This window comes from Mobula birostris, chromosome 9, assembly GCF_030028105.1.
Source record: "Mobula birostris isolate sMobBir1 chromosome 9, sMobBir1.hap1, whole genome shotgun sequence".
NCBI lineage: Eukaryota > Metazoa > Chordata > Chondrichthyes > Myliobatiformes > Myliobatidae > Mobula > Mobula birostris.
The window spans coordinates 27,191,102-27,326,103 of record NC_092378.1 but is presented as its reverse complement, the minus strand read 5'-3'; the positions used below and the strand labels follow the sequence as shown (position 1 = coordinate 27,326,103).

General features: G+C 41.4%; 3 protein-coding genes across 5 annotated transcripts; 1 reads left to right on the top strand and 2 right to left on the bottom strand.

Moving 5' to 3' along the window:
- Positions 1-14,952: 14,952 nt before the first annotated feature.
- On the bottom strand, positions 14,953-36,669 carry LOC140202614 (V-type proton ATPase subunit E 1-like). The gene is made up of 9 exons (XM_072267671.1): positions 36,452-36,669; positions 32,976-33,041; positions 26,869-26,978; positions 26,588-26,654; positions 19,564-19,653; positions 17,772-17,840; positions 17,083-17,177; positions 15,824-15,911; positions 14,953-15,445 (listed from the first exon to the last, which is right to left on the bottom strand). The coding sequence occupies exons 1-9, from the start codon at positions 36,482-36,484 to the stop codon at positions 15,383-15,385; spliced, it is 681 nt and encodes a 226-aa protein (XP_072123772.1). The 5' UTR covers positions 36,485-36,669; the 3' UTR covers positions 14,953-15,382.
- A 484-nt stretch (positions 36,670-37,153) lies between these two features.
- bcl2l13 (BCL2 like 13) lies at positions 37,154-91,938 on the top strand. Of its 3 annotated transcripts, none has more exons than XM_072267661.1 (7): positions 37,154-37,252; positions 38,000-38,145; positions 38,789-38,893; positions 40,447-40,603; positions 41,911-41,980; positions 54,896-55,030; positions 89,378-91,937. In XM_072267661.1, the coding sequence occupies exons 2-7, from the start codon at positions 38,046-38,048 to the stop codon at positions 90,218-90,220; spliced, it is 1,410 nt and encodes a 469-aa protein (XP_072123762.1). In that variant the 5' UTR covers positions 37,154-37,252; positions 38,000-38,045; the 3' UTR covers positions 90,221-91,937. The 3 variants fall into 3 exon arrangements, with proteins under 3 accessions (XP_072123762.1, XP_072123763.1, XP_072123764.1); XM_072267662.1 differs by having other exon boundaries at positions 37,169-37,245; XM_072267663.1 differs by lacking the exon at positions 37,154-37,252 and adding an exon at positions 37,834-37,898 and having other exon boundaries at positions 89,378-91,938.
- Positions 91,939-94,485: 2,547 nt separating this feature from the next.
- Positions 94,486-112,419, bottom strand: LOC140202611 (BH3-interacting domain death agonist-like). Its single transcript, XM_072267668.1, has 5 exons — positions 112,259-112,419; positions 111,397-111,630; positions 104,536-104,672; positions 97,717-97,938; positions 94,486-95,192 (listed from the first exon to the last, which is right to left on the bottom strand). The coding sequence occupies exons 2-5, from the start codon at positions 111,608-111,610 to the stop codon at positions 95,178-95,180; spliced, it is 588 nt and encodes a 195-aa protein (XP_072123769.1). The 5' UTR covers positions 111,611-111,630; positions 112,259-112,419; the 3' UTR covers positions 94,486-95,177.
- Positions 112,420-135,002: the final 22,583 nt, after the last annotated feature.

Genomic DNA, 135,002 nt, shown 5'->3' with positions numbered 1-135,002 from the left:
CTTGAATCCTAGGGGGACCAATATCCTGGCAGGGAGATTAGCGGGGGCTACTGAGTTGACTTTAAACTAGAATGGTTGGGGGGTGGGAATCAAATTAAAGAGGCTAGGCGTGAGGAGGTTAGTTCACTACAGGGGGATGGGAACCAGTGCAGAGAGGCAGAGGGGTGTAAAGTGAGGGTAGAAACAAAAAGTACTATGGAGAAAAGTAAAAGTGGCAGGCCGACAAATCCAGGGCAAGCATTAAAAAGGGCCACTTTTCAGCATAATTGTATAAGGGCTAAGAGAGTTGTAAAAGAGCGCCTGAAGGCTTTGTGTGTCAATGCAAGGAGCATTCGTAATAAGGTGGATGAATTGAAAGTGCAGATTGTTATTAATGATTATGATATAGTTGGGATCACAGAGACATAGCTCCAGGGTGACCAGGGATGGGAGCTCAACGTTCAGGGATATTCAATATTCAGGAGGGATAGACATGAAGGAAGGGGAGGTGGGGTGGCGTTGCTGGTTAAAGAAGAGATTAACACAATAGAAAGGAAGGACATATGCCGGGAAGATGTGGAATCGATATGGGTAGAGCTGCGTAACACTAAGGGTCAGAAGACGCTGGTGGGAGTTGTGTACAGGCCACCTAACAGTAGTAGTGAGGTCAGAGATGGTATTAAACAGGAAATTAGAAATGTATGCAATAAAGGAACAGCAGTTATAATGGGTGACTTCAATCTACATGTAGATTGGGTGAACCAAATTGGTAAAGGTGCTGAGGAAGAGGATTTCTTGGAATGTATGCGGGATGGTTTTTTGAACCAACATGTCGAGGAACCGACTAGAGAGCAGGCTATTCTGGACTGGGTTTTGAGCAATGAGGAAGGGTTAATTAGCAATCTTGTCGTGAGAGGCCCCTTGGGTAAGAGTGACCATAATATGGTGGAATTCTTCATTAAGGTGGAGAGTGACTATAGTTAATTCAGAAACAAAGGTTCTGAACTTAAAGAGGGGTAACTTTGAAGGTATGAGACGTGAATTAGCTAAGATAGACTGGCAAATGACACTTAAAGGATTGACGGTGGATATGCAATGGCAAGCATTTAAAGGTTGCATGGATGAACTGCAACAAATGTTCATCCCAGTTTGGCAAAAGAATAAATCAAGGAAGGTAGTGCACCCGTGGCTGACAAGAGAAATTAGGGATAGTATCAATTCCAAAGAAGAAGCATACAAATTAGCCAGAGAAAATGGCTCACCTGAGGACTGGGAGAAATTCAGAGTTCAGCAGAGGAGGACAAAGGGCTTAATTAGGAAGGGGAAAAAAGATTATGAGAGAAAACTGGCAGGCAACATAAAAACGGACTGTAAAAGCTTTTATAGATATGTAAAAAGGAAAAGACTGGTAAAGACAAATGTAGGTCCCCTGCAGACAGAAACAGGTGAATTGATTATGGGGAGCAAGGACATGGCAGACCAATTGAATAATTACTTTGGTTCTGTCTTCACTAAGGAGGACATAAATAATCTTCCAGAAATAGTAGGAGACAGAGGGTCCAGTGAGATGGAGGAACTGAGCGAAATACATGTTAGTAGGGAAGTGGTGTTAGGTAAATTGAAGGGATTGAAGGCAGATAAATCCCCAGGGCCAGAGGGTCTGCATCCCAGGGTGCTTAAGGAAGTAGCCCAAGAAATAGTGGATGCATTAGTGATAATTTTTCAAAACTGGTTAGATTCTGGACTAGTTCCTGAGGGTTGGAGGGTGGCTAATGTAACTCCACTTTTTAAAAAAGGAGGGAGAGAGAAACCGGGGAATTATAGACCGGTTAGCCTAACGTCGGTGGTGGGGAAACTGCTGGAGTCAGTTATCAAGGATGTGATAACAGCACATTTGGAAAGCGGTGAAATGATCAGACAAAGTCAGCATGGATTTGTGAAAGGAAAATCATGTCTGACGAATCTCATAGAATTTTTTGAGGATGTAACTAGTAGAGTGGATAGGGGAGAACCAGTGGATGTGGTATATTTGGATTTTCAGAAGGCTTTTGACAAGGTCCCACACAGGAGATTAGTGTGCAAACTTAAAGCACACGGTATTGCGGGTAAGGTATTGGTGTGGGTGGAGAGTTGGTTAGCAGACAGGAAGCAAAGAGTGGGAATAAACGGGACCTTTTCAGAATGGCAGGCGGTGACTAGTGGGGTACCGCAAGGCTCAGTGCTGGGACCCCAGTTGTTTACAATATATATTAATGACTTGGATGAGGGAATTAAATGCAGCATTTCCAAGTTTGCGGATGACACGAAGGTGGGTGGCAGTGTTAGCTGTGAGGAGGATGCTAAGAGGATGCAGGGTGACTTGGATAGGTTGGGTGAGTGGGCAAATTCATGGCAGATGCAATTTAATGTGGATAAATGTGAAGTTATCCACTTTGGTGGCAAAAATAGGAAAACAGATTATTATCTGAATGGTGGCCGATTAGGAAAAGGGGAGGTGCAACGAGACCTGGGTGTCATTATACACCAGTCATTGAAAGTGGGCATGCAGGTACAGCAGGCGGTGAAAAAGGCGAATGGTATGCTGGCATTTATAGCGAGAGGATTCGAGTACAGGAGCAGGGAGGTACTACTGCAGTTGTACAAGGCCTTGGTGAGACCACACTTGGAGTATTGTGTGCAGTTTTGGTCCCCTAATCTGAGGAAAGACATCCTTGCCATAGAGGGAGTACAGAGAAGGTTCACCAGATTGATTCCTGGGATGGCAGGACTTTCATATGAAGAAAGACTGGATGATCTGGGCTTGTACTCGTTGGAATTTAGAAGATTGAGGGGGGATCTGATTGAAACGTATAAGATCCTAAAGGGATTGGACAGGCTAGATGCAGGAAGATTGTTCCCGATGTTGGGGAAGTCCAGAACGAGGGGTCACAGTTTGAGGATAGAGGGGAAGCCTTTTAGGACCAAGATTAGGAAAAACTTCTTCACACAAAGAGTGGTGAATCTGTGGAATTCTCTGCCACAGGAAACAGTTGAGGCCAGTTCATTGGCTATATTTAAGAGGGAGTTAGATATGGCCCTTGTGGCTACGGGGGTCAGGGGGTATGGAGGGAAGGCTGGGGCGGTGTTCTGAGTTGGATGATCAGCCATGATCATAATAAATGGCGGTGCAGGCTCGAAGGGCTGAATGGCCTACTCCTGCACCTATTTTCTATGTTTCTATGTTTTAAGATCTATGCATGCAGCACCTAGTTTCATCAGAAAGTCTACTAGATGTGACCAAGTTGCTGGTGTATCTGATATTCTGAATACACTGAAAAAGGTAAATAATTTTAAAAAAACAAATGAGTTTTATAATGTAAGATATTTATTGTGGTGAAAGATATTCATGGGGTGCTAAACTACATACTGTTACTATCACTGAATCTCTTGTCTTCACTCTCCATCAAGAGAAGAAAAATTATAAAGAATGAAGCCAATGGCAACTGTGTACAGTCCAAATTGTGACACGTACACCATTGTGTGAGGATTTCAAAACATCTCACTGATCTTGGCTGATAAAAAATAATTCACTGTTTCATTTGGCAGTAAAGATGTACTTTTTATGAGTGGGGTTTAAAAAAGTCAAGGGTCCGTCCTGCATACTGTGTGCCAACAGAAAGTTTGCACATTCAGAGGTTTGCCCCCCACTCTAGAGAATGCTGTAATGGGAAATGAAACCATTGGCTGTCATTGGTGTTTTCATGCAAACAGAAGTAGGGAGGATCTTTAGATTTTTTTCTCTCTTAAAGCTAAAGCAAGGAAATAACAGATTTAAAGAACTTGCTCAGAGATTATTTTATTCCAGAGTCCAGTAGTGGGAGAAACATTCTACACAGGAGAAAGGTCATTACAAAAAGGTGTTCACCAGTCTGCAGAATGCACCAGAGCTAGACTAGAAATATTGGTTGGTCGACAGCCAATCCCGGGCAGCACGAGGCACAAAGTAGGAAGGATAAAGGGCTGTCAGGGTTGCTTAGATGATGTAAATATATTAGACAAGGACACACGTGACTGAAGTACTGTGGGTGAGAGGGCACAATGTGAACTAAACGTGTATAGTTGAAGAGGTCATCCAAAATCAATGGCTGATGAGATAATCCGTTTAGGAATTCTTCACACACATTAATTTGGTTGTATATTAAATTGTGAAATCTTCCAGAAAACTATTTAATGCAAGTCTCTTTACCTTCCAAAGTAGTCCAAGGTATTTCTTAGCAGAAAAAGTTCGACACAAATACCAGTTACAAGGCAAACACAAGGAAATCTGCAGATGCTGTAATTTCAAGCAACACACACAAAAAATGCTAGTGAATGCCTCAGGCCAGGCAGCATCTATAGGAAGAGGTACAGTGGACGTTTTGGGCTGAGACCCTTCTCTCGGCCCGAAACAGTGACTGTACCTCTTCCTATAGATGCTGCCTGAACTGCTGCGTTCACCAGCACTTTTTGTGTGTGTTACCAGTTACAAGGGACAAGTTTCCTGTAATGCTGTTTTTGAAATATTGACATAATGCTTCTGAAATATTCCTTATTTTCATAAATAAAAATAAGTGAAAATTGAATGATTCAGAGGTGCCACCAGCTGGAAGATAGTGGTATTGCAGCTATATCTAACTATTAGAAGAGTCGCAGAGCACAACAGCACAGGAACAGGCCATTCAGCCCTTCCAGTCCATGCCAACTCATTTGCCTAGTCTCATCTACCCATGCGTGGACCATAGCCCTCCGTATTCCTCTCATCCATATGCATACCTATGCAGAGTTCTTCTAATTGTTGCGAGTGAATCCACATTCACCACGTCGCTAGTACCTCATTCCAAACATGCACCATCCTCTGAGTGAAGTAGATCTCCCTCAGATTCCCATTAAATATTTCACCTTTCACCAAGACCTCTAACTCTAGTCTCATCCCACCTCAGGGGAAAAACCTCCATGTATTGTCTTTGAGGTAACCTGGAAAATCCCAGTAAGATTGGTAATGCGTCTGTGGATGCGAACTTCCCACTATTCAGGACATTTACAGCAACAGGTGCATAAAAAGAGCCCGAAGGATCATCAGGTACCTGAGTCACCCTGACCACAAACTGTTGCAGCTGCTACCACAGCATTAAAGCCAGAACTAACCTGGTCCGGACAGCTTCTTTCATCAGTCCATCAGACTGATTGCTTCACATTGACACAATTGTATTTCTGAGCTATATTCACTCTTCTCTTGTATATCTTACTGTACATACTATTTATTACTAATCACTATAATCTGCATATTGCACATTCAGACAGAGATGTGACGTAAAGATTTTTACTCCTCCAATATGTGATGGTGGTAAGAAATAAAGTAAATTTAATTCAGTTCAATTATACACTTCCTATCACACACAAAGCCATGTTGACTATCCTTAATCAGGCCTATTCTACCCAGATATCTTGTCCCATAGAACACCTTCCAGTATCGTTAACTACACACTTGAGTTCATCTGTCCTATTATAAAACTTGCTGCATAGAAATATATGTAACTCTTCCTTTGCATGTTGGCTTAATATCTACTTACACCACAGGCAGTCCATTTACAGTCCTGCAATTCTAGTTTAAATCCCCCAGAGCAGCAGTAGCAAACCTTCCCACAAGAATCTTGGTACTCCTCCATTTCAGGTGCAAACCATCCCATTTGTGCAGGTCCCGATTTCCCTGGACGAGAGTCCAGTTATCCAAAAATCTGAAGTCTGCCCTCCTGCCCATCTACTAGCCACATGTTAAACTGTATTATGTATCATCTTTTGGCCTCATTAGCATGTAGCATGGGCAGCAATCCTGGAGGTTCTGTCCTTTAACTTAGCTCCCTGAACTGTTTTTGCAGGATCTTGTCATCCCTCCAGCTTATGACATTGGTACTTATGTGTACCACAATCTCTGTCTGCTCACACTTGCCTTTAACAACGGCGTGGATTCTATCATAGACATCCCCTGACCCCGGAACCTGGAAATCTTGTTGTTATCCACAGGATCTCATGTCCATCCCCTCCCAGTAACTCCCCCATCACTACTGCTGGTGTCTACTCCCCCCCTTCCCCTCTGAAGCAGAGAACCAGACTCAGTGCTTTCCCCTGGTAAACCAATCTTCCATCCTTGAACTCACTTTACACCGCACGCTGTCGGAGCAGTGCTGCCAGGATAATCAAGGACACGACCTACCCAGCCAACACACTTTTCGTCCCTCTTCCCTCCGGGAGAAGGCTCAGGAGCTTGAAGACTCGTATGGCCAGATTTGGGAACAGCTTCTTTCCAACTGTGATAAGACTGCTGAACGGATCCTGACCCAGATCTGGGCTGTATCCTCCAAATATCCAGACCTGCAACTCAGTTTTTTTGCACTACCTTACTTCCCATTTTTCTATTTTCTATTTATGATTTATAATTTAAATTTTTAAATATTTACTATCGATTTGTAATCCAGGGAGTGGGAAGCGCAGAATCAAATATCACTATGATGATTGTACGTTCTAGTATCAATTGTTTGGCGACAATAAAGTATATCACCCCTTTCCCCATGTATCCCAAACAATATATCTGTTATCGAGGAGAACAGCCACATGGGTACCCTGTACTGTCTGCCGACCCCCTTTCCCTCTCCCTACCTTCACCCAGTTACTTGTGTCCTGCAAAGTAGTAGTAACTGCGACCCTGTAATTCAAGTGCTTCACCTGCTGTCACCCAGATGATCTATGGGTCATCCAGCTCCAGTTCCAGTTGCCTAAAACAGTTGGCAAGCAACTGCAGCCAAATGAGTTCATCAGGGACACTGGAGGTCTCCATGACTTGCCATATCATGCAAGAGGAGCACACGACTGCCCTGGGTTCCATTCTTACCCCTCTACCTGTAAAATAATAAAGAAGGAAAGAGAAACTTACCAAAGACTCACCTTAGGCTGTCCTCTTCTCACCAAGGCCTCAGCTTCCTTACTCCTCTTCTTTGTCTTTTGAGGTTTCATGGTGGTTGGCAACAGCTTTAGGTGCCATCTTCTGAACGGGAGTGTGGGTCAGGATATCTAAATCCTATACATTTATATTTGTATCAAATTCTATTAAAAAGACCTGTATTCTTAAGGAACAGTAATATATATTTAAACCAATAATTCCGTGATCCTTTCTGAAAAATATTGTTTATGTTAAATTGTATCTTATTCTGTGATAACTTTAAAATCAATCAAAACCCCCTCTTGATTATATCTTGGACACCTTACCAGTACATGGTCAATTGTTTCTTGCAGATTCCAACACTCACACCTCCCCTTATTGTGTTTCTTCATTAAAAACAATGTACTATTAAACCCTGCGCAATCAAGCTTCAATCTCAATATTATCACCTCCTCCCTACTGCTCTTTCCTGCATTCCTCGACCGTCCCACTTCTTTCTGGATGTTATAAAGATGTCTTCCTGTTCTCTCTTCATCCCATGGTTTTCTCCACATTTTTTAGATTTCACATTTAATAATGTTTTTCATTTCTCCTTTACTGTAATTTATTTGATTTCTCACTTCTGCTCCTCTAGTTGCTTTCTTTGCTAGTTCATCCACTTGCTCGTTCCCTCCAGCACCAATGTGTGCTGGAATCGGCATAAAACACATACAGAGTCCCGTCATTTAATTCTACATAAGGTTTGCATTATCTCACACATAATATTTGGTCTAGCCTCTGAATGTAGATCCCTTAGACCCCCGATTGTAGTGCTTGAATCAGACAATATTACAACTGTTGGTCGGTCTCACTTCCTCCACCACAGCACAGCCAATAGTCCAGCTGTCCTTTCACCTGTATACACTGAGAAATCATCATGCATCCTCACCTGCTTTTTAATGTTAAAATCAGGCACTACCAATCCTACCCCTCATCTACTATTACCATTTTTGAAACATATGTGTATATTTGTAAATATCCATAATAATTTTGGTTCCTAAGGATGTCATAGCCGGGTTTGTTAGTGGGGATAATCTCCCACTACCTATAAAGTGCTCCAAATTGCGTGCGACTCTAACAGCCTCTGACAACCAAATCCGACCCTTGGCCTTCACATGTGCCTTAGCTACTAGGCCTTGCGGAATTGACAAGCAAAGGGGCAAAGGTGGACCACTGGCACCTCAAAACCAGTTGCTTCGGGCAGGTGGGGCTCGTCCACCTTGGGCGGCAGCTCGCCTAGGAGAACATCCCTGTTTTTAAACCTCCGCTGCCTTGCAGCCATACCCACCCATGGGAAAGGTTCAGGAGTAAACCCTGAGGAAGAAATCCGGAGCCGGGGACCCCAAGGCAGTTTGATGTTGTTTACAATGTCACTCTGGCAACCTCTGCAATGATGCTGGTGCCAAACCGTATCGATGCTAGCCCTTTCCTTGGACTACATCAGTGACATGGAGAGGGGGAACACACTGCATGGGCAACAGTCGGTTCTTCAAATCTTCCGGCCCAGGCTTGCGCCCTGGAGAGGACACAGTCCACCAAAGGACCAAACCCATGATCCCCTGGGATCGACGGCTGCCTACTACTATAATCATTATTATTTTTGTAAGATTCAACTATATCTTGATTTAAAATCACTTCTCTATTTTTCTGTCTGCTATTGAATAATTTAAGATCCACCTTTGATGCTTCACACTGCCTTGAAGTCACCTCTGGAAAAGGCAGTGTAGCACTCACTGCATCATTACTAATTCCCGTCCTTTCTGCTTTTCCTTCAATAGTTCATGCAAAACTTCTGATTTCCTTTCTTTCCTTTTCCCAACATGGACCTAAATGTGGTTTAGTTGGATGATTTTCTCCATGCTTCTGTAGGTTTATTCAATATGTTTACGCAAGCTGTGTTCTCAGTTCCAGAGGCGTCTCTCCCAACTCCAGCTGCATTGCCACTACTGGTGTTGTCCTTGTTGCCCCACTGATTAACCTTAATGCTTGACTTTGAATTATACCCGGTTTCCTGATATATATATATATACACACACACACTTCTCACTTTCTCATTCTACACCATTAAGTTTTAGTTTTAAATGTTGTTCAATCCTTTTCCTAGTTAAAAAAAAACATTATTTTGGATTCCTCCACTGAAAATCTGAATCCTTATTTTAATGTCCAATTACCTCCTGAAGTTTCCACATTATAAATTCCAACAATGGCCACTACACTTAAACCTAGCTTCTTTTAATTGGTCCCTGCCAATTGCCTAATTACCTTGTCAATTTACAACTTGCAAAACTGAACAGCAAGTCCCAACAGGTGCTGATTTTTAAACCTCGTGTCTCTCGTCAAGTAACTATTCCTCTAGCCTGAAATGCATATGAGTATTGATTGCAGATGTATACTTCACAGTTGAATAGAATAGCTGATAAACTAACATATAGTTACAGATATAAGGTGCTACTCCACGTTCCAATACAAAATGAGACAATACTTTGAATTGTTAAATAAGAAGAAAGTCTCATTGTCCACAATACCTAGGAGTGGAATTAGTTCATTTGGGTCCCTAAGTCTGCTCCACAATTCGATCATGGCTGATTTATTTTCACTCTCAACCCCATTCTTCTGCCTTCTCCCTGTAACCTTTAAAACCCTTACTAATCAAGCACCTATCAATCTCGGCTTCAAAAATACCCAGAGACTTGGCCTCGGCAGCTGTACCTCATTAAGAGTTTGAAGAGAACTGCTATGTCTCCAAAGACTCTCACAATGTATACAGGTGTACCGTGGAGAGGGGCAGAAAGAGCAGCCAAAAGTTGTAAATGCAGCCAGCTTCATCATCTCCACTAGCCTCCCCAGCAACAAGGACAACCTTCAAAAGACACTTCAAGAAGGTGCATCCATCATTAAGGACTCCTATCACCCAGGACATGCCCTTTTCTCTTTGCTATCATTAAGGAACCTGAAGACACACACTCAACGTTTCAGGAACAGCTTCTTCCCCCCTGCCATCAAATATCTGAATGGACAATCGACTCTACTTCATTATTTTTTGCACTACCTTATTTTCTTTATTTCTTAGTGATTTATAAATTTATTATTATGTACTGCTGTCACAAACAATAAATTTCACAATATATGCCAGTGATATTAAAACCTGATTCCACCCTCTAGCCCTGGACTCTCCCACTGTTGGAAATATCCTCTCCACATCTACTCTATCAAGACCTTCCAATATTTGGTATGTTTCAATGAGATCTCCCCTCATTCTTTTAAATTCTAGCAAGCACAGGCTCAGAGCCAAAAAGTACTCCTCATACCTATCATCCCAGGCTCATTCTCATGAACCTCCTCTGCACCCTCTTGAATGCTAGCAGATCCTTTCTTTGATACGGGGCTGAAAACCACTACAGTACTAATTATTAGTATTAGAAATATCAATAGGTATTATCATATACTGATCACTGTAAAATATTGTAATACTTGAAAGAGATTAAATTTATTTGCAAACTAGAGTCTTGAACTTAAAGCAAATTAAATGGGTAGATAGAGGCAGATTTGTTAAGGTAGTTTCTGAAAGTAGGTTAAAAGCTTTCACAGTTAATATACAATGGCAAAGATGTTTTGTACCTTCCATTGAGAAGTATAAACTCTGCAGGTAAAGTGACTACCTGTGGCTGGCCAAGGGGGGTTAGATTAAAACAAGTTTTGAATGCTATTGAGCACAGTAGTGAATATGCAGATTGAACAATATAGGAAACAGAAGGACCAAAAGTTGTTTAAAAAAAGGAGTTAGAGTGTAACATTACAAAGAAATACTGTAAAATTATGATATTGCATTGTCCACATCCCACAAGTACTTAGACCCAGATAATGGCCAGGTTCTGCCACATTTGATTGTGAACTGCTTCACTGTCTGAGGAATCAAATAGTACTAAGCACTGTGCAATCATCAGTAAACTTCCCCAACTCTGATCTTACCAACAAAGGAAGGTTATTGATGAAGCAGATCTGGCCCAAGACGACTTGCTTGTCTGAGATAGTTGATCACAACCACCTTCCTCTGTGCTAGGTATGATTCCAATAAACAGAAGGCACCTTGATGCCATACATGATCAAATAATACCTTTGTGTCAAGGGGCAATTACTTTCATTTCCCTTCTGGAGTTCATCTTGTTTGCTTATGTTTGGACCAAGGCTCTAACGATGCCAGGAGCTGAATGACTTTGCTGGAACCCAAACTGAGCTTCTGTGAGCAATTTTCTTTTCAAATCATCCATGCTGATTCTCTTAATCACATTGTTAATTTCAAAGTGCCTTTTTTTTTAAAAAAAAACATCCTTAAGGATGAATTTTAGTATTTTGCTTGTAGCATGCCAGAACAAAAAGTGTACAGCCTCTTGTTTACTCTCTCATTTTTGAGGACAGATGTTACATTTACTACCTTCAGAATCTACGTAACGAGGGAAGATTACTGCTAATGCATCCATTATCTCTGCAGTTAACTCTTCCAGAATTCTGGGTTGCAAACTATCAAATCTAGTAGATTTGTTTGCTTCTATTTCTTTTTTTTCTTTTCAGTGACACTGATTACTCTGGTTATTTCCATTGGGCCTTTCAATCTCCACCATTTCTACCACATTAATTGTTTTCTAAAGTGAAAACAGATTTTTTAAAAGAATATTGGTTTAAATATCTCAGCATTTTTTTGGTATGATTAGTTAGCTTAGTCTTGGTCTTCAGCCCCAAGTAAGTATCCAATAAGAGAAAATCCATCTATCACCCTCAAACATTTAATAGCATTATCATTACTGAATCCCCCACTATCAACACTCAGATTACCATTGACTAGAAACTGAAACGGAGTAGCCATGTACAGTACATATGGGCCTACAAGGGCTGGGCAGATACCGTGAGTAGCTTGTCACCCAGGTTACTTGCCTCCTAACTCACCTGTCCAGCATCTACAAGGCTCAAGTCAGGAGTGTAATGAAATATTCTCCACTTGGCTAGATGAGTGCAGCTTCAACAACACTAGAAACTGAACACCATGAAGGACATACTAGCTATGTGCAACATAGGCAGTTCTTTCACAACCCTCCACTCACTCCACCACAGCAGCAATGTGTACCAGTGCAGGATGTACTGCAGCAACTCACGAAGACTTTTAGGACAGTACCTTCCAAACCTACAACCTCTACCAGCTAGAGGGACAAGGGCAGTAAAAGCATAGGTACAACTACCACCTGGAATTTGCCTTCCAAGACTTCCAAATTTATCACCAAAATACTGGAGTACTTGCCCTAACAGCATTGTGGGTAGACCCACACTTCGAGGACTGCAGCAGTTCAAGATGGGAGCTCACCAACACCTTCTCAAGGCCAACTAGGTTGGGTAACTAAATGCTGTCTCAGCCTATGCAGCCATATCCCCAGAGAAAAAAAGCTGGAAAGGAACAAATAAAATATTTATTGTAGCAAATCACCCCAGTTTTTCTTTGGATATATTGGGTCAAATGACCAAAATGTTCAGAGTGTTTGGGAAAGAAAAAAAATAGATTGGGAGACAGGGATGGGAAATTTAGTCCCTAGTAAGTAGTGGTGCATCACTAGAATCAAGAGTCAGAACTGACGGAGCAATATTGAAGGTTTATTGACTTAGAGAATACTTCAGGGTAGAGGGGGGGGAAAAAAAAGAGACCATGAAAGAGTTTGAAAATAAGGACAAGACTTTTATCAAGGCAATCCTTATGACATTGGTTGAAAAGAAATTATTTCTGACATTAACCACTGGTAGTTCCAGAAGGGAAGTGGGGTTGGGGTCAGAGTATAAGCTTATGTACAAATTGAGTTCAGAATCTATCCTTGGAAAAATTAGCAAAACCTCAAGGAATATTATAGAAATGACAATGAAGAATAGTGCAGGCTAACCAGGTTACATTTGTTTTGATTGAACTGGAACAATAAGAGAATTACTTACCACTAGCTTTTTAATATTATTTTCTCCCTTAGTAATCCAGTTAAATGTATAGTGGGTTTTGTGCAGTGGCGTATTGTAAGGAAAAACTAAAAACTTTAAATGAATAAGAATTAGGGTCAGGGAGCTACAAGAAATGCAATATTTAAATAACTAAGGAGCACGTGACAAACTGAGGGAGGACTAAAAATAGCTAAGAAATAAATAGTGTGTGAATGTTGGAAGAGGAACAATGCTGATATAAAAGTTAGTTTATATAGAAATACTTTGCTCTTATAAAGATAATGAGACAATTCAACAGCCAACCATTCTATATTTTAAAAATAGAATAACAGAAATGGGCCCTTTAGCCAACTAAGTCCCACTCGTCATCAGGCACCCAGTTACACTAATCCTGCGGAAATCTCATTTTAACACTCCATGTTCCCACAAACTCACCAGACTTCTACTGACCTACTAGAGGCTACTCACAATGGCTCACCAACATGCACCTCTTTGGTGTGTGGCAGGAAACTAATGCGGTCAATATGAAAACATGCAAATACTAGAGAGCCCCAGTGGTTAGCATTGAAGCCAGGTTACAGAAGCTGTACGAGCAGTGTCGCAGTTTGTGAATAGACAATAGGTGCAGGAGTAGGCCTTTCGGCCCTTCAAGCCAGCACCGCCATTCACTGTGATCACAGCTGATCATCCACAATCAGTACCCTGTTTCTGCCTTCTCCCCATATCCCTTGACTCCGCTATCATTAAGAGCTCTATCTCTTTCTTGAAAGCATTCAGAGAATTGGCCTCCACTGTCTTCTGAGGCAGAGCATTCCACAGATCCACAACTCTCTGGGTGAAAATAGCCTACCCCTTATTCTCAAATTGTGGCCTCTAGTTCTGGACTCCCCCAACATCGGGAACATGTTTCCTGCCTCTAGCATGTCCAATCCGTTAATAATCTTATATGTTTCAAACAGATCCCCTCTCATCCTTCTAAATTCCAGTGTATACAAGCCCAGTCACTCCAATCTTTCAACATGACAGTCCAGCCATCCGGGGAATTAACCTCGTGAGCCTCCGCTGCACTCTTCCAATAGCAAGAATGTCCTTCCTCAAATTTGGAGACCAAAACTGTACACAGTACTCCAGGTGTGGTCTCACCAGGGCCCTGTATGACTACAGAAGGACCTCTTTGCTCCTATACTCAACTCCCCTTGTTATGAAGGCCAGCATGCCATTAGCTTTCTTCACTGCTTGCTGTACCTGCATGCTTACTTTCAGTGACTGATGAACGAGGACACCTAGATTGCGTTGTACTTCCCCTTTTCCTAACTTGACACCATTCAAATAGTAATCTGCCTTCCTGTTCTTGCCACCAAAGTGGATAACCTCACCTTTATCCACATTAAACTGCATCTGCCATGCATCTGCCCACTCACCCAACCTGTCCAAGTCATCCTGCATTATCTCAACATCCTCCGCACATTTCACACTGCCACCCAGCTTTGTGCCATCTGCAAATTTGCTAATGTTATTTTTAATCCCCTCATCTAAATCATTAAGGGAAGGACAACATCAAGCCCTGTATAAAAAAAAAGATAGATAAAGTTTCAATAACCACCACCATCCTCCAAACTAGGCCTCCTTCAACCTATCACAGGATCTAAGCTAGTGAATTTTTAAGTTGCAGGGGTTCCCAATCCAAGGCCCATGCATTAGGGTCTATAGCATAATACTACAGCTGTTGTTGAAAGTTTGTATCCAAAAAAGTCAATATAATATTTGCCTTAACAGTGTTATTACTTTCATGTTAGCATTGTATGCAAGAACATAAAGGTTGGTTTGAACATCACTTCCCCATCTTTTGGCATTTAAAAATGATCCACATTACCAGTTTGTTCCCCCATATGCACTGTCCATAATACAGATTTCATCCGTGTGCCCAAGAATGACATGCTTGGAATGATAAATAAGTAGCAATCACGTAGCTTAGATCAATCTCTCCATCTGATATAATCACAAACAACACTATGTTCAGGATCCAGTAAAATCTTTAATTCAGAACCACATATACAGACAGTACCTGAAACACAAACCTCTACTACAATTTAAATAGTGTGAGATCGATCTCAATAGCACTGGGTGCAATACATCTTCTACAAACTTCAACGCTGTATTTGAGGTGGGAGAATGAGAGCCAAAATTTTAATTGACGTTTTGTTCACACTTGGGGAAAATAGATTTATGTACACACAGAAACTGAAGCAATTCCAATAATACAGATTTTCTGGCAATTTCCCTCAGCCAGATGCAACAAACATTTAATGGGGAGAAACTACTGAATGAAGTAGATTCAGACACATGCAAGAACAATGGATTATTTCCCTTAAGTACAGATCTGCAACTTGTACATCTTTTTTCAATGTGGCATGTGCCGCAATCCAGAAACTTTATGCATAGCATCTAGTCCAAGAATCTCCGGTTTTGATTAGCACCAAACAAATTTACACGGATTTCTGGCATCATCTGAAATATACAAAGGTGAAGCTGATTTATGCATTATTACAATTGCAACCCAATCAAACATTACTATTGTATAAAGTTCAACAAAGCTCTATAACAATCCACTTTGAAACCACTGCTTTCCCTACACTTGCACTCAAAGACTGGAATAACACTGCCTGGATTTCAGTCATCACACAGTGCACGGACAAAAAAAATCAGAGAAGTGGAGAAACAAAGCAAAACTGAAGCAGGAACTGCACAAGTACAAAATAAGAATCAGCAGAGAGGAAGGGACACATTTACTCAATGCAGTAATTTTTTAAAAAGCTACTTGAAATAAGTGATTTGCTGATATTCCATCCCACCCAAACAAAAAAGCTTCATAAACCATTTCCTTACTTGCTGTGCAATGAGCTCCAATCTACTCTCCAAAGTATTGGCTACCTTGATTTTCCGAGAAGAATTATACATTTCAATACCTCCGGCACTGTTTGGAGAAAAATGTTTCATTAACAACCTTGTTTTATGTTTATGTACATATAATATCGGTTGATTATTACACAAAAATGCAGTGATAACTTTCATTACTAAAGGCTATTCACACTGTATCGATTGGGGAAAGGTTTTGGTGTTAAACAGCCAGAGAAGAGTGGAGGAACAGAAATATTTTCAAAGTATACTCATCCAGAAAAAAAAATTATGTCAAACCAAATTGCCAACTCTCCCACATATACTCTGCTACTTCAATGACCACTATAACATCTTAGTTATTGTCCTCTAGGTTTCTCATTAGGGAAGTTATAGTAAATACCTATTAACCTAAAGCATGACTTCTCTCTAAAATGTTTCCTGAGCATGCTTTATCCCCACTAAAAGGGATGATCATCTGCTTTGCTGTTTTAAACTTTGACAGATTGAAATTATCTTAAAACTTTTGTACAAAAGTATTAATCATAATTCTTTTACTTGTACCACTGGAAAGATTTTCAGAAACTATACCAAAATCCACAGCTAAATAACCTTTCAAAAATAGCCTTTGAATTTGATGTTCAAGCCACAAAATTGGTCTACGAGGGGTAATTGATAAGTTTGTGGCCTAAGGTAGGAGTCAATTTTAGAAAATCTAGCACATTTATTTTTCAACATAGTCCCCTCCTACATTTACACACTTAGTCCAGCGGTCGTGGAGCATACGGATCTTGGACCTACAGAAAGTGCCCACAGCAGGAGTGATTGGTAAGTTCGTGGCCTAAGGTAGAAGAGACGAGTTATACAGCTCTCTTTACATGCACGTGCAGTTCAACTCTGAGTGAGTGAATATGCAGAATAACTAATCTCCTTCTATCTTAGGCCACAAACTTATCAATCACCCCTGAGATGTTATTAAATGCAAGTGCTATTTGCATGTTGCCTGTATAGGATTTGGACAAGACATACTCCTTGGTTAAAGATTCAAAAAGATAATGGATGAAGAATCTGGAAAACCAAATATAAAATCACCTTTTTAATATTTGATTATCAAATGATAAAGGGGATAGATATTGAATCAAGCTTAGTGCACAAATTTTAGAATACAATTTAAAAAAACACTATACATTAATAAACAGGTGGAAAGAAACCAAGCCAGTCTCTGCAAAAGGGAAAATGTTGATGCTTACATGTCTTCTGGGAGAAAGTTTTCCGGGTCAATGTGAATTTCAATATCCTTATTTACGTTTTTCTTGTAAATGGGAACATTCTTGCTGATAGAAGTCTGTTTGAAATGAACCAAGTTCACATTTTTACCACTATTCAACTTGAAGCAGTGATGGTATTACAGCCACTTCACTCAAGGGTGGAAGCAGAGTTAGTTATTTTTATTACAATGCAAATACAGGAATATGGAAAAAGATAACATCCAATGCAGCATTCTGTCCATGTTACACTATTATTTTGGAAATATTATTAAGTACACACACAGCACATCAGCATGCTCTTAATTGCCATTGCTATGGAAAATGCTAAATGGCTCAGCACAAGCCATTTCATTGGCAATTTACAAGTTGAACCAAATTCAGCTTTACAAATGTACATACACCTCCATTTTATGGTAAGTGTTGGGGGGGAAAAAGTGGCTCCTGGAAAGAGAATATTGAAGGTTACTCATGAACTTCAAACCAAATGGGAAGCACCCAGTTAAATATATTTAATAAAAGACAATGCAAAATGGACAAGCCTAGCAGAAACTCTGCTTTCTTAAAGCATTTCATAATAATACAGGACAGATGGGCATTCAAAGCATTTTAATTTCAATAACCAATAAATAATCTCATTGTGAAAGTACTGAACAGAGCATTTGCTTCATTACCTTGACGAACTCAACATCTTGTTTTCGGCAACGAATAATCACCACAGGTTCTAAGAGTTGGTAAAACCCCTACAATAGAAAAAGTTATATTTTTTTTAATCAATTTCTGGGGCCATATTTTTCATTGCAAATGAACATGGTAAACTCAAATAGTGAAAAACTTTTAGAAAATTATATAATGTAAGCTATTCATTTCACAACTGGATGTTCTGAAGATCATTTCCTAACACTAACAAAGCATTACTTTCAAGTTTGGGGCCTTTCCAAGTTTTAAAGTCCAAACTTGACTCCTAGAATACATTCATTTATCTAATCCTCCTCTCCTTTCCCTAGCTGCGAGAAAAACCAATAATGTTAACATGATATCAAATGTGACAGGGAATGTACTGTACTTTATGTAGCCAAGTACAAAAACACTAACCCATTGTCTAATTTGTCATAACACACTGGAGGAACTCAGCAGATCGGGCAGCATCCGTGGAAACAGTCAACGTTTCAGGCCAAGACCCTTCATCAGGACTGTAGAGGGAAGGGGCAGGGGCCCTATAAAGAAGGTGGGGGGAGAGTGGGAAGGAGAAGGCTGGTGGGTGCCAGGTGAAAAACCAGTAAGGGGAAAGATCAAGGGGTGGGGGAGGGGAAGCAGGGAGGGGATAGGCAAGAAAAGTGACGAAGGAATAGGGAAAAGCACAATGGGTAGTAGTAGGAGGCAGAACCATGAGGGAGGTGATAGGCAGCTGGAGGAGGGGGCAGAGTGAAACTGGGATGGGGGAAGGGAGGGGGAGGGAATTACCAGAAGTTGGAGAATTCAATGTTCATACCAAGGGGCTGGAGACTACCCAGACCGTATATGAGGTGTTGCCCCTCCAACCTGAGTTTGGCCTCATCACAGCAGTAGAGGAGGCCATGTATGGACATATCCAAATGGGAATGTGAAGCAGAGTTGAAGTGGGTGGCAACTGGGAGATCCTGTCTGTTGTGGCAGACAGAGCAGAGGTGCTCAATGAAGCGGTCCCCCAATCTGCATCGGGTCTCACCGAGGTAGAGGCCGCACCGGGAGCACCAGATGCAATAGATGACCCCAACAGACTCACAAGTGAAGTGTTGCCTCACCTGGAAGGACTGTTTGGGGCCCCGAATGGTGGTGAGAGTAGAGGTGTAGGGACAGGTGTAGCGCTTACACTTGCAGGGATAAGTGCCGGGTGGGAGATCCATGGGGAGGGACGTGTGGACCAGGGAGTTACGGAGGGAACGATCCCTGCAGAAGGCGGAGAAGGGTAGAGAGGGAAAGATGTGCTTAGTGGTGGGGCTCTGTTGAAGGTGGCGGAAGTCGCGAAGGATAATGTGCTGGATCTGGAGGCTGGTGGGGTGGTAGTGAGGACAAGGGGAACTCTGTCCTTGTTGTGGTGACGGGAGAATGGGGTGAGGGCCGAAATGCAGGAAATGGAGGAGATGCGGGTGAGGGCATCATTGATGACAACAGAAGGGAAAACACGTTCCTTAAAGAAAGACGACATTTGAGATGTCCTGGAACGGAAAGCCTCATCCTGGGAGCAGATGCAGCAGAGATGGAGGAACTGGGAATAGGGAACAGCATTTTTGCATGTGGCAGGGTGGGAAGAGGCCCCTGCCCCCTCCCTCTTCAGTCCTGACGAAGGGTCTCCGCCCGAAACGTTGACTGTTTGTTTCCACCGATGCTGCCCAACCTGCTGAGTTCCTCCAGCGTGTTGTGCCTGTTGCTTTGACCCCAGCATCTGCAGAGTATTTTGTGTCTAATTTGTCATGCTGCTTTTACCTGCAGTACAAGTCCATCCAGAAGACTCTGATATTTGGTAGAATCTTTTGCTACTCTGCTCAGCCTGTGTCTGGCTTCATTCAACAGATCCTAGAAACCAAATCAAAGTATCCAATAAGGCAATACATAACATGGAAAAATTAGCAAATACAGAAAACTCAAATAGTTGCCAATACTAGCTGGTGCTATTTCACAAGGCCAGTGTGGGATCTGGGATACATCACATCCAAAAGCCTATTCCTGTTGACTGCTAGTGACAAGTGGTGTTCCACCAGGGTGAGTATTGGGACCACTCCTTTTCACGTAAGTTTGTATCTAGCCCAATTTGGATAACGGAATTGATGGCATCGTGGTCAAGTCTGCAGACAATACCATGGTAGGTGGAGGGGCACAAGGATCAGGAAGCAGGGAGTCTGCAGAAGGACTCGGACAGATTAAGAGAATGGGCAAAGTGGCAGATGGAATTAACGTAGAGAAGTGTATGGTCACACACTGTGGTAGAAGGAATAAAGGTGTACGCTATCTTCTAAATGGGGAGAAAATTCAAAAATTAGAGGTGCAAAGGGCATTGGGAGTCCTTGTGCAGGATTCCCCAAAGGTAACCTTAGAGGTTGAGTAGGTGGCAAGGAAGGCAAATGCAATGTTAAAATTCATTTCAATAGACAATAGATAATAGGTGCAGGAGTAGGCCATTTGGCTCTTCAAGCCAGCACCACCATTCACTGTGATCATGGCTGATCATCCACAATCAGTACCCCGTTCCTGCCTTCTCCCCATATCCCTTGACTCCGCTATCTTTAAGGGCTCTATCTAACTCTCTCTTGAAAGCATCCAGAGAATTGGCCTCCGCTGCCACCTGAGGCAGAGCATTCCACAGATCCACAACCCTCTGTGTGAAAAAGTTTTTCCTCAACTCCGTTCTAAATAGTCTACCCATTATTCTTAAACTGTGGCCTCTGGTTCTGGACTCCCCCAACATCGGGAACATGTTTCCTGCCTCTGGCGAGTCAAATCCCTGAATAATCTTATATGTTGCAATCAGATCCCCTCTCATCCTTCTAAATTCCAGTGTATACAAGCCCAGTCGCTCCAATCTTTCAACATATGATATTCCCGCCATCCCTGGAATTAACCTCGTGAACCTACACAGCACTCCTTCAATAGCAAGAATGTCCTACCTCAAATTTGGAGTCCAAAACTGCACGCAATACTCCAGGTGTAGTCTCAGCAAGGCCTTGTACAACTGCAGAAGGACCTCTTTGCTCCTATACTCAACTCCCCTTGTTATGAAGGCCAGCATGCCATTAGCTTTCTTCACTGTCTGCTGTACCTGCATGCTTACTTTCAGTGACTGATGAACAAAGACACCTAGATCTCGTTGTACTTCCCCTTTTCCTAACTTGACACCATTCAGATAGTAACCCGCCTTCCTGTTCTTGCCACCAAAGTGGATAACCTCACATTTAACCACATTAAACTGTATCTGCCATGCATGTGCCCATTCACCCAACCTGTTCAAGTCATCCTGCATTCTCATAACATCCTCCTCACATTTCACCCAGCTTCGTGTCATCCACAAATTTGCTAATGGTACTTTTAATCCCCTCATCTAAATCATTAATGTATATTATAAATGGCTGCGGTCCCAGCACCGAGCCTTGTGGCACCCCACTGGTTACTGCCTGCCTTTCTGAAAGGGACCCGTTAATCCCTACTCTGTTTCCTGTCTGCCAACCAATCTTCTATCCATATCAGTACCTTACCCCCAATACCATGTGCTCTAATTTTGCCCACTAATCTCCTATGTGGGACCTTAAAGGCTTTCTGAAAGTCCAGGTACACTACATCCACTGGCTCTCTCTTGTCCATTTTCCCAGTTACATCCTCAAAAAATTCCAGAAGATTAGTCAGGCATGATTTCCCCTTCGTAAATCCGTGCTGACTCGAACCGATCCTGTTACTGCTATCCAAATGTGCCACTATTTCATCCTTTATAATTGACTCCAGCATCTTCCCCACCACTGATGTCAGGCTAACTGGTCTATAATTCCCCGTTTTCTCTCTCCTGCCTTTCTTAAAAAAGTGGGATAACATTAGCTACCCTCCAACCCACAGGAACTGATCCTGAATCTACAGAACATTGAAAAATACGAAGCACAGAACCTAATATCGCTGTGGTGATTGTACACTCTAGTATAAATTGTTTGGCAACAATAAAGTAAAGTAAAATGATCAACAATGCATCCATGATTTCTAGAGCCACCTCCTTAAGTATCCTGGGGTGCAGACCATCAGGCCCTGGAGATTTATCAGCCTTCAGTCCCATCAGTCTATCCAACACCATTTTCTGCCTAATGTGAATTTCCTTCAGTTCCTCCGTTACCCTAGGTCCTCCAGCCACTATTACATCTGGGAGATTGTCTGTGTCTTCCCTAGTGAATACAGATCCAAAGTACCTGTTCAACTCGCCTGCCATTTCCTCATTCCCCATAACAAGTTCACCCATTTCTGTCCTCAAGGGTCCAACTTTGGTCTTAACTAATTTTTTCCTCCTCACATACCTAAAGAAGCTTTTACTATCCTCCTTTATATTACTGGCTAGCTTACCTTCATACCTCATCTTTTCTCCCAGTATTGCCTTTTTAGTTATCTTCTGTTGCTCTTTAAAAGTTTCCCAATCCTCTGGCTTCCCACTCATCTTTGCTATGTTATACTTCTCTTTTATTTTTATACTGTCTTTGACTTCCCTTGTCAGCCACGCGCCCCTTACTCCCCTTAGAATCTTTCTTCCTCTTTGGAATGAACTGATCCTGCATCTTCTGTATTAGTCCCAGAAATACCTGCCATTGTTGCACTGTCATCCCTGCTAGGGTATCTTTCCAGTCAACTTTGGCCAGCTCCTCTCTCATGGCTCCACAGTCCCCTTTGTTCAACTGTAACATTATCACTGCCGATTTTCCCTTCTCCCTCTCAAATTGTAGATTAAAACTTATATTATGGTCACTACCCCCTAATGTTCCACATGGCTCTTGATGTGAGTTGGTAACAGCACATGACGAATGTCAAGCTCTATAATGACCTACCGATGCTCATCACTAAAATCGAGGCAAGAAGACTGCAACTAGTGGGGCACTATCTACACCACCCCGAGCTATCTGCCAGCCTGGACATCATATGGGAGCCCAAGCATGGGAGGATGAACCCTGGGTGCCCTCCCAAGACTATGGTCAACATGCTCCGAGAAGACAGCGGTACAGCTAATGTAGATGACCTGAACACACTGAAGAGGGAGAGGGAGAAGTGGAAGTGGAAGTGGAGAGTCCATCATCGTGCCTGATGCCGGCCCCCTAGGCCTGAGTCGACGTAGTAGTAGTACCCCCTAATGGCTCCTTTACCTCGAGTCCCCTTATCAAATCCGGTTCATTACACAACATTAAATCCAGTATTGCCCTCTCCCTGGTAGGCTCCAGTACAAGCTGCTCTAAGAATCCATCTTGGAGGCACTCCACAAACTCCCTTTCTTGGAGTCCAGTACCAACCTAGTTTTCCCAGTCTACCTGCATGTTGAAATCCTCCATAACAACCGCAGCATTACCTTTGCGACATGCCAATTTTAACTCTTGATTCAACTTGTACCCTATATCAAGGCTACTGTTTGGGGGCCTGTAGATAACTCCTATCACGGTCCTTTTGCCCTTACAATTTCTCAGTTCTATCCATACTGACTCTACATCTCCTGATTCTACGTCACCCCTCACAAGGGACTGAATTTCATTCCTCACCAGCAGAGCCACCCCACCTCCTCTTCCCACCTGTCTGTCCTTTCGATAGGACGTATACCCTTGAATATTCATTTCCAGCCCTGGTCCTCTTGCAGCCATGTCTCTGTTATTCCTACAACATCATACTTGCCAATTTCCATCCGAGCCTCAAGCTCATCCACTTTATTTCTTATACTTGGTGCATTCATATATAATACTTTTAATCCCCCACCTTTCACATCGATTCCTGTTGTACTTGGCCATACTCTCCAATCTCTTCCTGAGCTTTCTGCCCCGTTAACTCTGTTGTCTTTCTTAACTTTTCTTATTCTCTCGTTCCCTTTAACTCCATCCTTATATTTCCAGTTCGTCCCTTCCCCCACATTACTTAGTTTAAACACACCCATGTAGCAGTGGCAAACCTGCCTGCCAGAACGCCGGTCCCCCACCTGTTAAGGTGCAACCCGTCCCTTCCGTACAAATCATCCCTACCCCAAAACAGATCCAAGTGGTGCAAGAACTAGAATACAAGACCAAGAATGTAATACTGAGGCTTTACAAGGCATAGGTCAAACCACATTTGGAGTATTGAGTAATTTTGGACCCCTTATCCAAGAAAACCTATAAATGTGCTGACATTGGAGAGGGCCCAGAAGTTCATGAGAACGATTCTGACATTGAAAGAGTTAACATACAATGAGTGTTCGATGGCTCTAAGCCATATTCATTGGAGTTCAGAAAAATGAGGGGGGAAATCTCACAGAAACCTATCAATATTGAAAGGCCTAGATAGAGTAGATATTAGAGGGGATATTTCCTATAGTGAAGGAGTTAAGAACCAGACGATACAGCCTCAGTCTGGAGGGAAATCCATTTAGTCATACTTTATTGATCCCAGGGGGAAATTAGTTTTCATTACAGTTGCACCATAATTAATAAATAATCATAGAACCATAAATAGTAATATGTAAATTATGCCAGTAAATTATGAAATAAGTCCAGGACCAGCCTATTGGCTCAGGGTGTCTGACCCTCCAAGGGAGGAGTTGTAAAGTTTGATAGCCACAGGCAGGAATGACCTCCTATGATGTTCGGTGTTGCATCTCGGTGGAATGAGTCTCTGGCTGAATGTACTCCTGTGCCCACCCAGTACATTATGTAGTGGATGGGAGACATTGTCCAAGATGGCATGCAACTTGGACAGCATCCTCTTTTCAGACACCACCGTCAGAGAGTCCAGTTCCATCCCCACAACATCACTGGCCTTACGAATGAGTTTGTTGATTCTGTTGGTGCCTGCTACCCTCAGCCTGCTGCCCCAGCACACAACAGCAAACATGATCGCACTGGCCACCACAGACTCGTAGAATATCCTCAGCATCGTCCGGCAGATGTTAAAGGACCTCAGTCTCCTCAGGAAATAGAGACAGCTCTGTCCCTTCTTGTAGACAGCCTCAGTGTTCTTTGACCAGTCCAGATTATTGTCAATTCGTATCCCCAGGTACTTGTAATCCTCCACTATGTCCACACTGACCCCCTGGTTGGAAACACGGGTCACCGGTACCTTAGTTCTCCTCAGGTCTACCAGCAGCTCCTTAGTCTTTTTCACATTAAGCTGCAGATAATTCTGCTCACACCATGTGACAAAGTTTCCTACCGTAGCCCTGTACTCAGCCTCATCTCCCTTGCCGATGTATCCAACTATGGCAGAGTCATCTGAAAACTTCTGAAGATGACAAGACTCTGTGCAGTAGTTGAAGTCCGATGTGTAAATGGTGAAGAGAAAGGGAGACAAGACAGTCCCCTGTTAGAACACATGAGAAAGAATTTCTTAACCAGAGGATGGTGAATTTGTGGAATTCATTGCCACAGATGGCTGTGGAGGACAAGTTATTAAGTATAAGTAAAGCAGAGTTTATGGTTAGTCAGTGGGTCAGGAAGGCAGCAGAAGAATGGTGTTGAGAAGGAAAATAAATCAGCCATAATGGAATGGAGGTCCAGGCTTGACAGGCCAAGTGGCCTAATTCTGCTTCAATGTTCCTTATGGTCAAACAGGGTGCAAATTTAAATGCAAACATGAACGTGCACAACATAAAAATCTCAAATATTGATGGGTACCTTTTGTGAAGGCTATAAAGATAGCCATTTTAAAAGGTGCACATTCATTAACAGCAACTTAATATTTTTACAAGATAATGCCAAGGCCACACCTGGAATATCACACACAGATCTGGTTACCCTGTTGTAAATATGTCATCAAGTGGGAAAGAGAGCAAAGAAAATTTAGAAGAAAGTTGCCAAGTTGTAGGGAGAGGTTGAGTGGGGCAAGACTATCCATTGGAATGTGGGAGACTGCGAAGGACTCCAGGTGTAGAAAATTATGAAGCACACAGGTCAGCTGAATGCAGAATCTTATTCCCAGAGAAAGGAATCAAAAACTACTGGGCATAAGTTTAAGGAGAGGGGAAAGACTTAATAGGGACTTAGATGCAAAAACTTCATGCAGAGTGTGGTGTATAGATGGAATGAGCTACCCGAGGAAGTGGCTGGCTCGATAAATTAGAACATTTGAAAGACACTTAGTCAGGTAGATGGATGGGAGGTTTAGATGGGTTAGGGGCCAAACACAAGAAAATGGGGCATGTACAGATGGGCATCTTGGTCAGCTGTTTCCATCGTTTAATATGTCTAAACAACAGAAAGCCATTTGCCTCCGATATCATCGTTTGCACAATTTTAACTGTTTTTGGAATACACTGGCTTAATAGTTATTACTAACTCCAGTGAGTATACAAGACCAGCTGTTTGGCACAAGCACTTCAATCCAAGACCAAAAGCCCAATTCACAGAATCTTGATTTGTTGGCAAAGAGAACACCAGCCAATTCTTTTCACTCCATCCATTTTAGATGGAGTATCAACTGTTAAAGAATGGCTTGACATGAGAAATACCAGAAGGCATAGACTTAAGGCGAGAGGGAAAAATATTTAAGGAGATGTCAAAAGTTTTTTTAAAAAATATATACACACACACACACAAACACACGGCACTAGTGCCTGGTATACACTGCCAATGGGTATAAGGGACACTAGACAGAGAGCGAGCAGGAAATACAGACCACAAACAGGTAGATAGAATTAGTTAAATGGTTAGTGTAGAAATGATAGACCAAAGAATCTTTTCCTGTGCTGTTATAACTACATTCTCTCATGTTAATACCCATGCAACAATAATTCAGTTTTTGTATATGTTATTGATCTTACCGAAATCAGATCATCTCTGGCTTTGAGAACTTTCAATCTAGCCTGGTTCAATAAATTGGACATTTGACTGAAGCAAAAGAAAAACAAAGTCACTTCCATATCCAACAAGTTAAGAATCTGAACAAATTATATTGTGAGATATCCAGTGTAGTAACTGTAGCAATCGAAATAACAGTCATTACCTTTTACATATATTCTGAATGGTTTTGAACATAAAAAACCAAAAGTGAATCAAGAAACAATGGAAAAAGTCACCATTAAATACTTCGCATGGTATTTACATTTTCTTCTGCTGCTCAATTTGCTTTTCCTTTTTCTCATAATACTCCATGATCTTCAACCTTTGAGTCTGTACAAGCCGACCCTTCTCAATGTTAAATTCTTCTTCTGCCTGCACACAAATTCAAAGCATCTTTAACATCAAGATGATATCAGACTGATGATTATAAACAATTCTGCAGATGCTGGAAATCCAAAGCAACACATACTCACACATACAAGATGCTGGACGAGTTAGGAGCTCAGGCAGTATCACTGAAATGAATAAATGACCAACATTTTGGGTCAAGACCCTCCTCAGGACTAGGGGATAGTTTATGTCAATCGTTTATTCACTTCCATTGTTACTCCTGACCTGATGAGTTTGCAGCATTTGTGTGTGAGACTGATTATCAGTTTTGTAAACATGTTCTTCTGCATATGCTCCACAAAACATTTTAAGATGCACAGACTTACAGATAGATAGTAATCGTGAAGGAGCATTGCTTCAATATCCAGACTCCTTGTATCTAGTTTCCTAGAATCTACCACAGCAGTCTGTTCACAGGGCCATTGACAGCACTTGGTCCAAGCAATTTTCAGTTTTCTAACGTTCCTCTTTGTGAAAGAGGACTACAGCTACTGATACACATTTAAAGGACAAATGACTTCTAAATCTGCTAGTAAATTTAGGCACTGTAAAATTCACTTCATTTTCCTCCTGCTGCCAGACATTCACAGCCTATTCAATTGTGATCCGAAGGCAGCTGACAATCACAGCATTTACTCCCCATCTTGGTTACCCAGAAATACAGGCACGTCAACTTCTTCAACCGTACGTGGTTCATTGTTCCCGATAAATTTAGGACAGATGGCCAACAACACCGCAAAAAATTGGAGTGCACCAGTCCTTACTTCTGAAACAGTACTACAGCAAGTATTGTCTGCAACAGAGACCAGAAAGGTGTGTACCAGGACAAAATATCAGGAATTTTATAGCCCATCATCAGAACCAAAGATGCAGAAAAAGGGAGATGGGAAACCAGAGACTTCCAGTGTAGCATTCTAGTGAGTACACGAGGTGAGGGGGGAAAGAGTAGAGTGAAATGTCGATTCCTCCAAGATGGAAGGCATTTAGATTCCTGTTGCATCAGGAATTATTCTAGCTAGGATGGAACTATACAACCAGACCAGTGAATGGATTAAATGAAGTGAAGGTCAAAGGTTTCAGAGGTACATTTATGTCAGACAAATGTATATAGTATACATCCTGAAATGTGCTTTTTTTTTCCCCACAACCATCCACAAAAACAGAGGAGTGCCCCAAAGAATTACTGACAGTTAAATGTTGGCACCCCAAAGCCCCCCCCATGTAAGCAGCAGCAAAGCAACTATCCCCCTCCCCCACCGACCAGCAAAAAAAAATAGCATCAGCACCCCCCCAAGCACTCAAGCGTGCAGCAAAGCATCAATAAAGACACACTTGCAGTACCCCAAAGACTACTCATTCACCCAGTAATTCAACATTCCACAGGCTCTCTCTCCCTAATAAGGTGTCTCCATTTCACAGCAAGAGGGGAGACATAACAAACAACTCGCTGATTTACGATGTTAAAAGGAGATAAAACATATAATGAATTAAATCAAAAGTGTATTAATCACAGGTACCTTTCATCCTCATTTAAACTGGCATTCATTAAATTAGAAGTGGTAGCCATGAGATTTGAATCAGGAAGGGCAGGTATTCAGGATTTTTTCTTTTTAAATACGGGAACAGGCTACGTTTGATGTAGAAATATACATGGGCTTGAATAAATATCACAGTAAACATGTCCTAGAGCTTAATGATCACATCATGACAGAATTTAGCATCCAGTTTGAATGCTAGGTCAGAAGTAACTTAAACCTGAGAGATTCTGAGGATTGAATTCATTGAAGTGAACTGGGTCCGTTGATAAGCACAACAGACAAGCAGTGACAGACATTTATGATTACGGTCTTACAGAAAAACAAATCTAACAAAGAGGAAAGATTTTAAATGTGGAATGCAAGGAAGTCAACTGAACAAAAAAAGCTTAAGAGTAAGCTGAAAAAGAAAGTGGCAAGTGGTTGTGCCAAGCCCAAAGACTGCAATGAACTCAGAGTCCAGAGTAAAAAAAAATCACTTTAAAAATAAACAGACCAAAAATAAAAACTGAAGAGCTACAAAGAATGTAGTTGGAGAAGGACACTAGAGAATAAGAATATGCTAGAGAAGTCAAAACAAATTCATTGCATTAGCTTCTTGGTACACATTACTATAAACCTTTGTATTTTATTACTTTGCTTCTGGGGAGATAGTGACAGACTGGAAAATTGTCCATGTGATACCCAAATGTGGCAACCATAGACTAGTTACCCCAACACCTATTATTACTGGAAAAATGGTTCCCACATGGCATGTTTAAGGCTGGAGGACATAACCACAGCTTCAAGCACCCATTTAAGGTGGGATAAGGAAGAATTACTTCTCTCCAGTTAAAACCATTTTGAATTCCTTCCTTGGAAAGATGAAATTCTTGATTTCTTTAGGAGGGGGAAGAAAAGGGTACTAAAGATGATATCAACAGTGAAAATACTACAATCTGTTATCAAGTAGTAATGAATCACTAGACCCAAGGGTTAGGGAGAGAGGGAGACAGGGCAGGAAAGTTGGATCAATTATGAAAACGCTGATTGGTTAAGCTGCATGGTCTACTGTGGTTCTGATTCCACAGGGATTTTCCCCATGGAATTGTTTCAGTGAGGCACAGGGGGCAAAATGCATTTTAGGGCATTAGTAAACCAACTGAGTTTACAATCAAAAAGCTTCATGATAATTTTTCAGCTGGAACTTAAAACTCATTCTTAAATATCTTTAGTAGGATTTGAATTCTATTCACCAGAATAATCTAAAATGCAGTTTAGAATTGTCTGTGTGCATAAGTTGGATTTTAAACTTTACTTCAAGCAGTAACAAATGCGAAAAAATGCATTGTGGCTTTGTTATTCAAGACGAATATGGCTATGTTTCTTAGAAAATTGGAAGAACATTCCTTGCTCATTATTTGGATTATCCGAGTGTTGTGCAAGTTTTTTGGTATCAGTTCCTGCTCTTGTTGCAACAATCCGGCTACAAGACACTAAATGAGGAAGGGCCAAGAACTGAAGTAGGACTATGAGGCAAGCAGGTATCATCTGCTACATCTATTTATAGAAACTAAGAATGTTTGGAATTAAATTAACAGATAAATGTGCAGATCATACAAAAATCCTGAACAATGAAGGGAGCAGGAACCAGTTTCCTCGGAGTCGTAGTGCAATTCTAGATCATCTCTAACGTACTTCAGGAATAGAATTAACAGGCACAGGACAGAATAGACAATTAGTACGCTTTAACTGCAGATTCAACTTCAAAGTGGCTACTCATATCAGTAACAAAGTAAAGATTAACTTTGTGATAGCATGAAACATAGAAACAGAAAACCTACAGCACAATACAGGCCCTTTGGCCCACAAAGCTGTGCCGAATATATACTTCCTTTAGAAATTACCTAGGGTTACCCATAGACCTCTATTTTTCCTCAGTTGCATGTATCTATCCAGGAGTCTCTTAAAAGACCCTGTTGTATCTGCCTCCACCACCATCGCTGGCAGCCAATTCCACGCACACACCACTCTTAAGTTAAAAAAAACTTACCCCTGACATCTCTTCTGTAACTACCTCCAAGCACCTTAAAACTGTGCCCTCTTGTGTTAGCCATTTCAGCACTGGGAAAAAGCCTTTGACTACCCACACAATCAATGCCTCTCATTATCTTGTACACCTCTATCAAGTCACCTCTCATCATCCGCCGCTCCAAGGGGGAAAAGGGCCGAGTTCACTCAACTATTCTCATAAGGCATGCTCTCCAATCCAGGCAACAGCCTTGTGAATCTCCTCTGCACTCTTTCTATAGTTTCCACATCCTTCATGTAGTGAGGTGACCAGAAGTGAGCAGAGTACTCCAAATGGGATCTGACCAGGGTCCTATATAGCTGTAACATTCCCTCTCTGCTCTTAAACTCAATCCCACAGTTGATGAAGGCCAAAATGATGGAAAACTAAATTGGTAAAATCCATTTACAATTTTGTTGTCTACAGAAGACAACCAATAATTACCAGGAACAAAGAAGGGAGCAGGCAGGCTGTTACTGTCTAGAAAAAAATCCATAGGTTATATAAAGATCCCATAGATTAAAAGGTAGAAAATTTATCTCCATTACTGAAGAAATGAAGGAGAGGGGGGAAAAAAAACCAAGGCACTGAAGAATAGCTGCCTTGATAGCAATAGTGAAAATACTACAATCTGTTATCAAGGAATAATAAATCATTAGAAACTAGTCAAACCAGAATGAGCCACTGTAATTTATGAAAGGGAAATGTGTTTGATTAACCTGTTAGTGTTTATGATCACAACCAGAATAATCAGAGAAGGAACTAATGGAGGTGGTGCTCTTAGGCTTTGAGATAAAAATGTCAAGTGGCACCTTTAACAAAAAAAAAAACCATGGGTCTGAGGACAGTATGCTTGTATGGACTGAGGTCTTCTCAAAAGAAATACACAAGAATACACATGTCACTTGGTGGGTGGTAGTGGGTGGGTTGGGTGTTGTGACAAGTGGATAACAAAGCTGTTCATAAACAAAAGATTTCTATAGATGCCAGAAATCCAAGGTAACTGACAAAATGCTGGAAGAACTCAGCAGGTCAGAAGTATCTATGGATAGGAATAAAGAGTCAACATCAGGATGAAGGTTCTCAGCCCAAAATGTTGACTATTTCTCACCATAGGTGTACGTACCTGTATATACACACACACACACACAAATGGTTGTTCACAACATCAAAGGATCCCACCCACCTTAAGGGAGGAGGCCATGCAGTATCGATGCCAGGACCATGAGATTCAAAAACAGTTACTTTCCCCAAGCAATTAAGCTGTTCAGCACCTCCACCCACTAACCCACCCCACCACTTTACCATTTGTCTGTCATCTTATACTGTATATAGACAGTCCTGTGCCTAGCTTCACTTCACGCTCATACAACCTATATACAATGTGTGTGTGTGTGTGTGTGTATATATATATATTTTATTATTGTGTTCTATCTTATTGTATTTTATTTTGCTGCATTCCATCTGGAGTAACAATTATTTCATTTTCCTTTACACTTGTGTACTGGAAATGATATCAAACACTCTTGAATCAGAAGATTTTATAATGATACAACCAAATGTGCATTGAGTCACCAAGTTTGCTGATGGTACCTTGCAGAATACAAACATGGTACATAAATAGGCAAAGGGCATGGTACATCGCCAATGCATTGACTTGAAGATAAAGACCTTTCCTCCTAACAAGCCCATGCCACCCAATTACACTAATGTGACCAATTAACCTACTAACCCATACATCTTTGGAACGTGGGGGGAAACCTGAGCACCCAGAGAAAATCCACGTAGTCACGGAGAGAACAACCAGTTACTTAGACAGCAAGAGAATTGAAGCCAGGTTGCTGGCACTGTAATAGTGTACTAACTGCCAAGGCAAATTGCAGGAAGATTCAGATAAAAGAAAATCCAGCTTACTGAAATTACACACACCTTGGCAAGACCATATCTATACGATAAGCTCGCCTCCATACCCAAGAAAATACCCTTGTAGTAGAAGGAGTGTAGCAAAAGCTTACAACATTCCAGAGGTTATCCCATGAAGGCAGAACAAGCAGAAAGGGGAATATATTGTCTGGTCTTTAGAAGTGTGAAGGGATGTCTGAAACGAAATTCTAAGAGGAGATGACATATTAGAAGGGTGGTGATCCTTCACCCTGGATGGCTAGGACCAGGTGGGGTGGGGGGGCGGGGAAGGGAAGGAGAGAAAGAGTCAGCTGAATCTTTGGAATTCCCTGTCCAGTTGCAGAGGAAACTCAAGGTAGACAGTTTTTTTAAAACAAATATTACGGCAATCACAGGATTATGGGGTTACTACCCAAAAGAGATGCGATGGCAGAAGAGCCCCATTGAGCTAAATAATCTTCACTAGGTCAGAAATAAAAGACAACACCTCACCTTTGCATCAATTTCTTCAGCCTTTTCGTTTGCCTCCTGCTCAATGAAGGCCATCATATGTTTTATCTATAAAACAAGCAGAAAAGCACACATCATTGCTGCCAGCATATCACTATGCATTTTTGATACTACATAGTTTTAACTTCTCTTAAGATCTCTTTACGCACATCTTATATCCTGTAAAGTAGTCAGCACCTTTCTCAAAAAGAGTTTTAATTGATGGAATCTAATACAGAATGGAGGTGAAGTTATAAAGCATGACAGGTGTGCTTAAAAATAGACCAGACACAGCAGCATTCAATAAAGGACCTTTTCCCATATGCGAGAAGTCCAATTACCAGAGACTATAAAAATGTATATTTATAACACAAATTTAAATGATGTTAAAACATGTTATGTTGCCTATATTGCCCTTAGAACAAAATAATACAGAAAAGACTAGTTCTCTGGTTTCTGATTAAATTAAATCTACCAGAATTTACTAAAAGTACTTTGGGGAATTTACAGAGCAAAGAGAATGAAAAGTTCTCCTTCATTTACCCATCAGAAAAGGGGAAAAAATAGAACCAAGTCATTTGGTTAAGCCAAGGATTTGAGGAAGGACTGGAACAGGCTTGGTTTTAACAGGTTTAGTCCTGGATGTTAACACATCAAATGGCCAGTCTTGGGCCCAACACAGATGTAATCATAAGGAAAGCACACTAGCATCTGTTTTTAGGTTTGGTTTGTTATTGAACACTCTTAAAGTTCTACAGGTGTACATTTGAAAGTACCCTGATTGGTTGCATTATGGTCTAGTACAGCAACTTAAAGGCACAAGAATACAAATGTTTTGGAGAGCAGTGGACTCTGCCTAATACATCACAGGCAGATTGGTAGTATCTACAAGAGGTGCTGCCTCTAATAGGCAACATCTATTAAAAGATCCCCACCACCCAGGTCATACCACCTTTTCATAGCTACCAGTAGTCAGAGCCTGAAGCTATATACCACCACTTTCAAAAACAGCTACTTCCCTTCAACCACCCAGCTCTTAAACCAATCGACACAACCCTAATCAATACTATGACCATATTGCACCAAAATGGACTTTTTTGTAATTGTGTTTTCTTGTAAAAAGTGTATAATTTATATTTGTCTCATGAATGCATGTGCCTGTAACACTACTGCAAGTTTGCTTGCATCTGTGCATAAACACACTTGTACATATGACAGTAAACTTGACTTCTGATAGCTCTAAACTCTTGCATCTCAAATGCCATCTGGCCTGGTGAGAGCCCCTATCCACCCTTCTTCTTTTCGGCTCTTGCCTTGCCACAACTCTACATAAAAAATACAAAAGCAAACTTTGAGACGTAAGAAAATGAATGTTATGAGGTTTTCTGCATATACAGATATGTTCTGGACTATGGACTTTTCCCCCCCTCCCAGTCTTACTTTTTAATATTCTCTGTGTTTTATCCCATTCTATCCCTTTTGTGCAAGGAGGGGATTTGAGGGTCGATGTTCTTGTGGCATTTTGTGCAGGTGGGGGGGGGTCTTGGGGTCAGTGTCTTTGTTGCATCTTTGTTCATTTTTTGTGCGAGGGGGTAGTTGAGGACCGATGTTTTGTTGTGCTTTGTGCAGGGGCAGTGCGTTTGGGGATTGATGATCATGTTCCCATCTTTTTGTGTGTGTGGGGGGGGGGTGCTGTTTCTCTCTGAACGGACTTCCATGGTTTTTCTTGGTTTTGTGGCTATCTGGTGAAGAATTTCAGAGTTGTACACCGCACAAACTTTGATAATAAATGAACCTTTGAAATATCCTCATACAATTGATGACCAAGGGTGTGAAATTAATTAGATACTTCCATCCAGCAGCCAAAACAGAAGAGGGCTGTGTCTTTTCTGTATTATTCTTTGACCCCGTGAATTCCAAACAACACTGTACTGTTAAAATCAGAATCTAACCAACATGCTCAACAGACATGGGGATAGTCATTATAAGCTTACAAAACAATTACTCTATCGAGTCTTTTGTGGCATGGAATCAGATTTGGTAATATTAGTAGCCATTTGTATTGCTGTGTCATGAACTTTATATAAAAAAAAGATCGGTTTCGTAATGCACACAAGGAACTAGAGCATTATCACAGAAATGTCATGCACCAGCAGGAACCCAAGCACAAATAGTTCCTTCCCACACCAGAACAGACAAGATTCTAACTCCTTCCAACTAGGCGCTCTAGCTCAAACTAGTTTTCAGCTGCAATTCAAGACTTCTTTTGCTTACTGACAACTAGAATGTAGTTGAAATAAAAATATAAAGCAACACTAGAAAGATACTTTGCTTTTGAACATTCATACAATTTTAAATTACAAAAGCTTGAAAATTAACTAAACTGCATTAAAAGGAATAGCAATGTCATTTAATAAAGTTAAACATTATCTCAACTACTAAAAGAAACAGCCATTTTAACTGCTTAATACAAATACATCGAAATTCTGCTCAGTTCTAGATGCAAGTCAGCCATTGATTCTTGTTTTTTTTAGCTAACATCAATGAATTTTAAAAGCAGTATATTTAAGCTATGGGAGTACAGAAGACTTATCAATAAGAGACGGAGAGAAAGACAATGTTGAAGTTGCTTATTTTGCATCCAAAGTTTTTACATTTGGCTTAACTTTGTTATTTCTACATAAAATATTACCAGTCTTCCCACCATATTTCCAATAGTTAATAAATATATTTCATTACCATTGTTATCAGGCTTAGATAACAGAAATTCACACTGGAAATTGGTTGCAAACAGAAACATAACTAATATGTAGCATCACCCCAAACAAGTGGGACCGCAACAAGAATAGCACCTTTTATAGATCTGAAAATGTACACACAATAAATTAGCTGAACTTTTTTTTCAAAATAGGCTCTGTGGAAACAAAAGCTAAAACTCCAGATCACACTTATTCATAAATACTATACAGTCCCTCACAAAAATTAGGGAAAAATACATAAAATAGGAAAGCAAATAGCAAGAGGAATACCTCAACACTTAGTTAACATCAATTATTAATTTGTTCTTGCCACAGATGATGGTAGCCCAGGCATTTCCAAAATTCCGATTTTTATTTTGTTCCCACTACTAGGATATTAGTGATATAATTTTTTTCAAATTATTAATTAACGCGACATAATATGATTTCTTTTAGGATTCCTAAATTACACTAACTATGCACACAAACGTCACTAACATCAATGTATTCCCCCCAGACCTTCCTCCTTACCTTCATCATTAGAGTTATTTTTTGGATGAAAGCAGGGATATGAATTCATTCATCACCACTTGATGACCTTGCTACTTCTTGCCCAGATCCCAAACAACAGCTAAGTGTCAAAATTAAAAACAATTTTGACTAACGTGATTCAGTCAATCCCTTCTCCTTCCGCAATCCTCTGACAGCCGCCGCCAAGGTCTCCCGGCAAAGCTCCCTTACCTGCTTCTGCACATCGGCGTCGCTGAGTGCCATCGTCGCGGTGGATTTTAGGCGCCGTGGAAGGAGAAAATGAGAGGCCAAGAGGGAGGAGGAAGACAGACAGCCCCGATCGCAGGTCTCCCTGGCTACGCAAGAACTAACGCCAGACGCTCAGCTGACTCGGGCAGCCAGACCCTCCGCTTATAACCGGTCACCTGACCCCGGCCGTCGAGGGGCGGAAACGCGCAGCGCGCGCACGCCGCCCGCAGTTCGTCTTCCTGCGCATGCGCCTCACCCGCAGAACCGCCGTGCCGATTCATGAACCGGGGATCCGCGCATTTGCGTCATTCGGAAAAAACTCGCCCGTGATGACGCCCATCGCCCAAAGCGCGCTGGGGATTTGGAAAACAAATAGACATAAATAAATAAATAAGTTTTCTTCATTTTAAAGCAGAAGCTGTACTTTTATGTTCTTGCATTAATGTTCACGCTTAACTACTTGTAAACTCGCGCTGTTTCTTTTCGCTTTGACCTTTGACCCCCACCGCCTGCGTTAACCATCTAGCAGATGAGAAGATTGATTTCAGTTTTTTTTTCTCAGTGGTTGAGTTTTTTTCAGTAGATGTTGACGGTAGCAGTTTGGGGGCCCTGGAGTTATTTTACTTTTAAATTAAGGCACTGTCGTTTGACGTATTGCCCCCTTGTGTTGCAGAATGGGGTGGAGTCAGGCAGCTTCTTTGCCCCCTAAAGATGGCGCGTATCTAAATAAGGCTCTGCGCCCAGTGGCTGCAATTATACCAGGTTGTCTCGTTCCCGTGCGTAGTAAGTCTACTCTCCTAACGCGTTTCTTCTAATTGTTAAAGAAAGTAAAGCGCATGTTGTAAGTTAGTTAAAGTAGAAAGGGAGGCTGCGTTCAATTTTTTTTGCATCATTATGGATGGGGCACCATTTATGCAATGAGTTTAAATGGTGTACTGCTATTTTGCATGGTTTCCTAATGTCTCATTTGTGTTTGGGACAGTTTTAATGTCACAAGTTAGTTTAAAAACCGGATATTTAATTTTAAAACTGAATTTGTGACCCAATAATGTATTTCGAGGTTTAATATCGGATCTGTGGTGCAATTGTGTAGTTATTGTAAGAAGTTTGCAATAACTTCAACCTATTAGTGCACGAACAGACAGCCGTCGCGTTGCTTTTGACCTTTTTTCCCTATTGCTGTCAGACATTGGAACTGCACCACATAGGGTCGTTGAACAAAGGACACACTGACTTTGTTGTCATCTGCTGTTTTCTTTTTGTCGAAATATGTTGGCGCTTGTCTTAAATTTACAAGTTTAAAAAGTCGGTGTTCAAACTTACTTGCACTGTTAATAGCTAGAACTTTCAAGTAGTGTTCCCAAGCTTGTAGGTTAAGATATTACCTTAAAAAATTAAACAGCGATTTTATTCACTTGGGGGGGGAAAGGTAAGAATATAAGTAACTTTCATTAAATAAATATCAGTTTGTAAAATGTTTGTTTGTGTATATTTTTCTAACAACTTTTTAATGTTCCTTTCTTATCCTAGCTTGTGTGTGTTTAATATAGTTGATCACAAAAAGAGTGAAGTGAAAATGGCTACATCCCTTCCAGAAGGTTTTCATTATGAGACGCGATATGTTGTCCTTAGTTATTTAGGACTAGCTGCACAAGAAAATACTCAATTATTGACAGGTAAACTTAGTGATGTGATTAAGAATACATTTCATAGAGTATAACAATTAAATGGCTTAAGCATTTGTATGAGTTAATAGCTAACTATTTAAAATGTGTACTTGCTGTACGTGGCTGAGGTGTTTTATAATCAATTATTTTGCACGATATTGTTTTGCATTGGAGATTGACTATTAAAGAATCCATGTTTTATTTCTTTATTGTGCTTTAAGGGCAAAGTTGACAGTTTGGAAAAGATAGCCTTGAGATAATCTTATTTACTGCTGATAATTTTAAAGTAGTTTTGGAAGCTAAACACCTTGCATGTTTGCAGTCATGCATTGCCTGTCTATTAACTTTCTGCATGGTTTGTAATGAATCATGGCAATGTTGTCATACCTTATCAGTATAAAATGCATTGCTCCAGAAATGCAGAGTGCGGCTGAAAGATTTTTAACTGGCTTAATCTAATTGCTGAATAAAGAATAACTAGGTGAAGGGTAGAAAAATCCGGTCACTTTTGTTAGGCTTTAATGCACCTTCTAATTTAATTTGTTATACTATAGGAGGGGTGAGTTTTAATAGGACAGACAAGTTTTTCCTGTCCATAGATAAATGTTATGTAAGTACACAGCAGATGATGTGCTACTAACTGATTCTACAGGGACACAATCAGGGGAGCATGTTCCGTTGGAGCCTGCTGCAGCTGAGAAAATTAAGATGGAAGTAGAAGAAGAACTTAAACTGCTGCATGATGAGATCAATAAAGGTTCGTTAAACATCAGTTTGTGTTGCTTTTGGATAGTTTCACTTCTTAAATTCATTGTGCTTTTTCATGCAATTTATATTTATCATCACTATGTGCCGTGTCATATCATGTGGGTGATCATGGTCTTGCCATGATTGTTCTTGGTAAATTCTTCCACGGAAGTGGTTTGCCTTTGCCGCCTTCTGGGCAGTGTCTTTACAAGACGTGACCCCAGCCATTTTCAATACTCTTCAGAGATTGTCTGCCTGGCGTCAGTGATCATATAACCAGGACTTGTAATGTGCACCAGCCGCTCATACTGCCATGGCTTCCTGTGACCCTGATCCTGATCCTGGGAGAGAGGGGCTAAGAATGGGCTATACCTTGCCTGAGGGTGACCTGTAGGCTATCAGGGAAGGAGCACATTACACCTCTTTCTGGTAGAGAGGTTTTCCACCCCGCCACCTGATCAATTTATGCTATAGACCCTTACTGAGTATGCAAAGCTAGATTGCATCTTTGCTTTGCTACCAAAGCAAGGATGCTAGAGCGTGTTGTGTGTTTTGTACTGTTATCTGGTGATGGAGCATAAATAAATTTCTCACAATTGTTTTTTGAATTAAGAGGAAATGCAAGCACAGAAAAATCCCAATCAGTTTCAGCAGAGTATGTTATAGAGAAAATCTACTTTAATTTTAAAAAAAAGTAAATTTTTTGAACTGAGTCTGATATCTGACTGGTTGGGTGAAGTGTTTTGTCCTAGTTATTGTATTTATTTTGAATAGATTCAGTTGTTTGCCATATAACTTTCTGGAAAAGTTATTCAGTATTTATTTTTGAAATTATTTTTACAACTTTTGTATGAGGTAATTGCCTTGAGTTTTACGGGATATCGTATGCCAAGATCTGCTAATGCTTAGTTTGTCTTTATTGATGAAAGAAATGGGTAGAAGAAGTGAGAGACACTTCTGTGGATTGGTCTTTGTCATACTTGTAGCTTGGTATGAACCAACTGTGAACTTGTTGTTTTCATTGTGCAGTTATTTATGAATATAATCTTAAGTATTGGAAGATTTTGCTCAATCCATGGCAAGTTTTTGACTTGTTTCCTTCTGTTTATTCTTAAAAGAGTTGTAAATTGTTTCTTCACTGAAGAGTGCACAACTTTTTGTTTTGGAGTACTTTTTTTTTCCTTTTAAAAAGAAAAAGGATGGTACAATAGACGTCCATGTTTTTATTTGACGGTTTAGAGCCAAGTGATTCTATTGGTAGTCAAAAAATTCTCCTTGGATTTTAATTCATGTAACTAAGGGTCATATTTAATTTGCAACACAGACTGGATCAAAGTGTTTGTTCTGTCAAATATCAAAAGTCAATTGAATGTTGCACTTTGCCTATTCATGATCATTGGGTGTAAAAATTTGAACAAATATGTATGTAGCAATGTAGTGGTTTTGTAATAAATTTAGTATGACATTTTTGACATAATTTCTACTGGGTTACGTTCTGTCTGATTTCCTATTCTATAAGTCTAAGCTCTTAATGTTTTTTTTCTTCTCCCTTGTTTCTTTTAGCCTTTGCTACTACAGGATTCGAGTGCCACACTTCTCCAGTATTTAGCCCAGCAAATCCAGAAAGCTCAATAGAAGATTGCCTGGCACACCTTGGACAGAGAGTATTTCGGGAGCTTATTGTGCAGGTGCAGGAGGTGCTGCAAAATATTCTTGTCAAGTGAGTTACTTTTTTTTAAAAAAGCATTTGAAATTTTCACTAAAGGGAAATCACAGAGAAACACTATTTGCAGTGACTGGTACCTTTTTGGTTTCCATTTCTATCTCTGCTGCAAACAGAGCTGCACTTTTAATGTATGGTGAATTAAAGATGTGTGAATGGGAGTTGTGTTCATTTGCCCTTCCCTCAGCAGCCTTTCGCAGTCTGAATCTGTCGTGTCTGGAGACCTGACTTGATGTGGTCTGGGTATCCATCATTCTGCTTATCCTGTAAAGGAGCCTGCTGTAGGTGTGAAACCTGCACTTCTGAGCTCTTCACTTGTAGTGGGGGAAAAAAAACACACTTTAAAATTTCCTTGTTAATTCAATATGTTCCCTGTTAATATGGAACTGGGCAGATCACTGGTTACAAGTTAATTTTATGCTATTCAATGCGATGTTGCAAAAATATATATATTTTTATATTGAGGGGCCAGCATACCGACAGTATTTAAAATGTAATTGATCGAGTGCTTTCCTGGTGTATATGACAAATAAATTCTTCCCAGGCTTCCAGCTGGGTACGGATATCAATTATAATCGACGTTTCAATGACAAACTCTGCCATCTTCACGGATGATGCCTCAGTTGGGTTGTAGTTTCTTTCTAACTCAATACTTTTATTATGCACCATCCCCAAATCCAATGATTACTTTTTTTTTCCAAGAATCTATTTTATTTTAAAATATTTTAACTTTATTTTAATTCTTTTTAAACATGGTAAACAGTAGTACATGTATTATTCCTCCAGTGAACTTAGCTAGTTTCAGGGAGTTTTGGGAAGTGGAACCAAACATGTTTCAAAGGGAGGGAAACTGAGCAAAATAGAGGTCAGAGGCATAGGAACTGGAGACCACATGAGCCAGCTGATTGTCCACTGGGATTTCTGAATAGTTGGATTGTGGACTATCAGTATAATTTCTACATTAGTATTAATGTATTGTTTAACAAATAATATAGTTTGAGCAAGTTGCTTAGCAACATGGGGTTGGGCTCAATTTGAAAAACTCGTTTCTGATATAGTCATTCTGAAACCACCTCCATCTTAGGCTGTACTTGGGTGGCAACTCCAGTTGCTGTGAATAATACAATATTTTTAAGTTGTCTTATTGTACTATTGTCAATGTCATACAGAATTACATATAGCATTTGTGCCTTTTGGATTTTCTAACAGATGTCAAGGAATATCTTTACATGTTTTAGTCATGCAAAGAAGTATCTCAAACAACTTAAGGGTGAATTTTTTTTTTTCTTGGTCTAATTTTTCAGACCCCTGGAGTATGAGCTGTACAAAGAACAGTTAAATCAACTTACCAGCCACACCAGTGGATGGAATAAGGTAAAAAGTAAATTATCATTTTGGAGCATTCCAGTCAAAGTAATAATGGAACTTTTTTTTAATATTGCTATCAAGACTGCAAAGCAACATGACCAAAAGCAAAGAGAGCCACTTTAATGAATGCACAATTAGAGCAGAGGGAAATAACTGCTTTATGCAACTGCTCTGTGCAATTTCAAGGAGGATGTTGAAATAGATATTCTAGATAATTTTGTATTTAATACAATTCTTTATTACAGTTATGGCCTACTCAGTTGCTAATTTTCTGGTTTCCAGTGACTTAAAATAGTGCTGCTGTAGGCAGGTAAAAACATGTTGGTGGTTCGCAAAGCAAGAAATACTGCCAAATACTTTAATAATACTTTTTCTGTATAAATAATCAAATAGATTATGGTAAACTATTACCGCGAACGATGAAAAGGCGGGTGGAGGCGAGGCAGAGTCGAAGTTTGCCGGTGCGAGGAGGAGTTGGAGCAAGGTGGAGGCATATTCAAGATCCGCAGAGTGAGGTCGAGACATGTTTGTGACAGATTCAGGGCGTGCAAAGTGGAGGACAGTCAGGGGAGGAAATCGGGAGCGAGGTTTGATCGATCTTTAACGCCAGGCTGATTTGGGAAGGTCAGATACAGGCCAGAACGTGGCAACAGGGTTTAGGCCCAGAGCATAATGGAGCAACAAGGCCCCGGGTCCTAGAGCGAGGAACGACCCAACGGCCGGACACGTTAAACGCTGGGCTTGATGGATTGAAAAGGCCAGCTGTCGGGAGCAGAGGCGAAGGATGTGAGCCTGCTCTGGGGTTCATGTCTGCGGGCTCCACCACATTTGCTCTGCTGTGTGCTGAACTGGGGCTTCGGGCCTGCTCCAGCTGCACCAGGTTTCGTGTCTGGGTACTCGCGTTCGTTCTAAATGCTACTTGATTACTTTTATTGTTTGCACGATTTGTTTTCTCTCTATATACGTTGGCTGTTTGTCATTTTCTTTATGGGTTCTTTTGGGTTTCTTGTTTTGTGGCTGCCCGTAAGGAGACAAACCTCAGGGTTGTTTAGTGAATACATATTTTGACAATAAATCTACTTTGTACTTTGATTTTGAATTTTTGTTATTGATGACTGAGTAGGCCAGTGCTATACTTTCCTTAACAATGAGTTTGAATATGAACCCATTGTCAAGTCTTTTTTTACTTAAAATAAAAACTAAATTGTTCAGAAGCTATTGAATAAGATTAAGACAAAATAATAAGAATGCTTAACTTGCACAACTAGATTTCATACTGATATACTTCATAACCATGGGATTCACTAAACTGTTGCATTTTAGAGTTTTAAGTGTATGTAATAGAATTTTACCATGTGACTGTTGGCCCAGTTTCTTTATCCATCTATATATATGATGTAGACTAGTTGCGTAGGTTTAGTTGAAGCCAAACAGAAGGTTTGGCGGAAATTAATGCTGGAGGCTTGAAAACTTTGACTTTTATGTGGAGGGAAATTAATAAAATACGGTGTGGTTTTGATGTTTCCCATTGACAAAAGAATTCCTGCCCTTTTGTGCATTGAATGTCAAAAATTTGGTTACAATCAGTAAAGAGAAGAGACCCCATTTCTACTTACTTGATGAGTAAATGATTAACTTGGACTGAAAGTTGATACATCTGAGTTCATAAACCTGGGAAAAAATAAAGGTTATTAATTGATGCTTGCGGATTCACTGATTATATTACAATTTTCTCAATTACTTTGCTATTGAAAGCCTAAGATTCTCGTGTTTTGCTGATTGTCAAAGTTAATTATATGAGAATTTAGTCCTACACAACATGCCCGACTCTTCACCGCCTGTTGAAATAGTATGGAAAGCTACTTGGTTGTATCAAAACAGCCATTAGAATAAAACCAGTGATCACTTTTGGCGCAGTAGCAGATTGTTGCAGTATAGTAACACATCAGTGAAAAGAAATGGCTTTAGATATGTCCAACATTGACTCATCACTAAGTCATGACATGAGCAAATAGTTTTCCTACAATTACTATTCAGCCTTGGTTGATGAGCCAGTGCCCTCCATGTTAAACTGTTCTTGAAAGAAGCACAGAGAATATCAAAAGTACAGAATGGACTCAAAATCAGAGTCTGGAACCTACTGAGTACAAGCCAACCATTAAGCACTCATTTGCACTAACCTCACATCCCATTTTATTTTCTCCACATTCTCATCAGTTCTCACAGAATCTGCCATTTTCCCTATGCACTAGAGGCAATTTGCAGAAGCCAGTTAACCCACCACACACCTTTGGGATGTGAGAGGAAATCAGAGCATCTGGAGGTGACCCTTCAGGTCACAGGGAGACTACTTGGTGGAGTTCGTTCAGCGGTCAGAATTGAACCCAAGTTCACTAGAGCAGTGGGGCAGCTGCTCTTCTGGATGTGTCACTACTGTGCTTACTCTGAGTGGAGAATTTAGAGTGCCCAAGATAATGTAGTTATCTTAGAAATGCAAATACTTGCTAAATTATGAAGGATCTGTCTGCTAGACTGGGCATGTACTTGATGTAGAAATAATCAGCTTGAAGGAAAAGTCAACTTGAACTCATAATAACCAAACTCCTTGTTGAAGATGCACCATCCATGGCTTTACTAGAGTGTCCTTGTGGTTTCCTGGTTACGCCTTCACATGCTTTGCTCTTTGTGAGGTACAGTTGTGTTAAATGGGGTATTAGAAGCAGTAGATTGCATTCTACTATAACACTGGAATTGCCCTTTCTTCACTACTACCAGCAAGCCAGAAAAACAGCCTTGGTTAAGTGAAGAAAAAGAGTATTAGGAATGGTACCGCTTAAACTTAAAAATGCAAATAACTTGGTTTGAAAATGTAAGTCTAAAAGTGTAACAAAAAAAAACTCGTGGCCAAAAAAAATCTTCCTTTTCTGTCCTCGTCCACAAACCTAGTGAATGCACAGTTAGTTTTCCAAAGAGCATCAGTCTTGTAGGGGCCACGTATCCATTGTCTGTATTATATTTTGTATTGCTCATTTATTATGGGCAATTTGTCACATGGGTTGGAGCCTGGTAGAAGGAAATGAGTATAGTTGTGTATTCATGCTTTCTTAGTTTAGTGTGGAGGCAGCCAGGGAATGATTATTTTTGTTGACCGCTTATTACACTTATTTATGATCTTCATTGTTAATTTGATAGCTAATTACTCTTATTTTGTAAGTTGCTAATTTAGTTTTTAGCACTGTACGATTGCTGGTTTCATAATAAACGATCAAACGTACTTTTTTTCAACTTGGAACTCAGTTATTTGGAAACGTGTCATACAGTGTCAAATCCTGTATTCAGTTTTGGTTTGTTTCCAAGTAACTGCTACATTTTGTCAACAAAAAATCTTGTTCCAAACGAGCACCAATCTGCAGCAAAGGATTGCCTCCGACCCATGGGTGAAACTGGAGCAGCTTGCGGTAGGATTGTCTGTTGATTTGCATTGTGCATTTGTGGTTTGGACACAGTTTTGAATGGTGCTTGATTGTATGGTGTTTTCCTGAGGGTTCTTTTGAATTTTTTATTGGAGTGCCAAAATATTCTTCCAGTTGCCGACTGTTTGTTACCTATGGTTATTGAACGGAATATCACCAGGACATTTTGCGAATGTGCTGTGGGCAAACAGGTAATTGCGATATGTGCAGTAAGGAGAATGTAACCTGAGTGAAGTGTGAAAGTGACGACTGTGGACCTGAAGTCGGAGCTGGCAAAAGAGAAACTAAATCTATAGCGGATAGAATCAAAAGAAGTATAAATGTGAACAAAAAGGTTTAATACCATCAATTAAGGATCTTTTGAAAAGTTATGAAAATGCATTACAAGTGCAATATCATCTTAAGGACTTGACTGTTCTCTGCGAAGCTGTTATACATCACATGCTCATCTCATTACTTATCAAGGACAAGCAGGATAAACAAAACAAATGTTTTTCCAACATTGATAGCTTTTGTAGTGTATTCTTTGAGGATGTGAAACAATGGCTGACCCAAACATGTTACATTGTTGCTGCAACATGTGAATGTATCTCACCTTCCATCAAATAATGTTTCTCAAATTCCAAGGCATGTTTTGACTATGCATATAGCAGGTGACCCACAGGATGATTAAAAACCAAATGACATTGTGTCAAATATCAGTGCTTGAAGTTCTGTTGCAGGAAGAACATTTTCTTTATCTACTACCTCCTCTGCACATGTTAAAAGGGAGGCTGATTTAGCTGCATTAATGGCACATTGATGATTACAGGACAAATGCATTGGAGGAGCAAGAGGAATGATTGTTTTGGAGGAGGATGGAACAGCTGAAGGTGAAGACAGAAATTGCTGCACCTATGGCTAAAGTTAATGTGCCGAGGGCATCAAGTGTGGAGAGTGCTAAAGGCGCTCCAGCAGGACAGTCCAATGGTGTGAGTTTCTATATTGTAAAGGCAGAGGAAAAGCAAAAACATTCAATAACAATATTGATTCATTTCTTCCTTAAGTGTCTGTGAAATATGAGTAAGAACACCAAGAGGTAGTTCAGAGTGTTTACTCTCCATCTGTGTCTATGAGGCACTCTGAACCTATGTCACATCCAACAGCTCAAAGGGGTCATGGTGACATTCACTTACAGCATGGAAACACTCTTGTTTTTGATAGAGGTCAAAATAAAATTACTGATATTGAGGAAGAAAATGAAGTAACAATCTTATTGGCACAACAATAATTGCCTAAAAGAGAGATACAAATCTTCAATGGCGATCCATTGCAGTATCATGAAGGTTTTTGAAAACAGTGTTGAAGGCAAGACTGATGGTTATAGTAACCGCCTCTGTTTCCTTGAACAGTACAGTACACTAGAGGTCACCCTAGAGAACTTGTCAGAAATTGCCAGCATCAACCCTAAGAAAGGATATGTAAAAGCTAAGGCTTTACCATAGGAACATTTTGGTAATGAACAGAAAATTGCATCTGCCTACATGCATTAGGGTCTTTTGTGGATACCTATCAACTCTGAAGCTGTCAGAGCACTTCAAGACTACAGTATTTTTCTTCGAGGCTGTTGCAATGCAAGAAAGAAGTGCAGTACATGCTTGAGCTGGACATGCCTGCTGATATCGACTGTTGTAAAGAAATTGCCCTGTATGCTTCGAGATAAATGTAGAACGAGGGTCTGTGAACTGCAAGAAAGGCACAACCCTAAGACTACTTTCACTAACGTTGATTTTATTGAAAGGAAAGTAAAGATTGCTACAGACCCGGTGTTTGGGAGTATACGGGATGCGCCATCACCTGCAGTAAACATCGCTTTAAAGGAAGCAACTCTGTCACTACTATGACCACAGTGAGAAGTAAAGCTTAAACAAACCTTGAACTAATGGAAGGGGTGCAAGACCCCCAGGAGGGGTTTGTCTGTTCTGTGAGGGTTCATTCCCTCAGCTGGAAAAAAGGACCCTGAGAAGATTGCCTTCCTAAAGGGAAAATATGTCTGCATTGGTTGTTTGTGTACAGGACAACATCAGCGAGAGTTGCAGGAAGCGTATTTCATGCAAGGTATACGGTTGCAAGCATTCCAGCAAACTTCATATCCACTCTGAAAAGGGTGCAGAATCGAAACAAATTGTGAAGGAATAGTGCCTGATAACTAATGGCCTTACAGGAGCTGGTGATCATTATTGTAAACTTACCATAATTCCAGTACAAGTGATGTCTAAGAAGAATAGCAAGACAGTGATTACTTATGTTTTCTTAGATCGAGGGAATACAGCAGGATTTCTGCACAGTGAAGCTCAAGCTCACAGGAAAAGGAACACTCATTCTCTTGCACACTGGGCCAAGAGAAGGGTGAAAGTAGCTACGTTGTTTCATGATTGGAAGTAGCTGGCTTAGATGGTGAAGCTATTGTGAACTGCCTAACGTCTCTGCAAAGGGAAGAATGCCTGTCCACGGAGGGAACATTCCACATCAGATGGATCTCCAGGTATGAACTCACCTGAAACGTCCATTTGCCAGACATTGATTCCAAAATTGATCTGCTGGTAAAGATGAATGTGCCTAAATCATTAGAGCCATTGCAAGTGAATTGTAGAGTTAATAATGGACCACTGAAAGGAGACAATGGTGATGGTAGAGATTGTACAATGAGATGGTACAATTGATGGTAGAGATGGTCAAGATAGCACAAGTTGAGTTGACATTTAATAGGATCTCTGTTTTGAACTTGGATGAACTTTGGCAGCGGCAATTCAAGGCAGATTTCCCTGAATGGAGTCGGGATGAACAACTTGGTTTTTCGAGAGAAGACCACAAGTTCATGGAGCTCGTTACAAATTCCATAAAGTTGGTGGATGGCTACTACCAGATTAATTTACCTTTTTGAGAAGGAGGAAAGTTAACATCCCGAGTAACAGGAAGATTGCAGATCTAAGGAAGAGATCTAAGAAGGATTTCCCATTTCATACTGACTATAGAGCTTTCATGAAGGATGCCATCTCTACAGGTTATCCCAAAAGGGTGCTATTAGTGGATCTGGAACGCAGACGGGAAAGTCTGGTGTATTCCACATTGTGGTGTTTATCACCACAGAACAGGGAAACTTCATGTTGTGTTTGACTGTGAAGCGACTTTTCAGGGAATATCACTTAATGCTCAGCTTTTATAGGGACCAGATCTTGCAAGCTCACTGATTTGAGTTATGACCAGATTCAAAAAAGAGCTAGTTGTGATCATGGCAGATGTTGAATCAATGTTTCACCAGCTTAAAGTACCAGCAGAAGATGCAGATCTGCTGAGATTTCTCTGGTGGCCTGATGGTGTACTTTAGAAAGGTAGTACGTCTCTTTGGAGTAACTTTCATCACTGAGCTGTGCCAACTTCGCTCTTAGGAAATGCACCAAAGATAATGAAGAATAGTTCTGCTGCAAGATAAGGTTTTGCATTGCTTCAATGCTGATGACTGCCTTGTGACAGTGTCAGGCATGGCCACTCAAGGGTTGAAGGTTAAAGCGCTCCTGAAGAAGGAGGCATGGGTATCAGGTCCTCGGTATGTTCAGCCTGGAGAGCTCCTGCTAGATGATCCAGAAGTCAAGAGTGTTGCAATGAATGCCATGCAGATTGAGGAGGATGTGGGTGCAGTGACATCACTTCTCACCTTGGACCTGTTTGAGGATGACAGTGGCCTGCATTCTTTGATCTAAGAACATGCTCTTGTTCCTTAGTCAGAAGAAGAAGGAGCAATTGAATACCGCTCTTGCTCAGTCTGACGGATGAAGAACATAAAAGGTATTCTTTGGGGAGAGAGAGATTGAGAAGGCCAAAGGTCAGATTGGCTGAGGTTGTGTCTCGGTGGAAGAGTTCAGAAAGGCTGAAATGGACATCACTGAGTTTTGCCGAAGAAGGAGCTTTCTAGATGAATTCTCAAGTTTGCAAAGGGGAGAAAGTGTGAAAAGGAACAGGCATATTTTCAACCTCAATCCAGTACTTGAAGGTGGTGTCTTGAGAGTTGGCAGATGGCTTAGGAGGGCATCATGCCTGAGGAGACTAAACATTCTGTTATACTGGCAAAGGATCTTCATATCCCAGACCTCATTCCGAGGCCTGCACATCAAGAAGTGGGACATGGTGGCTGTAACCACATTATCTGGATTGTGCTAAAAATACTGTGTTCCTAGCGCTAGTACATTTATAAGAAGAATCCTGTCTAAGTGTATTGTTTGTCAGTGGTTGCACGCAGCTTCAGGATGCCAGCACGTGGCAGATCTACCTCTGGACACAGAATCTCTCCAGATGAGTATCCATGTACATGTATAGGAGTGGACTACTTTGATTTGGACCTTTTTGAGGTGAAAAGCAGAAGGAATCCAGTGAAGAAGTATGGGCTTATGTTTACCTGTCTAGTTACCCAAGCTGTTCACACCAAAGTGGCATCTTTAGACCCCACTTCTTATGTTAACGCACTTCAGTACTTTATAGCAAGATGAGGACATGAATCTTGCTCTGATAATGCAACAAACTTAGTTGGAGCTGAGCACGAGTTGAGAGAAGCCATTGAGAAGTGGAATCATTTGCGGATCAGTGATGTCCTTCTTCAGAAAGGAATGAGTAGATTTTAAACCCTCACCCTGCCTGGTTCACATCATAGAGGAACATGGGAGAGTTTGATCAGGTCTGTGCAAAAGGTCCTCATTCCACCATGAAGGTATAGAATCTTGACAAAGAGGGTTTCTGCACACTCCTTTGCAAAGCGGAAGCTATTACCAATGGTCGCCTAATTACTAAGGCAACCTTCAATCCTAATGATTTGCAAGCACTAACATCTAACCATCTGATCTTCTGAAGACCTCACCATCCTTACCACTAGGAGAGTTTTAAAAGGAAGACATTGATGCTCATCATAGACGAAAGCAGGTCTAATACATGTCAAACTTATTTTAGAAACTGTGGGTCAAGGAGTACTTAACACAGTTACAGAAATGGTCAGATACAAAACGCATTTTCCACCCTAGAGACATTGCACTTACAGTTGGCGACTTGGCGCCTCAACTCGTGGATCGTGGGAAGAGTTATTCAAGTCCTTCCAGCCAGAGAAGGATTTGTGCGGGAGATGGGCATCAAGACCAAGACCAGCTGACTAGACAGGCCTATAAGGAAGATCTGTCTAATATGGAGGCAGAGCTTTGAGGAGCTATAGCTCTAGAAGCTTCATGACTTTGACTTGCTGGTTTGACAGAGTGGTGGTAAAAATCACACTGCACTGCCCTAAGTGCTGGTAACCTCTGGCTTAGATGACTTGAAGAAGAAAGGATATTTGCATAAATGTAAAGATATTCAAGTTTTAATTTTGTGTCTCCTGGTTTTAAGAGTATGTAATTATTAAAATGTATTAATTAGGAGCTGGGATATAGGAGACATTTATCTATTGTGTATTGTATTTTGTGTTGCGCATTTATTATAGGTTAGTCATTTGTCATGTAGGTTGGGGCACGTTAGAAGGAAATGAGCTTAGTTAATATTTTTTCCTTTTTTTCCTTTTTGTTGACTATTGCTTTTGTTTACAATCTTTGCTATTTTGCTTAATTGTGTTAATTTGGATGTAAATTACTCTTGTTTCACTATATTAGATTAGATTATGAGATCATGCAGTCCTCTTTTCATAGTCATACTTTATTAATCCTGGGGGAAATTAGTTTTTGTTACAGTTGCTCCATAAATAATAGTAATAGAACCATAAATAGTTAAATAGTAATATGTAAATTATGAAATAAGTCCAGGACCAGTCTATTGGCTCAGGATGTCTGACCCTCCAAGGGAGGAGTTGTAAAATTTGATGGCCACAGGCAGGAATGACTTCCAATGACACTTAGTGCTGCATCTCGGTGGAATGAGTCTCTGGCTGAATGTACTCCTGTGCCCACCCAGTACATTACGTAGTGGATGGGAGACATTGACCAAGATGGCATGCAACTTAGACAGCATCCTCTTCTCAGACACCACCGTGAGAGAGTCCAGTTCCATCCCCACAACATCACTGGCCTTACGAATGAGTTTGTTGATTTTGTTGGTGTCTGCCACCCTCAGCCTGCTGCCCCAGCACACAACAGCAAACATGATAGCACTGGCCACCACAGACTCGTAGAACATCCTCAGCATCGTCCGGCAGATGTTAAAGGACCTCGGTCTCCTCAGGAAATAGACACGGCTCTGGCCCTTCTTGTAGACAACCTCAGTGTTCTTTGACCAGTCCAGTTTATTGTCAGTTCATATCCCCAGGTATTTGTAATCCTCCACCATGTGCACTGACCCCCCTGGATGGAAACGGGTCACCGGTACCTTAGCTCTCCTCAGGTCTACCACCAGCTCCTTAGTCTTTTTCACATTAAGCTGCAGATAATTCTGCTCACACCATGTGACAAAGTTTCCTACCGTAGCCCTGTACTCAGCCTCATCTGTATTGTCATTTAGTAATGCATGCATTAAGAAATGATACAATGTTCCTCCAGAATGATATCACAGAAACACAAGACAAACCAAGACTGAAAAACTGACAAAAACCACATAATTATAACATATAGTTACAACAGTGCAAAGCAATACCGTAATTTGATAAAGAACAGACCATGGACACAGTTTTTATATATAAAAAAAAAGAAAGAAAGAAAGTCTCAAAGTCTCTCGAAAGTCCCATCATCTCACGCAGACGATAGAAGGAAGAAAAACTCTCCCTGCCATGAGCTTCCAGCGCCACAAACTTGCCGATGCAGCACCCTGGAAGCACCCAACCACAGTCTGACTCTTGAGTCCGTCGGAAAACTTCGAGCCTCCGACCAGCCCTCCAACACCAAGCACTGAGCACCATCTCTGCCAAGCGCTTTGACCCCGGCCTCGGCAAGAGGCAAAGCCGAGGATTTGGGGCCTTCCCCTCCGGAGATTCTCGATCGCACAGTAGCAGCGGCAGCGAAGTGGGCATTTCAGAAGTTTCTCCAGATGTTCCTCTGTGCTTCTCATGTCTGTCTCCATCAAATCAGGATTGTGCATGGTACCTACTTACAAATACGATATTATTTCGGAGTAGCCGCGTGCGCTCCTTCGCGCCGCCATCTTCTCCTCCCCTCAACTCTATTGTTGATTTGTTAGTCCTTTAGTTTTTTTACCACCAGGGAGTTCTAGAAGAAAGACAGTTATGCTCATCATAAATGGAAGCAAGTCCAATACACGTCAAACTTGTTTTAGAAATGGTCAAGCAGTATTGATTGATCATCTTTGCTGGTTTTGTGATAAAGAATCAAGTGTTTTTTTTGACTTGGAACTCTATTATTTGCAAGTGATTCATACAGTGTCAACTCCCATACTCGGTTTCTCAATGGCTTTGGTTCATTTTCAAATATGTACTACAGACCTGAAACATGAATTCTGTTTTCTTCTCTGCTTTTCCATCATTCTCTGTTCCTATTTCAAACATAATGGACAAGTAAAGGTAACATATCTACACTCTTGGCTTTTGGGTTTTGGAATGCATTAATCTGAGATGGGCTATTTAATAGCCCTAGTGAGCCCTTGCATCTTGTAGATGGTACTCTGTAAGCACTGTGCTCCAACATGAAATGTTGTCCAAAACACCAGACAGCTGAAGCACATCAGGATGCACCCATTGGAACTCAAAAAAAAAAAAAAAAAAAAAAAAAAAAAAAAAAAAAAAAATGGATAGCTACAAAGGAGACTCAAAGTGCCAGTGTGGCAGCAGCATCTGTGCCTGAGTGGTAACAAATAGCGACAAGTAGGTTGCAGTGTCCCCTCACCACTGAGCTGCCTGAGTGTTGTTGATGTTGCACTCATCAAATTGGTGTGCTCGCCACATTCTATTTGTGCTTGAGTTGTAAGCAACTCTGGAAACTTACAAGTAATTTAATGAATAATTGCAAACTTCTGTATTGCTCTTTTAGTTGTGGAATGCAAATAGCTGGTGTAGTTAGATTCTGGATATTAACAGTGGAATATTTGGCAGGTAATGGAATGTAGAGGGAAGGTATTTATGTATTCCTGTTGGAGATTTTATTGGGCACATATTTTATCCAAATGTATTTGCCCCAAATCATTCTAAGGCAAAGTATGCCACAGTATTGTTTCGGGACAGTGAGTGAAAACTGAAAACAATACCGCCCTCAGCAAATATCTGACATCCAGACCTAACTCCTAGCCTTGAAAGAATTTGATTAGAACTAGAACTCTGGTGTAGGAATCTCTGAAGAATCATAGAATCATTCTGGACCTGAGATTTGGTTTTCAACAAACACATGTACAGTATTTTGTGCTTGGTGCAGATAGTTATTTCGGAGTTATTTCCCCTCCTTTCATTTGAATAATTTTTATTGTGGTTCCAGGATGCCTTTGTCATGGAGTGCACTTACTCGCCTCCATACTTGGATCTAAATTGTAATGGTGTCTGGACAGGAAGGGCTTGGTGTACCTTAACTGAATATTGATTAGTAATTGCCTTTTGAAAGTGTATTTCCAAGTTATTGCTGCTTGATATCACTAGGTAAACTGTCCATCACTATAATTAAACTTAATACTGGTACCTTTTTATTTGCATCTGATCCTTCTCCTGACACTGTCTTCTCTTACAAAGAGGATAGTTTCCTGGCTTGCCCTGGTTATTTTCAACCTTAAACCATTTGTCTTAAATGTGAATGCTCTATTCTATCAACTTAGTCCTTCAAATTCTTTTATTTCCTTTTTAAGAGCGTGTATCTTTAAAGATCTTGTAATAAAACTGTCAACAGAGAACTTTATTGAATGCAAACATCATTAAAGCTTTTCTTTTCCCAAATGTGTAGGGCATGTTTGCTTTACTAAATCAAAAATGGTCTTTTTGAAACTTGTAAATTGAATAATGCAAGAATGTACACTGTTTTTCCAAATCTATTGTGGATCTGAAAACTATGGTAAGTATGTCTCGAGTTGCTTTGTTTGATTATAATGGTATGCAGAACAGACTTTCCTGAAAACGGCAGTGAAAGGAGCAGGGTTTTTTTTGTTCTTAACCAGGAAAGTAAAGGGCAAGTTGTAATGCCTGTAAGTGCCGTTTTCATCAGTGTTTGAAATGGAAGTGTGCTCCTGCTTCCAAGACCTGCAAGGAAAAACAGTAGTTTTTTACTTTATTGCACACTTTTATTGCACTTAATTCATGCAGAAAATTGCGTATGTAAATACTGAAAATTTAAAGAAGAAAATGGAAAAATAACTTTTGTCCTGAATGTAATCGGCTAGAACAAAATTTGTTACACTGCTGCTTTGACCTAGTAATCCAGTGGATCCATTTAGAACTGTTAGTTATACTCGTCAACTTAATTGACTATACTTTTAAATTGCAGGTAAAATGTGCCTTTGTACTTATTTTGTTTTGTAGGTCTTGATATCTTTAGTGTTGTTAAGGCAATTACTAATCAGTAGCAGCAAGCCATCGCTAAAGACACTGGTAGATCTTGGAGTGAAGTATATTGAGGAGACAGATGCTGATTATATCATCCAGCAAGGAGGATGGGTAAGTTTATCAACAAATTGCAACTTCCAAAATTTACTTTGGAATAATGAGTAATCTGGCTCCTAACTAATGAAAATTATTTTAAAATTCATTGTTATTTTCTGATTGACTTGGGGCATTCGCATATGTATTCAAAGGGAGAGGCTGCACACACAAGGCCACAAATTATTTATCATAAAGCACGCAATACAAAAGGGAAAGCAAATGTTTAATGAAGTAGCAGTACCGTAAACTGATACTGATCATCCACTGAATGAGCTGATCCGCAGAATGTCAAAGGAACCTCAGATCCGACAAATTTTCATGCCTCGTACTCTCGCGCTCTCTTGTGCACTCCTCTCTTGCCACCCTCTCTCTTCCCCCATCACCCCCACTAGTCCCTTTTTTTTCCCCCAACTCTTAGTGCTAGTATTGGCCATGACTTCGCCTGAGAGAAACTCTCCTTACTCAAAGAAAATACCCCTTTTTATGCCCTCTTAAGACTTTTTTATCTCTTGCGACCTTCAGCTGAGACACACACAATTCATAAATAGAGACAGCAGGTGTGTAAGGAGGGAAAACATTCTTCACCAGTATCAAATATTAATGATGTGCATTCAAAATAGAGACAAAACATTGGTCAATAAGGGTGATACAGACCATTACCATGTTTCAAGCTGATACCATTTTGTCTTCGGACTTTTATTTTGGCATGTGCCAAGGAGGAGTCATATTTAACTCTTTCCTTACACTTCTATAAGTTCCTCTTGACAGCACTATTTCCATACTGAGCACCTTTGGTTTATTCCTCTGTTATTTGAATCCCCTGAAGGTCTATCCTTGACTGCCTGTAATATTTCTTAAGCATGTACCAGCCCTTGACAATGTCAACAGGAAGTGCCCTATATCTCGCCACCACTTTTTCATTTTATAAATCTCCAATTAATAATGTTCCATATACTGCAAAGATAACAAAAAATATCAAGTTACCTCCACAAACTACTCTATAACCATTGAGTGTCCTTCGCATTACAGCTTGGCTACCTAGAAATTTGATGTCATATCTGATTGTGAAATGATTTTTTTAACCACACATCTACACCATTGTCAGAGTAGTCCATTACCACCACCTGTAATTTTATCAGAAGTTGCTGCTTGATACATTTAACTACAGCAGAAATCCTAATCCTTGTGCTGACTTGTAAGTGTGAGATTAAGTGTTGCCTATATTAAATTCTGCATGTAGTTCTGTTTATTGTTCCTTATGATGACCTGTCCTAGCTCTTGATTTAGCAACCGGTGAGGAGGGAAGGTCAAAGAGACTCAGTGTTGTTTAAAGTTCTTCTGTGTAATCAGTCCTCTTGTGTTGCTAGAAGCCATACAGTCCTTCATGATACCTGCAGTCCTCTAGTCCTGCCATGTTGGTCATTTCCAATGTTAATCATTGCCCATTTGGCTTCAGCTGCTAAGGCTGTGAGTTCCCTCCTTAAATCTTAATACTCCTCTACTACTTCATAGAATCTACTGCTTTTTAAAGCCACCTCTTCAACCAGCTTTTAGGCCATCTGCCCTAATCCATATCTCCATGAAGCTCAACCAGATTTTGTCAACGTTCCTATGAAGTGCTTGATAACTGGAGATTAGAAAGTGAAGATGGATGATGATTCACAATCTACCAATGTTCAAAGAATGCCACAAGGGCAGGAATAGCTATTGGACATTCCGGTGCTTACATGTTTCAAAAGGGCCAGGGAGGGAAGTAAAAGATCTGTGGGAGTCGCATTGCTAATTAGGGAGAGTATCATGCTGCAGAAAGGGAGGATATCATGGCAGGATTATCTGTTATGTCAGTATGAATGGAAGCCAGAAACAGGAAGGGAGCAATCACTCCATTGGAAAGTGTTCTATAGCCCCCTTCTTCTGCCCCCCCCCCCCCGACCCCTCCAATAGTAACAGACACTGAGTAGATCAATAGGCAGATTTAGGATTGTTGTCATGGGTGTCTTCAACTTGCCTGATATTGATTGGCACCACCTCAGTTCAAAAGGTTATGATGGGGCAGAATTTGTTAGGTGTCCCCAGGAAGGATTGCTGACAATGTGTCCAGGCCAACTAGAGAGGAGGCCTTACTGGATCTGGTATTAGGCAATGAACCTGGTAGGGTGACAGGTATCTCAGTGGCTGAGCATTTTGGATACTGTGATCTCAACAGCCTGACCTTCAGCGCAGCCTTGGACAGGGATAGGAGCGGATAGTATGGGATTGATTGGGGGAGGGGTCATTATGATTTTAGGAGGTGCTAGGGAATGTAAATTGGGAACGGAAGTTCTCTGAGAAAATGTACAATTGAAACGTGGAGGCTGTTGAGGGAATATTTGCATGGGGCTCTGGATAAGATTGTTCCATTGAGGCAGGGTGAAGGATCCTTGGTTGACAAGAAAGGTGGAAGCAAAGATCAGGCAGGCTCTTGGGAGCTTTAAGATGGCCAGGAAGAAGCCTATCAAGGGTGTAGGGAGAGCTATTAGGGGACATGAGAAGATCTTGAGTAGGATTAAGGGTCACTGGAGATGCATTGCAACAGTTCTACTTGATTGGTGTGGACTCAGTGGACCAAGGGAGCCATTTCTGTTTTGTCTCACTATGACTGTAGTGATCTTGTGGTCTAATTTTGCTGTTTACAGTGATTTTGTCTTTCTAAATGATAGATCATACCCGATGAATCTAATTGTATGTGTTTTCTTTTGAGAATCTGTCAAAAATGGCAGATGGAATATCAGTGAATTTGGTTTATGTAGGACTCGTAGGTGTTTCACATGAGTGATTTAGTTAAGGTTGAAGTAAAACACCGATCTAGTCAGGTAAGGACTGGAGTAGGTATCATGGAATATAGAAGCTATATATGACATATCTATTTTTTTAAAAAAAAAATAAAAGACTAGCTTTGTCGTGTGTACAATGAAATGCGTCTTTTGTGTCAAATTAACTTAGCCGAGAATTGTGCTAGGCAAGTGTCACCACGCTTCCAGCGCTAACATAGTATTCCCACGACTCTCTAACCCTAACCGTACATCTTTGTAATGTGGGAGGAAGCCCACACAGTCACAGGGAGAAGGCACAAATCCCTCAGACTGGTAGGAATTGAACCTCAAATTTGGAGTTGGCACACTGTAACACGTTGAACTGGTGACCACACTACTGTGCTGCTCTAGCTCAGGCTGCCACGTATCCAAAGATGGCAATAAGAATGAGCAAAACTCCAACGTGAGTTCAGTTTCGTCTAAGGAGACTTGCAGAGTGCTAAAACGTAGTGATATTATTTTGGGAAAAGCCAAAACTCAATGCAATCTTATTTGTTTACATTTGAGTGATAATATAGAAAGGATTGAAGGTTTTGGTACACTTGATTTGAACATGACTTATGGTATTTTTTTAATGCAAGAGCAGGTAAACACAAAAGCTGTGCCAAGCTGCAAGTCCATCAATAACCAAATTCGAGCAAGTTTTTAATTTGTAAGTGTGTATTTTCTCCATTCATTTTACATTTGCGGATTGAACAAGTCAGATAGGCTGTAGACTGTAGGAACTTGGGGTAAAGTAAAGAGAGGATGGTGACTGAGGAGAGCAAGAGGGGGGATTTGGTCTGTGATTAGTGCATTGAGAATGAGATGATGGAATGTGGTCAGGTAGCAGGAAAAGAGGGGTTGCTCAATCTTGGGGCATGGTGGTAGAGGTCTTTGCATGCAGTTGTGGGCCCTAATACATTGATTATTCTCAGGAGGAACTGAATGTTAAGAACATACTGGCAACCAGCCTGTAAGATTACAGAAATCTTGGACTACATGGCACAAGAATGGGTTCTTTTGATTCCTTTTATTCTTTAAATAGTTTTCCAGTTCTCCATTAATGGTTGATTTGAAGGAAGATGTATGGGTCATTTCTGGTATCGAATGTTCAAAACCATTTTGCATGGTAGTCAGAATGGATTGTTGGGCAAAACTCACTTTCAAAGCACAGACAAATGTTGCTCAAGTATACATTTTTTTGGGTTGGGTTTTAATAACAAAGTTTAGGGTTTTTTAAAATGTGATCCATGAGTCAAAGATGTATTTCCTGAATTTCTTTTGATACAGTTCTGTGCAAAGCTATTTTAAGCAATAGCAGTCATAACATACAGTGCCTTGTAAAAGTATTCAGCCCCCAATCCTTTATTCACATAACTGAATATTGCAACAAGGGATTCTTCTTCGCAACTAGGTTTAGAGGGGCAGTCTGCCTAGGCAATGTAACTGTGGTTTCATATTTTTTCCACTTTTGCATGGTGGACTGCACTGAGCTCCGCGGTATGATCAATGCATTTGAGATGGTCTTGTACCCTTCCCCAGATTTGTGCTTCTCTATTAGCATTTCCCTGTCTTGGCTTGAATGCTCTTCTGTCTTCATTTTGCTTTGGTGTGTTGAAAATCTACTATACTATTGGACCTTACAGAGAGAGAGAGATGGGGTATTTATTCAGGTAATCCTCCAATTTTCTACATCAACAAATTGGGTGAGTTGGTAAGGTAATATGCAGTATTGCATCTGAGGAAAGTTAGTGTAGCAATTACAAAGGGGATGAATACATCTTCAGTCTCAGAATTTTGGATTTTAATTTTTAGTAAATTGTTGACTGGTTTTGAAAATTTTCTTGATTTAACATGATGTACAATGTTTTGTAGATCAGCTCAAAAAGTCCTACTTCAATATTTTAAGTTTTAAAAATACAGTAAAATGTGAAAATAGTTGTGGAGGCTGCATAGTTTTTCAAGGCAGTGTATCTAGGTAATTACAGGGTCTTTTGCACGCAAATGTGGTAAGAGCTAATATGAGTTTACAGAATACTGCAAAATTCAAGCAGTTTAAATTAAATATAACATGGATATTAGTCTTTTAAAGTTGGATGATCTACAAATGCGAGGTCCAGAATGTAACTTTGGAATCGAGTGTGTAGATGTATTCTGATTGAAGCAAGTGAATCTGATCACTTGTTCCGCATTCTGAAATGTAGCAGTTTATAGATTTTATGAAGCCCTGCCTCTAATTGATCTATTTCAAGGAACTGAACATGAGACATATTGGAGTCATGCCAGATAGTACCTAATCCATGGGCTCAGAGTTCATCTGTAACTTTTGCACCTCTGCAACCAAACAGTTAGTCTATAAAAGTTTCATTGCTGAGCCTGTCTGCCAAGATAGAATCGTGGCTCTATCTCTATGGAAGATTCAGAAATCCCACTTCTGGAAAGTCGTAATAGCTGATGCCAAACGCCTTTAAACTGCTTTTGTGTATCTGAACAAGTGATTTTAAAATCAAAATATTATTTTTGGCTTTTAAAAATATAAACTTGCTTTAATGTAAAGTAAAATTACTTAACATTAAAGCAAAACTACTTAAAGTAAACTACTTAACATTTCTATCATAGTCAGTGGCCATTCAAATAAATGATTAAAATAGCCTGACATACAAATTACATAAGTTAAATTGAGAACACATGCCTTATTGTCTTTTGCTTTTACAAAATGTTTTCAAGCTGTATTCCCGGGTGGTTTAAAGCTGAGGACTGGATATGAAGGAGTTTTTGACTCTGGACCTTTGTCCACTGCCCTGGACTCTGGTGAAGTGGGAGGTTGAATGTGATTTGACCTACTCACCTTTTGATTTTGTACTCAGTACAGAAATAAGTTGAACAGCAAAGAAGATCTTGCTGGTGAATATGGGTACACTTCATGCTATGTGTTCTGTCACAAATGGTTTTTAATGGTGCTTTACTCATTTACAATATGTAACAATGTCCATAAAATTAGGATCACTAAACTATCTAAATCTATTGATTTTTCAGAAGACATGTACGATGGACCTGTATTTGTAAAAAATCTACTGAAAACATAGAAAGGGATTTGTGGGTGAAAATAGTTGTTTTAGTTTAATTCTCAGTGTCTGAGGTTAACTTGTTCACCTTGTATAATTAGTCCATCTGCCAAGTAAAATATTTTTGACAACAGTCTCTTTTCACATGTGAAAATCTAAGAAGTTTATGAAAGTGGGGGTAAAAAACCTGCATATGCTGAAAATCTGAAATAAAAATAAGTGTTGGAAACACTCCATTTCAGGTAACATCTATGGATAGAGAAGCAGTTAGTGTATTAGTTCAGAACCTTGTGTCAAACTTCCAAATTTTAATATGATCATACCAGAAGTTCATCTGTAAGTGTCCATTTAATCTGAACTTTAAGAAACTTGATAATATTACTCATGCAATTCTAAAAAGAGTATTGTGCTGTCCAAAATTGTGAACGTGCATGTTTCTTAGTATGCCATCACCAGTTGTTAAATTATAATCTCATTTCTAGGCAAGATTTCCATGATTGTTAGTGTTTCTCTCCTTCCCCCCCACCCCCTAGCCCTGCAGGCTTTTTTAAAAAAAAACACTGATTGTGTTCAGCCTGGCCAATGCTCAGTCAGGTCACTGTAACTTTTGCCTTTGGATCTAGCCCTGCTGTTGTATGCCACATCTCAATTAGTTAGAGATTATATTAGTTAAAAAAAAAACTAATTCACTCTACTCCGGAAAGAAAGAGTTCATCTGCCTCTCCACATTGCATGAGCAACTAGACCAGATTTAATTTCCTCCTCATGTTAGAAGTGAAGTTTTGTAAAGTTGCACAGAATACATCACAAGCAGATTTTTGACATGGTTGGATTATCCTGTTACCAGAAGCTAGACTGCACATATAAAAGTCCAATATTTTCTCCTTCACTCGCTCGTGTCTCCCAAGCTGGCCCCCTTCCCTTTCTGCTGTGCCAACAGCTGTGACCTTTGCCCGCAGGAGAAAATTGCAAATGGTTGTTGAGTAGGCATGACATTGTGGCTGCCGTGGCTGATTGTGCAGAACACTCATCCAGCGAGTGCAAGGATGTAGTTGTGGAAAGAATGATGGAATTGGGGGCGAAGTGCCAAGCTGTGTTGGAGAATGTGTGTGAAAGCTTGTTTAAAGTGCAGAGGTAAAAATGAGGAGAGGTGTGTGGACAAGACCATAGACGGAAACATGCGGGTCCAAAGGGGATAAAACTGACTAGTATAAGTGAGTGTGTCATAAAGATTTTTAGCAGAATTCCAATTTCAAGTACGAGTCAGAACACATACATCATCATTATGTACTGTGTCGTATGACACAGGTGATCATGGTCTCTAACCATGATTGTTCTTGGTAATATTTTCTATGAAAGTGGTTTGCTATTGCCTCCTCCTGGGCAGTGTCTTAACAAGATGGATGACCCCAGCCGTTATCACTTCTGTTCAGAAATTGTCTGCTTGGTGTCAGTGGTCGCATAACCAGGATTTGTGATTATGCACCATCTGCTCGTATGACCATCCACCATCTGCTCCCATGGCTTCACGTGACCCTGATTGCGGGGCTAAGCAGGTGCTATACATTGCCCAAGGGTGACCTGCAGGCTAGCAGAGGGAAGGAGCCCCCTTATACCTCTTTTGGTAGAGACGCATCTCCACCCTGCCACCCAGAGAAACATATCTGGGGTATAAATGTGATTTAAAAATTACTTTTTGTTTGTAGCAGCAGCATTACAAACATGTGAACTGCAACTAACCAGCTTAAAGTGGCATAAGTTATAAATTTAGAAGTAAAATTTATTATCAGAGTACATACATATCACTACATACAGCCCTGAGGTTCTTAAGGTGTGGGCCTATGTAGCAAATCTGTAGAACAGTAACTGTAAGCAGGATTGATGGACAACTAACTGTGCAAGAGCAGATATAAATAAATAGCAATAAATAATGAGCATGAAATAACAAGATTCAAGAGTCCTTAAATGAGTGTAGTTATCCCCTTTTGTGCAGGAGCCTGATGGTTGAGGGATTGTAACTGCTCTTAAACCTGGTGGTACTGTAAATCCTGAGGCACATGTACCTTCTATCTAATGGCAGCAGCAAGAAAAGAACATGGCCTGCTTGATGAGGACCTTTGATGACGGATGCTGCTTTCCTATGGCACTGTTTCATGTAGATGCACTCAATGGTTGAGAGGGCTTTACCCGTGATGTACTGGGCCGAATCCACTACTCTTTGTAGGATTTTTCACTCAAGGGTGTTTCCATGGCAGACCGTAGTGTAAGCAGACATCAAACTCTCCTACACACATCCCTAGAAGTTTGCCAAGGTTTTTGATGACATGCTAAATCTATGCAGACCTTTTCACCTTAAATGCTTACCCTCTGGTATTAGACATTTCCACCCTGGGGAAAAAGATGATGTCTGTCTTCTCTACCTATGCCTCCCATAATCTTATAAACCTTTATCACATCTCCATTCAACCTCCACTGCTCCAGAGTACCCAAGTTTGTCCAAAATCTCATTATAGCATATGCCCTTTAATCCAGACAACATCTTGTTTGTCAAAGTTTTAGATGTCATGCCAAATCTTCACAAACTTCTAAAGGAGTAACAGTGCTGCTGTGCTTTCTTCATAATTGTACTTGTGTGCTGGGCCCAGGACAGGTCCTCCAAAATAATAACATTTGGAATTTTAAGTTGCTGACCCTCTCCACCTCTGATCTTCTGATGAAGACTTGTTCTTGGATCTCTAGTTTCTTTCTGAAGTCAATAATCAGCTCATTGGTCTTGCTGACATTGAAGCACCCTCTAAAGCCTCGACATCCTTTCTATAATGGGGTGACCAGAACTTGATATCCTTTCTATAATACTCTAGATGTGGCCTAACTTGAGTTTATAAAACTGCAAAATAACTTCCTAACTTTTGAACTCAATGTCTCGACGGATAACACAAACATGTCATATGCATTCTCAATTTTCCTATCAATCAGTGTAGCTATTTTCAGGGAACTATGAACTTTGACCCCATGATCCCTCTTACAGTGTACTGTCACTTTTCATTTGACCTGCCAAGGTGCATCATTTCACATTTGGTTGGGTTAAACTCCCATCTGCCATTTCTCTGCCCATATCTACAACTGATCTGTATCCTGGAGTGTTCTTTGCCCGTCTTCTATGCTATCCACCACACCGCCAATCTTCATATCCTCTGCAAACTTACTAACCCACCCATCCACATTTTTTGTCCAGGTCATTTATATACATTGCAAATAGCAGAAATCCCAGTACAGAAACCTGCGAAACACCAGTCATCACAGACCTCCAGCTAGAATAAGTCCTTTCAATTACTACCATCTGCCTTCTCTGGGAAAGGCAGTTCTAATTTTAAGCAGTCAATTCACCATGGATACCATGCATCCTAATCTTCTGGATAAGCCTCCCATGAGGAGCCTTGTCACATGTTTTACAAAAATCCATATAGACAACATCTGCAGCTCCACCTTCATCAATCATCCTTGTCACCTTGTCAAAAAAACTCAATCAAGTGAGTAAGACATGACTTGCCCTGCACAGAGCCATGCTGGCTGTGCCTAATTAGGTCATGATTTTACAAGGACTCTTAAATCCTAGCCCTCAGATTTCTGTCCAGTACTTTCCCTACCACTGACTTGAGACTCACCAGTCTTTAATTTCCAGGATTATCCCTGGTTCCCTTCTGGAATAATGGAGCAACATTAACCACTTGCCAGTCATCTCTGACCTCACCTGAGGCTGAAGACGACACAAAGATATTGGTCAAGGCCCAGCAGTCTCTTCCATCTCTCAATAACGGGGTATATCCCATCGGGCTCTGAGGACTTATCCACATTAGTGCTCTTTGAGACCCATCACTATCTCCTCAGTGCCCGAGCATATCAAATCACTCAGCAATAATCTCCCTATCCTCCGTGTCCTTATTAGTAAATACTGATGTGAAGTACTCAATAAGGACCACACTGATAACAAAGCAAGTGGTTCTGCCTTCTCCCTAGTTATCCTCTTGCTCTTGATGTATGTATAGAATACCTTGGCATTCTCTGTAATCCTACCTGCCGAGCACTTTTCATGGCTACTTCCTGGCTTTCCTAATTCTTTCATGAGTTTATTTTTGGCTTCTTTATTATCCTCAAGGGCTCTGTTGGATTCTAGCTTCGTAAGCTTTACATACTTCTTGACAAAATCCATCACATCTCTCGATATCAAAATTTCTCTTACCTTGCCATCCTTGTCCTTTCCTCTTACTGGAACATGTCTATCCTGAACTCTTTAAACACCCTCCACATGTTAGATGTGGACTTCCCCAAAAACAGCTGTTCCCAATTAACTTTCCCTAGTTCCTGCCTAATTCTCTGGTAATTTGCCCTGCTGCAATCTAATACTCTCCCAGAAAGTCCATAATTATCCTTATTTATTGCTATCTTAAAACTTTAGGAGTTGTGGTCACTGTTCCCTAATTGTTCAGCCACTGAAAGGTTGGTCAAGTGGCCAGGCACATTACCCATCACCAGGTCTAGTACAGTCCCTCCTCTTGTTGGACTCTTTACTTATTGATTTAAGAAACCCACCTGAATCCACCTACTAAATTCTGCCCCATCTGCACTAAAGGATCCCAATTTATAGTAAGGAAGTGGAAGTCCCCTATGACAACAACCCTATTGTTTTTGCACCTTTCCTTAATCTGCCTTCATTTGTGTTCCTCAATGTCCTGGTGGCTTTTGAGGTTCTGTCATACAATCCAATCAGTGATTGCACCCTTGCTGTTTTTGAGTTCTATCAATATAGACTCCATGGATCAGCCATCTATTTTTTTTTATTCTGAATGCAGCTGTGATATTGTCCCTGATTAATATGCAACTTCCCCGACCCTTCACCTGTATTTCCTTCTCTATCTTAAGCATCCATTTTTGTCCCTTTCTCAACCAATGGCCATAACTTCATACTTCCACATACTGATCCATGTTTGAAGTTCATCACCTTTACTCAGTACTCCTAGCATTAATATACATACACTTCAAACTATCTGTCCCAACATACCTATTACTTTGCTCCTGCCTATCTTTACTGGTGCTAATGTCTACCTTCCTCTCCATCCCTCCAATTTCTGACCTGGTGTTCTGGATCCCATCCCCCTGCCGAACTAGTGTAGCACAAAAAAAAACACAGCCAGAATATTGGTTGCCCTCTAGTTTAGTTGCAACCCATTCCTCTTGTACAGGCCAACCCTGCCCAAGAAAAGGTTCCAATTATCCACGAACCTGAAACCCTGCCTCCTGCACCAGTTTGTCAGCCACTCATTCATCTGTACTATCATCCTATTCCTACCCTAACTAGCACATGACACTGAGAGTAATCCAGAGATTACTGTCTTGAAGGTGTGCTCTTCTGCATCTTTTTCCTAACTCCCTCTACTCACTACACATGAGCTCTTTCCCCCTTTCTATCTCTATCATCGGTGCCTATGTGCACCACGACCTCTGGCTGTGCATTCTCCCTCTTGAGAATATTCTGCAACCGCTCTGAGATATCCTTGATCCTGGCACCTGAGAGGCAATACACTATCCTGGAGTCTTTCATGGCCACATTATCTCCTCTCTGTTCCCTTAACTATCAAGTTTCATATTATGATTACTCTGCTGAGTCTCAGAGCCAGCCACAGTGCCACGGTCCTGGCTGCTGCTGCTGTGCTTTTCATGTCCAATCCTCATACACCTCCATTCCCCATCAAGAAGGCCTCAAAGCCCTCCGTTACTTCCTGGACAATAGACCTCGCCAGTTCCCCACCACCGCTACCCTCCTCTGGTTGGCAGAACTGGTTCTCACACTTAATAACTTCTCTTTTGGCTCTTCCCACTTTCTTCAGACTAAGGGTGTAGCTATGGGAACTCGCATGGGACCCAGCTACGCCTGCCTCTTCATTGGTTATGTGGAACAGTCTGTGCTCCAAACCTATTCTAGTACTGCTCCCCAACTTTTCCTTCGCTACATTGACGACTACATTGGTGCTGCTTCCTGCACCCATGCTGAGCTCGTCAATTTCATCGACTTTACTTCAAACTTCCACCCAGCCCTCAAATACACTTCCTCTATCTCGGACACTTCTCTCCCCTTTCGCGATGCCTCGGTCTCCATCTCTGAAGACAGACTGTCCACTGACACCTTCTACAAGCCCACTGACTCTCATAACTACCTCGACTATACCTATTCCCACCCCGCCACATGCAAAAATGCCATTCCCTATTCCCAGTTCTTCCATCTCTGCCGCATCTGCTCCAAGAATGAGGCTTTCCGTTCCAGGACATCTCAAATGTCCTCTTTCTGTAAGGATCATGGTTTCCCTTCTACCGTCATCAATGATGCCCTCACCCACATCTCCTCCATTTCCTACACTTCGGCCCTCACCCCATCCTTCCGCCACCACAACAGGGACAGAGTTCCCCTTGTCCTTACCTACCACCCCACCAGCCTCCGGATCCAGCACATTATCTTTCGCAACTTCTGCCACCTTCAACAGGACCCCACCACTAAGCACATCCTTCCCTCTCCGCCCCTCTCCACTTTCCGCCGAGATCGTTCCCTCCGCAACTCTCTTATCCGCACGTCCATCCCAACTGATCTCCCACCCGGCCCTTATCGCTGTAAGCGTAAGTGCTACACCTGTCCCTACACCTCATCTCTTGCAACCATTCAGGGCCCCAAACAGTCCTTCCAGGTGAGACAATACTTCAAGCAACACACATCAAAGTTGCTGGTGAACGCAGCAGGCCAGGCAGCATCTGTAGGAAGAGGTGCAGTTGACGTTTCAGGCCGAGACCCTTCGTCAGGACTAACTGAAGGAAGAGAGAGTAAGGGATTTGAAAGTTGGAGGGGGAGATCCAAAATGATAGGAGAAGACAGGAGGGGGAGGGATAGAGCCAAGAGCTGGACAGGTGATAGGCAAAAGGGGATACGAGAGGATCATGGGACAGGAGGTCCGGGAAGAAAGACGGGGGGGGGGGGACCCAGAGGATGGGCATGAGGTATATTCAGAGGGACAGAGGGAGAAAAAGAGTGAGAGAAAGAATGTGTGCATAAAAATAAGTAACAGATGGGGTACGAGGGGGAGGTGGGGCCTAGCGGAAGTTAGAGAAGTCGATGTTCATACCATCAGGTTGGAGGCTACCCAGACGGAATATAAGGTGTTGTTCCTCCAACCTGAGTGTGGCTTCATCTTTACAGTAGAGGAGGCCGTGGATAGACATGTCAGAATGGGAATGGGATGTGGAATTAAAATGTGTGGCCACTGGGAGATCCTCCTTTATCTGGCGGACAGAGCGTAGATGTTCAGCAAAGCGGTCTCCCAGTCTGCGTCGGGTCTCGCCAATATATAAAAGGCCACATCGGGAGCACCGGACGCAGTATATCACCCCAGTCGACTCACAGGTGAAGTGTTGCCTCACCTGAAAGGACTGTTTGGGGCCCTGAATGGTGGTAAGGGAGGAAGTGTAAGGGCATGTGTAGCACTTGTTCCGCTTACATGGATAAGTGCCAGGAGGGAGATCAGTGGGGAGGGATGGGGGGGACGAATGGACAAGGGAGTTGCATAGGGAGCGATCCCTGCGGAATGCAGAGAGATGGGGGGAGGGAAAGATGTGCTTAGTGGTGGGATCCCGTTGGAGGTGGCGGAAGTTACGGAGAATAATATGTTGGACCCGGAGGCTGGTGGGGTGGTAGGTGAGGACCAGGGGAACCCTATTCCTAGTGGGGTGACGGGAGGATGGAGTGAGAGCAGATGTACGTGAAATGGGGGAGATACGTTTAAGAGCAGAGTTGATAGTGGAGGAAGGGAAGCCCCTTTCTTTAAAAAAGGAAGACATCTCCCTCGTCCTAGAATGAAAAGCCTCATCCTGAGAGCAGATGCAGCGGAGACGGAGGAATTGCGAGAAGGGGATGGCGTTTTTGCAAGAGACAGGGTGAGAAGAGGAATAGTCCAGATAGCTGTGAGAGTCAGTGGGCTTATAGTAGACATCAGTGGATAAGCTGTCTCCAGAGACAGAGACAGAAAGATCTAGAAAGGGGAGGGAGGTGTCAGAAATGGACCAGGTAAATTTGAGGGCAGGGTGAAAGTTGGAGGCAAAGTTAATAAAGTCAATGAGTTCTGCATGCGTGCAGGAAGCAGCGCCAATGCAGTCGTCGATGTAGCGAAGGAAAAGTGGGGGACAGATTCCAGAATAGGCACGGAACATAGATTGTTCCACAAACCCAACAAAAAGGCAGGCATAGCTAGGACCCATACGGGTGCCCATAGCTACACCTTTAGTTTGGAGGAAGTGGGAGGAGCCGAAGGAGAAATTATTAAGAGTAAGGACTAATTCCGCTAGACGTAGCAGAGTAGTGGTAGAGGGGAACTGATTAGGTCTGGAATCCAAAAAGAAGCGTAGAGCTTTGAGACCTTCCTGATGGGGGATGGAAGTATATAAGGACTGGACATCCATGGTGAAAATAAAGCGGTGGGGGCCAGGGAACTTAAAATCATCGAAAAGTTTAAGAGCGTGAGAAGTGTCACGAACATAGGTAGGAAGGGATTGAACAAAGGGTGATAAAACTGTGTCGAGGTATGCAGAAACGAGTTCGGTGGGGCAGGAGCAAGCTGAGACAACCTGGTCCATTTCCGACACCTCCCTCCCCTTTCTAGATCTTTCTGTCTCTGTCTCTGGAGACAGCTTATCCACTGATGTCTACTTTCAGCCCACTGACTCTCACAGCTATCTGGACTATTCCTCTTCTCACCCTGTCTCTTGCAAAAACGCCATCCCCTTCTCGCAATTCCTCCGTCTCCGCCGCATCTGCTCTCAGGATGAGGCTTTTCATTCTAGGACGAGGGAGATGTCTTCCTTTTTTAAAGAAAGGGGCTTCCCTTCCTCCACTATCAACTTTGCTCTTAAACGCATCTTCCCCATTTCATGTACATCTGCTCTCACTCCATTCTCCCGCCACCCCACTAGGAATAGGGTTCCCCTGGTCCTCACCTACCACCTCACCAGCCTCCGGGTCCAACATATTATTCTCCGTAACTTCCGCCACCTCCAACGGGATCCCACCACTAAGCACATCTTTCCCTCCCCCACCTCTCTCTGCATTCCGCAGGGATCGCTCCCTACGCAACTCCCTTGTCCATTCGTCCCCCCCATCCCTCCCCACTGATCTCCCTCCTGGCACTTATCCGTGTAAGCGGAACAAGTGCTACACATGCCCTTACACTTCCTCCCTTACCACCATTCAGGGCCCCAAACAGTCCTTCCAGGTGAGGCAACACTTCACCTGTGAGTCGACTGGGGTTATATACTGCGTCCGGTGCTCCCGATGTGGCCTTTTATATATTGGCGAGACCCGACGCAGACTGGGAGACCGCTTTGCTGAACATCTACGCTCTGTCCGCCAGAGAAAGCAGGATCTCCCAGTGGCCACACATTTTAATTCCACATCCCATTCCCATTCTGACATGTCTATCCACGGCCTCCTCTACTGTAAAGATGAAGCCACACTCAGGTTGGAGGAACAACACCTTGTATTCCGTCTGGGTAGCCTCCAACCTGATGGTATGAACATCGACTTCTCTAACTTCCGTTAGGCCCCACCTCCCCCTCGTACCCCATCTGTTACTTATTTTTATGCACACATTCTTTCCCTCACTCTCCTTTTTCTCCCTCTGTCCCTCTGAATATACCTCTTGCCCATCCTCTGGGTCCCCCCCCCCTTTGTCTTTCTTCCCAGACCTCCTGTCCCATGATCCTCTCGTATCCCCTTTTGCCAATCACCTGTCCAGCTCTTGGCTCTATCCCTCCCCCTCCTGTCTTCTCCTATCATTTTGGATCTCCCCCTCCCCCTCCAACTTTAAAATCCCTTACTCTCTCTTCCTTCAGTTAGTCCTGATGAAGGGTCTCGGCCTGAAATGTCAACTGCACCTCTTCCTACAGATGCTGCCTGGCCTGCTGCGTTCACCAGCAACTTTGATGTGTGTTGCTTGAATTTCCAGCATCTGCAGAATTCCTGTTTGCGAGACAACACTTCACTTGTGATTCTGTTGGGGTCACCTATTTCATCCGATGCTCCCGGTGCGGCCTCCTCTACATCGATGAAACCCGATGCAGATTGGGGGACTGCTTTGCCGAGCACCTCCACTCCATCCGCCACAACAGACAGGATCTCCCAGTGGCCACCCACTTCAACTCTGCTTCACATTCCCTTCCAGATATGTCCATACATGGCCTCCCCTACTGCCATGATGAGGCTAAACTCAGGTTGGAGGAGCAATACCTCATATACCGTCTAGGTAGTCTCCAGCCCCTTGGTATGAACATAGAATTCTCCAACTTCCGGTAATTCCCTCCCCCTCCCTTCCTCTATCCCTATTTCACTCTACCCCCTCCTCCAGCTCCCTCATGGTTCCGCCTCCTCCTCCTACCACCCACTGTTTCCAGGGCTATGATGTCAATGCTTCCCTCCCCCACTCCTTTGTCTTTCAAATTACTGGTCTTTCAACTGAAGCTACAAGCATTCTTCAAATCCTTCCCCATCTTTCGTTCTTCAGTCCTGACGGAGGGTTCCGGCCCAAAATGTCGACTCATCGTTTCTAACTGATGCTGCCTGACCGGCTGAGTTCATCCAGCGTACTGAAAGTGTTGCTTTGATCACAGCATCTGCAGATTATTTTGTGTTTATGCTGCTGTGCCTTGATAGGTCATTCCCAACTCCAGCAGTATCTGAAGGGGTATACTTGTTGCTGAGGGGAAAGACCATAGGGGAATCCTACATTACATATTTACTCCTGTTACTTCTGGTAGTCATCCATATACTATCTGAAGCCTGCACTCTCATGTGACTAGCTCTGTAAAAGTCTCACCTATGAGGTTTTCAGCCTCCCAGACAGTGCTGAGTGCATCCAGATCAAGCTCCAGTTCCATGGCCTTGTCAGTCAGGAGCTGAAGTTAGATGCATCAGGGAGACTGTGAGGTACCCTGCAATCCCACGTTTTACAAAAGGAGCATTCCACTGCCTTAAGTTTTTATTGGCCCTTGCTAAGTTACTAATAACACAAGCAATTTACCGCTCAGCTGACATCCCGACAGGACCCAGTTGCTTTTTCAATGGTGCATGAAATCCACGAGGAACTGTCTCCAACTAGCTCTGAAATCTCCTACTCCACAGACAAGTCCCAACAGGCACCGGTGGCTTTTTAAACCTAGCGTATAAAGGGAGCTGTCTCTAGCACTGATGATCCCAGTAGATTGCTAAAAATGCAAAGCAGTCTGGGTTCTGCCAAGGCTATAAACTTAGCTACTGTTCATATACCCTGACATCCTTGCATAATTATATATTCCATTTTGTACTTGAATTGTTTTGTGTTGGTTAATTTAAAGAAAAATCCCAACAGACATCTTTTCAAGTTTGGCTGAAGGACCTGATTTTGTGTTGTGTTGTTTCTATACATATTCAACTTTTTAATCTTTGTGGCTTTTCTACTGTATATGACTGTAGTGTTGTCATATACTGTTCCTTAAATAGTCTTAGCATACATAATACCACTCCCTAGTCCCTGTTTAAATTATCATTTAATGAGTTGTCTTGCTACTATTTCTAGGCTGATCCCTGCCAGATCTGGCAGCACCCAGTCTTGTCTGGCAGTGGGCAGGTGAACAAGTAAACATTGTTTCTATTTATAAGACAAATTGAGCTCTCTTTTAATCTTCAAGGGTCACAGATTCTAGGTTAGAACAGGCAGATCTTCTAATACATATTATGAAGAAATCTAAGTTTGCTCCCTTGATGCACTTGGTGCTTTCATTGTTTTTCAACTTTTATTTAAGTTCAGGAGATTCACTTTTCAATTCTACTGGCAGCCAGTGAAGATGAAAATATATCCTGTTTTTTTTTAATATGTACAGCGAAGTTTGTTGAATCCAAGTATGAATGATGAAGGCTGGATTGGTCTGCTTCCTGTTACTACTTTTATGTTCTGAAAAATTTTTAAACAAATATTTGGGGAACTTTTATTATTTTTAATAATTTGTGAATTGAGCTATAGTAATGAAATGTAAGCAATATTTCATTAATAGGGTAATTAAGATTTATGCTATATCTGCATGGAGTCCAATTAAATTGTTGAATTTTCCGATTGAGCACTATTCATATTGGTATTTTAATCAACTGCAGAGGAGTTTTTATCTTTGTTTCTTATGCAATCACGTTGAAGGGTTTGTTATTCATTAAAGAAAACATTTAATCTTTAACAAACTATAAACAGTTTTACAACTAGTGATCTCATGAAGAATATGAATGTTTCTGTACTGAGAAGAGTGGGCATGGTTGTAATGTTGAATTTCAGTTTATGTCATGGACTGATAATCACAAGTACCAGCAATAACTTAATCTGAGCCCTTACTAGAATGCACTTCCACAGAGCTAGAGTTTGTTCCATCAGCCAGAAATGAGAAGAAAGAATCAGGAAGTAGATTTGCCCCATAGCAACTTCCTAATGCTTACTGCATATTTGGGCATTGTTAATGACCTAGGAACAACATCAAATGCTACTCTTTAGGGAAAAGTTATACTTGGGGTATCAAAATAGCTTTCACATTGTTTTTAAATTTGAAGAAAATTATCAGAAAATGATTAAACTTAAGTTATTTAACTGTACATGTCAGACTTGTGGTAATGGATGTATTGAATGCAGGAGCAGGGGTCAATCATGAGATTTCCTTATTTTACTTTCAATTTTCATGTCATATTCAATATAGTACTGATTTTAGTGTGGATTTCAGGACTGGAAAAGAGTTAAGGCAAATTCTCTCAACTGGTTCAGTTCTATTTATTAGTTTATATTTCATTTTTATGCTTTTGGTTTTGCTTTTACAATCCCATAGTCCAAATCATTGACATACATCATAAAAAGCAACAGTCCCAACACCAACCCCTGTGGAACTCCACTGGTAACCGGCAGCCAGCCAGAATAGGATCCCTTTATTCCCAATCTGTTTTCTGCCGATCAGCCAATGCTCCACCCATGCTAGTAACTCCCCTGTAATTCCATGGTCTCTTATCTTGCTAAGCGGCCTCATGTGCAGCACCTTGTCAAAGGCCTTCTGAAAATTCAAGTACACCACATCTACTGCATTTCCTCTGTCTACCCTGCTTGTAATTTCCTCAAAAAATTGCAGTAGGTTAGTCAGGCAGGATTTTCCTTTAGGAAACCATGCTGGCTTTGGCCTAGCTTGTCATGTGCCTCCAGGTACTCCATAATTTTAATCCCTAAAAATCGATTCCAACAATTTCCCAACCGCTGATGTCAGGCTAACAGGTCTGTGGTTTCCTTTTTGCTGCCTCCTACCCTTAAATAGTGGAGTAACATTTGCAATTTGCTGGTCATCCAATACAAAAGAAAGGTGTAAAAGCAAGTGTTCTTTGCCTTTTAACAGGTGATTATGCAGAAATTAACTATCTCAAATACATGTGATATTCATGTCATCCAACTAAGTGATATGTTAGGTATGTGAATTCAGAATGGTTTGAAATTTCTCCAGAAAGTCTAAAGTGTCAGCTAGTGTAAAGTTATGAATGCATTTTTAGGTACAAAATTTAGTGACTATGAAAGTTACAATATTTTAAAATTTCACAAGCAGTTACCTAGGAAACAAAGTGTAGATTGAATCACCTGGTATCTAACCATTCAGTGGGGGGGAAGTGGTAGGGTGTGGAAGGAAGGGCAGTGCGGAGCGAGCAAACCTCCACTCTGGCTTGTTCTTATGATTGTGACTATCTCTGCTACGTGCTTTGCTTTTGTAACCCTTAATAGCTAACTAAAAACAAATTCAGAGTTAAAACTTTAATTTGGCATTGTTTTAATAGCTTTTGGAATTTTGTGTCTGGGGCATGACTTGTAAATTTCTTTTCAAAACTTTTTATTGTATTATACAAAAGAAATAACACGAGTACATTGAAGTAACAACACTTATAATGTCTCAAAAAAGACATCTTAAAGATTGAAAAAAATTTTGTGATAACAAAAAAACCTACTAAGCAGAAAAAGTGGGGGGGGGAAAGAACCCATTAGGTGTACAACCCTGGAGCCATGCCTCATACAAAAAGCTTCTAAAGATAATCATCAAACTGCCAGCAAGAAAAGAAAATATACCAAAAAATTTACAATTAGATATGGAAAAAATCTATCAATTAGCTCAAATGATAATAATGAGCAAATGAGCCCCATCTTTTCTCAATCAAATAAAGGTTCAAAGGTTTGACTTCTAATTTTCTCCAAAATAAGACGTAGCATCACTTGAGAGAACCATTGTGACAAGTGGGAGCTGATGTATCCTTCCACTTCAACAAAATGGCCCTTCTAGCTATCAATGTAACAAATGCAATAACATGTTGGTCAGACACAGAAATACCATGAATATTTTGAGGAATTACTCCAAAAAGCACAGTTGATTTATTATGTTGTAGATTAATTTTAAGTGCTTTAGAAATTGTTGAAAAAACTGACTTCCAGAACTGTTCCAATATAGAACAAGACAAAGCATATGTGTCAGTGTGTGGCTATCTCAGTTTTACATCTATCACAATAACTATCGACATTAGAAAAGATTTTAGAAAGTCTCTCCTTTGTCAAATGATAACGATGTACAATTTTAAATTGAATCAATGAATGGCTAGCACGAATTGAAGAAGAGTTAACCAACTTCAACATCCACATCCAATCCTCTGTCATAAAAGTCAAATTGAGTTCCTTTTCCCAATCCTGTTTAATCTTAGAAAAAGGATGCTTATCCCATTGTACTAATAAATTATAAATTCTTCCAATAGAACCCTTGATCGAAAGATACATACTGATAATAGTATCTAACAGGTCAGCCTCCAATATGTAAGCAAAATTACTTAAATATTTTTGTAAAAAATGCCTAACTTGAAGGTATTGCAGAAAGTGTGAGCATGAAAGAGAATATTTATCAATTAATTGTTCAAAAGACATCAATCTATCTTCTTTAAATCCAAAAAAAATTAATACCTTTATTTTTCCAAAGTAAAATACATTGGATCACTCAAAGAAGGCTTTAAAAAAAGTAATTTTGATAAATTAAACTACAAAGTTTAAATTTTTTTAAGATTAAAAAAATTGCGGAACTGGAGCCAAATTTGTAAAGAATACTTAATCACAGGATATAGGCTTAAATTAACAACTTTAGCTAATTGTATAGGTAAAGCAGCTCCCAATAACAAGGTTAAATATAACTGTTTGACAACTTTCAGTTCCAGGTCTACCCAAATTGGCCAATCACTCTTATCAACCCAATAGAACCAAAAAGACATGTATCGCACATTAACAGCCCAATAATACATTCTTAGATTAGGCAAAGCAAGATCTCCATCCTTTTTCAAATTTTGTAAGTGACACTTACTAATTCTTGGTATTTTATTATTCCAAATAAAAGATAAAATAATAGAATCAATCCGATCAAAAAAAAAACTTCCTAGTCAAAAAAAAGGGATATTCTGAAATATAAAAAATTTGTTAAAATCATCATTTTAACTATATGAATGCGACCAACAAGTGAAAATACAAGTGGACTCCATCTACTAAATAAATACTTCATAGAGTCTACTAAAGGAACAAAGTTGGCTTTATAAAGATCCTTATTTTTTAGTAATTATAATACTTAAATATCTAAAAGAATCTGTGACTGACTTGTAAATTCCTGGTACTTTGTGTGACATAGTATTTCTGACATAGTCTAAATACTATGGCTTGTCTATCCTCACTCCTCGTTTTCCACCCCCGCATCCCATACACACATTCCTCCCACCCATTGAGCAGAAGTAATAGGTGTAGCTGACAGTTGCCAGTATTCAGCTGCTCACAAAAAAAAATCCAGTACTTAACTATACTGGCCTCAGTCTGGGGTGTGTTGAGCAGCAGAATACCAGTGTATTTGTCGCTGTAACCCACACGGAGTATAGTGGTGTAACACCGTCTTGCTGACATTTTTCTTTGCTCCCATAAGTTTATTTTGGAATTCACCTTTGTAATACTATTTGGATGTGGTGTGGGATTTAGTTGTTACACGATTTTAATCTTAACATTGATTGTGAATGATTTCAGTTTTCGAATGTCTGAATTTAAGAGCACTTAACAACTTTTTAAGTATAATCCGAGCAGAGGGTCAGCTAGATCGACCTTCTGTATCAAACCAGGTAAGTGCAGGAGTTAGGAGGAGGGGAGGTGAGACAAGGACACTGATAAATCAAAATGGCAGGTCTGGCAGACCCCAGGTTTTGTCTTCATGCCATCAACAGTGGAAGTTTAAAATATCAGCTGTACTGTTTTTTTTTCTTTTTTCAAGATCAAGTTCAGTTTACTGTCATTATACTGCCAAATGAAACAATGTTCCTGTGGACTAAAATGCACAACACAGTATATGCAACTCAGGCACAACACATAAAGTAATATTGCCACTTGTAAATTAACAAATAATAAGGTCCATTTATGACACAAGTTTAAAAAGTAAATAGTATAATGCTGCTGGCACTTCATATATAAGGAGACTTGGGTAGTGGCAGGGAGTTCAGTAGTCTTAGAGCCTGGAGGAAGAAGCTATTTGCCACCCTAACAGATCTTGTCCTAATGCTAGGGTACCACCTGCCTGATTGTAGGAGGGGTGAAGGAGATTGTTGGCAGATGGGAGGGATCATTGACAATGGTAAGGGCCCTGCATACATAGTGCTCCTGATGCTCTGAGTGGAGGAGAAACCCTGATGATTCCCTCAGCAGCCATTGCAGTCCTTTGAAGGGACTTGCGGAAAGATACCAGGCTGTGATGCAGTTGATCCAGACACACTCAATGGTGCTCCTGTAAAAATAGGTTGAGGTGGTGGGGATGGGGGGAGGAGCCTCAATTGCCCTGGGAAGTGGAGACACTACTGAGTTTTCTTGACCAAAGAGGTGGTGTTGAGGGACCAGATGACATCGTCCATTATGTGCGCTCCCAGAAACTTGGTGTTCCTAATTCTCCACAGAGGAGTCGTGTAGTGCAGTTAGGAGTGTAGAGCCTGCACCTTCCTAAAGTCCACAATCATCTCTTTGGTCTTGTCCATATTGAGATTCAAACTGTTGTGTTTACACCGTTCTACCAGCTGCTCTACTTCCTTCTCAAAGCTGTCTCGTCATCGTTGTTGATGAGGCCAGCCACTGTTGTGTCATCGGAGATCTTGATGATTCAGTTTGAATTGGATCCAGCAGTACAGTCATGCATCAGCAGTGGGTTGAGCACACAACCGTAGGAAGTGCCAGTGCTCAGTGTGATAGAGCTAGAGATGTTTTTGCCAAAACAGACTGACAAGAAGTCCAGGATCCAGTTGGAGAGAGCAGGATGTTGAGACCCGTTGAGGACAGTTTTCCCACCAGCTTCTTCTGAGGGATGATCATATTAAATGCCAAGCTGAAACCAATAAACAACGTCCTGACGGATGAGGCACCATTTTCCTGGTGGGGTGGGACAGAGTGAAGTGCATTATCAATGGACTGATTCAGGATTTAATACAGTGGTTGTGTATTTGTTTGTATTTTATCTAAAATAAGTAAATGGTGTTTCTATTAATCTTCCATTAATTATGGCACCATTAGGGATACCCAAGGAAACTTCTTGTGCCTGTTTTCATTGTATTATTTTGTCCTTGTGTTATTCAACATCAGAACCACAATGAAGTTGCTGATTTAGGGATTTTCAGAGTGGGACATGTGGTGTAAGAACCTGTACAAAATTGGTTTGCCATTTATCAGGAACCTCTCTGACGTATTGAAATGCAGCACTACAGGTTTTTTTAATACTATCAGTTACTTTTTAAATTTGATTCTACAATAGTTGAAATTGTTTTTGTATAGTCTCTTTGCTGAAACAGATGGGAACAACATTTGAATATGTTTTCCCAACATTTGGATATGAGCTACACCAAGTAATTGATTATTTGCAGACAGCCAGAGAATATCATATGTCAATGAATAATATTTAAAGAATTAGAACATGTGTTGCATATTCCTCTAAGGCACACAAGCTCAACAGGAAATATGGTCCAACCATAGTCAACAGGAGTTAGATCAAAGGAAAAAAGTAATGAAGTTACAGAAAAGACAGCCTGGGGAATGGAAAAAAAATCATAATTCAACAAAGGAGGACTAAGTCAAGTCACTTTTTATTGTCATTTCGACCATGACTGCTGGTACAGTACACAGTAAAAATGAGACAGTGTTTTTCAGGCCCATGGTCCTACATGAAACAATATAAAAATTACACTGAACTACGTAAAACAACACAAAAACTAGACTAGACTACAGACCTACCCAGGACTGCATAAAGTGCGCAAAACAGTGCAGGCATTACAATAAATTAAAAACAAGACAATAGGCACAGTAGAGGGCAGTAGGTTGGTGTCAGTCCAGGCTCTGGGTATTGAGCAGTTTGATGGCTTGGGGGAAGAAACTGTTACATGGTCTGGTCGTGAGAGCCTGAATGCTTTGGTGCCTTCTGCCAGATGGCAGGAGGGAGAAGAGTTTATATGAGGGGTGCGTGGGGTCCTTCATAATGCTGTTTGCTTTGTGGATGCAGCGTGCGGTGTAAATGTCTGTAATGGTGGGAAGAGAGACCCCAATGATCGTCTCAGCTGACCTCACTGTCCGCTGCAGGGTCTTGTGATCCGAGATGGTGCAGTTTCTGAACCAGGCAGTGATGAAGCTGCTCAGGATGCTCTCAATACAACCTCTGTAGAATGTGGTGAGGATGAGGGGTGGGAGATGGACTTTTCTCAGCCTTTGCAGAAAGTAGAGATGCTACTGGGCTTTCTTTGCTATGGAGCTAGTGTTGAGGGACCAGGTGAGATTCTCCGCCAGGTGAATACCAAGAAATTTGGTGCCCTTAACGATTTCTACAGAGGAGTCATCGATGTTCAGCGGAGAGTGGTCGCTCCATGTCCTCCTGAAGTCAACAACCATCTCTTTTGTTTTGTTCACATTCAGAGACAGGTTGTTGGCTCTGCACCAGTCTGTTAGCCGCTGCACCTCCTCTCTGTATGCTGACTCGTCGTTCTTGCTGATGAGACCCACCACGGTCATGTCATCGGCGAACTTGATGATGTGGTTTGAGCTGTGTGTTGCAGCACAGTCGTGGGTCAGCAGAGTGAACAGCAGTGGACTGAGCACACAGCCCTGGGGGGGCCCCCATGCTCAGTGTGATGGTGTTGGAGATGCTGCTCCCAATCCAGACTGACTGAGGTCTCCCAGTCAGGAAGTCTAGGATCCAGTTGCAGAGGGAGGTGTTCAGGCCCAGTAGGCTCAGCTTTCCAATCAGTTTCTGAGGAATGATTGTGTTGAATGCTGAACTGAAGTCTATGAACAGCATTCGAACGTACGTGTCTTTTTTGTCCAGGTGGGTTAGGGCAGGTGAAGGGTGATGGTAATGGCGTTGTTTGTTGAACAGTTGGGATGGTACACGAACTGCAGGGGGTCCAGTGAGGGGAGCAGCAGGGCCTTGATGTGCCTCATGACGAGCCTCTCGAAACACTTCATGATGATGGATGTGAGTGCAATGGGACGGTAGTTATTGAGGCAGGACACTGAAGAATTCGGCACGGGGATGATGGTGGCGGCTTTGAAGCACGTAGGAACGACAGCACTGCTCAGGGAGATGTTGAAGATGTCAGTGAGAATCTCGGCCAGCTGGTCTGCACATCCCCTAAGCACTCTGCTAGGAATATTGTCTGGTCCAGCAGCCTTCTGTGGGTTGACCCTGCACAGGGTTCTCCTCACATCGGCCACGGTAAGACACAGCACCTGGTCAGTTGGAGGAGGGATGGTCTTCCTCGCCACCACCTCATTTTCCACCTCAAAATGAGCGTAGAAGTTGTTCAGTGCATCTGGGAGGGAGGCAGCACCAGCACAGTCAGGTGATGTCCTGTAGTTGGCGATGTCCTGAATGCCCTTCCACATGTGCCGCGTGTCGCCGCTGTCCTGGAAGTGGCTGTGGATTCACTGGGCCTGTACACGCTTTGCCTCTCTGATGGCGCAGGACAGTTTGGCCCTCGCTGTTGTTAGGGCTGCCTTGTCGGCTGCTCTGAAGGCAGAGTCATGGGTCCTCAGCAGCGCAAGCACCTCCACAGTCATCCATGGATTCTGGTTAGCACGTGTAGTGATGGTCTTGGCTACAGTGCATCATTGATACACTTGCTGATGTAGCTAGTCACTGATGCCGTGTACTCCTTTAAGTTGGTAGAGTCTCCATCGGTTGCAGCCTCCCTGAACAGGGGCCAGTCAGTGTGCTCAAAGCAGTCTTGAAGAGCAGAGATGGCTCCTGCTGGCCAGGTTTTCACCTGCTTCTGAACTGGTCTGGAGTGCCTGGTGAGTGGTCTGTATGCTGGGATTAGCATAACAGAGATGTGGTCTGAGTAACTGAGGTGGGGGCGGGGCTCTGCCCGGTACGTATCGGGAATGTTTGTGTAAACAAGATCCAACGCGTTCTCCCCTCTCAGTGCAAAGTCCACGTTCTGATGGAATCTGGGGAGCACTGACTTAAGGTTCACGTGGTTAAAATCTCTGGCGACAATAAACAGTCCATCAGGGTGTGCGTTCTGCAGTTCGCTAATAGCCCCATGCAGTTCGCTAACAGCCCCATACAGTTCACAGAGCGCCTCCTTAGCATTAACGCTGGGGGGAACATAGCCACTGACTATAAGGACAGTGGTGAATTCCTGTGGTAAATAAAATGATCTGCGTCTGACAGTCACAAACTCCACTAGCGATGAGCAGTATCTAGAAACCATTCCATATTGATGTAAACACACAAGCCACCACCGCGAGTCTTACTGGAAAGAGTCGCATCTCTGTCTGCTCAAAACAAGATGAGCCCATCCAGCTGAATGGTGGCTTTGAGGAAAAGGAAAGTGGAATAAGAATAATGCAGATACTGACCATAGAAAAGCTCCTATAGAGAGTACAAGGAATACATTAGTATAAGCTAATGTGGGGCCCTTACAGATTGAGACAACAGACATTATATTGAGGAAGAAGGAAACGGAAGACATAAAACATGTAAATCCTTTTTCTTTGTTTCAGCATCTTCACAGTCTCGGTCAGTGCACACACCTCAAATAGTTTATTAAACCCTGCATAAGTACAGTGGATTCCTGTTAATCACATCAAAACTAGTACATTTTGGCTCAATTAAGCAGCTGCCCCAATTAATCAAATTTCATAGAAGTTATTAAAAAGGTATATTTAAAAAAAAATTACTAAGTTAGTAACAAATAGTGTATTTAAATAAAATACTGAACAAATTAAAGCAGCACCAGAACTACTACTGTACTATAAAACTGCATTAGTTCCTAATAGTTATTGGTGGAGAAAAGTACAAAATAAATTTATTATCAAAGTACATATGTTACCATATCAGCCCTGAGGTTCATTTTATTGTGGACTTACACAACACATCCAAGAAACAATACAGTCAATGAAAGACTGCACCCAACAGAATGGACAAACAACCAACGTACAAAAACAACAAACTGCAAAATCAAAAAAAAAGGAGATGACAATAATAAATGAGTAAGCAGTAAATATTGAGAACATGGGGTGAAGAGTACTTGCAAGTGAGTCCTTAGGTTGTGGGAACAGTTCAATGATGGGCAAGTGACTGAAGAGCTTGATGGTTGAGGGGTAATAACTATTTCAGAATGTGATGGAGTGGGCCCTGAGGCTCCTGTACCTTATTCCTAATGAGAGCAGCAAGATGAGACCATGACATGGGTGGTGGTGGTCCTTGATGATGGATGCTGCTTTCCTGTAATAGCTCTCCATGTAGATGTGCTCAGTGGTGGGAAGGGCTTTATCCATGATGGACTGGGTCATATCCACTACTTTTTGTAGTATTTTCCATTCAAGGGCATTGACGTTTCCATAGCAGGCTGTGATGCAGCCTGTCAATATACTCTATGCTACACATCTATAAAAGTTTCTCAGAGTATTAGATGTCATGTTGAATCTTGCAAACTCCTAAGGAAGCAGATGCGATGCCTTGCTTTCTTCATGATTACATTTACATGTTGGACTCAGGACAAGTCTTCGGAAATGATAACACCAAGGAACTTAAAGTTGCTAACCCTCACCACCTCTGATCCTCCAGTGAGGAATGGGTCATGGAGGTTGTTGCAGCACCACTCAGCCAGATTTCCAGTCTTTCTCCTATATGTTGATTTGTCACCACCTTTGATTTGGCCAATGACTGTGATGTTGTCAGCAAATTTAAATATGGCATTAGAGCTGTGCTTAGCCTCGCAGTCATAAATATAAAGTATAAAGCAAGTAGAGCAGGGGCAAAGCACACAGCCATGTGGTGCACCTGTGCTGATGGAGATTGTGTTGCCAATCCAAGCTGACTGCAGTGAGGAATCAGGGATCCAATTGCATAAGGAGGTATTGAGGCCAATGTTTTGAAACTTATTGGTTAGTTTTGAGAGGACGTTGGAATTCCGTGCCAAGCAGTAATTGGTAAAGAGCATTCTGATGTTTGTATCTTTGCTGTCCAAATGTTTCAAAGTTGAATGAAGAGCCAGTGAAGTGGCATATGCTGTGGATGTGGTAGGCAAATTGGAATGGATCCAAGTTGCTTCTCAGGCAGGAGTTAATAGCTTTCATCACCAACCTCTCAAAGCATTTCATCACAGTGGACTGGAATTCATCCAGTGTATCAACACACACAAAATGCTGGAGAAATTCAGCAGGCCAGGCAGCATCTATGGGGAAAAAAAAGTACAGTCGACATTTCGGGCCAAGACCCTTCAACAGGACTGGAGGAATAAATGTTGAGTAGATTTAAAAGATGGGAAAGGGGAGAGACAAACACATGGTGATAGGTGAAACCAGGAGGGGGAGGGATAAAGTAAAGAACTAGGAAGAAGATTAGTGAAAGAGATACAGGGCTGGAGAAGGGGGAGTCCAACAGGAGAGAACAGAAGGCCATGGAAGAAAGAAAAGGGAGGAATTAACATGGGTGGCCACTGGGAGATCCTGCTTCTTCTGGCGGACAGAGTGTAGGTGTTGGGCGGAACAGTCTCGCAATCTACGTCGGGTCTCACCGATATACAAGAGGCCGCACTGGGAGCACCGGGCACAGTATATGATCCCAGCAGACTCGTAGGTGAAGTGTCGCCTCACCTGGAAGGACTGTTTAGGGCCCTGGATGCTAGTGAGGGAGGAGGTATAGGGAGGATAAGTGCCAGGAGGGAGATCATTGGGGAGAAACAATTGGACAAGGGAGTTGCATAGGGAGCGATCCCTGCAGAAAGCAGAAAGTGGGGGGCAGGGGGCATGTGCTTGGTGGTGGTATCCCACTGGAGATAGCAGAAGTTCCGGAGGATTATGTGCTGGATGTGGAGGCTGGTGGGGTGGCAGGAGGATGGAGTAAGAGCAGACATGCATGGAATTGAAGAGATTTGTTCAAGGGCAGCATTGATGGTGGAGGTAGAGAAACCTCTTTCTTTGAAAAAGGAGGACACCTCCTTCGTTCTAGATTGAAAAGCCTCATCCTGAGAGCAGATGTAGTGGAGACGGAAGAATTGAGAGAAGAGGATGGCCTTTTTACAAGAAACAGGGTGAGAAGAAGTATAGTCCAGGTAGTTGTGAGAGTCCATGGGTTAAAATAGATATCGGTAGATAAGCTATCTCCAGAGTTGGAGACAGTGAGATCGAGAAAGGGGAGGGAGGTGTCATAAATGGGCCAGGTAAATTTGACAGCAGGGTGGAAGTTGGAGGCAAAGTTGTTGAAGTAGACGAGTAGGGCAGGGGTGCACCAATGCAGTCATCGATTTAGTATAGGAAAAGTGGGGGACGGACACCAGTGTAGGCTTGGAACATAGACTGTTCCAGGCAGGCATAGCTGGGACCCATGCAAGTGTCCATGGCTACCTCTTTTGTTTGAGGGAAGTGGGAGGAGCCAAAGGAGAAATTATTAGGAGTGAGGACAAGTTCCGCGAGACGGAGGAGAGTGGTGGTGGAGGGGAACTGGTTGGGTCTGGTGTTGAGAAAGACACGGAGACCTTTGAGGCTTTCTTGGTGGCGGATGGAGGTATATAGAGACTGATCATCCATAGTGAAAATAAGATGATGGGGCTCGGGAACTTGAAATCATTGATGAGATCCGGAGTGTGTGAAGTGTCATGGATGTAGGTAGGAAGGGACTGAACAAGGAGGATAAGATAGAGGCGAGGTATGCAGATATGAGTTAAGTGGGGCTGAAACAGTGGGTCTACCTGGACAAGTGGATTTGTGGATTTTGAGTAGGAGATAAAAACAGGAGGTACGAGGTATGGGAACTGAGGTTAGTGGCAGTGGTTGGGAGATGCCTGGAGCTAATAAGGTCAGTGATGCTGTATGCTCCTGTTTCCTTTTGATTGACTGTAAATGAACAAAATCAGCCAAACACATGGGGCTGCCTTCAAACAATGCTTTTGACAATTGCATCTTCAAAATCTTCATTTTCATTGTAACATTCAAGATATTTGTTGATACGTTCAAATTCTTCCTGGTTTCTAACTTGTTGAAGTAGTGAAGTTGTTTTATTTTCGTTGTTATCATTTGTGGGATCTTCAGTCCTGAATGCTTGAAACTGCAGTGAGCAAAACCGTTCTGAATTGTCTTACTGCTTATTACTCGCCAGCCGTCAGTGACAAAAATCACTGCTTTTTTTTTTTTAACACAAGCACACACACACACACACACACACACACACACACAACTGATGCTATTTAAATAATGTTTGCAGTATACATTGTGCAGTGTCTAACGGACACACAACTTGCAAATGACTGACGCTAGTTAGAAACTGTTCTGCAATGTTCTCCTGTCCCACTTAAGTGGCATAGTGTCCCAAATAAACAAAGGAAATTCTGGCTATTTTCTCAATTTGTATTTGTTCTTTAAGGCTTGTCCCAAATAACCAATGGCCCAATTAACCGGAACCAATGGTGAGGAACCTAGTAATAAAATTGCAGCACGTAACTGTAATCTAAGAAAATGGTTTAAGGTAGTCTTTTACTGTTGAATTCTTTTACTTGCAAGCATTGGTCTACCCTGATACTATTTGTTATTTTGCATGCAAATGCCATTGGATTTTCCACAGTGAAAATAAGTACAAGGAATGATCATGTTAAAGTAATTTCAGTTCAGTCACCCATGAACCTGTCCAGTCACAGATTATAATGGAAATGTTTTGCCTGAGGTTGAATACTTCTGCACTGCTGCACTATTGTGCAAGCTTTGACTTAAACTCAGTTATTTAATTAGACCTTGGAAAATCAAATTTTCCACCTAGCATTATAATACAGATTTTTAGTTTGCACAGTTGGTATGCATTAAATTTATTAGATCTCTGTGATATGCTTGAGTTAAGTTGAAGATTTGATTGAACCCTCCTTGGAGGTTTTCTGTACTGTACTTTAAAAGAAGAACAAGGTCATGAGAATTACTTTGCAAAATAACTTTCCAATTTCCATGTTACAAATTTGTTGCATGCATTTTTGTTGATGAGTATTTTCAAAAGCTGCTGTTCTTCACTCCCCAATCAATGAGGCTGTTCTGACAGATAAAAGGCATGAAGGAAAGAATGCATCATAGTATAGGGACTAAAACTTGAACAGTTGTATGTCAGAACATACTTTATAGGGCAGGTCTGATCTGTGTTGCTTAAATATAGATGGAAATCAATAGGCCCATCAACCTTTTGCAGTTTTGTACCAACTTCCGGAATGGCTTTTCCCGTCGGCTTTAAATACAATTCAAAATCTCAGTGAGAAATTGAATAATTTGTCTCCAGCATTTACTGGCCAAAGTCTCTTGTGTGCATTATTTCAAAGTGATTGTTCTCTTTGTGGCTGTCTGGTCAGCTCTTCTGTCCGAAGCAACCAACTCCTGTGCAGCCACAGAATTTACATCTGTACCACTTTTCCCTCTTACCATCGCTCAGGGACCAAAAATACTGCAACTGGTGCTTGCAGTATAGACGCTTCGACATTGAGGAATCTAAACATTGATTAGGTGAACAGTTTGCAGAGCACCTGTGTTCAATCTACAGGGATGACCCTGAGCTTCCAGTTGCTGGTCACTTTAATTCTCCCTACTACTGTGACACATCTGTAGCTTCCTGTACTGTTACGTTCCTGGCAGCCACAGACATGTCACAGTAGTAGGGAAACAGTAGTACAGCCCACAAGTTGAGGCACAACACCTCATCTGTCCGGGCACACTACAACCTTCTAGACTTGATATCAAAATTACCATTAGTTAACTTGCTCTTTCATTTTATAGCAGAACTATCCATCATCAATCTGATAATTTTACTGCTGTTTTTCCCTCCTTTAATTGAGCCTGGCCTGCTGGGCACATTCAACAGCCTTGCTATTACAAACACTTAGACAAAAAAGCAGAATGTGCTTGTACCACATTAACATTTGACCTCAGTATCGCAGAGATTTCCTTTGTTCTAGTCACTCCTTCCCTCTTCTCTGCTATTCAAAGCTAATTTGTTTTCTCTCTTTCTCAGATCCTCAGCCTGAAACATCAACTCTAATTCTGCAGATGTTGCCTGAATTGTTGAATGTTTGCATTATTTTCTATTTTCATTGCAGAGTATCAGTTCTTTAGCATTTATCAACTTTTCAAACTCTATACCTTCATAGTACTTTTACTTATTAGTACCTAGTTCCTTCAGGCTCTTAATCTTGCTGGGCTCTGAGTTCCTAAAACTTGCAGCATGTCTTGCCCTCCGAACACGGACACAGCAACTGTTCAACTCATCTGTCATTTTGCGAATTGTTTCAATTCTTCAATCTCCGAGTACATAAGGTCCACGTTTGCTTTTATTTGTGTTTTCAGTGATTTTAAATGCTTTTGCAACCTGTGTTTGTTGCCAGTCTGTTCTTTTATTTTATTTTGCCTATCAGTTTCTTGGTCTCTTTGAGTTCTCAGGATGTTGGCTGCTTCTGGCAACTTTAAGCCTCTTCCATGAATTTAATTTACCTAGTTGCCCACAGAAGAATCAGTTTTTCTTTTATTCTGCCTTGAAGGAATATATTTCATTTGCAACTTTGTAAATTGTTTGTGTTAAGAATTGCCTGCCCACCATAACTTTCAATGTATTCTTCCAATCAGTCACAGCAAAATCTTGTACCTCTGTAGTTCCTTTGCTTAAATTTAAAAGCGTAGTTTTACATAAAATTAAGATCACTCAATATAAAATTCTCTCATGGTCACTTTTCTGAAGGCCCCCTTGATAAAATGTTAATCAATTTATTCTTGTTGATCAAAATGAGATCCAATGGAGATCATCTTTGGTTGTTTCCTCCTGCATATTGATCAGGAAAATTATCTGATAATGCATTCCGTGAAGTCATCGTCATTGAACCAGTCAGTCTATATGTGGGTTGAAGACTCTCATGTACTGCACTGTCGAATACATCTCAAATTCCTTTATTTACGTCCAATATTATAAGGTGTAGGCCAGGAGAATATTAATTGCAGAATGTTCACATAATTGATTCATGAAGGTCAACATAGGTCAGCAAAACTACATGAAAAGCAAACCTTGGGTGTATATGTAATTTGCGATTTGAAAGGAAAATTGCTAAGCCTGCATTCACTTTTGATTAGGATATTTGGAGTGTCCACTTGCCATTTGATACAAATATACAAAGACAGTGTTGTGTATGCAAAATCTATTTACAAACGTTTGTACATTGCAAATGTGGATATACAAAAATGGTGAATGTGTTTTATTAATGATGGTGATCTATCTGAAGTCTTTAAAGCTGGTTGAGAGTAGGTAGAGAGAATATTTCCACACGGTGCGGAAGACTTGATACAGGACAATCACAAGGAATTTAATATGGTATTCAGTCACTGTTGTCACTAAAGCGGATGGAACGTGGAGCGTTTGAAGTGCAAGTACAGGCTGGGCGAGCGAATTGTGGGAAAGGAGAAGAATTATGTTAACAGATGAGGAAAGACTGAATGGCTGTTTCTGTGCTTTTTATTAAGTTGTATTGTTAGCTCTGATCGGCATAAACCCTGAGCCCTAAAACAAAATGACAGTCCATCAGGAAAATTAATACTGTTAGTGTAATTTCAATAATCAAACTTGTGCTTCCAATTCAAACAATCAATTGATTTTGCTCCCCAGTTTTATTTTTTTGCAGACCAACTTTAAAACTCATTTACATGGGCCTGCCACCTCATAGACAATTGCATTCTCCTAATACAATATCAAGTGACTGGAAGGTTCCATTATATATGCAAAAATCTCCTCTGTTCTTTGACAAAATTGTGTACTTTTACAAAAATGTTTATAATACCCTTTTTTAATATTCTTAGGGCACAATTTTCAGTCTTGATTTGGAAGAAGAAGAACGAGGAGACACCATGGACGAGAACAGTGATATTTATATCTTAACTTGTGACAACTCTGGTCAAGTAAGTCCTCCTGAACCACTCACTGTTACCAGTTCCTGGCAGGCAGCTAGTTTGCCAGCATCATTGTCTACTAGTCAAAGCTGGCAAACTGAAGGTCTGCCCGTTTCACTTGGAACAGAGTCTTGGCAACAGCTATCAATAGATCCAGAAGACATGAAGAGCTTGGACAGTAATGGTGGTGGTGAAGAGAAAAGTGAAAACAATTCTTCTAATTCTGATATTGTTCATGTAGAAAAGGAAGAAATTACTGAAGCTGTTGAGAGGCAGGAAATGGAGGTAAAGACTACTGAGCTTACAGCAACAGTTGAGTCAGAACCACAATCTGCACCACAGACAATGTCAGTGGAGGTTCAGCCTTCTGTTGGAATGCAGAAAACTGATCTTTTATCAGGACTGGACCCAAAAGCAGTCTCTGATGTGGTGGAAAAAACTCCAGAAGCTGCAGAAAAAATTGTATCGGAATCTGGTGTAATGCAACAGTCAACATCTCAGCAAGAAATAACAAAGCAATTAGATGAGACTAAAAAAGGGGTCTGGCAAGATACCCCAAAAGCCAAACTGGAAAAAGAAGTTCTTGAAACGCGGGAAGGAGTTGAAACGACTCCACTAACTGAGCCCAAAGTTACTAAGGAGATCATTCCTGCAAAAACAACCACGTCTGTTTTGCTTTATGGTGGAGCTGCTGCGTTTGCAATGCTGGCACTTGCAGTGGGAGTAGCTCTCACCTTGAGAAGAAGATTTTAATGTGAGCAGTTTATTGCTGAGCAGAGTAATTAGGAAGGCTTTCTATTCTACATTTGATTTGTGACCGTAATTGAGTATTTATTCAGTGGTATTACAAAAAAATATGATCAATGAGGTAAACTATTAATAAGGGTACAAATGCAGGACAGTGTTAACACTGAGAAAATATTAATGGTTCATGGTGTAAAAAAATTGTGGAATACATGACATTGTATGCAATACAAGCTTTGATAATAATACTAGTACATTAACAAATACCTAAATATTAAGGCACTATAGCAGAAAGGAGGAAAAGAACGTTCAGTTATCCTTTCTGGAAACTACGATGAGTGTCCTGGTTAACAGAAACTTTTTATATAATTGGAAATGATTCTTATTTACTGCCATCTTCATTCATAACTGAGCAAAATTAATTTCTAAGTGTTTTAAAAGTACATTAGCATTGGATATTATTTCTATCATGAATCCTTTCAGTTCTGCCATGACCATTTATGTAAGTTTTACTTCCACTTGTATATTTTATTTCTCCTTGTCCCACTTGCACTTCAGTTTATTTCTTGGAATATTTTTCATTAACATAAATTAAGAAATTTATTGCTTAACATTTGTATTAGGTTAAAACTAGGATATGATTTAGTTAATTTACTATATTAACACTACTGTTGATGCCAGATCATCTACAGGTCCATCAGTCTGGTTTTGCCGAGTTGAAAGCACTGTGTTTAAACTTTTTTCAAACATGTGAGTACAGATGGCTCAGATGTTTTCAAGTGAGACGATAAAAAGAAAATGATGTCAGCAGCAACTGCAGGTGGTTTTCCAAATGCTGGTTTTGCATTTTGTACTGAAACTGTAAACAATAAAACATGGATTAATTTGCGGTGTAACATTAATTTTGATACACTAATTTAAGTTCAATTTATTGCATTAAGTGTAAAACTGTTCAGTTCTCCCCACCCCCACATCCTCTCCATAGAAAGTAACAAAATGTACAAAAATTGCTTCGCCATTCGCTTTCCATTTAGTTACTAGAGGATCCACCTCTTTTAAAAATTGAGTTAACTTTTAATTACAGTAGTGCTCTGGAATTAGTTCTGAAACAACAAATGTCAGCAAAAGGCTATTGAGACCCTCTTGTTCACTTTGCCATTGAGGTTATAGCACTGAGGTTAAAGATCAGCATGTATGGATATATCCCTCCGTGGTGCTTTTTTTTAAAAAAAATAGGTCTCTAAGTATCTGCCTCAAATATATACATGATTAAGCTTCACAACCCTTGAGGTGGATATTCCAAAGATTCACTGGCTTCAGTGAAGAAATCCCTTCTTATCCTTATCCAGAATGACTTTTTTGACAATATGGCCCTGCATTGTGGCTATCTCAACCAGGAAAACCATTCTCCCTGCCATTTTGTTGAGATTACATCCCATTCTTAACTCTACAAAGTCCAAAACAGGTATGATCCCATTTATTCATATTTTGTTTTACAATTCTAATTGCTGGTACCTCAAATGTAAGATAATGTGAAAGAGTATATTTGAGGCAAGGGAAGCAAGTGAGGAGGATGAAATTTTCCAAATATAATGTTATTTTTCAATTCAATTTTAATACCATAGACCAGGCTTTCATGAGTTTCTTACCATCTCTCCTGAACAAATTGCCCAGTAATTGTGCTTGTATTTTTTTTATTACTATGATAACCACATTGAATTTCTTGGGAAATTTTAAGTTATTTGTGTTGTTCAAAATGTTTATCATTATCAGCATCAGTTTGAACTCAGTTTCAAAACTCTTTATTTACTTGACTCTTTCCATTAATTTTTTAAAAATTGAATACGTTTATGTTATGCTGTCAGTGAAAATTTGGACCAACATGTGAGTAATCTGCTATCACATTATCAACAAACTCATTTAAGACTACAACCATAAGATATAGGAGCAGAATTGGGCCATTTGGCCTATCGAGTTTCTCCTCTATTTCATTGTCCGATCCATTTTCCCTCTCAACCCCAATCTACTGCCTGCTCCTTCATGCCCTGATTAATCACGAACCTATCAACCTCTGCCTTAAATATACAGAAAGTCTTGGCCTCCACAGCTGCCTGTAGCAGTGAATTCCACAGATTTACCACTCTCTGGCTAAAGAAACTCCTCCTCATCTCAGTGCTAAAAAGATGCCCCTCTATTCTGAGGCTGTCTCCTCTGGTCTTAGACTCTCCCACCATAGGAAACCTCCTCTCCACATCCACTCTTATCAAGACCTTTCATCACCCTTGTGTTTCAATGAGGTCACCCCTCATTTACAGTATGTTGTGGTGTAGTTTTGTTTTTGCCAACACAAAAATTTATTCCCCCAAATTCTTTTGCTCGCACCAACAATCCCAAACAATACCACGTGCTCATTAGTCTTCAACAATTTCTGTTAATTCATGTTTCCTTGTATTTAAATTAACTTAAATTTCAACAGAATCTTGTTAACAATTGTATTATAACTGTATTTCATTTTTCCATGTGTTTAGGTAGTATTAAACCTGAAGATGTTCTAGATCCAATACAAACAGAACAGTAAGTAAGTTATCAACCTGAAATGTAACCCGGTCTCTCTCCAGGTATTCCTGACCCAAGAATCTCCAGCACATTTTTTTAAGGTTTCCAGTGTATGTAATTTTGTTTTTGTTCTGCTTGAATTAAGTAAACCAAGACAGCCGCCAACCTTTCAGTCAGTTGTGCCTCCTGCAATTCAATAGAATCATGGTTGGCTCATTTGATTTTGGTTGCAGTTTCCTGGACTAACTCCCAATTCCCTTGCTTCCATTCCAAGTCCATTATTTGCTGTTTCATACCTGGGATTAACATGGCGAGGAAAATTTTCCCCCGTGGAAAAACATGAAACAGAAACATAATTAAACTGTCATTTATATTGAGTATGCTTGAGTCTACACTTTGTTGAATCAGAGAATTCTAAAGGTTTTTATGCTTTTGTGTAAGTGTCTCATCTCAAATCTAAATAGTCAGGGTCTTAAATTCTTGCCATCCACCCCAGCAATCATTCACTCAACCTTTTACAAGATCACTTCTCATTTTTCTTTATTTAAATTGGCCCAAATCTTTATTTTGGGGATCAGTCGAGTTACTTCAAGAGGTGAATGTATCAATCCTCAAATGGAGGCAAAAAACTGCAGAGTATTGTGTCATTACATCAGAACACTACAAAGACAGCTTTAATGTTAGTTACATCTTAAAAAATCAGAATTAATCACATTTGCCTTCATAAAAAATAGTTGGCAGAATCAAAATTGCGCGTCCTGTTACTGCATTCTTAGTTCATAATATAACACTAACTGCTCTAATCATTCTTTCTTAAATTGGTATTTACTGTTTTTCAAATCTGCTGCAGCTTTTCCATGAAGGAAATTCTGGAAGTTTGAAACAACTACCCAGCATCTATGTAGCCATCTATTTTATTACAGTGGGATGTGGGACATTGGATGAATAAGATTTCCCTTAAGTTTCTCCAGAACCATCTTTTTACTGCATTTAAGTTCCTCTGTGCTAATCACCTACAGTTATGAAAGTTTCATTGTGTTTGTTTAATGCTTCATTTATTTCCCCTGCGTTTGATCTATTTGCTACTCTTTTTGCATAGCATTTCTCCATTATTTTTCAGTAAACTCATTCTACCTCTATCAACTTTAGGTCATTTCTCTTCCTAAAAACTCCCAACTTTTAGCAATTGACAAAATTAAGCTTCAAACCCACTCTATAACACTCAAGCCAATTCATCCTTTAAGTGGCTTTAATAAATTTCATATCTAATTTTTTGGTACAGTTCAAAAGAAAGTTTTTAAATTTTCATTTTTCCTAGAAGTTCCCTTGATACATGATCACTCTTGACCACGTTTCATTATTTGATATCTTAACAACTCTAGGTTGTTTCGTTGCTCCAGGAAACTTGTGTTACAAACTTACCCTCTGAGTTTCTTCAGCCATTCTGATTTTTCCCATTTTTTTTAAAACAATTCTATTATTTGGCCATTGTGTAATTAAATTTGTTCAGATATGTCATGGGATAAATTTCTATTATAGATCAAATAATTCTAATTCTTTCACCAGCAAATGTATCCTTTTTTTGTGGAATTCAGAAATTTGCATACATTAACAACTGTGCTAATCCTTAAGATACCTTAATAGGTGTTTGTCATACTGCAAGATCCAAATAAAATAGAAATACAAGTGTTTGAAAATGAAGGAAATCAACCACAACATGTATTTACTAGTTTTATTTTGCTGAGTCACAGAAGGAGCCACAGAATACTCGTTGACTCATCTAACCACCCAAATGCAAACTATTAAATTTAGAAGTTATACAGTAAACAAGTTCAACATTTCTTTTTTTGGATATTTCAGTTAAAATTCATTATTCTGGCACATTTGAGACATTAATTGGTCTGGATGGGTAAACTTCCCATAGCAGATTTTAGTTTTAATATTGTGACACTTGAAAATGTTGCACAATCGTAATTTTTCCAGGGAAGCTAAAGAACTTAAAAAGGCACGGCCAACCAGGCATCGAGCAATTGTAATTCCCGAGTAACTAGATAGAGAAGTGTTGGGAGTTTTACTACACTTTGACATACATAATACAAGAAATATCATTAAGATCCTTCAAACTTAATGTGTTTTGGAATCACTTTAGTAATGGAATGGACTTTAAAAGTAATGCATTTAAAAGAGATTTTAATAATGAGACTTTTTTTTTAAAAAAAAAGCCTGTAAAACTTTTCCAGTTACCAGTAATTTTAAAATCAGTAAGTCTTTGGCTAGGTCGCCGATAACTATTGTAAATTTCAGTTATTTAATTCTATGTTATTATTCAAATGAAATGACAATTGCAATGTAAACATGTTTAAACATGGGAAAACCATCAAGTAGAACTGTTATCCTGTTACATGTAGTTTCAATGCAAGTTGTCCTGTAAAGAAAAAGGAAATTGGGTTTACTAATTGTGTAACAGTATAAATAGCTATGCAAATTTAGATAACAGTTATCTACAATTACATATAGCCATCTACATAAAGCAGGAGCATGTCCATTACCCATGTGGAAATAAGGAAATCATTCTTATTGGAATGTTTGAAGTGAAAAAATTAGTCCAAAAAAAAGTTAACCTAGTCAAATTTAGGTTCAGCTTGGTTCTAGTTTACATACTGTAGGTCAATATGGAGTTTAAGGGAATAACAACCGTAATGTACTGCAAAATCAAATAGAAAGAATCCTCACAAATAATGTTTAGCTTCCAAGTCATTTCAACATGGTCAACCTTTTGAGACATGTTTAAGCCAAAGAAGGACATGTTCTAAGCTGCTATTTCAATAGCAGGAGAACAATATATCCATTTTCCAGATGAAGAATTAAGCTGTCTTTCTCTAGTCTGCCTACAAATAAAACAATGGCCTGGGGACTTCTGCTGTCCTAGCTAACATTTTTACTGTTCAACCATTACCGCAACATACATTTGATGATTATTTAACTTCTGTACCCCTACCTTCTGCAAATTAGTTGCCAAACCTCTCCTGTTATGCATCAAAATAAAACATTTAATTGGCTATCAATTGCCTGGAATTTGTCTTTTTTAATCAATGGAAAAATGAGAGCAGTAAATGTGGAAGCACAAATCTGCAGCAAACAGCATACACCCTCACATCCACCACCCATTTCATGGTTGATGTCTCTGCAGGCAGTCAGTAGTTTAACAATTTGAATACCAGACATAACTCTACTTATTCTCAGGCGGGATTTGAATTCCATTAAAACAGCTGGATAGTTAACTTTTTTAAAAAACACTTTGGAAAATTCATTTGTCTTTCAGAAGGAAACCTGGCACCCTAAACCAATTAGGTATTTTAAGGCCTAGATAGAGTGGAGATACAGAGCATGATTCCAAAAGTGGGAATGTCTAGAATGGATTTTAGCACAGCGTCAGAATAGAGGCACATCCCTTTAGAACAGAGATGAGGAATTTCTTTAGCCAGAGGGTGGTAACTCTGGAATTCATTGCCACAGATGCCTGTGGAGGTCACATCATTGGGCATAATCACAAGGGGCATTGAAAACATCATTCCTTTTCTCAGGGAAGGGGAGTTCAAAACTAGATGGTTTAAGGTGAGAAGGGAAAGATTTTAAAGGGTTCCTGATAGACACATTTTTTCACACACAGGGATCAGGAAAAGGCGGGATTGTTCTGAGAGCTGGCATGGACTTGACAGGCCAAATGGTGGAATGGCGGAGCAGACTCAATGGGCCAAACGACTTAATTCTCCTCCCATATCTTATGGTCTTGTATTAAAAGCAGAGGTTGATAGGTTCTTGATTAGTAAGGTTGTCAAAGGTTACGGGGAGAAGGCAGGAGAATGATGTTGAGGGGACTAATAAATCAGCCGTGATAGAATGGAGGAACAGACCAGATGGCTTGAATGGCCTAATTCAGCATCTCTGTCTTATGGTCTTTTAAAGGACCAATTCTAAATTGTCCTCTAGGTTGCTCATCCACTTATGGTGGACGGAGGGAAATCAGTGACGGATAATAGATGCAGCATCATTCATATCCCATGAGCAAAACAAAATCCCTGCAAATTAACATTACTGATTCTTCCGTTAAGGCAAGCTGAGGACTCAAAAGCCTTGCCAATCTCTACCCCTTAAGGCCAATTCTCTATAGCATTGTAACTCTTGACTGGAAAAACAGACTAAGAGCCTAAAAGCCCAACCAAAGTAACACACACAAAATACTGGAGGTCTGGCAGCATCTAGGGGAAGGAATAGAGTTGACATTTTGGGCAGTTACTCTGGGTTTCCAGCATCTGCAAAATCTCTTGTGGTTTAAAGCCTCACCAAATACTGTTTGTATACCTAAGTCAGTCATGTGAACTGGATGAAAACGTTGGTGTTTTGGTGAACACAGGTAACAGAGCTCCACGTGTTTTGGGGCCTTTAATGGACCTTCCTTGGAAATGCAAAGATGACTGAACCAACTGAGAACAATAATGCTGCTTAAGTAGATGTGGAAAAAGGAAATATTTCACACAGTACAGTCACCCGTGCACTGGGTATCAGTGTGAAAAATACAGTGCTCATCTGGCTTAAAAAATGTACTTTTAACACTATGGTCTCAAATTGCCATTGGGTCAAAACTGCTTGTCCTGGCTTTTGGTTGCACTTGATTTCTGGTATCTTTGCTCACAAGATTATTCTACTAAACTACACTTTCAAATTCTGTATTTGTACTGTATTCAGTTACTTGCATTGGTTTGCCAATGATCTAAGTAGCCCAAATCAATGTTCCCCAATGTTCTTGGCTTACATTCCTCTATTAGATTGCCATCAACAGAAACTATATTAAATATTTTGTTGTTTTCCTACCATCTGTCAGTACCACACTGATCAATTCAATGATGCCAATTTCTTAATGTTATTTATTCAATAGGAAAGAAACTTACCCATCCTCCTATATTCTGAATGTAACCTTGAAGCCTTGTGGTTATATACTGTACAGTGGTTCTGAATATGCGAGGCAGCAATTGAGGCCGCTCCAATACAGTCTTTTCTAACAGCAGAAGTGTCAGTAACAGAACACCTTTCTCCCGTGGCATATCTTGAACAATATTAGTCCTTTGTTCGGTCAAGCTGTTAATTATGACTGACAAAGTCGTAGTTCCATCCTGATTTAATTAAAAATACATGATTTAAAATGTAAATAGCATTTAAATGCAATTAGTGTTAATTACATTTTTAACGGGTTAATAAAATTAAAAGGAAGTAGGAGGGCAAAGAGACCATAAATATTCTTCACATGATCAATGTGGAGCCAAGGGCTGAGATGAATATTTCACCTCTGTATTCACCACGGATAAGGGAAGATAGTGGGTTCGGAGAGGGATATGTACATAAGAAATAAGAGCAGGAGTAGGCCATCTGGCCCGTCAACCCTGCTCCGCTATTCAATAAGATCATGGCTGATCTGGCCATGGACTCATCTCCACCTAGCTGCCTTTTCCCCACACCCCTGAAATCCCCAACTATGCAAAAATCTATCCAACCTTGTCTTAAACATATTTACTGAGGTAGCTTCCACTGCTTCAATGGGCAGAGAATCCACAGATTCATTACTCATTGGAAAAAGCCGTTCCTCCTCATCTCCATCCTAAATCTACTCCCCGAAATCTAGGCTACGTCCCCTAGTTCTAGTCTTTCATAATTTTATATGTTTCTATAAGATCTCCTCTCATTCTTCTGAATTCCAGTGAGTACTGTCCCAGGCAACTCAATCTCTTCTCATAGTCTAACCCCCTCATCTCTGGAAATCTACCTGGTGAACCTCCTGCATCGCCTCCAAGGCCAGTATATTCTTCCCCAAGTAAGGAGACCAGAACTGCACACATTACTCCAGGTGTGACCTCACCAGTACCCTGTACAGTTGCAGCACAACCTCCCTGCTCTTAAATTCAATTCCTCTCGCAATAAAGGACAACATTCCATTTGCCCTCTTGATAGCCCGCTGCACCTGCAAACCAACCTTTTGTGATTCATGCACAAGCACTCCCAAGTTCCTCTGCACAGCAGTATACTGCAATTTTTTAGCATCTAAATAATAATCTGCTCTTCCATTTTTCCTTCCAAAATGGATGACCCCCCCCCCATTTACCAACATTGTACTCCATCTGCCAGACCCTTGCCCACTCACTTAATCTATCTACATCTCTCTGCAGACTCTCCGTATCTTCTACATAATTTGCTTCTCCAATCAATAACAAACTTAGATACACTACAGTCGGTCCCCTCTTCCAGATCATTAATGTATATCGTGAAGTTGTGGCCACAGCACCAACCCCTGTGGCACACCACTCACCACTGATTGCCAACCAGACTAACACCCATGTATACCAACTCTCTGCTTTCTAGTAAAGGCATCTGTTAGTCTTGTGAGACCATGGATCTGCGCCTGGAAAGTCTTCACTCTCCAGGGCGCAGGCCTGGGCAAGGTTGTATGGAAGACCAGCAGTTGCCCATGCTGCAAGTCTCCCCTCTCCACGACACCAATGTTGTCCAAGGGAAGGGCATGAGGACCCATACAGCTTGGCACCAGTGTCGTCCAAAAGCAATGTGTGATTAAGTGCTTTGCTCAAGGACACAACACATGTTGCCTCGGCTGGGGCTCGAACTCACGACCTTCAGGTTGCTAGTCCAATACCTTAACCACTTGGCCACATGCCCACACCCATGTATACTAACTCTCTGCTTTCCACACCCATGTATAGAACATAGAATAGTACAGCACAGTACAGGCCCTTCGGCCCACAGTGTTGTGCCAACCCTCAAACCCTGCCTCCCATATAAGCCCCCACTTTCAATTCCTCCATATAACTGTCTAGTAGTTTCTTAAACTTCACTAGTGTATCTGCCTTCACCACTGACTCAGGCAGTGCATTCCACACACCAACCACTGTCTGAATAAAAAAACCTTCCTCTAATATCCCCCTTGAACTTCCCACCCCTTACCTTAAAGCCATGTCCTCTTGTATTGAGCAGTGGTGCTCTGGGGAAGAGGCGCTGGCTATCCACTCTATCTATTCCTCTTATTATCTTGTACACCTCTATCATGTCTCCTCTCGTCCTCCTTCTCTCCAAAGAGTAAAGCCCTAGCTCCCTTAATCTCTGATCATAATGCATACTCTCTAAACCAGGCAGCATCCTGGTAAATCTCCTCTGTACCCTTTCCAATGCTTCTACATCCTTCCTATAGTAAGGCGACCAGAACTGGACACAGTACTCCAAGTGTGGCCTAACCAAAGTTTTATAGAGCTGCATCATTACATCGTGACTCTTTAAACTCTATCCCTTGACTTATGAAAGCTAACACCCATAAGCTTTCTTAACTACCTTATCCACCTGTGAGGCAACTTTCAGGGATCTGTGGACATATATCCCGAGATCCCTCTGCTCCTCCACACTTCCAAGTATCCTGCCATTTACTTTGTACTCTGCCTTGGAGTTTGTCCTTCCAAAGTGTACCACCTCACACTTCTACGGGTTGAACTCCATCTGCCACTTCTCAGCCCACTTCTGCACCTTATCAATGTCTCCCTGCAATCTTCGACAATCCTCTACACTATCTACAACACCACCAACCTTTGTGTCGTCTGCAAACTTGCCAACCCACCCTTCTACCCCCACATCTAGGTCGTTAATAAAAATCACGAAAAGTAGAGGTCCCAGAACAGATCCTGTGGGACACCACTAGTTACAATCCTCCAATCTGAATGTACTCACTCCACCACGACCCTCTGCCTTCTGCCTTCTGCAGGCAAGCCAATTCTAAATCCACCTGGCCAAACTTCCCTGGATCCCATGCCTTCTGACTTTCTGAATAAGCCTACCGTGTGGAACCTTGTCAAATGCCTTACTAAAATCCATATAGATCACATCCACTGCACTACCCTCATCTATATGCCTGGTCACCTCCTCAAAGAACTCTATCAGGCTTGTTAGACACGATCTGCCCTTCACAAAGCCATGCTGACTGTCCCTGCTCAGATCATGATTCTCTAAATGCCCATAGATCCTATCTCTAAGAATCTTTTCCAACAGCTTTCTCACCACAGACGTAAGGCTCACTGGTCTATAATTACCCGGACTATCCCTACTAACTTTTTTGAACAAGGGGACAACATTTGCCTCCCTCCAATCCTCCAGTACCATTCCCATGGACAACGAGGACATAAAGATCCTAGCCAGAGGCTCAGCAATCTCTTCTCTCGCCTCGTGGAGCAGCCTAGGGAATATTCCGTCAGGCCCCAGGGACTTATCCGTCCTAATGTATTTTAACAACTCCAACACCTCCTCTCCCTTAATATCAACATGCTCCAGAACATCAGCCTCACTGATATTGTCCTCACCATCATCAAGTTTCCTCTCATTGGTGAATACCAAAGAGAAGAATTCATTGAAGACCTCGCTCACTTCCGCAGCCTCCAGGCACATCTTCCCACCTTTATCTCTAATCGGTCCTACCTTCACTCCTGTCATCCTTTTTTTCTTCATATAATTGAAGAATGCCTTGGGGTTTTCCTTTACCCTACTCACCGAGGCCTTCTCATGCCCCCTTCTTGCTCTTCTCAGCCCCCTCTTAAGCTCCTTTCTCGCTTCCCTATATTCGTCAATAGACCCATCTGATCCTTGCTTTCTAAACTTCACGTATGCTGCCTTCTTCCACCTGACTAGATCTTCCACCTCACTTGTCACCCATGGTTCCTTCACCCTATCATTCTCTATCTTCCTCACCGGGACAAATTTATCGCTAACATCCTGCAAGAGATCCCTAAACATCGACCACATGTCCATAGTACATTTCCCTGCAAAAACATCATCCCAATTCACATCCGCAAGTTCTAGCCTTATAGTCTCATAATTTGCCCTTCCCCAATTAAAAATTTTCCTGTCCTCTCTGATTCTATCCTTTTCCATGATAATGCTAAAGGCCAGGCAGCAGTGGTCACTGTCCCCCAGATGCTCACCCACTGAGAAATCTGTGACCTGACCCAGTTCATTACCTAGTACTAAATCTAGTATGGCATTCCCCCTAGTCGGCCTGTCCACATACTGTGACAGGAATCCGTCCCGGACACACTTAACAAACTCTGCCCCACCTAAACCCTTGGAACTAATCAGGTGCCAATCAATATTAGGGAGGTTAAAGTCACCCATGATAACAACGCTGTTATTTTTGCACCTTTCCAAAATCTGCCTCCCAATCTGCTCCTCTGTATCTCTGCTGCTACCAGGGGACCTATAGAATACCCCCAATAGAGTAACTGCTCCCTTCCTGTTCCTGACTTCCACCCATACTGACTCAAAAGAGGATCCTGCTGCATTACCCACCCTTTCTGTAGCTGTAATAGTATCCTTGACCAGTAATGCCACCCCTCCTCCCCTTTTTCCACCCTCTCTATCCCTTTTAAAGCACTGAAATCCAGGAATATTGAGAATCCATTCCTGCCCTGTTGCCAGCCAAGTCTCTGTAATGGCCACTACATCATAATTCCATGTATGTATCCAGGCTCTCAGTTCATCACCTTTGCTCCTGATGCTTCTTGCATTGAGGTACACACACTTCAGCCCTTCTACCTTACTACCTTTACACCGTTTATTCTGCTTCTCTTTCCTCAAAGCCTCTCTGTATGTTAGATCTGGCTTTACTCCATGCACTTCTTTCACTGCTCTATCGCTCTGGTCCCGTCCCCCTTGCAAATTACTTTAAACCCTCCTGAACCATGCTAGCAAACCTACCTGTAAGGATATTGCTCCCCCTCGAGTCCAGGTGCAACCCATCCAATCTGTACAGGTCCCACCTTCCCCAGAAGAGATCCCAATGATCCAAAAATCTAAAACCCTGCTCCCTGCACCAACTCCTCAGCCACGCATTCAATTGCCATCTCCTCCAATTCTTACCATCACTGTCACGTAGCACTGGCAGCAATCCTGAGAACGCCACCCCTGAGGTCCTGTTCTTCGGCCTTCTGCCTAGTTCCCGAAACTCACACTTCAGGACCTCATCCCTCTTCCTGCCTATGTCGTTGGTCCCTACATGTATCACGACTTCTGGTTGCTTTCCCTCTCGTACCAGGATGTCGTGCACCCGGTCAGAGATATCCCAGGCCCTGGCACCCAGGAGGCAACAAACCATGCAGGTGTCCTTCTCACGTCCACAAAATCTCCTGTCTACTCCCCTGAGTATAGAGTCTCCAATGACGACAGCTCTCCTCTTCTCCGTCCCACCCTTCTGCACCACCGGGTCAGACTCAGTGCCGGAGGCCCTGCCACCGTGGCTCACACCTGGTCGGTCATCTCTGCCAACAGTATCCAGGACGGTAAGCTTATTATTCAGGGGAATGGCTACAGGGATGCTCTGCACTACCTGTCTGCTCACCTTCGCTTTCACCCCTCTGACTGTCACCCAACGACCTGTTTCCGACAGCCTAGGTGTGACTACCTCCCTGTAGCTCTCATCTCTGACTGCCTCATTCTCCCTTATGAGTCGAAGGTCATCCAGCTGCTGCTCCAGATTCCTTACACGGTCTTCCAGATCGCCCAGCCGTATGCACTTCTGGCAGATGTGACTCTGTGGGAGAGGGGCGTTCCCCCAAGACTGCCACACCTCACATGAGAGGCACATCACTGTCTCAGGAGACATTGCAAAAACTAACTGCGAGCTAGCTTGTTCTCCGCCTCTTCTCGTCGAAGCCTCTCAAGTCAAAGCCTCAAAGCTCCACTCCTTCACTGGCCTACTCACTCACTCAACTATCATGCTCTCTGCTACCAACTCTCTGCTTTCCACACCCATGTATACCAACCCTCTGCTTTCCACACCCATGTATACCAAACTATCTGCTTTCCACACCCACGTATACCAACTCTCTGCTTTCCACACCCATGTATACCAAACTATCTGCTTTCCACACTCCATCAGAATGGAAAGTGTCAATTTAGACAACAGTTTGTGGGTTCTCAATCTGACAGGTTCAGTATGTTTTTCAAAAGAAAGTGTGCCAAACACCCAATTTCATTAAAATACATAATTCAAAAGTAAATAGTATTAAATGCAATTAGTATTTATTAAATGTTTAACCTGGGTTAATAAAGTAAAGTAGGAGGGCAAAGAGGTAGTATTCTAACCCACATTCTCCAATAACGTTCATTGCTTAAGTGTTCAGTTTTCAAACAGGAGAGGAGTTGGAATCAAGCAGATTTTTAATAAATAAATTTAAATGTCATTCATTTAAAATACTCAAAGCCAATTAAAACCATCTGAATGAGATTCACCAAAGTCATTATTTTAAAGTTTCTGCAGATTTGCTTAGGAATATATATGAATGTTACAGTCACTGATGATATTTATTGCTCATGCTTAATTGGCCTCCAGATGGCAGTGGTGCGTCACCTTGTTGAATTGTTGCAGGGGGAGAGCGAGATGCAGGATATGTTGGTTGATTTTAGCTGCCTCTTTCAATTCAAGGGCATTTAGGGACAGACAATAAATGGTGGTCTTAATCCTTTAAACTCTGGGATTTAAAAAAAACAGATCCAATTATAAGTTTACAAGTCAAAATATCGTGCAACTAGGGGAGGAAAATGTAAAGTTCAAAGTAAAATTTATTATCAGAGTACATACATGTCACCACATACAACCCTCAGATTCTTTTTCTGTGGGCATACTTAAGCAAATCTAAAGAATAGTAACTAACCTGTAAATAGGTGCTTACCTCTTGGGACCGAGGTCCTTCATTTGCATGGATAAGTTCTCCAACCACATTAGGATTAATGTCTCGTTCCAACCTATCTCCCATTTGAGCTAAGCGTTCGCCTATGTCTCTGTACAATTCTTCATCAAAAGGAGCTCCTGGAAATAAAATAACAGGTATATTAGTTTTAATTTCAATTACCAACAACTGAGTATTAAATACTCTTTTAGTTACAGCTGTTGTACATTTGATATTTCACTTTTTTTTTGTTTTTATAGTATGTTTTCACTGGAACCAGCATCAGCGCACAAAACCTCATGATTGAGATGACGAGATTAATTCACAACAATCCTGCATTCAACTCATTTCTATATGCCAAGTGTTTTTTTTAAATCACCACTGTGTGGAGATTTTTATAAAATTTCAAATTTACCTTATTACAAAAATAAATACCAGAAATCTGAAGTTAGTAAGTTATAAATGTTCACTAAGTCAACAGACACCTGCGGAAAGGAGGTTAGTCTTACAAGCTGATGAACAAATGATCAGTAATATGCAGTGAGATGATGAGTTATATCCGTAGAGAGAAACAGCTGCAGTTTCAGGCTGACGACCTTTCACTGGGCTTCTGATACAAGGTCACATATCTGAAAAGTTAACTGTTTCTTGAGTTATTGCCTAATCATTCAGCATTCTCGTTTCAGATTTGCAGCAATTGCAATAATTCTACCTACGTTCCCACACTCCTTTTGTTCTCGTTTTCATTCACCTATTTCCTTCTGTTTATGCCTCCTCCAGGCCGTGATTAATAAGTCTTCACATACTCTCGACAGATCCTTTAATGATTTGTCTCAGTCTCCAAACTATGGCAGATTCATTTTGCCTTTCCTCAAATATGATGGAAAAAATTACCATCCTCTCTTTTTTTTTGTTCCAAGTTTATTACTCCCTTGAATCCAAACACTCAGAACTTGTCAGGGCCTGAAAGGCATGCTCTCTATGCTATTATCCTCACTCTGCAACTTTAGCTTCAGCATTTTTTTTTAGATTAGATTATGAGGACACACAGTCCTCTTTTATTGTCATTTAGTAATGCATGCATTGAGAAATGATACAATATTCCTCCAGTATGATATCACAGAAACATAGGACAGACCAAGACTGAATAACTAACAAAAACCACATAATTATAACATATAGTTACAACAGTGCAACAGTACCATAACTTGATGAAGAACAGGCCGTGAGCACAGTAAAAAAGTTCAAGGTCTCTCGAAAGTCCCACATCTTACGCAGACGGGAGAAGGAAGAAAACTCTCCCTGCCACACCCGACCACAGTCCGACTCTGAGTCATCTGAAAAGTTCGAGCCTCCAATCAGCCCTCCGACACTGAATACCGAGCACCATCTCTGCCGAAAGCTTTGACCCCAGCCTCGGTCGCCAGCAGCAGGCAAAGCCGGGGATTTTGGGGCCTTCCCTCCGGAGATTCTCGATCGCAGAGTAGCAGCGGCAGCAAACTGGGCATTTCAGAAGTTTTTCTCCAAGTGTTCCTCTGCTTCTCATGTCTGTCTCCATCAAATCAGAATTGTGCATGGCCCCTACTTAACAACTGGCTGTTCAGTTTGAGCTCAATGGGAAATATGTCAACCATTTTGGAGAGAGTGAGCAATTTCAAGTTCTTGGGTGTCAAGATCTCTGCAGATCTAACCTGATCCCAACATATCAATGAAGCTATAAAGACAGCAAGACAGTGGCTAGACATTAGGAGTTTGAGGAGAATTGGTTTGTCAACTAAAACAGGGGTCCCCAACCTTTTTTGCACTTCGGACTGGTTTAATACTGACAATATTCTTGCGGACCGGCCCACCGGGGGGAGGGGTGTTGGAGTAGGGTTGAACTCACCTCAACATGTCTTTTACAGTTTAGGGTCGCCAACTTTCTCACTCCCAAATAAGGGACAAAAGTAGCAGTCAAATCCCGGGACACTTTACCCCAAGAAAGACTACCATGACCATGAAGCCTTGCGCGCATGTATGATGTGCGCATGTGTGAACATGCTGATTTTTCCCCACAAATCAGTTTATTATTTCTACTTTATATAGGCTATGTATTTATCATATCACTCCTGCTTTTACTATATGTTAGAGTTATTTATTGTCGGTTTTATGTGTTATTTGGTATGATTTGGTAGGTTATTTTTTGGGTCTGGGAACGCTCAAATTTTTTTTCCATATAAATTGATGGTAATTGCTTCTTCGCTTCACGCCATTTCGCCATGAAAGGTTTCATAGGAACGCTCTACCTTAGCGGGGGAAATACGGGACAAGGGCGGTTCCATATGGGACAAACCAATTTAGCCCAATATACGGGATGTCCCGGCTACTACGGGACAGTTGGCAACCTTATGTTCAAGTTCAACAGTGCGTGACAGAGAATGAGGAAAGGTGCAGCTGACTCATATCCTTTCCTCACGGCCCGGTAGCACATGCTTTGCGGTCCGGTGGTTGGGGACCGCTGAACTAAAACACTTGGAAACTTCTACAGATGTACCATGGAGAGCATTCTGACAGGCTGCATCACTGTCTGGTTTTGAGGGGGGGGAGTGCTACTGCACAGGATCAAAAGAAGCTACAGAAAATTGTAAAATTAGTAAGCTCCACCATGGGTACTTGGCTCCGTAGTATCCAAGACGTCTTCTAGGAGCAGTGCCTCAGAAAGGAATATATAGACACACACACACACACACACACACACATATATACATATACAATGGTATGCAAAAGTTTGGGCACCCCTGGTCAAAATTTCTGTTACTGTGAATAGCTAAGTGAGTAAAAGATGACCTCATTTCCAAAAGGCATAAAGTTAAAGATGCCACATTTCTTTGACATTTTAAGCAAGATTACTTTTTTATTTCCATCTTTTACAGTTTCAAAATAACAAAAAAGGAAAAGGGCCCAAAGCAAATGTTTGGGCACCCTGCATGGTTAGTACTTAGTAACACCCACCTTGGCAAGTATCACAGCTTGTAAACGCTTCCTGTAGCCAGCTAAGAGTCTTTCGATTCCTGTTTGGGGGATTTTCACCCATTTTTCCTTGCAAGAGGCTTCCAGTTCTGTGAGATTCTTGGGCCCTCTTGCATGCACTGCTCTTTTGAGGTCTATCCACAGATTTTCGATGATGTTTAGGTCAGGGGACTGTGAGGGCCACGGCAAAACCTTCAGCTTGCGCCTCTTGAGGTAGTCCATTGTGGATTTTGAGGTGTGTTTAGGTTCATTATCCTGTCGAAGAGGCTATCCTCTTTTCATCTTCAGCTTTTTGCAGATGGTGTGATGTTTGCTTCCAGAATTTGCTGGTATTTAATTGAATTCATTCTTCCCTCTACCAGTGAAATGTTCCCCGTGCCACTGTCTGCAACAGAAGCCCAAAACATAATCGATCCACCTCCATGCTTAACAGTTGGAGAGGTGTTCTTTTCATGAAATTCTGCACCCTCTTTTCTCCAAACATATGGTCGAAAAGTTCTATTTTAACTTCATCAGTCCACAGGACTTGTTTCCAAAATGCATCAGGCTTGTTTAGATGTTCCTTTGCAAACTTATGACGCTGAATCTTGTGGTGAGGACACAGGAAAGGTTTTCTTCTGATGACTCTTCCATGAAGTTCATATTTGTGCAGGTGTTGCTGCACAGTAGAACAGTGCACCACCACTCCAGAATCTGCTAAATCTTCCTGTCAAATCTTGCAGTCAAACAGGGGTTTTGATTTGCCTTTCTAGCAATCCTACAAGCAGTTCTCTTGGAAAGTTTTCTTGGTCTTCCAGACCTCAACTTGACCTCCACTGCTCCTGTTAACTGCCATTTCTTAATTACATTACAAACTGAGGAAATGGCTACCTGAAAGTGCTTTGCTACCTTCTTATAGCCTTTTCCTGCTTTGTGGGCATCATTTATTTTAATTTTCAGAGTGCTAGGCAGCTGCTTAGAAGAGTCCATGGCTGCTGTTTGTTGGGACAAGGTTTGAGGAGTCAAAGTATTTATAAAGCTTTAAAATTTTCATCACTTGGCCTTTCCTAATGATGACTGTGAACAAGCCATAGCCCTAACAAGCTAATTAAGGTCTGAGACTTTGGTAAACGTTATCTGAGAGCTCAAATCTCTTGGGGTGCCCAAATTTTTGCATGGTACTCCTTTCCTTTTTTTCCCCCACTCTAAAATTGTACAAAACAAAAATAATACACTAATCTTACTTAAAATGTTGAAAAGAATGTTTCATCTTTAACTTTATGACTTTTGGAGATCAGTTCATCTTCCACTCACTTAACTATTCACAGTAACAGAAATTTTGATCAGGGTGCCCAAACTTTTGCATGCTACATTTTTATATATATATTTACACACACACACATACAGATTTACTGTAGTTGATATATATACTTTTTTTGTCTAAATTTATCATGTATTGCATTGTACTACTGCCGTAAAGTTAACAAATTTCACGACATATACCGGTGATATTAAACCAGATTCTGATTTATTTCCTATATTCAAAGCATCTATAGAAAAAAATACAGTTGACTACTTTTCTCCATAGATGCTGCCCGGCCTGCTGGGTTCCTCCAGCATTTTGTGTGTGTTGCTTGGATTTCCAGCATCTGCAGACTTTCTCTTATTTGTGATTTAATTTTGTACATTTGTCAGATTATAAATATTTTGTTTAACAATTTATAATGCAAACTTCCTTCTTTGATACATTGAACTTCTTCAATACCTATGGTGACCAAATTGCACTGTGCTTTTGACTCCAAACTTCCCATGTACAGTACAGGTGTTAATCAGAGAATACCAACTGTGGCACAATTTACTCAATATTTTATCAAACTGCAATATTAATTCTTATATTCACTTTATTTTCTTCACCCTGCACCCCTAGTCCCTCAAGAAGAAAAAAATGCAAATCTTCAATATGTTTAAAGAATATCTTTAGGAATACTAAGTATGTTATGGTAAAGGTTTTAATGATAATCCTATTGGGTATTTCTTCTTCAAAGTAGTTAAGCTTTTTGATCAAGCAAGCACTTCTAAAGCTGTGTCATTGCAGTTTAGTATGTTATGGTACAGATCAACCAAGTTCACCCCTATGCATTGTTTCATTATATATTTCAAATATACATCTGTGTGTAAAGAAAGATACATGCAGATGTGGTCGTTGGTGCCCCTATATACAACCCTTCAGAAAAGTGCGCACTGCAGCAACCCATCTCCAAAATGACTTCCTCAGAAGTTATCGGTGTTTCTCAAAATTCTTCCCTATTACTGATCCAATGCTTTGGAATAATTACCACCGAAATTGGAATTTCTCTTTTTAAAAAAATGAATTTGTCAATATTAATACCCAAGTTTCCTTCTCAACATCCTTTATTTTTCTGTAAATTGTCAGGCAGTTCACTCAAATTAAAGCATTTTAACACAACATGAAGTTTTGCAACAATGGTCTCATCTTACTTTCTCAAAAAAGAATCAGTGTTAGGAACAATCAGCTATGGCAAGTCACGGAAAGGTGCTGAACTATCAACAGTTTGGAGGGTGAACATTCCTAAATCGTTGTTGTAAGTAAAAAAATCTATAGCTCAGGTTTTTTATAGTCTTAACCACTCAATAGATAAACTTCAAAATTGACTATGATTAGATGCAATCAAAATGAAAGTGCAGGCAAAATTAGCCATTAAGTTATTAATATTCTTAGCTACTTCCTGCATTTAAATACTCTATACGTTAGAATATTAGTACTGGCACCTAGATTCGAGCAATTTAGTTATGTATTTTTAATCATCAGGAATATTGGAACATTGGCCAAATTTCCACAGTATAACTGGAACTAGAGTCTCTGTTGCTCAGCAGAAACTCCATTTCCACCAGGCTGCTCGCAAAGTTACCATTTAGACAGAAGTTATCTCAAACAAGAGGATGTAACTACCAGAGGCAGGCAAGGCAAGTAGAAATTTCTTCTTGCAGGTGGTGAATCAGAATCCTCTGCCCCAGTGGGTGTCAGAACCGGGATCATTAGAAGTATTTAAAGTAGAGGAATATAATAAATGGTTATAAGAAATGGCACAGAAAAGGAGAGGAAATGAGGCCTACATTGATCATTTATAAGCCTACACACTGGCAAGGCAGGCTTGAAAGATCTGCCAGCCTACCCCTACCCCTATTCTCTTCTGTATATCAATATCAATCAAGAATAGTATTAGGGCAAACATTCTTGCTTTCAACTTTACATACAAACATCAAAGATCAAATGCAACATATTCAGGGTGAAATTTACAAGAACAGAATTTGAAATAAAACAAGGCTTAAAACGCTCCAGTCAGGCGACACCCGTGGTCCTGACACTTCAAAGTTACATCTGTACCAGGTTTCAAGCTCAGGGACAGGTAGACAGAGGGGTAGAAAGAACAAGTTAGCGGCTGGCAGGGTGGAAGTGGGAAGTTTTTCAATTGAGGAAGGGGCAAGTAAACACGATCAACAGTTGGGTGCTCTGGATTCACACGAGTGCAGCAGCAGATTCACTTTCAGCGCCAGCTGCTACGGGAAAAAAGGATACAATGATGGCAACCCACTGAATACAAAGTATGGTGCTACAGGTGGTGAGGACAAGGGGAGCCATAATTTGGTTCAGGAGGTGGGGGTTAGAAGGGAAAAGTGTCCCAGAAGCACTTACAGTAAATGGGTTAAAAAGCAAAGATGCACAGCAGAATCCTCAGCAGGGGGTGAAGGGAGACATCAATATGATATGTGATAGAGCTTGGAAAAATGGGAGAAAGTATGCAATCAAAACAGCTGAAGATGCCAGTAGGTTTAGGGTAACATCATATTTAGTACCTTCAACCTCTATGGCTGAACGCGAAGATGAAGAACAGCAGTGTCCATCGGTCTGAATATTATCATCATCGGACGCTAATTCTTCTCGGACATCTTTCTCTAATTTAGAAATCTCTTCCTCAAGGATGCGATTTTCAAACTTCTTTGTTTTAAGAAATGTCAACAAAATGCACCGTGTTTGCTTTTCAAACAATAGGTCAGTCTCCGAGGGCATGTCCAAAGCGTCACTTGCTCCTGCAATCCAAACAAACAGAAAATCGTTAGGTTTTTAAGATACAAGTGAAAGTCATCTGGAAGCAACAGTCCGTGGTTGGGGTGGGTTACTTTGGAGAAAGCAAGTAATTCAAGATAGGGTGATCAATCCATTAGGCAGATATGTCTATATATGTCTACTACTTGTTTTTTTTTTAAATAGGGAAGTGCTATAACCGGAAGCTAAACAGTTCTGCGTTTTTTTCCTAAGAAATCTCAGAGCGTGTAAAGTAATTAACAAAGCAAACTGCTTGCAAATGCTCTGTCATTAAACTTTGCATAAATAACTCTGGTCCCCCATGTACGCGGCTACAAGACCGATGGATAACACCAGATGCCAGGAAAAACAGCAGTTCCGTTACTCCGACCCACAAATAAAAAAATATTTTCAAAACTCAGCAGGCCAGGCAGCATTTGGAAAGAGCAAGTCAGCGTTTGGATCTGCGAACTCGGTCTCCCTCAGTTTCCGAGAGGAGTGTCGAGGCCATTGCCACTTTATGGGAGCCACCAAAGTCTGCGCAGCAAAGGCGGGCGACAGGAGAGAAGTTCCCAGTCTACAAACTTACTAAAAGTGTTTTCATAAAATACAGTGTACAAATGTTAAACCTGCCTGTTGATCGACGTGAAGCAATCCTGCCGCCTTGTCCCTGGTCACCTTGCAGAAGGCGCGTCACGTTTGTCCTCACAACACCGAGCACCCGGCCGCCTCTCCCCGCAGTGCGCGAACCATAATGAAACGCCGTGAAACTGTTACGAGACCGATGCTCCAGAGCGCAGGCGCACGAAACTTCCGCCGGTCTGCGATCGCCGTCTGTGGTACTTTCCCAACCCTTGCCCGAATTATTGTCACGTGTACTTAAGTACAGTGAAAAGCTTGCCTTGCGTGCTCACTACACAGTGTTTTTGTATGACAGGATGCAGAATAAAATGTTACAGCTGCAGAGAAAGCGCAGTGCAGGTAGGTATTACGGTGCAAGATAAGGTCGATTCTGAAGACCATATCTTAAAAGGGAATCATTCAGTAACAGCGGGGTAGAAGCAACCCTCGAGCCTGGTGCTTTCAGGCTGATGTACCTTCTAACGGGTGGGGGAGAGCAGAAGAATGACTGGGACGGATGTGGTCTTTGATTGTGTGAGCTGCTTTACCAAGGCACCGAGTCCACGGTGGGGAGGCTGGTTTCCGAGATGCATTCCACAGTTCTGCATTTTCCCGTGCACACGGGCAGAGGGAGCACGGGCCTTCACGGGGACAAGCAACATTTCTTCCTCGGGAGCCTAGAGGCGTTGGTGAGCTCTCTTGGTCACGTAGTTGGACCTGGACAGGCTATCCCAAGAAGTTGAAGCTCTCAACCTCAGCATTGTTGATATGGACAAAAGCATGTGCACTGCCCCTTTGAGAAGTCAAGTTTTGTTTGGCTGACATTGAGGTTGTCCTGACGCCATGTTCCTAAACATTCTATCCTTTGCTTGCTCTACTCTGTTTTAACGGGTTCTATTGGGGCTCTTTGTTTCACGGCTGCCTGGAAGGAGACGAATCTAAAAGGTCGTGTATACATACTTTGATAAACATACTTTCAACTTCCTGTACTCCAACTCATCATTTTGTGGATGATTATGCAATGCTATCATCTTGTAGGTGGAGTACAGGAGTACCTGGCCACTCAGTCGTGAGTGTATATTGATTAGAGTGGGGGGTGGCTAAAGACACAACCTCAGAGAGCACCAGTGTTAAGAATAATCCTGGCCTATCCTTCCTGACCAACAGAATGCAAAGAGAAGCCAACATTCACAAGGCCAGTCAAAATCTGAAATTAATGATTCCTTTCAACTTAAGTAGCAAAACCCCCTGACACTGAGCCAGATGGTGAAAAAGTGACTCACCTTATTGAAACATCGGCTGACATGGAAAAATAGCGTAATTTAGGCTAAAGTGCAGCACAAGATTTCAGGTTTCTTTCTCCCCCATTGAGCACTTGGTTTCTGACAAGTCCTCACTGGAAAAATAAAATTAGACAGCTAAATTGAACAACAAGCAGCTTCTAAAGGAAAATTTAATTAATATACTGTACAGCAAAGTTGTCATGTGTCATATAAACATCAATAAACACGTGTGAAATGCAGTAATTTTACTACAGGTCCCCATGGATTCACCATGTAGACTACAGCCAGTTTACATAATTTAGATAAATACAAGTTAAAGCTCTCATCTCCTTGAGAGGGAACAAACTGAACAGTATACAATTTCCTAAAGTAAGCTATGTGACCCTGAGAAAGCTGCTTCTTAAATCCCTGCTTGTCTCTCGTTCATGCTACTCAGTTTTACTCCTCAAAATCCCAAGGTAGACTAATGTACTCCAAGGAAGAGAATGCTGGGCAGGATGGTTTTCGCTGGACACTCTAAGATGTTCAATATAGTCAAATGTTTCAATTGCACTAAAATATTTGTTTTTTTAAAATTTCAAAATATACTTTATTCAAAAATAAATATATACAATAAACCATTCAATAACTTTTCATCCTTCACATACGTTTCCATTATAGTCAGTACATATCCGTATTTATAGCCACCCACGTGGCACTCCAGTAGTTCAGCTTACCATATCATTGTTGAGGGGTATACTCCCCGCCCCCCGACCCCTCCCACTCCCGCCGGTGAAGAAAGCAATACTGTGGTCCTTCCTCACCGGGCCCTTGCGGTGGCTGCACTGAGTTTCAGTGCGTCCCTCAGCACGTACTCCTGCAACCGAGAATGTGCCAGTCGGCAGCATTCTCCCATGGACATCTCCATGTGCTGGTAGATCATCAAGTTTCGGGCCGACCAAAGAGCGTCTTTCACCGAGTTGATAATCTGCCAGCAGCACCGAATGTTGGTCTCCGTGTGCGTCCCCGGGAACAGCCCGTAGATCAGAGAGTCATCTGTTACGCAGCTGCTGGGGATAAAACGTGACACTAGCCCGTCCATCCTCCTCCACACCCTCTTTGCGAGCTGGCAGTGTGCAAAGAGGTGGGTCACAGACTCCTCACTGCAGTCCTCCCGTGGGCAGTGGGGTGCGGAGACGACATTCCGGGTGTACAGGAGGGCTCTGACTGGGAGGGCCCCTCTCACTGCCAGCCAGGCAAGGTCTTGGTGCCTGTTGCTGAGATCTGGCGATGAGGCATTTTGCCAGATGAACTGGACAGTCTGCTCAGGGAACCACCCCACTGTGTCCATCACGTCCTTCTCCTGCAGTGCCTGCAGGACACTACGTGCCGACCACTGCCTGATGGCCCTGTGGTCAAAGGCGTTCTCCTGGAAGAACTTTGCTACGTAGGACAGGTATGCCGGCAACGACCAGCTGACTGGGGCGTTGCGTGGGAGTGGGGCCAGACTCATCCTTCGTAGCCAGAGCGATAGGTAGAACCTGGGCACATAGTGGTATATTTGTTTAGGCCATGCCAGAGCTGATCCACTACCCGTGGTCCCGACACATCAGCGCCTACTTGGGACGGGTGCACACAATGGCCTTCTACACCTTAAAGTGAGGGTTGCTGAGCGGTACAGCTTGAAGAACCAGAAGGACCTATTCCACACTGGATCTCTAAATAAAATGAATAAAATTACAACTTCAGAGCAGGGCAAGATATGCATTGCTTGTCACTGTCAAGTTGATTGCGACAATTAATTTCTCTGCTTTTACATACCATCCATGTAACAAAACTAATTTGTGTAAGGACACCAAAGCAGCATCGGGACAATACCTGAATCACCTGTTGAACAGCAACAAACAACGGCAGGTTTTCAGTCTCCACCTACAATGCTGGTTTCAGTTACATCCTAATAGCCCACATGGGGGAAAAAATGAACAATAAATTGATCAGTAACCTAAGTGTTTCAAACTGACCAGTGAGCTGCTAAAGTGCGTTCAGCTGATGACAATTCCCTGCCTGCAATGCTGTTGCCCTATTGTTAGCAGAGATCTGCCACATGTTTGATGGTTTAATACCCATATGCATGGCCATTTATCTACATGAATAAACCACCCAAGTTAGGTTGCCAACAGACTTGGACCATCACTACACACCTACTTCTTGCCTATAACTACAAACTTTTTCTCCTAGAGCTTCTTGGGTGTCCTGTGCTTAAGGAAGTTTGAATACTAAAAAAACACAAGCACAGGAACGTGAAAAAAGATAAAACGTTTAAATCTAATCTGAAAAATATTGCTGCCTTATGAGAAACAGTAAAGGCAATACAGTTCCTTGCAATTGCTCTACCACTGCTACCATAACTCTACACAGATTTTCTACTCCACTACACTCCAACCTTTGAGAAACTTGAGAAGTTTCCTGCCAGAAATTCAACACATTGAATGTGGTCTTGAAAACCCACTGCTTAACAAGTATTTCAAGGCATAAGGAGGTCCCTAATTCAGTATGAGCAAAACCATGGGAGTTCCACTAACATACAAATTATTTGAAATTTCTGTCAAATATATGTTAAAATACGAACATCTGTGAAAGTGTGGTACAGAAGAGACATCCAACAATATGATCTATTATTACATAATTGCCTCACAACAACTCTACTATCCTGTAAGGATAACTCTTGTTAAATGAAGATAAAATTTGTAATGAAACCTTTCAACAAAAATCCTTATTTTGAATATTTTTGTTTTTTGAAATAAACTTTATTCAGAAAATAAAAATCAATTTCCTCAGACTTAAGAAACAGATTAAAATTAAAACAATTGGCAGTCAAGGCATTTTAAAAATAGCCCGTCAGAAAAGCACCTCAAGGAAATGACTCAAATCCCATTTGGTTGGAAAATTCACCCGTTGTCTTTCTATTTTGATGTGGTCAAATACCAAAATCATTAATTCCCAAAGGTAACTGAAATTCAATAATCATCTTTGTAAAAGTTATACATTAACATTGTGCTGTGACTGATACTGATATCAAAAAGATTTCAGTTACTTCTAATGTGGTTCGCAAATAGATTCATGTCTGTTTGTAAAAATATGACTGTAGAAACTGAATAAGGAAAACAAGAAAACGAAGCATCCTTTTCAATATCAGCAACACTTCCTTCACTTCAACGCTATGGTTAAATACAAGTACACTTAAATGCATACTGTAAACATCAGAGTGAACTAAAATGTCAACTGGAAGACCTCTTCGCTCTAGCTGTAAACGCAAGCAATTCTGCAAATGCTGGAAATCCAGAGAAGCATGCACAAAACGCTGGAGGAACTCAGCAGGTCAGGCAGCACTTGTGGAAATGAATAAACAGTCAATATTTCAGGCTGAGACCCTTCTTCAGGGCTGGAAAGGAAAGAGGAAGAAGCCAGAATAAAATGGTGGGGGGAGGGGAAGAAGGCTAGCCAGAAGGTGATAGGTGAAGGTGGGAAAGGTAAAGGCTGGAGAAGAAGGAATCTGATCGGCGAGGAGAGTGCACCATGGAAGAAAGGGAAGGAGGAGGGGCATCCGGAGAGATGATCGGCAGGTGAGGAGAAGAGGTAAGTGGCCAGAGTTGGGAATAGAGAAAGAGAGAAGGGGAGGAGAAAAATATTACCAGAAGGGGAAAAAAAAAATCGATGTTCATGTCATCAGGTTGGAAGATACCTAGATGGAATACAAGTTGTTGCTCCTCCAACCTGAGAGTGGCCTCATCATTGCAAAGGAGGTGACCATGGGCTGACATGTTGGAACAGGAATGGGGATAGGAATTAAAGTGTTTGGCCACTAGGAAATTCTGGTTTTGGTGGATGGAGCGAAAGTGCTCAACAAAGCGGTCCCCAATTTAAATCAGGTCTCAATGCAGAAGAGGTCACGCTGGGATCACTAGATGCAATAGACAACCCCAACAAATTTACAGGTGAAGTGTGCATCACTGGAAAGGACTGTTTTTGCCCTCAATAGAGGTAAGGGAGGAAGTAAATGGGCAGTTGTAGTATATCTCTCACTTGCAGAAAAGATAGAAAAATCTAAAACAACAGGAATTCTGCAGATGCTGGAAATTCAAGCAACACACATAAAAGTTGCTGGTGAACGCAGCAGGCCAGGCAGCATCTCTAGGAAGAACTGAAGGAAGAGTGAGTAAGGGATTTGAAAGTTGGAGGGGGAGGGGGAGAGATAGAAAAATCTATCTCTATTAAGGTGGTGGGAAGATGGGGTGAGTGTGGATGTCTGGGAAATGGAGGAGACCATCTAGGTAGCCTCCAATCTGATGGCACGAACATTGATTTCTCCCAGTATTTTTTCTTCTCTCTTCCCCCTTCCCCACTCTGGCCTCTAACCACTTTTCCTCACCTGTCTATCACCTCCCCCAGTACCCCTCCTTCTTCCCTTTCTCCTGTGGTCCATTCTTCTCTCCTATCAGATTCCTTCCCCTTCAGCCCTTTACCTTTCCTACCCACTTGGCTAGACTCATCATCCTATAGCTCGTCCTCCATCCCCACTCCCGACCTTTTCATTCTGGCATCTTCCCCCTTTCTTTCCAGTCCAGAAGAAGGCTCTCAGCTCGGAACATCAACTGTCCATTCATCTCCATTGATGCTGCCTAACATGTTGAGTTTCTCCAGCATCTTGAGTGAGTTTCCCTGCCATGTCCCACAAGATGTGTTTCTGGAATATGAAATTCATACTTGAGTGATGGGTCCAAGCACTCAGTGCCTGCTATAATTGTGGAAGGTTGAAAATTCATTTATTACCAAAGAATGTAAAAATTATACAACCTTGAGATTTGCTTGCTCACAGGCAGCCACAAAGCAACAACCCCAAAAGAACCTCATTTAAAGAGAAAAAAAGAATGAAACTAAAAATAAAAGGCCAACATTTGTTGCGCAAGAGAAAGGAAAAAAACATTGAGACAACTGAAGCGAAGAACAACAGCTTTCTGAACCAAAATAGTGACCTCAGATCTGAACCACAGAGTAGGCCCAAAACCTCAGTTATCAGTTCATCATATTAGTGAGTATGGAGCTCAGTAGCTCAGGCAGCTTTCACACCATAAAGCTGACGACCACGGAGAATGAGTGAAATCGGCACTCATCCGGACCAACATCCTGTCTTTTCAACTAAAGAATGAATTAGTTTCATTCTTTTTTTTCTCTATCTGGGCCAGGGTTTAAATTGACCAAATAATGGACAGCGAAAGGCTCTGACAGCCTAGAGAGAGGACTGAAGATCGCGAAGAGTGAGCAAAGTCAGCTCTCACCTCCAATCTGGGCTGGCGTTTAAATTGTCTAAACAGCGCATTGTACCTCGCTCCAGGACTCAGACACCGCTGCTGCGAAAGGCTCCAGGCCTAGAACATGCTGCCTCATGACTCGCTCTGGCCCATCGCCATCGCCAAGCCTGAAGCTGCTCTCAAGCTCTTCAGAGCAGCTTGGTACCCAAAGTGGTCCAAGCTCACTTCTGGGCCAGTTGAACGAGCACCTGTCCGGTCCCAACTTCTTTTATAGTTGTTCCTATATTGTGGATGCTTTACGGAAGTGATCAACGGACAACGTACATGCAGTATAAAGCCAAGATAGTTTATTGTTGAACAGTTTATTCTCAATCACAAATGCATTGTTGTACAGGGCTACTGTTAAATTTCTATTCCTTAATCCAATCACAATTGAGTCCTCCTTCACTAAGCTTGTCTTCTTTGTACTAATTTGGACTGAACAGTAGGGAGATTTGTGCTGTGGATTTACTCTGTATTGGTATAAACCAGATGGTCTGACTGATACAGGCACCAAAAACAATAATTCACCGCATGAACTCAGATGAGATCTAAGCCAGCTCCAAAAATAAATTAGTGCAATACTGTCTTTTTAAGAGGGGAATTCCAATCACTCAACCTCTGAGCAAAGTAATTTCTCCACTCCATCATGAACAGCTTACTCTTTAATTTGAGACTGTGACCCTTGGTTCTAGACACCAAGAATGAACGATCCCTGTAAAAATCTTTGAGAGTTTTACTATTTTCTACAAGGTCACTCCCATTCTTCTACACTCTTTACAGAGTATGTAGAATCTGCTTAAACTCCCCTCAAGAGGACAAACTTTCCTCTCCCCCAACTCCCCACCAACACACACACACACACCCCTCCAATCTGGTAAGTTTTAGTTGGATTCCCTTTATCACAAGTGTATCATTACTTTGATACAGAGACCATTCTGTACACAATATTACAGATGCAGTCTCAGCTGGGGCCATCACAAATTTTTCTTCCCAATTGTTCGCAGTATTTGCAGGTCAAATTTCAATGATACACATACAAGACTCGCAAATCCTTTGATGGAGGAGAAATTTCTGAAATGCCAGTTCGCTGCTGTTATTACTGCGCGGTCGGGAGTCTTCCGGAGGGAAGGCCTCAAAATCCCCGGCTTTGCCTGCTGTTGGCAACTGAGATTGAGGTCAAATCGCTCGGACAGAGATGACGCTCAGTACTCGGTGTCGGAGAGCTGATCGGAGGTTGAAAGTTTTCGGATGACTCAGAGTCAGACTGTGGTCAGGCATGGCAGGGAGAGTTTTTCTTCCTTCTTCCGTCTGCGTGAGATGTGGGACATTTGAGAGACTTTGAACTTTTTACTGTGCTCATAGACTTCTTCATCAAGTTATGGTACTGTTGCACTGTTGTAACTATATGGTATAATTATGTGGTTTTATTAGTTTTCTCAGTCTTGGTCTGTCCTGTGTTTTGTGATATCACACCGGAGGAAATATTGTATCATTTCTTAATGCATGCATTACTAAATGACATTAAAAGAGGACTGTGTGTCTTCATAATCTAAACACCAACACCTTTCAATCCCTCATTTTTTAAAAATATTAATTTTTCTACTCAAAAATCTTTCCACATTAAATTCCATCTGCCATAGCTTCACTCATTTACATGGCCCATCTATATCCTCCCTGGATCCACTTAACAACATACTCTGGCGCTCAGATTTGTATAGTTAGCAAACTTGCACGTAGGACACCTGATGTCCTCTTCCAGGTAATTGGAAATAGATTGTTAACAGTTAGCATCTCACCACTGATTTCCACTACATCCCATTAAATCATGGTCTCTCAACCCAAAAAGACCCTTTATTCCTACTGTTTTTAGTCTGCTAACCAATCAGAACACACATGAATAATATCCCAATCACATTTGTTTAATATCCCTCCAAGTGGAACTCAAAATATTAAAGGCCTTCTGGAAATCCAAGTGGAGCACATCCACTGGATAAACCAACTCCCCATCTATTCTGTGAGTTACAACTTCAAACCTGATATCCCTTTTAAATATTCATGTGAATTGTGCCCAGTCCTCATATTATTTTCTCTGGCAGACACTAGGGGTTGCGGGCGACATGTTTCCACTCCAGTTTTACAGATTCTGGAGTGCCTGATGAGACAGGCTGGTGGTAGACATTGTTCGGAAGAAACTGCATTCCTACCACTGTGTATCAGGTCTTCTGCCTGCTTCCAATCCAGGGTTCCTTAAATGTCCCGCTTTAACATTTTTCATAATTTCTATCTGAACTGACAGATGATTGTCTTTGAGGATGAAGTCCTGTAAATTCTGATTATGGGACTCCATCCCATCTTCCACCAACTTAATTGGAACTGATATGGAGGTTACCTCCGGCTGTTGATCCTCCTCACCAAAATGGTGCAGAGCTGCTTTATGATATCATTGACCATGGCACCAGGGAGGAAACACACCTCGCTGGAATCATGTCTAGTCTTGCAGAAATGCCCGTCTCTTCCACTAATTACTAAAACCCTTACAATTATTGCATTTTCGACCTCCCTCTTCCTTCTTATATAGCTTAGCCAGAACCAATGTTTTGGTTTTGGGTCTGACTGCACTCCCAGGGAAACACTCAGTTTTCAGAACTCAATATTAATTAGGGAGAAGGAGAAGAAACTCCAAAAAGTTTCTGTACTGGATTCATGGACCACAGGCATATGAGCAGAATTAGGAATTCAGTCCATCAAGTCTGCTCTGCCATTCCATCATGGCTGATTTATTATCCCTCTCAACCCCATTCTCTTGCTTTCTCCCCGTGACCTTTGACACCCTTACTAACCAAGAACCTATCAACTTCCGCTTTAAATATGACAGTCTCCGCAGCCGACTGTGTGAATGAGTTCTAGCTGAAGTACCTCCTTTTCATCTCTGTTGTAAAGGGACGTCCTTGTATTCTGAGGCTGTGATCTGATCTGAGAATCTAATCTCGATACATTCATTTCTCTTTGCCTTAGTTTTCTCGTTTGAATTGACAGCTGTGTGTTGCACCTCAGTGGTTTGCTGCATGCATTGCAGCAGTGCAGCAAGCCTGCAAGATTTAGTCTCAGCACTCCCATGTACCACGTGCCCAAGCGCATGCGAGATAGCTGGTGTGAAACGTACCAGGAACAGAATGATGTAATTAGCAGGTGAAAGCAAAGTCACATTTTCCCATTTTAGACGCAATTGTGGACTTTTGTTTACTGCAGCCGTGCTTTCAGGCTACTTACCACGCACGGGCAGTATATGACTCTCAAAGAGGCTGCTTGGGGATCGAAGCTGTTCGTGTTGCCTTGTCATAGGTGCTCCTGTGGTGGACCCACAATGCATGTGCACAAGACAGAGCTACAGAACAGCACCAGCACCGGATCAGGCATGCTTGGGAGAGAAAGAAGGACCCGCGTCCTTAGAGTGTTACCATTCAAGAAGCTGCACTCCTGCTGAACTTTGTGAAGAGCCACAAATCCAGAGGTTAACCTTTCCCCAAGTTGGCAGCTATGGAACATAGCCGTTGCACACAGATGGGCAGACACACATCCAGACGCCTCTGCTAGAGAGGTCACCATCAATTTCATGCCTCTGGATCATTCCTGGTGGCAGCACCTAATCTATGCAACATTTCTGTTTTCTAGACATTATAAAATTATAGAAATTACCGATACTCTCCAATCAAAGCATATTTTGCTTCCATTTCCTTGGCTAGACACTTCAGACTAATTTTGAGAATCTGAAAGTCTACCCAGGTAAAAATAACTGATGATTGATGCTTTGTATCAGGGGTGTCTGCAATGCTTAGCAGCTCTAAGTAGTCCATGTGTGACTGCCACATCTCCTCACTGAGCTCCTTGCTGGGTTCAAAAGTCAGAAGGTCATGCTGCAACTTTATAAAACTCTGGTTTGGCCACCTCAGGGGTGCTGTGTACAGTTCTGGTTGCCCCACTATAGAAAGGACGTCGAAGCTTTGAACAGGGTGCAGAAGAGGTTTATCAGGAAGCTGCCTGATTTAGAGGGCATGCGCTACCACAAGAGGCTGGGTAAACTTGGGTTGCTTTCTCTGCAGTATCAGAGGCTAAGGCGAGATCTGATAGAGGTTTACAAGATTATGAGAGGCATAGATGGAGTGGACAGAGAGTATCTGTTTCCCACAATTGAAATGTCTAATGCCAGAGGGCATGCATTGAAGGTGAAAGGGGACAAGTTCAAGGGGTATGTGAGGGGGCAATTTTTTATAGGCCAGAGAGTGGTGGATGCCAGGAATACACTGCCTGGTATGGTAGTAGAGGCAAATACTTTAGAGGCTTTTAATGTTTGAATAGGCACATGTATGTAAGGAAGATAGAGGGATATGAACATGATGTAGGTAGGAGGGATTAGTGTTTAGAGGCTTTTAATTTGCTTTTTACCTGGTTCAGCACAGCACTGTGGGCCGAATGGTCTTTTACTGTGTTCTATGTTCTTTCCCCATTGAGGGCTGCTGGCTGTGAAATTCAATGCACAAGTTCCCAAACCAGCAGCTTCACAGGTGACTCAAACCAAGCACATCACCCACAGTCAGACTCAGCTACGGAAGTTTCTGTAGGCTGAGACCATATCTGGAAGAAAAGCTGCAATTTGTCTGCAGTAAGCTGACTGCAAACTGCCAAATGTCTTCCAGTAAAGACCTAACTATTCCCAAGCATTTCAACTGAAGATTCAACTTCCTCACTTTGGAAACTATTGTCTGCATTGAGCAGCCAAAATTCCTTGATGCCTCTGGCTTCCTCAAAAGCAACACAAGCACTCTTATCTATGACAGTCAGCTAATAATACTTCCTATGGAAGCACTGGGGAAAAAAAATCAGTAAGTGCATTCAATTTAGAAGGATTAAACATGATTATTTTTTCCCACATTTGAAACTGAACTAGTCGTTCGCTTTTCTCTGTGCTGGGTCATAGCAGGAAGTCTAGACAGGTGACACTTTTAACCAAGAGAATGCAAAGAAAATTTGTAGCTCATTCAGCATCTGTGGAAAGAGGTTCAGAATCCAACCGGGAATGGGAACTGTTCCTCGATTCAGAGTCACGGGCTCATACAGCACAGAAACAGGTCCTTCAGTCCAACTCATCTGTGCTAAGCTGGTCCCAACTACCTGTGTTCAGCCCAAAGCCTCTCCTCTCCACATACCTATCTGGATGGCTCCCAACTACCTGTGTTCAGCCCAAAGCCTCTCCTCTCCACATACCTATCTGGATGGCTCCCAACTACCTGTGTTCAGCCCAAAGCCTCTCCTCTCCACATACCTATCTGGATGGCTTTTAAATTGTTGATGTGCCCACCGCAACCACTATTTCTGCAGCTTGTTGCAGATATGCACCACCTTTTGCGTGAAGAAGCTCCCCTGATGTCCCCTTTAAAGTTTTTGCCTCTGATCTTAAACCTATACCTTCTTGGTTATAGTACCTCCTCCCTAGGAACAAGACTTTGTGCCTTAACCTTGTCTATGCTCCTTACGATCTTAGTCAGCTCACTCCTTGTTCTATGTCCCAGGGAATAAAATCCTCGTTTACACAAACTTTCCTTGTAATTCAGTCTCCTAAACCAGACAACATCCGGCTGCACTCCCACTAGTTCATAACATCCTCCCTATAACAGGGTAACCAGACCTGGACACAGTACTCCAAGTGTGGACACCAATGATTTAGGCAACTGCAAATTAACTCCCCAACTCCTGTACTTAATGCCCTAATTGATAAAGGCTAATATGCCAAACAGCTTCTTCCACCCAATCTACACGTTACGCTGGTTTTAGCAAGTAATACACCTGCACTCTGAGGTCTCTCTGCTTCACAACACATCCCTGGGCCCTACATCCACTGTACAAGTCCTACTTTGGTTTGATCTCCCAAAATGCAATACCTCATAGTTATCTGGATTGAAAAACATATCAAAATCCATAGTCCACATTGCCAGCTGATCAATATTCCACTGTAGTTTTTCATAACCTTTGACACTATCTACAACACCACCCATCATCTGTACACTTATTAACCAAACCTTGTATATTTACATCCAAATAGTTTAAGTTAGAAACATCAAAGGTCCTGGCATCGACCCCATGAAATCTAATCTTCCAGACTAGCCTGCCATGAGGGGCCATGTAGACAACATTAACTGCCCTCATCTACCCTCTTGGTTACCTCCTCAAAGAACTCTGAAAGATTTATCAAACACAATGTTCCAGGCACAAAACTGCACTAACTATCCCAAATTAAACAGTGTCGGTTACTCAGATCCAATCCAATGACTTCCTCATCATCCATGTCAGACTCATTGCTACCTGCTACCACTTTCTGAATACAAAACTAGTTGCTCTTCTTCAAACAGATCAAGCACAGGAGGAACTTCTAGTAATTAATGTCATATCACTGTGAGTCCCAGGCTCATTGCTCATCAAATCTGCCAGAACTGCCACTTGACCCCAGCTCTGGATCTGTCTCACTGTGAAAGTGCCTTCCTGCAATTGCAGACGATGCACAGACTGGCAGTCTGAAGTTATGCGGTCTACACTTGTTCAAAGGAGAAAGCTGACCCACATGAAGATTTAAAGATCAAGTGAATCCATTTGAAGGAAACCAGAGATGGTGTAAGGTCCAGAAAAAAAGTATACAACAATAAACTCATTTGGTTGGCATTTTCTCATATATTTAAGGCTATATCAGACACTAGGCCATACAATTTACCAACAAATTATATAGTTTGCATCACATACCCATAAGTAATGCCTGAATAAGTGATAAAAAAATTAGAAAAAAATTCAGTTAGTCCAATTCTATACCTAAAAAGCGAGGAAGATTAAACTTAATATTCAATGCTTGCCTTGACTACTGAATATGATCTCATTATCTTAATGTTTTCAATGATTTCCCAGAATAAGGCTTTTGGTTTGTATTCCTCCCCACAGTAACTGCCTTGTCAGTTAATTAATCAGTAGCTTGTCCAGCACACGCCTGTTTTCCCTTAAGGTGACTGGATATTTAGATAGAAAGCAATCACATGATCTGCCTGATGATCTCAACATCACCTGCTGTTGAGTAATTTTAGAAACTTCAGTTTTAGATTCCCCAAAAAGATCAGTAATCAGATTACACGGTTAGCAGGAGCTTAATCATGTAAAATGTATGTAGACATCCTTGGGATTAAAAATAGAACTCTGAGACACTATTTACAAGATTAAAAAATATTTCATTTAAAGGGCCTCAAGTCCCAAAAGGTATTCCAGTGCTTTCTGTGAAATAGATGACTCACATTGTTTTCGAGATTTTATGTAGTTGAGTATATTCCCTTGTTTTCTTTTTACTTCTTTTTTAAATAACTTCCTCCTTTGTAAAAAGTAATAATTCACTTCCGTAGACATCATTTTAGTGACCAAGCAACACATACAAAATATTGGTGGAACGCAGCAGGCCAGACAGCATCCATTGGAAGAAGCACAGTCGACGTTTCAGGCTGAGACCCTTCGTCAGGACTAACTGAAAGAAGAGATAGTAAGAGATTTGAAAGTGGGAAGGGGAAGGGGAGATCTGAAATGATAGGAGAAGACAGGAGGGGGAGGGATAAAGCTAAGAGCTGGGAAGTTGATTGGCAAAATGGATATGAGACTGGAGAAGGGAGAGGATCATGAGACGGGAGGCCTAGGGAGAAAGAAAAGGGGAGGGGAGCACCAGAGGAAGATGGAGAGCAGGCAAGGAGTTATTGTGAGAGGGAGAGAGAGAAAAAAAGGAAGAAAAAATAATAAATAAATACATACATACATACATAAGGGATCGGGTAAGAAGGGGAGGAGGGGCATTAACAGAAGTTGGAGAAGTCAATATTCATGCCATCAGGTTGGAGGCTACCCAGACAGGATATAAGGCGTTGTTCCTCCAACCTGAGTGTGGTTTCATCTTGACGGTAGAGGAGGCCATGGATAGACATATCAGAATGGGAATGGGACGTGGAATTAAAATGTGTGGCCAAGCAAGTCCAGACAATTCACGTCAGAAGGTTGAGATCTGAATTTGTTTGATCTTTAATTACCCGCACTTCCCAGCTGCAACAAGTAGAAAGTAATCAAAAGTGGGATTCTTACTATCAGTCTCTGCCAGCCAAGGAGACTGAACCCACTTGTAGGATTATTGGAACTTACACCAAGTAATTCAGCATAGACCTAGCAATGAACATATGGATCTTACAATTCTACCATGACTTTGCTCGTTGTGGACTTGGGAAAGACGAGGGAGCAGTCACCAGTCCTCATAGAGGGGTCAGAAGTTGAGCAATTTCAAGTAGTTCCTGGGTTCAGTATCTCTGAGGATCTATCCTGGACTCAACATATCGATGCAGCTACAAAGAAAGCACGACAGTGGCTATATTTCATTAGGATTTTCAGGAAATTTGATAGGTCACCAAAGAAACTCACAAATTTCTACCGATATACTGTGGAGAACATTCCAACTGGCTGCACCACTGTCTGGTGTGCGGGGCGGGGGGGGGGGGGAAGCAGTGGAAGCTACTACACAGGACCAAAATAAGCTGCACAGAGTCATAAACTCTATCATGGACACTAGCCTCTGTAGTATCCAGGACATCTTCAAGGAGCAGTGCCTCAGAAAAGCAATATCCATTATTAAGACCATGAGACACAGGAGCAGAATTAAGCCATCTGGCCCAGCGAGTCTGCTCCGCCATTCAATCATGGCTGATCCTTTTTTCCCCTCCTCCTCAACCCCAGTTCCCAACCTTCTTCCCATAACCTTTGATGCCATGTCCAATCAAGAACCTATCAATCTCTGCCTTAAATACACCCAACAACCCAGCAACCACAGCTGCATGTGGCAACAATTTCCACAAATTCACCACCCTTTGGCTAAAGAAATTTCTCCGCATCTCTGTTTTGAAAGGGCGCCCCTCTATCCTGAGGCTGTGCCCTCTTGTCCTAGACTCTCCCACCATGGGAAACATCCTTTGCACATCTACTCTGTCTAGGCCTTTCAATATTCGAAAGGTTTCAATGAGAACACCACCTCCCCCCCCCCATCCTTCTGAATTCCAGTGAGTACACACCCAGAGTCATCAGACGTTCCTCGTATGATAACCCTTTCATTCCTGGAATCATCCTTGTGAACCTCCTCATTAAGGACCCCCATCACCAAGGGCATGCCCTTTCAGGAAGGAGGTACAGAACCCCGAGGTCACACAGTCAACGATTCAGGAACAGCTTCTTCCCCTCTGCCATCTAATTTCTGAATGGACATTGAACCCGTGAACACTACCTCACTACATTGTTATTTCTATTTTTGCACCATTTTATATTTATAATATATTTATACTTACTGTAATTCATTTTTCCCCATTATTATATATTGCCTTGTACTGCTGCCACAAAGACAACAAATTTCACAATGTGCAGTAGGCCGGTGATATTAAACCTGATTCTGATTTCTGAGCCACTTAACACATGAAGGTACAGAGCTTTAGGTTGCTGACATGCACACACCACACCTTCACAGCTCGTGGGCTGATGAGGAATCAAAGATTTGGACACCTTAAGCATCTGTTTACTTATGTGCAGTTAGGTCAGCATTTTTGAAAAAGCATGACTGCAGTGGAATCAAACTTCAGTTCACTTTAACGAGCCTTGCTACTAGCAGTTTTTACCTGGGCACTATAAATGAACCAGTTACAAATATAGTCTAACCCCCTACAGCACACATATGCCTGACAGACCCAACAGATACGGCCTCAGCCAACATTCTTTACTCGCCACCATTGCTCAAGGTAGGCTTAAGTGCAGCTACTTGGCTACTTGCTAACATACTAAACGAGGTTGGGGCTGGTGAAAGGGGGCCTGCGTGAAATCTGTTACCGAGCTCAGAACTCTTCTGATTATGATGCTGAAAATATAAGCCATAATTTGTGACTTGATTACACTGGACAACAAAGATTTTGCTTCCTGAATACTTTTGGGTGTATCTTATGCACTTTGGGCTGCTGATCATGAAAATTACCATGAAATTTCCTTACTGTGCACCATTTAAAAAAATCTCCCATAAAGTTGTATCAATTCATAATTCAAGTCAATTAAAATGTTGCCAGAATGTAAACTGAAAAGTTTGCTGTCTTGCCCAGGCATGCCTGGGCATGCTTAGGCAGGGCGGATGCTCCACGTCAGGACAGGTTTTAGACAGGCTATAAATTTCCAAGAAGGATTTCGATATTTGAGACTCAGGTTCCTCAAAATAACTGATGCCAAATTAAGAAAGGCATTCTTGTTGGTCCACAGCTCAAGTTGGTCATTAAAGACAGGTAGTTCGAAGAACTTCAAGTGGGAATGAAGAAAATCACATGGAAGGCATTCAAGGAAGTTGTTGAAAATTTTCTTGGCAACTACAGAGCACCAAACCATGTACAGCTTCAAGCATACAAAACCATGAAGCAACATGTCACTAAAGATTCATTTTCCGCATCCCCAGACTTCTCCCCTGCAAATCTTGGCACTGTCTGTGATCAGCACGGTGAAAGGTTTCACTAGGACAGTGCGGTCATAGAGAAATGGTATCAGGGCAACTGGAATCCATCAGTGCTGACTGATTATTGTTGGACACTTCAGAAAGAAGGCTCAGACACTGAATACAAATGAAAAATCGTCAAAACTTTTTAGCTTAGCTGAACAATTGCAAAGCATCAGCACCATTATTCAATTAAACACATTATATTTAGTAAAAGTTAATTTCTTGTTTCTCCAAATTCCTACGTGATATAAGTAGTCTGAAATTATATTTGTATTCAGGTTCAAGTGCTTTATCATAATCACAAAAAATTCCTGAGAAAGCAAAACGTAAAAAAAAATTGTCTAGTGTAATATGCCATAGAAAATGATGTAATATTAATTGATCAAATTGATAATCCAAGAATTTTCAGCAAGTCAAATGAAATAATGAAAATTGAAGAATTTATTGTATGAACCAAAATAGCTGCCTAATGTCTTTAGAGAAGACACTTGATATCTATAATTGGAGTTTATAGAGTGATAGGTACAACATGTAGATGCAACACCCAACATTAAAGCTAAGTGTGGAAAATTAGCCAGATGTGTGCTGTGTGTGAAAGCAGAACAAATCTATTCTAGATTACTACTCTTGATAATCTTTCTCCTATCATAAACAAAGTTGCAGAGGGCATAATTGTCACCCCGTAACAATCCCTTAATTCACACATTCATCCAGTTATACAGCCCACAAAACAGCCCGTCAGCCCCACTCCTCCTTACCAACAAAAATGTCTAAGCTAATTCCGTTTGCCTGCATTTAGTCCATATCTCTCGAAAACTCTCCTATGCACGTACCTGTCAAAGGGTTTTCTTCAAACATTATAAATGTACCCCACTTCTGCCTTCTCCTCTGGCAACTTGTCCCATGTACTCACCACTTGCTGTGTGACGAACCGACTACTCAGATGCCCTTTATCTTTCCCTCTCACCTTAAACCTCTCTGCCTACAGGATGTGGTATTGTGGCACTTAAAAGACATTTAGACAGGTACAGGCAAGATTGGGCAGGGGTTCCTAGCCTGGGGTCCTTGCCGAATGGTATTCTTCCAAAATATAAAAAAGGTTCGGATCCTCTGGTTTAGGGGGACAGGCAAATGGGACTAACTCAGGTAGACAACTTGGTCAGTGTGGATGTCTATGCTATACCTCTGTGACTCGACAATGTTACTGCTCAGTCACTTTCATTCCAATGAAAGCAGTCCCAGCCTTTCCAATCTCTCCTTATAACTCAATTCCTCCAATCCAGCAACACACGTCCACCACTCCCAGAGAAAACAAAACAAGCTGAGCTAATATTACATATGGATGACTAACACTGACTGGGAAACCATTTTAGTTTAAGTTGAAGAATTCAATATCGATTCCTGAAGTCTGCAATGTGTCGAGATGTGAAGGTGGTGAGATGCCATTCTTCAGGTTTGTGCTGGTCCTCGTTGTGACAGTACAGGAGGCTAGAGTAGGGGTGGGATGGGGACTTCAAAGGCGCTACAGTAGTGTAGCGGTTAGCGCGACAGTATTACAGCTCAGGGCCCCAGAGTTTGAAGTTCAATCTTGGCATCCGCTGTAAGGAGTCTGTATGTCCTGCCCGTGGAATGCATGGGCTTCCTTCGAGTGCTCTGGGTTTCTCCCACATCCCAAAGAGGTACCAGTTAGTAGGTTAACTGGTCATCGTATAACTGTCTATGTTTAGGCAAGGATTAAATCAGGGCGTTGCTGGTAGTGCTGCTTGAAGAGCCGGAAGGGCCTATTCTGCATAAAGTTAATCTCATATCATGTAGTTAATTGTTTAATATGCTCAGGACAGTAAGGGGTGGACAATCTGCACTACTACCTTGTCATAAACAGAGATAAAGAGACGAGCTTTATTTCTGACATGTACATCGAAACATAGTGAAATGTGTTGACTGTGTCAATGACCAACACAGTCTATAAACGTGCTGAGGCTGGTCCACTACTGGGATCATGCTTCCAGTGTCAATATAACTTGCAGTGCAGCCACCGCAAGGGCCCGGCGGGGAAGGGCCACGGTATAGGTTTCTCCACCCGAGGGAGTGGGAGGGGTCGGGGGGCGGGGAGTATACCCCTCAACAATGATATGCTGAGCTGAACTACTGGAGTGCCACGTGGGTGGCTATAAATACGGATATGTACTGACTATAATGGAAACGTATGTAAAGGATGGAAAGTTATTGAATGCTTTATTGTATATATTTATTTTTGAATAAAGTATATTTTGAAATAAATAAAAAAAATATAACTTGCCCTAATTTTAATAACCCTAATGCATATGTCTTTGGAGTGTGGGAGGGAACTGCAGCACCCTAAGAAATCCATGAAATCACAGGAAGAACATGCAAGCTCCTTACAGACAACGATGGGAATTGAACCCCAATCACTGATAGCTGAGGTGCTAACTGCCATGCTACCATGCTGTACCATGTTCCTAGAGTAATCTCATAATCTTGTACACCTCTATCAAGTCTTCACTCATACTCCTTCACAACAAAGGGAAAAGCCCTAGCTTTCTCAACCTATCCACACGAGTCATGTTTGCCACTCCAGGAAACATCCTGGTAAATTTCCTCTGCACCCTCTAGAGCTTCCACATACTTCCTATAATGATGTGACCAGAACTGAACACAATACTCCAAACATTCTCTAGCTGAGGTATTATAGAGCTGCAACATAACCTTGTAGCTCTTGAACTCAATCCCCCACTAACAAAGGCCAACACATCATATGAGAACACAATGGTTCAGCAATCTCGTCCCTCACTTCCAGAAGTGACCTGGGATCATTTCTCATCTGGCCCTGGGAATTATCCATCCTAATGTTTTTCAGAAGTTCCAACACTGCCTGTTTCTTAACCTTGACATGCCAGCACATTAGCACACTGGCCTTGGGATCTTAATGTCCCCTCTCACTGGTGAATACTGAAGCAAAGTATTTATTAAGGACTTCTCCTATACCCTGCAACTCCAGGCACATGTTTCCTCATTTATCCCTGATCAGTCCTACCCTCACTCTAGTCATCCTCCTGTTATTCACATACATGTAATGTGCCCTGGAGTTTTCCCTAATCCTAATCACCAAGACCTTCTCATGTCCCCTCTCTAACTCCCTTCCTGGATACCTTATAACTCTCAAGAGTCCTCTCTGATCTTTGCTTCCTAAAACCTCAAGTATGCCTCCTTCTTCCTCTTGACTAAATGTTCCCTGCCTCAAAGGGACAGACCTACTCAGAACCCATGCAAGTGCTCCTTGCACAACCTCCACATAAATGCTGCACACTTCCCAAGGTTCTGCCTAAAGAGATAATTAGCCCTGCCTTTACCATCTGCTCCTATCCCTGCCCAAGTACTTTCCCTTACCATCTGTTCCGATCCCTGCCCAAGGCTATGCTAAAGGTCAAGGGGTTATGGTCAGTGTCTCGGATATGCTCATTGCCTGACACAAGATCAGGTGTAACCTCTCCTCTCATTGGCTAGTTCACATATTGCATTGATCCTTCCTGGACACACCTAACAAATTCTGCCCCATCTAAACATCTTACACAAAGGAAGTACCAATCAATATTAGGGAAGTTGAGATCACCCATGACAACAATCCTGTTTTTTTTGTACCTACTGATCTGCTGTCTCTGTTCTTATTGGGGGGTGTATAGAATACTTCCAAGAGGACATAGGACATTATAAAACAGTACAGGCTCTTTGACCCAGGATGTTCTGTTGACCTTTTAACCAATCTAATCCTTTCCTCCTATGTATCCATCCATTTTCTATCATCCAAAAGTTTTTTCAATACCCCTAATGTATCTGCCTCTACCACCACCCCCAGCAGCAAATTTCATACACTCACCACTCTCTGTCTAACCAACATCCCCTCTCTACTTGCCTCCAATCACTTTAAAATGATACCTCCTTGTATTAGTCATTTCCACCCTGAGAAGTTGTCTCTGGCTACCCACGCGATCAATGCTTCTTATCAGATGATACATTGATTGCTCCCTTCCTGTTTCTGACTTCTACCCACACTGACTCATTAAATAATCCCCCCACTCTTTTCCTTTCTGCACTATTTCCGATTAACAATGCCACTCCCCGCCCCTTTTGAAACATTTAAACCCTGGAACATCTAGCAACCACTCCTGATCTTGTGGCAGCCAAGTCTCTGTAAAGGCCATAATGTCATAGTTCCAGGCACTAAGTTGGTCACCCTTGCTCGTGATACTTCTTTCATTAAAGTAAAGACATTTCATCGCATCCAACTAGTTGCATTTCTGCCCTATCCACTGTCCATCTCTACACATTGTATCCACCTTTACTCCATCATCTGACTTAACACTCTGGTTCCCATCCCTCTGCCAGACCTTCCCAACAGCACCCCAAACCTACATTCATCCCTCTCCAGTTGAGGTGTAAACCACCCCTTTTGTACAAGTCATACTTTCCCCAGAAGAGATCCCGATGATCCACAAATCGAAACCCTGCTCCAATTCTTCAGCCACACATTCATCTGCCACCAAGTTCTACCCCACTCTCAAACTCACTTGACACCTCTTTACCATCTTTTTGATCTCTTTATCTCCATCTCCAGAGACAAATTAGCTACCGGCATCTTTTACAAACCCACTAACTTCCACACTTACCTTGTCTTCACCTTTTTCGAAGGTCACTTGCAAAGATGCTATTCTTCTATGCTTCTTCTCAAGCTCAGGTTTAATTATCATTCAACCACACATGAATGCCCATGAATATACAGCCAAATGAAACAGTGTTCATCCAGGGCAAAGGTGCAAAACACAACACCAACAGTCATACACAGCACAAGGCACATATAACACATACAAGATAGCAGTAAAATAAAGTCACACTAAAAAATATATTGTAGCCCGTGTCCCTGAGCTATATGTCCTGTAAATTGATGGTGCATGGGTGTTATCAGCAAGAACAAGCAGCTCTCAGCAGTCCACAGGTGAACATTCACACACTCGCACACAATCCAGGTTGCAAATTCCACCGATCGAACATTGGATAGCAACACCACCAGGAGAGGCCAGCCTCCAACCCAGCATAGACATTGCACTACACTGTCTCCAGCATTTCCTCTCCTGGATGCTGCAACAGGCAAGCCCACAGCTTGAGGCCTAGTCCTCACTACAACTGAGGCCACACAGCTCCCCCGCCACCATCTGTCTCACCAATAAACAAGGGAAGCAGACTTGCAGTATTTTACATGATCAAAGTCCAACAGGTTCTTACAAATGCAAGAAAAAATCCAAAACAATCACCTACTGTTAGACTGCCCACCGCCTTCACACACCGACTCCAATGCCTTCCTGTAGCAAGCAGCAACATGGTCTGCACCAAGTCTAGCTCCTCCACAAGCAGGCAGCTCACGGATGTGGTAGACGTGCAGCATCTGAAGTTCTTAATGTCCAGCATTGTCCCATGATCGTAAAAAAGGTGTTTGGCTACAAAGGGGCGCTGCATCCGAATGCACCGCCATCTTACCAGAAGACTTCTCTCCGTTC

Excerpts from the sequence above, each read along its gene's own strand:
- bcl2l13 (XM_072267663.1), top strand. The coding sequence starts at position 38,046 with ATGGCTACATCCCTTCCAGAAGGTTTTCATTATGAGACGCGATATGTT. Across the intron at positions 38,146-38,788 it reads AAATACTCAATTATTGACAG|GGACACAATCAGGGGAGCAT; the intron begins GTAAACTTAGTG and ends CTGATTCTACAG. Across the intron at positions 40,604-41,910 it reads CTGCAAAATATTCTTGTCAA|ACCCCTGGAGTATGAGCTGT; the intron begins GTGAGTTACTTT and ends CTAATTTTTCAG.
- LOC140202614 (XM_072267671.1), bottom strand. The coding sequence starts at position 36,484 with ATGGCACTCAGCGACGCCGATGTGCAGAAGCAG. Across the intron at positions 26,655-26,868 it reads ATTGAGCAGCAGAAGAAAAT|TCAAATGTCCAATTTATTGA; the intron begins GTAAATACCATG and ends CTTTTGCTTCAG. Across the intron at positions 17,841-19,563 it reads TGGATGGACTTGTACTGCAG|GGGTTTTACCAACTCTTAGA; the intron begins GTAAAAGCAGCA and ends TTTCTATTGTAG.
- LOC140202611 (XM_072267668.1), bottom strand. The coding sequence starts at position 111,610 with ATGCCCTCGGAGACTGACCTATTGTTTGAAAAGCAAACACGGTGCATT. Across the intron at positions 104,673-111,396 it reads TTCAGCCATAGAGGTTGAAG|GAGCTCCTTTTGATGAAGAA; the intron begins GTACTAAATATG and ends TTTTATTTCCAG. Across the intron at positions 97,939-104,535 it reads AAGGACCTCGGTCCCAAGAG|GATGGAACTACGACTTTGTC; the intron begins GTAAGCACCTAT and ends TAATTAAATCAG.